The 144,179-nt window shown below is 45.8% G+C and overlaps 2 protein-coding genes across 2 annotated transcripts; one reads left to right on the top strand and one right to left on the bottom strand.

The window, feature by feature from the left end:
- Positions 1-52,619: 52,619 nt before the first annotated feature.
- LOC109879649 (ankyrin-3) lies at positions 52,620-143,524 on the top strand. Its single transcript, XM_031813065.1, has 16 exons — positions 52,620-53,557; positions 99,424-99,525; positions 100,509-100,607; positions 102,826-102,924; positions 114,465-114,563; positions 115,725-115,910; positions 118,427-118,450; positions 125,563-125,661; positions 127,945-128,043; positions 129,476-129,574; positions 129,650-129,847; positions 131,943-132,041; positions 133,197-133,295; positions 133,887-133,985; positions 136,316-136,513; positions 143,393-143,524. The coding sequence occupies exons 1-16, from the start codon at positions 53,444-53,446 to the stop codon at positions 143,522-143,524; spliced, it is 1,845 nt and encodes a 614-aa protein (XP_031668925.1). The 5' UTR covers positions 52,620-53,443.
- LOC116359723 (microfibril-associated glycoprotein 4-like) lies at positions 68,274-82,816 on the bottom strand. The gene is made up of 6 exons (XM_031813068.1): positions 82,686-82,816; positions 82,357-82,425; positions 76,772-76,963; positions 76,288-76,384; positions 75,972-76,139; positions 68,274-69,064 (listed from the first exon to the last, which is right to left on the bottom strand). Exons 2-6 carry the CDS (start codon positions 82,357-82,359, stop codon positions 68,814-68,816), a joined length of 711 nt encoding a protein of 236 aa, XP_031668928.1. The 5' UTR covers positions 82,360-82,425; positions 82,686-82,816; the 3' UTR covers positions 68,274-68,813.
- Positions 143,525-144,179: the final 655 nt, after the last annotated feature.

Here is a 144,179-nt window from a genome sequence, read left to right as displayed (position 1 = left end):
ATATCAGACACTGCAGTTGAGGAACAATGGGAAAGTAATTCTGCTTTGAAAGGTGATGAACTTGTAACCTCACTTTTGAGAAAATGGCCCTTGAATATTTTTGGTACCCACTGGAGAGCTCTTCTTTGTCTACACCCATTCAGCATTGTTAACACCCTCTGAAGCTTTAAGGATTAACCTGTGAGGCCATGTACTAAACAACCAACGATTTCAAGACTAAAGACTGGTTTATACTACGGGTGTTCGTAAATTTAATTTGGAGTGCCAGAGTGTGCTCTGGGCGTTCGTAAACTCAGAGCGTTGTCAGGTTGTCCATTTGTAAATTCAGAATGTTTCGCTCTCTGAGCGTTCAGAGCGCACACTGGACACTGGCCGAGGAGTAGGGTTGATCCCAGCGTTCAGAGCTCACACTGGACACTCTGGCCGAGGAGTAGGGTTGATCCCAGCGTTAGGAGCTAACACTGGACACTCTGGCCGAGGAGTAGGGTTGATCCCAGCGTTCAGAGCTCACACTGGACACTCTGGCCGAGGAGTAGGGTTGATCCCAGCGTTCAGAGCTCACACTGGACACTCTGGCCGAGGAGTAGGGTTGATCCCAGCGTTCAGAGCTCACACTGGACACTGGCCGAGGAGTAGGGTTGATCCCAGCGTTCAGAGCTCACACTGGACACTGGCCGAGGAGTAGGGTTGATCCCAGCGTTCAGAGCTCACACTGGACACTGGCCGAGGAGTAGGGTTGATCCCAGCGTTCAGAGCTCACACTGGACACTCTGGCCGAGGAGTAGGGTTGATCCCAGCGTTCAGATCTCACACTGGACACTCTGGCTGAGGAGTAGGGTTGATCCCAGCGTTCAGAGCTCACACTACACTCTGGCCGAGGAGTAGGGTTGATCCCAGCGTTCAGAGCTCACACTGGACACTGGCTGAGGAGTAGGGTTGATCCCAGCGTTAGGAGCTCACACTGGTTGAGCCGAGCGTTCTGACATAACAACAGCAATCAAGCACTCAACATAAGTGGTAACGTTGGCTAGCTTGCTAGCTACTTCCAGACACAAATGAGAGAACAGCTCACTCTGACCATTTTACTCTCCCTAGCAGAGCTGGTTAGGCTGTTTTTAGGTTATCCAGAGCGTTGGTGACTGCAACTTGGCTGCTGGCAACAATTTAATTATGCTTTTTATGTCAACATTTACTGACACCGGCCACTTTCAATGGTTGTTGAGCGTTGTAAATGTGTCAGTTATTCTGCGCTCGGGCAGACTCAGACGAAATCTGAAATCGGAGTAGATTGAGCAAATTTACCAGCTACGTCTATCGACATTTGTTGCATTGACATCATGAATATTCTATTGAAATGTTTACTTGCATAGTGGAGTCTTTTGTTTAGACATGTAGCTAGCTAACTAGCTAAACAATGAAACATAATCCCAACTCATAACGTTACTACCCTGCATGAATCTGCAGGTAGCTAACCAACCAGGTTCAATGGTAGCTAGCTAACATTAGACTATAACTAGCAATGCAAATTGCTCTGCATATTTGCAATCAAACACCAGAATTTTCTCCATCTCCTTAGCTATTATACTCTAATTCCACTGATTTCAAAACTCGGTCCTCCAGAAAGTGGAGAGCAACACTTATGCAGTTCTACTACGTGATGTCTTTCAAAAAGAAAAAAAAGGAAAGGATTACCTGCACATACTGACCAGCTCATGTTATAGACAGAAGCAAGCTACATGGCGGACCAATCCGACCTCATCTCTCGGCATGTCCAGCCTCCTCATTATCTCAGCCAATCATGGCTAGCGGGAAGGTTGCTGACTTTTTCCATGACTAAACCAAATTCCCTGTTTTAGGTCAGTTAGGATCACCACTTTATTTTAAGGATGTGAAATGCCAGAATAATAGTAGAGAGAATGATTTATTTCAAGTTTTATTTCTTTCATCACATTCCCAGTGGGTCAGAAGTTTACATACACTCAATTAGTATTTGGTAGCATTGCCTTTAAATTGTTTAACCTGGGTCAAACATTTCGGGTAGCCTTCCACAAGCTTCCCACAATACGTTGGGTGAATTTTGGCCCATTCCTCCTGACAGAGCTGGTGTAACTGAGTCAAGTTTGTAGGCCTTCTTGCTCGCACACACTTTTTCAGTTCTGCCCACAGATTTTCTATGGGATTGAGGTCTTGGCTTTGTGATGGCCACTCCAATACATTGACTTTGTTGTCCTTAAGCCATTTTGCCACAACTTTGGAAGTATGCTTGGGGTCATTGTCCATTTGGAAGACCCAAGCTTTAACTTCTTGACTGATGTCTTGAGATGTTGCTTCAGTATATCCACATAATTTTCCAGCTTCTTGATGACATCTATTTTGTGAAGTGCACCAGTCCCTCCTGCAGCAAAGCACCCCCACAACATGATGCTGCCACCCCTGTGCTTCACGGTTGGGATGGTGTTCTTCGGCTTGCAAGCCTCCCCCTTTTTCCTCCAAACATAACAATGGTCATTATGGCCAAACAGTTCTATTTTTGTTTCATCAGACCAAAAAGTACACTCTTTGTCCCATGTGCAGTTGCACACTGTAGTCTGGCTTTTTTATGGCAGTTTTGGAGCAGTGGCTTCTTCCTTTCTGATTATGTCAATATAGGACTTGTTTACTGTGGATTTAGATACTTTTGTACCTGTTTCCTCCAGCATCTTCTCAAGGTTCTTTGCTGTTGTTCTGGGATTGATTTGCACTTTTTGCACCAAAATACGTTAATCTCTAGGAGACAGAACGCATCTCCTTCCAGAGCGGTATGATGGCTGCGTGGTCCAATGGTGTTTATACTTGCGTACTATTGTTTGTACAGATGAACGTGGTACCTTCAGTCGTTTGGAAATGGCTCCCAAGGATGAACCAGACTTGTGGAGATCTACAATGTTTTTTCTTTGCTGATTTCTTTTGATTGTCCCATGATGTCAAGCAAAGAGTCACTGAGTTTGAAGGTAGGCCTTCAAATACATCCACAGGTACACCTCCAATTGACTCAAATGATGTCAATTAGCCTATCAGAAGCTTCTAAAGCCATGATATTGTTTTCTGGAATTATCCAAGCTGTTTAAAGGCACAGTCAACTTAGTGTATGTAAACTTCTGACCCACTGGAATTGTGATACGGTGAATTATAAGTGAAATAATCTCTGTCAACAATTGTTGGAAAAAATACTTCTGTCATGCAAGTAGATGTCCTAACCAACTTGCCCAAACTATAGTTTGTTAACAAGAAATGTGTGGAGTGGTTGAAAAACAAGTTTTAATGACTCCAACCTAAGTGTATGTAAACTTCCGACTTCAACTGTATGTAGAGCGTAATGACAGTGCATCCACTATATATTTACTGCAGCTGTCTGGTCCTGTCATGTCCCAGGAGAGAGATAAAGCAGGGGGTTTTGTAGGCAGAGGCAGAGCTGTGGAGGGAGAGTCTGAGAGGAGGCAAAGGGCAGGGGTTTGGAGGGAGGAGGGTAGGAGCTTGGAGGGAGGAGAGCAGGGGTTTGGAGGGAGGAGACCAGGGGTTTGGAGGGAGGAGGGCAGGGGTTTGGAGGGAGGAGACCAGGGGTTTGGAGGGAGGAGAGCGTTGGTTTGAAGGTAGGAGGAATGGAGGAGGGTAGAGGTTTGGAGGGAGGAGAGCAGGGATTTGGAGGTAGGAGGGCAGGGGTTTGGAGGGCGGAGGGCAGGGGTTTGGAGGGAGTAGGGTAGGAGCTTGGAGGGAGGAGAGCAGGGGTTTGGAGGGAGGAGACCAGGGGATTGGAGGGAGGAGGGCAGGGGTTTGGAGGGAGGAGACCAGGGGTTTGGAGGGAGGAGAGCAGAGGTTTGGAGGAAGGAGAGCAGAGGTTTGGAGGGAGGAGAGCAGAGGTTTGTAGGGAGGAGAGCAGAGGTTTGGAGGGAGGAGAGCAGAGGTTTGGAGGGGGGAGAGCAGGGGTTTGGAGGGAGGAGAGCAGAGGTTTGGAGGGAGGAGAGCAGAGGTTTGGAGGGAGGAGAGCAGAGGTTTGGAGGGAGGAGAGCAGGGGTTTGGAGGGAGGAGAGCAGAGGTTTGGAGGGAGGAGAGCAGGGGTTTGGAGGGAGGAGGTAGGGAGTAGGGTAGGAGCTTGGAGGGAGGAGAGCAGGGATTTGGAGTGAGATGGAATGGAGGAAGGCAGAGGTTTGGAGGGAGGAGTGCAGGGGTTTGGAGGGAGGAGGGATGGAGGAGGATAGGGATTTCTGAGGGGAGAGCAGATGTTTTGGAGCCCATCGACTAGGATCAGCGCCTCTGACAGGAATTATGATTCGTTGTAATGAGATAAATAAAGTCCATAGACCAGGCGTGCACTGAGCTGGGTCAGAGAAGAGTATGACTTGGCCAGAGAGGAGAGAGACCTGCAGTAGGCCAGAGAGGAGAGAGACCTGCAGTAGGCCAGAGAGGAGAGAGACCTGCAGTAGGCCAGAGAGGAGAGAGACCTGCAGTAGGCCAGAGAGGAGAGAGACCTGCAGTAGGCCAGATAGGACCTTTCTTCGTCCAATAGTCTCAGCCCGGTGAATCATGCCCACCACCCAGCACAGTCCACACAGTTACATCCACAGAGCCAGTCAGCCTGATAAACTAACAGTCAGGAAGATTCAGCTTAAACCACTTGATAAATGGCACTGGCTGCTGGTCACATGCTCATAGAAAGAGAAAGCTCTGGGTGCCAGGATAAAATAGCTACTGTAGTCGGATCCTGAGACTCAGCCTGCTGGAGGCTAAATTAACTGTACATGGTTTCATTTTCCTGGAAGAATAGAGACAAATTGCAGTCAGAGAAGGTTTAGGAAGAGAAGACGCCTTGGAGAGTTAAATAAACAAATTAAGTTTACATGTGTAATGGGAATCTATTATAGATTGAATGTTGTTTCATGTTAAATCTCATTGAATGTTGTTTAAATGTTATATCTCATTGAATGTTGTTTCATCTTATATCTCATTGAATGTTGTTTAAATGTTATATCTCATTGGATGTTGTTTCATGTTATATCTCATTGGATGTTGTTTCATGTTATATCTCATTGGATGTTGTTTCATGTTATATCTCATTGGATGTTGTTTCATCTTATATCTCATTGGATGTTGTTTCATGTTATATCTCATTGGATGTTGCCTTGATAAAACATCAGCAGTTGTATGAAGCAGTGAGGCCCGAGGGGGTGTGGCATACAGTACATACCACGGCTAAGGGTTGTTCTTACGCACGGCGCAACACGGAGTACCTGGATACAGCCCTTAGCTACGGTATACAGGCCATATACCACAAACCCCTGCTGTGCTTTATTGCTTTTACAAACCAGTTGCCAAGACAGCAAGGCAAGGAACGACACATCTAAATGGAAAACGTTGCAGGGGGTACCGGCACAGAGTCAATGTGGAGGCTATATACAGGGGGTACCGGCACAGAGTCAATGTGGAGGCTATATACAGGGGGTACCGGTACAGAGTCAATGTGGAGGCTATATACAGGGGGTACTGGTACAGAGTCAATGTGGAGGCTATATACAGGGGGTACCGGTACAGAGTCAATGTGGAGGCTATATACAGGGGGTACCGGCACAGAGTCAATGTGGAGGCTATATACAGGGGGTACCGGTACAGAGTCAATGTGGAGGCTATATACAGGGGGTACCGGTACAGAGTCAATGTGGAGGCTATATACAGGGCGTACTGGTACAGAGTCAATGTGGAGGCTATATACAGGGGGTACCGGTACAGAGTCAATGTGGAGGCTATATACAGGGGGTACTGGTACAGAGTCAATGTGGAGGCTATATACAGGGGGTACCGGTACAGAGTCAATGTGGAGGTTATATACAGGGGGTACCGGTACAGAGTCAATGTGGAGGCTATATACAGGGGGTACTGGTACAGAGTCAATGTGGAGGCTATATACAGGGGGTACCGGCACAGAGTCAATGTGGAGGCTATATACAGGGGGTACCGGTACAGAGTCAATGTGGAGGCTATATACAGGAGGTACCGGTACAGAGTCAATGTGGAGGCTATATACAGGGGGTACCGGTACAGAATCAATGTGGAGGCTATATACAGATTGTAGTCTATATACAGTATAGCTGGTGTTTATAGTGAGTTGACCCAGAGACTGTAGTCTATATACAGTATAGCTGGTGTTTATAGTGAGTTGACCCAGAGACTGTAGTCTTTATACAGTATAGCTGGTGTTTATAGTGAGTTGACCCATAGACTGTAGTCTATATACAGTATAGCTGGTGTTTATAGTGAGTTGACCCAGAGACTGTAGTCTACATACAGTATAGCTGGTGTTTATAGTGAGTTGACCCAGAGACTGTAGTCTTTATAGTGAGTTGACCCATAGACTGTAGTCTATATACAGTATAGCTCGTGTTTATAGTAGGTTGACCCAGAGACTGTAGTCTATATACAGTATAGCTGGTGTTTATAGTGAGTTGACCCATAGACTGTAGTCTATATACAGTATAGCTGGTGTTTATAGTGAGTTGACCCAGAGACTGTAGTCTATATACAGTATAGCTGGTGTTTATAGTGAGTTGACCCAGAGACTGTAGTCTTTATACAGTATAGCTGGTGTTTATAGTGAGTTGACCCAGAGACTGTAGTCTATATACAGTATAGCTGGTGTTTATAGTGAGTTGACCCAGAGACTGTAGTCTATATACAGTATAGCTGGTGTTTATAGTGAGTTGACCCAGAGACTGTAGTCTTTATACAGTATAGCTGGTGTTTATAGTGAGTTGACCCAGAGACTGTAGTCTATATACAGTATAGCTGGTGTTCCATCACCCTGAAAGGAACACAGTGCACAGTGCTAGGACAGAACTCTGCCAACACACTACTTTACATCACTTATTAATGCTGATGATTTCCTCATGGACTTTCAGTGGAGTATAATGTACAAGTCTACAGATGTCATATTGATTGCTATTATGGAGGAGATGCTGTGTGTCCCTGTTTGCAGACCTCTCTGCCCTACCCTCTTCCTAAAGCAAATACCACTTGAAAATAGTTGCTGGTGAAGAGGAGGTTGAATAGACCTGTTGTTTGTTTGTTTATTTTGTTTCTGGGATTTGACATCTCTGTTCTGGGTGCTTTACTGTAAAGGCCCAGTGAAGTCAACATGCAGTTTTCCTGCAGGACTGCATTATCGGGGTTTTAGTCTTTTGATATTGATATGAAAACGACTGCATTGGGCCTTTGCATAACCTGCCGCCTCAGTGGTGCTGATAGCTCAGTAACTTTCGTCACTCTACAACTTCCAGTCCAACATTCAAGCCTTCTGCTTCACATCAAAAAGTTGCAGTGAATTGTGTACTGCATAGTTTCTCTAGACAGATGGGTTTCCTCTAGAGGTCGACCGATTAATCTGAATGGCCGATTAATTAGGGCCGATTTCAAGTTTTCATAACAATTGCCGATTTGTTCTTATTTTTTTTTTTTTTTTCAAATCACACGTTTGTGTAGGCGGGGCTTAGAATGCGGGTGTTTATTGCGGGAGGAAACTAGAGGTCGACCGATTATGATTTTCCAACGCCGATACCGATTATTGGAGAACCAAAAAAGCCAATACCGATTAATCGTCCGATATAATTTTTTACAATGTATTTGTAATAATGACAATTACAACAATACTGAATGAACACTTATTTTAACTTAATATAATACATCAATAAAATCAATTTAGCCTCAAGTAGATAATGAAACATGTTCAATTTGGTTTAAATAATACAAAAACAAAGTGTTGGAGAAGAAAGTAAAAGTGCAATATGTGCCATGTATGAAAGCTAACGTTTAAGTTCCTTGCTCAGAACATGAAAACATATGAAAGCTGGTGGTTCCTTTTAACATGAGGCTTCAATATTCCCAGGTAAGAAGTTTTAGGTTGTAGTTATTATAGGAATTATAGGACCATTTCCCTCTATACCATTTGTATTTCATTAACCTTTGACTATTGTATGTTCTTATAGGCACTTCAGTATTGCCAGTGTAACAGTATAGCTTCCGTCCCTCTCATCGCTCCTCCCTGGTCTCGAACCAGCAACAAAACGACAACTGTCACCATAGAAGCAGCGTTACCCATGCAGAGCAAGGGGAACAACTACTAGAAGGCTCAGAGCGAGTGACGTTTGATACGCTATTAGCGCGCGCTAACTAGCTAGCCATTTCACTTCGGTTACACCAGCCTCATCTCGGGAGTTGATAGGCTTGAAATCATAAACAGCGCAATGCTTGACGCACAACGAAGAGCTGCTGACAAAACGCAAAGAAAGTGCTGTTTGAATGAATGTTTATGCACCTGCTTCTGCCTACCACCGCTCAGTCAGATACTTACATACTTGTATGCTCAGTCAGATTATATGCAACGCAGGACACGCTAGATAATATCTAGTAATATCATCAACCATGTGTAGTTAACTATTGATTATGATTGATTTATATAAGATAAGTTTAATGCTAGCTAGCAACTTACCTTGGCTTACTGCATTCGCGTAACAGGCAGTCTCCTTGTGGAGTGCCACGAGAGAGAGGCAGGTCGTTATTGCTTTGGATTAGTTAACTGTAAGGTTGCAAGATTGGATCCCCCGAGCTGACAAGGTGAAAATCTGTCGTTCTGCCCCTGAACAAGGCAGTTAACCCACCATTCCTAGGCCGTCATTGAAAATAAGAATGTGTTCTTAACGGACTTGCCTAGTTAAATAAAGATTAAATAAAGGTATAAAAATAAAAAATAAATCGGCAAATTGGCCCAAAATAACGATTTCCAATTGTTATGAAAACTTGAAATCGGCCATTCCGATTAATCGGTCGACCTCTAGTCTAGTCAGATCCATGTTCAGTCTACAACACAGACATGGTGGACTAGTTGATCATGTTACTGGTGTCTCCTGGTGCATCCTGGTAGGAGGGTCTGGAGGCAGAATTCGTGGGGATTTAACCTGCGTTCCATTTTGGGACACAGTCATGGACAGAGGTCCATTGGTCCTGATGAGCTGTCAGCCTGGGTATGAAACAACTGAGGCTGTCCACCAAGCTACACTGCTCCTACAACCCTGTCACAACATATTGAGGCCAACAGGAGCACAGACACTCCGGGGCGACAGGATGGCTGTTCTTTCCAGAGTGAGGGAGAGAAACTGACAGTGTTCCCTACAATATCCACCCCCATCAGACCACAGCTGTGTTTTGGGGACCTCAGAGCAGCTTGGTATCAGTTGTCCTGAGCATCACCATGCTTCATTAGTATAGGTTTTGTTTAACACAACACAACTGCCTCAGTTTACCTCCGTCTTGTTGTGAGTGGCTGTATGTCTTTACTTCTATCCACCAGCAGAGGGCAGACTGGTGAGGCTCCTAACCCTTGAAACACAGAGAGAGGGTAGTACAACAGCTTTATTTCATTCAAACAGTAGAGTCAAACCATCACCTAATAACACAACATCATGTGATGAGTCTCGGCTGTGTCCCAAATGCATTCTATAGTGTAGTGGACTACTTGACCACAGCCTTATGGCGCTCTGTCAGGGTGGTCCTCTCTGTCTGTCCGTCTGGTCAAGCAGGGCCACAGCAAGCAGGGCAGGCAGGCAGGCAGGCAGGCAGGCAGGCAGGCAGGCAGGCAGGCAGGGCAGGCAGGCAGGCAGGCAGGCAGGCAGGCAGGCAGGCAGGCAGGCAGGCAGGCAGGCAGGCAGGCAGGCAGGCAGGCAGGCAGGCAGGCAGGCAGGCAGGCAGGCAGGCAGGCAGGCAGGCAGGCAGGCAGGCAGGCAGGCAGGCAGGCAGGCAGGCAGGCAGGCAGGCAGGCAGGCAGGCAGGCAGGCAGGCAGGCAGGCAGGCAGGCAGGCGGCAGGGCAGGCAGGCAGGCAGGCAGGCAGGCAGGCAGGCAGGCAGGCAGGCAGGCAGGCAGGCAGGCAGGCAGGCAGGCAGGCAGGCAGGCAGGCAGGCAGGCAGGCAGGCAGGCAGGCAGGCAGGCAGGCAGGCAGGCAGGCAGGCAGGGCAGGCAGGCAGGCAGGCAGGCAGGCAGGCAGGCAGGCAGGCAGGCAGGCAGGCAGGCAGGCGCGTGCCTGATTCTGGAAAACATGATGCTATGGCCATATCTACCATTCACTAGTAAAGACCTCGCATATCTACCATTCACTAGTAAAGACCTCTCAGCTATCTACCATTCACTAGTAAAGACCTCCCATACCTACCATTCACTAGTAAAGACCTCTCAGCTATCTACCATTCACTAGTAAAGACCTCTCAGCTATCTACCATTCACTAGTAAATACCTCTCACATCTACCATTCACTAGTAAAGACCTCTCAGCTATCTACCATTCACTAGTAAAGACCTCTCAGCTATCTACCATTCACTAGTAAATACCTCTCACATCTACCATTCACTAGTAAAGACCTCTCAGCTATCTACCATTCACTAGTAAAGACCTCTCAGCTATCTACCATTCACTAGTAAAGACCTCTCATATCTACCATTCACTAGTAAAGACCTCTCATACCATTCACTAGTAAAGACCTCTCATACCTACCATTCACTAGTAAAGACCTCTCAGCTATCTACCATTCACTAGTAAAGACCTCTCATATCTACCATTCACTAGTAAAGACCTCTCAGCTATCTACCATTCACTAGTAAAGACCTCTCATATCTACCATTCACTAGTAAAGACCTCTCAGCTATCTACCATTCACTAGTAAAGACCTCTCATACCATTCACTAGTAAAGACCTCTCATATCTACCATTCACTAGTAAAGACCTCTCAGCTATCTACCATTCACTAGTAAAGACCTCTCATTCCATTCACTAGTAAAGACCTCTCAGCTATCTACCATTCACTAGTAAAGACCTCTCATACCATTCACTAGTAAATACCTCTCATATCTACCATTCACTAGTAAAGACCTCTCATACCATTCACTTTTCTCTGTCACTCTTTGTCTGTGGATGTATTTCACTCTCTCTCTCTATCACCCTTATTGTGCCTCACAATCTCCTTCTCACCCCTCCCTCTCTATCTCTCTCTCTCTCTCTTTCCCTCCATATCTTGCTCTCCCTCTCTCTCTCTCTCTCTCTGTCTCTCTCTCTCTCTCTCTGCCTCCCTTCAGCTGAGAGAGAAAGCGATCTTCCATCAGTACCATTTAGACTGTGAGGCTCAGAGCGACAGAGTAGGTCTATAGACAGACAGAGTGGAGCAACAGAGTATGTCTATAGACAGACAGAGTGGAGCAACAGAGTAGGTCTATAGACAGACAGAGTGGAGCAACAGAGTATGTCTATAGACAGACAAAGTGGAGCAACAGAGTATGTCTATAGACAGACAGAGTGGAGCAACAGAGTAGGTCTATAGACATACAGAGTGGAGAAATAGAGTAGGTCAATAGACATACAGTGTGGAGCAACAGAGTATGTCTATAGACAGACAGAGTGGAGTAACAGAGTAGGTCTATAGACAGACAGTGTGGAGCAACAATGTAAGTCTATACAGGTGTGGGCTGGAAGGCAACAGCGGCCAACAGCCAACCAACCACCACGCTGAGAGAGATACTGAGCCCACGGATTATTGATTCTCAGGAATATTAATTTATTTGATTCTCCTGCCTGTTGCTGCTCTGACACTCTAACTTGTGGAGTGTGTGGGAGAAAGAGGGATGCAGAGCGAGAACAGAGGAAGTGGAGCTGAGAGAGAGAGTTGTTTTGTATGAGTGAGTGATTGAGAGAGAGAAAGAGAGCTAGAGAGAGCTCCTCAACCTCTTAATCAACCAGCTGGCTACCTCTCCTCTCTGAATGGACCAGTCTGACAGTAGCCCTGCTCTAGTCTTCATGCTGGATTAATTAGCAGAGGAGCGCAGACAGCGACATGAGTGAGGAAGCCAAGGAGAAGGACTCTGGGAAGACGGCTGCTCACCGTAAGAAGAAAGGAAAGAAGGTAAAGACATGTTATCTCTAGGGCAGCAGTAAACAGAGACTAGTCTGTAGGAGTAAAGACATGTTCTCTCTAGGGCAGCAGTAAACAGAGACTAGTCTGTAGGAGTAAAGACATGTTCTCTAGGGCAGCAGTAAACAGAGACTAGTCTGTAGGAATAAAGACATGTTCTCTCTAGGGCAGCAGTAAACAGAGACTAGTCTGTAGGAATAAAGACATGTTCTCTCTAGGCCAGCAGTAAACAGGGACTAGTCTGTAGGAATAAAGACATGTTCTCTCTAGGGCAGCAGTAAACAGAGACTAGTCTGTAGGAATAAAGACATGTTCTCTCTAGGCCAGCAGTAAACAGAGACTAGTCTGTAGGAGTAAAGACATGTTCTCTCTAGGCCAGCAGTAAACAGTAAGACTAGTCTGTAGGAATAAAGACATGTTCTCTCTAGGCCAGCAGTAAACAGTAAGACTAGTCTGTAGGAATAAAGACATGTTATCTCTAGGGCAGCAGTAAACAGAGACTAGTCTGTAGGAATAAAGACATGTTCTCTCTAGGGCAGCAGTAAACAGAGACTAGTCTGTAGGAATAAAGACATGTTCTCTCTAGGCCAGCAGTAAACAGACTAGTCTGTAGGAATAAAGACATGTTCTCTCTAGGGCAGCAGTAAACAGAGACTAGTCTGTAGGAGTAAAGACATGTTCTCTCTAGGGCAGCAGTAAACAGTAAGACTAGTCTGTAGGAGTAAAGACATGTTCTCTCTAGGCCAGCAGTAAACAGAGACTAGTCTGTAGGAGTAAAGACATGTTATCTCTAGGGCAGCAGTAAACAGACTAGTCTGTAGGAATAAAGACATGTTCTCTCTAGGGCAGCAGTAAACAGAGACTAGTCTGTAGGAGTAAAGACATGTTCTCTCTAGGCCAGCAGTAAACAGTGAGACTGGTGTGTTGGAGTTGAGATAGAAGAGAGCCTGGTGTCAATGCGTTGGGGCGCTGCCTGAGAGAGATGGCTACTTGCTATTCAGTACTAATGCTGAGTTGTTGTTAGTTATGTAGTGATCTGAGCAGAGGAGGGAATACCGGCTGTGTTCTTTGTGATGTAGTTTGCGTTGAGACTCCACATTGAGATATCATGAGGAGAGTTGCAGACCGCTGTAGGGGGAACTAGTGGTGCTAACGGTTCCTGGTGTTTACATGTTTATTCCTCTGGGTCCACTTGTTGCTTCATCATATGGCTGTTTGCCTTCTGCTCCACATTGTGGGGTTCCAGGGACTCAGCAGAAGCAGAGGGAACAGTCTATGATCTGGGTGGCTGCAGTCTTTAATGATTTAATGGGGTTCCAGGGACTCAGCAGAGGGAACAGTCTTATGATCTGGGTGGCTGGAGTCTTTAATGATTTAATGGGGTTCCAGAGACTCAGCAGAAGCAGAGAGAACAGTCTATGATCTGGGTGGCTGCAGTCTTTAATGATTTAATGGGGTTCCAGGGACTCAGCAGAAGCAGAGGGAACAGTCTATGATCTGGGTGGCTGCAGTCTTTAATGATTTAATGGGGTTCCAGGGACTCAGCAGAAGCAGAGGGAACAGTCTATGATCTGGGTGGCTGCAGTCTTTAATGATTTAATGGGGTTCCAGGGACTCAGCAGAAGCCCCGATGAAGTGCAGCAGGTGCTACCCCATGCTGGGGTGTCTGCAGACCTCCATGTGATAGCTGTTGACCTGCTGTGTGGATAATAACAGCTTCTAATAAGAGCTGTTAGAGAAGACTTGTTGTGTGTTAGTCAGGTCACAATTATAATAGTTAATAAGAGGCTATTATAAGAGTTAATAAGAGGTTATTATAAGAGTTAATAAGAGGTTATTATAAGAGTTAATAAGAACTGTTGTTGTGATTAATATGAGGTTATTACAAGAGTTAAGAGGTTATTATAAGAGTTAATAAGAACTGTTGTTGTGATTAGTACATTTCAACACAGAGGAAAGAGGGGTATGAGACTGGTAGAAACCCTGTCCTTATGAGGCCTTTATACCAGTCTCAGTACAGTAAGGAACTGTGTTATAAAGACTGGTAGAAACCCTGTCCTTATGAGGCCTTTATACCAGTCTCAGTACAATAAGGAACTGTGTTATAAAGACTGGTAGAAACCCTGTCCTTATGAGGCCTTTATACCAGTCTCAGTACAGTAAGGAACTGCGTTATAAAGACTGGTAGAAACCCTGTCCTTATGAGGCCTTTATACCAGTCTCAGTACAGTAAGGAACTGTGTTATAAAGACTGGTAGAAACCCAGTCCTTATGAGGCCTTTATACCAGTCTCAGTACAGTAAGGAACTGTGTTATCTAGACTGGTAGAAACCCTGTCCTTATGAGGCCTTTATACCAGTCTCAGTACAATAAGGAACTGTGTTATAAAGACTGGTAGAAACCCTGTCCTTATGAGGCCTTTATACCAGTCTCAGTACAGTAAGGAACTGTGTTATAAAGACTGGTAGAAACCCTGTCCTTATGAGGCCTTTATACCAGTCTCAGTACAATAAGGAACTGTGTTATAAAGACTGGTAGAAACCCTGTCCTTATGAGGCCTTTATACCAGTCTCAGTACAGTAAGGAACTGTGTTATAAAGACTGGTAGAAACCCTGTCCTTATGAGGCCTTTATACCAGTCTCAGTACAGTAAGGAACTGTGTTATCTAGACTGGTAGAAACACTCTCTTTATGAGACTTTATACCAGTCTCAGTACAGTAAGGAACTGTGTTATCTAGACTGGTAGAAACCCTCTCTTTATGAGAATTTATACCAGTCTCAGTACAATAAGGATCTGTGTTAGCTAGACTGGTAGAAACCCTCTCCTTATGAGACTTTATACCAGTCTCAGTACAATAAGGAACTGTGTTAGCTAGTTGCCCTAGTTCACTGGAGAACAGTTTAACAGAATGCCTGGTGAGTTACCAGCCCCTGGCGTTGTGTTGCTGTGTGTACTTGGTTGTTTTCAGCACAATGAGATCGCCTTCCCTCTTCTTCCTCTGTGTTCTCCTGCCACTATGTCAGTGGCCCAAATGGCAAACTATTCCCTATGGGTCTATTTAGGGAATAGGACTGTAGTATTAAGTAGTGCCCTATTTAGGGAATAGGGAGCCCGTTGGAAAGCACTCTGTCAATCTGTACAGTTGATTTAACCTAATGACGATGGGTCATGTTCTGGAAGGAAATGCCCTCTTCTCCTTCTCCTGCATTTCAGTAATATCACAGTCAGTACTCAGTTCCCTCTCTGACTAGGTTAGGTTGATGACAGTAGTCAGTTCCCTCTTTATTTTTTTATTTCACCTTTATTTAACCAGGTAGGCTAGTTGAGAACACCTTTATTTAACCAGGTAGGCTAGTTGAGAACACCTTTATTTAACCAGGTAGGCTAGTTGAGAACAAGTTCTCATTTGCAACTGCGACCTGGCCAAGATAAAGCATAGCAGTGTGAGCAGACAACAAAGAGTTACACATGGAGTAAACAATTAACAAGTCAATAACACAGTAGAAACCAAAGGGGGAGTCTATATACAATGTGTGCAAAAGGCAAGAGGTAGGCAAATAATTACAATTTTGCAGATTAACACTGGAGTGATGAATGATCAGATGGTCATGTACAGGTAGATATATTGGTGTGCAAAAGAGCAGAAAAGTAAATAAATAAAAACAGTATGGGGATGAGGTAGGTGAGAAAGGGTGGGCTATATACCAATAGACTATGTACAGCTGCAGCGATCGGTTAGCTGCTCAGATAGCTGATGTTTGAAGTTGGTGAGGGAGATAAAAGTCTCCAACTTCAGCGATTTTTGCAATTCGTTCCAGTCACAGGCAGCAGAGTACTGGAATGAAAGGCGGCCAAATGAGGTGTTGGCTTTAGGGATGATCGGTGAGATACACCTGCTGGAGCGCGTGCTACGGATGGGTGTTGCCATCGTGACCAGTGAGCTGAGATAAGGCGGAGCTTTACCTAGCATGGACTTGTAGATGACCTGGAGCCAGTGGGTCTGGCGACGAATATGTAGCGAGGGCCAGCCGACTAGAGCATACAAGTCGCAGTGGTGGGTGGTATAAGGTGCTTTAGTGACGAAACGGATGGCACTGTGATAGACTGCATCCAGTTTGCTGAGTAGAGTGTTGGAAGCCATTTTGTAGATGACATCGCCGAAGTCGAGGATCGGTAGGATAGTCAGTTTTACTAGGGTAAGCTTGGCGGCGTGAGTGAAGGAGGCTTTGTTGCGGAATAGAAAGCCGACTCTTGATTTGATTTTCGATTGGAGATGTTTGATATGAGTCTGGAAGGAGAGTTTGCAGTCTAGCCAGACACCTAGGTACTTATAGACGTCCACATATTCTAGGTCGGAACCATCCAGGGTGGTGATGCTAGTCGGGCATGCGGGTGCAGGCAGCGACCGGTTGAAAAGCATGCATTTGGTTTTACTAGCGTTTAAGAGCAGTTGGAGGCCACGGAAGGAGTGTTGTATGGCATTGAAGCTTGTTTGGAGGTTAGATAGCACAGTGTCCAGAGACTCTGACTAGGTTAGGTTTATGACAGTAGTCAGTTCCCTCTCTGACTAGGTTAGGTTTATGACAGTAGTCAGTTCCCTCTCTGACTAGGTTAGGTTTATGACAGTAGTCAGTTCCCTCTCTGACTAGGTTAGGTTTATGACAGTCAGTTCCCTCTCTGACTAGGTTAGGTTTATGACAGTCAATTCCCTCTCTGACTAGGTTAGGTTTATGACAGTACTCAGTTCCCTCTCTGACTAGGTTAGGTTGATGACAGTCAGTAGTCAGTTCCCTCTCTGACTAGGTTAGGTTTATGACAGTCAGTAGTCAGTTCCCTCTCTGACTAGGTTAGGTTGATGTCAGTAGTCAGTTCCCTCTCTGACTAGGTTAGGTTTATGACAGTCAGTTCCCTCTCTGACTAGTTTAGGTTGATGTCAGTAGTCAGTTCCCTCTCTGACTAGGTTAGGTTTATAACAGTCAGTAGTCAGTTCCCTCTCTGACTAGGTTAGGTTTATAACAGTCAGTAGTCAGTTCCCTCTCTGACTAGGTTAGGTTGATGTCAGTAGTCAGTTCCCTCTCTGACTAGGTTAGGTTGATGTCAGTAGTCAGTTCCCTCTCTGACTAGGTTAGGTTTATGACAGTCAGTTCCCTCTCTGACTAGGTTAGGTTGATGTCAGTAGTCAGTTCCCTCTCTGACTAGCTTAGGTTTATAACAGTCAGTAGTCAGTTCCCTCTCTGACTAGGTTAGGTTTATAACAGTCAGTAGTCAGTTCCCTCTCTGACTAGGTTAGGTTTATAACAGTCAGTAGTCAGTTCCCTCTCTGACTAGGTTAGGTTTATGACAGTACTCAGTTCCCTCTCTGACTAGGTTAGGTTTATGACAGTCAGTAGTCAGTTCCCTCTATGACTAGGTTAGGTTGATGTCAGTAGTCAGTTCCCTCTCTGACTAGGTTAGGTTGATGTCAGTAGTCAGTTCCCTCTCTGACTAGGTTAGGTTTATGACAGTCAGTTCCCTCTCTGACTAGGTTAGGTTGATGTCAGTAGTCAGTTCCCTCTCTGACTAGCTTAGGTTTATAACAGTCAGTAGTCAGTTCCCTCTCTGACTAGGTTAGGTTTATAACAGTCAGTAGTCAGTTCCCTCTCTGACTAGGTTAGGTTTATAACAGTCAGTAGTCAGTTCCCTCTCTGACTAGGTTAGGTTTATGTCAATACTCAGTTCCCTCTCTGACTAGGTTAGGTTTATGACAGTCAGTACTCAATTCCCTCTCTGACTAGGTTAGGTTTATGACAGTCAGTACTCAGTTCCCTCTCTGATTAGGTTAGGTTTATGAGAGTAGTCAGTTCCCTCTCTGACTAGGTTAGGTTTATGTCAGTACTCAGTTCCCTCTCTGACTAGGTTAGGTTTATGACAGTCAGTAGTCAGTTCCCTCTATGACTAGGTTAGGTTTATGAGAGTAGTCAGTTCCCTCTCTGACTAGGTTAGGTTTATGTCAGTACTCAGTTCCCTCTCTGACTAGGTTAGGTTTATGACAGTCAGTAGTCAGTTCCCTCTATGACTAGGTTAGGTTTATGACAGTCAGTACTCAGTCCCCTCTCTGACTAGGTGAGGTTTATGACAGTCAGTTCCCTCTCTGACTAGGTTAGGTTGATGACAGTCGTCAGTTTCCTCTCTGACTAGGTTAGGTTTATGTCAGTACTCAGTTCCCTCTCTGACTAGGTTAGGTTTATGACAGTAGTCAGTTCCCTCTCTGACTAGGTTAGGTTTATAACAGTCAGTAGTCAGTTCCCTCTCTGACTAGGTTAGGTTTATGACAGTAGTCAGTTCCCTCTCTGACTAGGTTAGGTTGATGACAGTCAGTAGTCAGTTCCCTCTCTGACTAGGTTAGGTTTATGACAGTTGTCAGTTCCCTCTCTGACTAGGTTAGGTTGATGACACTACGTTCCCTCTCTGACTAGGTTAGGTTTATGACAGTCAGTAGTCAGTTCCCTCTCTGACTAGGTTAGGTTTATGACAGTCGTCAGTTCCCTCTCTGACTAGGTTAGGTTTATGACAGTCGTCAGTTCCCTCTCTGACTAGGTTAGGTTTATGACAGTCGTCAGTTCCCTCTCTGACTAGGTTAGGTTTATGACAGTCGTCAGTTCCCTCTCTGACTAGGTTAGGTTGATGACAGTAGTCAGTTACCGCTCTGACTGAAAAAGATGTCTGGACTAAAATGTGGTGTCCCTAAATGGAGTTGAGAAGTCCCCTCTGGTTGAAGATCTTGTCCTCCTGGTATTGTCCTTGCAATATGTCACAAACTGCATTCTCCTGTATCGATCTGGAGAACTGGCACTTTAACATGGATTAAAAACATGCATGACTTGATGCAGTTGAAGAGGAAAACAGCAAACAATAGTTGGTACATTTATGATCACATCATAGAGGATCACATCACATGTTAAGGTTTTCTTCCGTCGAAGGAGAGGAGGGCCAAAATGCAGCATGGTTATTTCGATACATCTTTAATCAAAGATAAACACGAACAATAAACGTAACGCGAAAACCTAAACAGCTTTATCTGGTGCAAACAAACACTGAGACAGGAACAATCACCCACGAAACACTCAAAGAATATGGCTGCCTAAATATGGTTCCCAATCAGAGACAACGATAAACACCTGCCTCTGATTGAGAACCACTCCAGGCAACCATAGACTTTTCTAGACAACCCCACTAACCACAATCCCAAGACTTACGAAACAAACCCCTAGACAAAACACACCACATAAATAACCCATGTCACACCCTGGCCTGACCAAAATAATAAAGAAAACACAAAATACTAAGACCAGGGCGTGACATCATAGAGGTTCACATCATAGAGTATCACATCACATCATGGATCACATCACATCATAGAGGATCACATCACATCATAGAGGATCACATCACATCATAGAGGTTCACATCACATCATAGAGGATCACATCACATCATAGAGGATCACATCATAGAGGATCACATCACATCATAGAGGATCACATCACATCATAGAATATCACATCATAGAGGATCACATCATAGATGATCACATCATAGAGGATCACATCACATCATAGAGGATCACATCACATCATGGATCACATCACATCATAGAGGATCACATCATAGAGGATCACATCACATCATAGAGGATCACATCATAGAGGATCACATCACATCATAGAGGATCACATCACATCATAGAATATCACATCATAGAGGATCACATCATAGATGATCACATCATAGAGGATCACATCACATCATAGAGGATCACATCATAGATGATCACATCATAGATGATCACATCATAGATGATCACATCAGAGGATCACATCACATCATAGAGGCTCACATCACATCATAGAGGATCACATCATAGAGGCTCACATCACATCATAGAGGATCACATCATAGAGGATCACATCACATCATAGAGGATCACATCATAGAGGATCACATCATAGAGGATCACATCATAGATGATCACATCATAGAGGATCACATCATAGAGGCTCACATCACATCATAGAGGATCACATCATAGATGATCACATCACATCATAGAGGATCACATCACATCATAGAGGGTCACATCATAGAGGATCACATCATAGAGGATCACATCACATCATAGAGGATCACATCATAGAGGATCACATCACATCATAGAGGATCACATCACATCATAGAATATCACATCATAGAGGATCACATCATAGATGATCACATCATAGAGGATCATATCACATCATAGAGGATCACATCATAGATGATCACATCATAGATGATCACATCATAGATGATCACATCAGAGGATCACATCACATCATAGAGGATCACATCACATCATAGAGGATCACATCACAGAGGATCACATCACATCATAGAGGATCACATCATAGAGGCTCACATCACATCATAGAGGATCACATCATAGAGGCTCACATCACATCATAGAGGATCACATCATAGAGGATCACATCACATCATAGAGGATCACATCATAGAGGATCACATCATAGAGGATCACATCATAGATGATCACATCATAGAGGATCACATCATAGAGGCTCACATCACATCATAGAGGATCACATCATAGAGGATCACATCATAGAGGATCACATCATAGATGATCACATCACATCATAGAGGATCACATCACATCATAGAGGGTCACATCATAGAGGATCACATCACATCATAGAGGATCACATCATAGAGGATCACATCACATCATAGAGGATCACATCACATCATAGAGGATCACATCATAGATGATCACATCATAGAGGATCACATCACATCATAGAGGATCACATCATAGAGGATCACATCATAGAGGATCACCTCATAGAGGATCACATCATAGAGGATCACATCATAGAGGATCACATCATAGAGGATCACATCACATCATAGAGGATCACATCATAGAGGATCACATCACATCATAGAGGATCACATCACATCATAGAGGATCACATCATAGAGGATCACATCACATCATAGAGGATCACATCATAGATGATCACATCACATCATAGAGGATCACATCATAGAGGATCACATCACATCATAGAGGCTCACATCACATCATAGAGGATCACATCATAGATGATCACGTCACATCATAGAGGATCACATCATAGAGGATCACATCATAGAGGTGGTCACATACCTGCTCCAACAGTACAGTAATATCTATTGGTTACATACCTGCTCCAACAGTAATATCTATTGGTCACATACCTGCTCCAGCAGTAATATCTATTGGGCAAATACCTGCTCCAACAGTACAGTAATATCTATTGGGCACATACCTGCTCCAACAGTACAGTAATATCTATTGGGCACATACCTGCTCCAACAGTACAGTAATATCTATTGGTTACATACCTGCTCCAACAGTACAGTAATATCTATTGGGCACATACCTGCTCCAACAGTACAGTAATATCTATTGGGCACATACCTGCTCCAACAGTACAGTAATATCTATTGGTCACATACCTGCTCCAACAGTACAGTAATATCTATTGGTCACATACCTGCTCCAACAGTACAGTAATATCTATTGGGCACATACCTGCTCCAACAGTAATATCTATTGGTCACATACCTGCTCCAGCAGTAATATCTATTGGTTACATACCTGCTCCAACAGTACAGTAATATCTATTGGGCACATACCTGCTCCAACAGTACAGTAATATCTATTGGGCACATACCTGCTCCAACAGTACAGTAATATCTATTGGGCACATACCTGCTCCAACAGTACAGTAATATCTATTGGTTACATACCTGCTCCAACAGTACAGTAATATCTATTGGGCACATACCTGCTCCAACAGTACAGTAATATCTATTGGGCACATACCTGCTCCAACAGTACAGTAATATCTATTGGGCACATACCTGCTCCAGCAGTAATATCTATTGGGCACATACCTGCTCCAACAGTACAGTAATATCTATTGGGCACATACCTGCTCCAACAGTACAGTAATATCTATTGGGCACATACCTGCTCCAACAGTACAGTAATATCTATTGGTCACATACCTGCTCCAACAGTACAGTAATATCTATTGGGCACATACCTGCTCCAACAGTAATATCTATTGGGCACATACCTGCTCCAACAGTACAGTAATATCTATTGGGCACATACCTGCTCCAGCAGTAATATCTATTGGGCACATACCTGCTCCAACAGTAATATCTATTGGGCACATACCTGCTCCAACAGTACAGTAATATCTATTGGGCACATACCTGCTCCAGCAGTAATATCTATTGGGCACATACCTGCTCCAACAGTACAGTAATATCTATTGGTCACATACCTGCTCCAACAGTACAGTAATATCTATTGGGCACATACCTGCTCCAACAGTACAGTAATATCTATTGGGCACATACCTGCTCCAACAGTACAGTAATATCTATTGGTTACATACCTGCTCCAACAGTACAGTAATATCTATTGGGCACATACCTGCTCCAACAGTACAGTAATATCTATTGGGCACATACCTGCTCCAACAGTACAGTAATATCTATTGGTCACATACCTGCTCCAACAGTACAGTAATATCTATTGGGCACATACCTGCTCCAACAGTACAGTAATATCTATTGGTTACATACCTGCTCCAACAGTACAGTAATATCTATTGGGCACATACCTGCTCCAACAGTACAGTAATATCTATTGGGCACATACCTGCTCCAACAGTACAGTAATATCTATTGGGCACATACCTGCTCCAACAGTACAGTAATATCTATTGGGCACATACCTGCTCCAACAGTACAGTAATATCTATTGGGCACATACCTGCTCCAACAGTACAGTAATATCTATTGGTTACATACCTGCTCCAGCAGTAATATCTATTGGGCACATACCTGCTCCAACAGTACAGTAATATCTATTGGTTACATACCTGCTCCAACAGTACAGTAATATCTATTGGGCACATACCTGCTCCAACAGTACAGTAATATCTATTGGTTACATACCTGCTCCAACAGTACAGTAATATCTATTGGGCACATACCTGCTCCAACAGTACAGTAATATCTATTGGGCACATACCTGCTCCAACAGTACAGTAATATCTATTGGGCACATACCTGCTCCAACAGTACAGTAATATCTATTGGGCACATACCTGCTCCAACAGTACAGTAATATCTATTGGGCACATACCTGCTCCAACAGTACAGTAATATCTATTGGGCACATACCTGCTCCAACAGTACAGTAATATCTATTGGGCACATACCTGCTCCAACAGTACAGTAATATCTATTGGGCACATACCTGCTCCAACAGTACAGTAATATCAGTCAGAGCGGCATAGACTAAGATACAGTAGAATAGAATACAGTATATACATATGAGATGAGTAATGCATAGACTAAGATACAGTAGAATAGAATACAGTATATACATATGAGATGAGTAATGCATAGACTAAGATACAGTAGAATAGTATAGAATACAGTATATACAGTGCCTTGCGAAAGTATTCGGCCCCCTTGAACTTTGCGACCTTTTGCCACATTTCAGGCTTCAAACATAAAGATATAAAACTGTATTTTTTTGTGAAGAATCAGTCTCTCGATGTGCAAAACTGATAGAGACATACCCCAAGCAACTTACAGCTGTAATCGCAGCAAAAGGTGGCGCTACAAAGTATTAACTTAAGGGGGCTGAATAATTTTGCACGCCCAATTTTTCAGTTTTTGATTTGTTAAAAAAGTTTGAAATATCCAATAAATGTCGTTCCACCTCATGATTGTGTCCCACTTGTTGTTGATTCTTCACAAACAAATACAGTTTTATATCTTTATGTTTGAAGCCTGAAATGTGGCAAAAGGTCGCAAAGTTCAAGGGGGCCGAATACTTTCGCAAGGCACTGTATCTCTCCATCTACTGACCTGTATTCATTGTGAAGGTAGCTAGAGTTTCATTAGACTGACATGTTCATATTGGAGACAGAACTAGAGTTTCATTAGACTGACATGTTCACAACGGAGACAGAACAGATATTGAGTGGGTGTTGTGTTGGTTACTGCTGAGAAGTGGCTGATGTTTCCATCTCAGTGGATGGATGGATGGATAGATAGACATATCCCCGCCTCACCCCTCCTCCCCCCCTCTCCCCCTCACCCCCCCAACCCCACCCCCCCTCCCCGCCTCGTCTCGCCTCACCCCCCCTCCCCGCCTCGTCCCGCCTCACCCTCCCACCCCGCCTCACACCCCGCCTCACCCCCCTCCCCGCCTCACCCCGCTCCCCGCCTCACACCCCCTCCCCGCCTCACGCCCCTCCCCGCCTCACCCCCCCTCCCCACCCCATCCCCCCTCTGAAGGAAGGACTTTAGAAGGCCGTCATGTTGATGAATGAGTGATGATGTAATGTGTTAGGTGTGGCGGATGTGGACCGGTCTCTGTGTTATTGCCAGGCGTTATCTGTCACGGTGGAAGGATCTGAGTGTGTAGGTCTGGTGTGGCACGGTGCGGCGTAGGGATTCAGTGTGGTGGTGTTCTATTTGTGGCTCATGTCAGTTGCCTAGGAGATAGCTGGGTGAATACCAGCAGGGGACTGGAGCTGACCTCGCACAAACAGACAGACCCCTCCCTCCCTCCATCCATCTATCCATCCTTCTAACCTCGCCCAAACAGACAGACTCCTCTCCTCCTCCTCCTTCTCTCCATCCCTCCCTCTGCCTCGCCCAAACAGGCTGTCAGACTGGCTTCCTTGGTGCCTCTCCTCCACATTTACTCCATCCATCCACCCCTCCATCCTTGGTGGTTATGAAGTATGACAGCAGCCATATCTATCCACCATGTTGTTACCCTCCCTGTCCTGTCACACTAGATGTTCTCTGATAGGACAGCAGCCGTATCTATCCACCATGTTGTTACCCTCCCTGTCCTGTCACACTAGATGTTCTCTGATAGGACAGCAGCCATATCTATCCACCATGTTGTTACCCTCCCTGTCCTGTCACACTAGATGTTCTCTGATAGGACAGCAGCCGTATCTATCCACCATGTTGTTACCCTCCCTGTCCTGTCACACTAGATGTTCTCTGATAGGACAGCAGCCATATCTATCCACCATGTTGTTACCCTCCCTGTCCTGTCACACTAGATGTTCTCTGATGTGAATTAGCCATCTAGCAGGTAACTGGGAATTCTCAACTTCAGAAGCAATATCACCAACCACTCAGATACTTCACCAAAACCTTCACCAATATCATTTTGATATTTTAATGGTCATAGATGTAGCCCAAGCCGAAAATACCTTCATTAGGACAGCCAGCCAGCCAGCCAGCCAGCCATGATGTGATGGCCCAATAACAGACCAGGGTGGTGTCTGAGTGTTTAGGACATCGGTACTGCCAGGGTGTTAGATGAGGACTGGGACAAAAATGACAGGCTGGTCAAGTGGAGATGATGTATCCAACCCTGCACTAGATCTGCACCTTAAACTATACAACAGGTGTCGACCTTAAACTATACAACAGGTGTCGACCTTAAACTATACAACAGGTGTCGACCTTAAACTATACAACAGGTGTCGACCTTAAACTATACAACAGGTGTCGACCTTAAACTATACAACAGGTGTCGACCTTAAACTATACAACAGGTGTACCGGTACAGAGTCAATGTGGAGGCTATATACAGGGGGTACCGGTACAGAGTCAATGTGGAGGCTATATACAGGGGGTACCGGTACAGAGTCAATGTGGAGGCTATATACAGGGGGTACCGGTACAGAGTCAATGTGGAGGCTATATACAGGGGGGTACCGGTACAGAGTCAATGTGGAGACTATTTACAGGGGGTACCGGTACAGAATCATTGTGGAGGCTATATACAGGGGGTGCTGGTACAGAGTCAATGTGGAGGCTATATACAGGGGTACCGGTACAGAGTCAATGTGGAGACTATATACAGGGGGTACCGGTACAGAGTCAATGTGGAATCTATATACAGGGTGTACCGGTACAGAGTCAATGTGGAGACTATATACAGGGGGTACCGGTACAGAGTCAATGTGGAGACTATATACAGGGGGTACCGGTACAGAGTCAATGTGGAGACTATATACAGGGGATACTGGTACAGAGTCAATGTGGAGGCTATATACAGGGGGTACCGGTACAGAGTCAATGTGGAGACTATATACAGGGGGTACCGGTACAGAGTCAATGTGGAGGCTATATACAGGGGGTACCGGTACAGAGTCAATGTGGAGACTATATACAGGGGGTACCGGTACAGAGTCAATGTGGAGACTATATACAGGGGGTACTGGTACAGAGTCAATGTGGAGACTATATACAGGGGGTACCGGTACAGAGTCAATGTGGAGACTATATACAGGGGGTACCAGTAGAGTCAATGTGGAGACTATATACAGGGGGTACCGGTACAGAGTCAATGTGGAATCTATATACAGGGGGTACCGGTACAGAGTCAATGTGGAGACTATATACAGGAGGTACCGGTACAGAGTCAATGTTGAGGCTATATACAGGGGGTACCGGTACAGAGTCAATGTGGAATCTATATACAGGGGGTACCGGTACAGAGTCAATGTGGAGACTATATACAGGAGGTACCGGTACAGAGTCAATGTGGAGGCTATATACAGGGGGTACCGGTACAGAGTCAATGTGGAGGCTATATACAGGGTATTACGGTACAGAGTCAATGTGCGGGGCTATATACAGGGGGTACAGGTACAGAGTCAATGTGCGGGGCTATATACAGGAGGTACCGGTACAGAGTCAATGTGGAGGCTATATACAGGGTATTACGGTACAGAGTCAATGTGCGGGGCTATATACAGGGGGTACTGGTACAGAGTCAATGTGCGGGGCTATATACAGGGGGTACTGGTACAGAGTCAATGTGGAGGCTATATACAGGGGGTACCGGTACAGAGTCAATGTGGAGGCTATATACAGGGGGTACTGGTACAGAGTCAATGTGGAGGCTATATACAGGGGGTACTGGTACAGAGTCAATGTGCGGGGCTATATACAGGGGGTACTGGTACAGAGTCAATGTGGAGGCTATATACAGGGGGTACTGGTACAGAGTCAATGTGCGGGGCTATATACAGGGGGTACTGGTACAGAGTCAATGTGGAGGCTATATACAGGGGGTACTGGTACAGAGTCAATGTGGAGGCTATATACAGGGGGTACTGGTACAGAGTCAATGTGGAGGCTATATACAGGGGGTACTGGTACAGAGTCAATGTGGAGGCTATATACAGGAGGTACCGGTACAGAGACAATGTGGAGGCTATATACAGGGGGGTACTGGTACAGAGTCAATGTGGAGGCTATATACAGGGGGTACTGGTACAGAGTCAATGTGGAGGCTATCTACAGGGGGTACCGGTACAGAGTCAATGTGCGGGGCTATATACAGGGGGTACTGGTACAGAGTCAATGTGGAGGCTATCTACAGGGGGTACCGGTACAGAGTCAATGTGGAGACTATATACGGGGGTACCGGTACAGAGTCAATGTGGAGACTATATACAGGGGGTACCGGTACAGAGTCAATGTGGAGACTATATACAGGGGGTACCGGTACAGAGTCAATGTGGAGACTATATACAGGGGATACTGGTACAGAGTCAATGTGGAGGCTATATACAGGGGGTACCGGTACAGAGTCAATGTGGAGACTATATACAGGGGGTACCGGTACAGAGTCAATGTGGAGGCTATATACAGGGGGTACCGGTACAGAGTCAATGTGGAGACTATATACAGGGGGTACCGGTACAGAGTCAATGTGGAGACTATATACAGGGGGTACTGGTACAGAGTCAATGTGGAGACTATATACAGGGGGTACCGGTACAGAGTCAATGTGGAGACTATATACAGGGGGTACCAGTAGAGTCAATGTGGAGACTATATACAGGGGGTACCGGTACAGAGTCAATGTGGAATCTATATACAGGGGGTACCGGTACAGAGTCAATGTGGAGACTATATACAGGAGGTACCGGTACAGAGTCAATGTTGAGGCTATATACAGGGGGTACCGGTACAGAGTCAATGTGGAATCTATATACAGGGGGTACCGGTACAGAGTCAATGTGGAGACTATATACAGGAGGTACCGGTACAGAGTCAATGTGGAGGCTATATACAGGGGGTACCGGTACAGAGTCAATGTGGAGGCTATATACAGGGTATTACGGTACAGAGTCAATGTGCGGGGCTATATACAGGGGGTACAGGTACAGAGTCAATGTGCGGGGCTATATACAGGAGGTACCGGTACAGAGTCAATGTGGAGGCTATATACAGGGTATTACGGTACAGAGTCAATGTGCGGGGCTATATACAGGGGGTACTGGTACAGAGTCAATGTGCGGGGCTATATACAGGGGGTACTGGTACAGAGTCAATGTGGAGGCTATATACAGGGGGTACCGGTACAGAGTCAATGTGGAGGCTATATACAGGGGGTACTGGTACAGAGTCAATGTGGAGGCTATATACAGGGGGTACTGGTACAGAGTCAATGTGCGGGGCTATATACAGGGGGTACTGGTACAGAGTCAATGTGGAGGCTATATACAGGGGGTACTGGTACAGAGTCAATGTGCGGGGCTATATACAGGGGGTACTGGTACAGAGTCAATGTGGAGGCTATATACAGGGGGTACTGGTACAGAGTCAATGTGGAGGCTATATACAGGGGGTACTGGTACAGAGTCAATGTGGAGGCTATATACAGGGGGTACTGGTACAGAGTCAATGTGGAGGCTATATACAGGAGGTACCGGTACAGAGACAATGTGGAGGCTATATACAGGGGGGTACTGGTACAGAGTCAATGTGGAGGCTATATACAGGGGGTACTGGTACAGAGTCAATGTGGAGGCTATCTACAGGGGGTACCGGTACAGAGTCAATGTGCGGGGCTATATACAGGGGGTACTGGTACAGAGTCAATGTGGAGGCTATCTACAGGGGGTACCGGTACAGAGTCAATGTGGAGACTATATACGGGGGTACCGGTACAGAGTCAATGTGCGGGGCTATATACAGGGGGTACCGGTACAGAGTCAATGTGCGGGGTACAGGTTAGTCGAGGTAATTGAGGTAATATTTAAAACATTATTTAAACATTATTAAAGTGACTAGTGTTCCATTATTAAAGTAGCCAATGATTCCAAGCCTATGTATATGGGGCAGCAGCCTCTTAGGTGCAGGGTTGAGAGTGACTAGTGTTCCATTATTAAAGTAGCCAGTGATTCCAAGCCTATGTATATGGGGCAGCAGCCTCTTAGGTGCAGGGTTGCGTAACCGGGTGGAAGCTGGCTAGTGATGGCTATTTAACAGACATCAGCAATCTGCTCGCCCACATGACGCCATACACGTGGTCATCTGGACACACTGCCACATTCTCTAAAACAACGTTAGAGGCGGCTTATGATAGAGAAATGAACATTCAATTCTCTGGCAACAGCTCTGTTGGATATTCCTGCAGTCAGCATGCCAATTGCACGCTAACTCAAAACTTGAGACATCTGTGGCATTGTGTTGTGTGACAAAACTACACATTTTAGAGTTGTTTTTAATGTTCACAGCACAATGTGCAGCTGTGTAATGATCATGCTGTTTAATCAGCTTCTTGATATGCCACACCTGTCAGATATGAGCTTCTTGTGTGTATGGAACATTTCTGGGATTTTTTATTTCAGCTCATGAAACATGGGACCAACACTTTACATGCTGCATTTATATTTTTGTTCAGTTTATATGGCTGGCAAATATTAGTAGTGACTTGATCACCTCTCTTAAGTGGGGCTGCAGGAGTGATTCACCTCTCTTAAGTGGTGCTGCAGGAGAGATTCACCTCTCTTAAGTGGGGCTGCAGGAGAGATTCACCTCTCTTAAGTGGGGCTGCAGGAGTGATTCACCTCTCTTAAGTGGTGCTGCAGGAGTGATTCACCTCTCTTAAGTGGTGCTGCAGGAGTGATTCACCTCTCTTAAGTGGGGCTGCAGGAGTGATTCACCTCTCTTAAGTGGTGCTGCAGGAGTGATTCACCTCTCTTAAGTGGTGCTGCAGGAGTGATTCACCTCTCTTAAGTGGTGCTGCAGGAGTGATTCACCTCTCTTAAGTGGGACTGCAGGAGTGATTCACCTCTCTTAAGTGGTGCTGCAGGAGTGATTCACCTCTCTTAAGTGGGGCTGCAGGAGTGATTCACCTCTCTTAAGTGGTGCTGCAGGAGTGATTCACCTCTCTTAAGTGGTGCTGCAGGAGTGATTCACCTCTCTTAAGTGGGGCTGCAGGAGAGATTCACCTCTCTTAAGTGGTGCTGCAGGAGTGATTCACCTCTCTTAAGTGGGGCTGCAGGAGTGATTCACCTCTCTTAAGTGGTGCTGCAGGAGTGATTCACCTCTCTTAAGTGGTGCTGCAGGAGTGATTCACCTCTCTTAAGTGGTGCTGCAGGAGTGATTCACCTCTCTTAAGTGGTGCTGCAGGAGTGATTCACCTCTCTTAAGTGGTGCTGCAGGAGTGATTCACCTCTCTTAAGTGGTGCTGCAGGAGTGATTCACCTCTCTTAAGTGGTGCTGCAGGAGTGATTCACCTCTCTTAAGTGGGGCTGCAGGAGTGATTCACCTCTCTTAAGTGGTGCTGCAGGAGTGATTCACCTCTCTTAAGTGGGGCTGCAGGAGTGATTCACCTCTCTTAAGTGGTGCTGCAGGAGTGATTCACCTCTCTTAAGTGGTGCTGCAGGAGTGATTCACCTCTCTTAAGTGGGACTGCAGGAGTGATTCACCTCTCTTAAGTGGTGCTGCAGGAGTGATTCACCTCTCTTAAGTGGGGCTGCAGGAGTGATTCACCTCTCTTAAGTGGTGCTGCAGGAGTGATTCACCTCTCTTAAGTGGTGCTGCAGGAGTGATTCACCTCTCTTAAGTGGGGCTGCAGGAGAGATTCACCTCTCTTAAGTGGTGCTGCAGGAGTGATTCACCTCTCTTAAGTGGGGCTGCAGGAGTGATTCACCTCTCTTAAGTGGTGCTGCAGGAGTGATTCACCTCTCTTAAGTGGTGCTGCAGGAGTGATTCACCTCTCTTAAGTGGTGCTGCAGGAGTGATTCACCTCTCTTAAGTGGTGCTGCAGGAGTGATTCACCTCTCTTAAGTGGTGCTGCAGGAGTGATTCACCTCTCTTAAGTGGTGCTGCAGGAGTGATTCACCTCTCTTAAGTGGTGCTGCAGGAGTGATTCACCTCTCTTAAGTGGGGCTGCAGGAGTGATTCACCTCTCTTAAGTGGTGCTGCAGGAGTGATTCACCTCTCTTAAGTGGGGCTGCAGGAGTGATTCACCTCTCTTAAGTGGGGCTGCAGGAGTGATTCACCTCTCTTAAGTGGTGCTGCAGGAGTGATTCACCTCTCTTAAGTGGTGCTGCAGGAGTGATTCACGTCTCTTAAGTGGGGCTGCAGGAGAGATTCACCTCTCTTAAGTGGGGCTGCAGGAGAGATTCACCTCTCTTAAGTGGGGCTGCAGGAGTGATTCACCTCTCTTAAGTGGTGCTGCAGGAGTGATTCACCTCTCTTAAGTGGGGCTGCAGGAGAGATTCACCTCTCTTACACAGCTCCTATTTGGCTCGTTGTGCATCTTTGTAAACAAACACAGGTGACTGGTTCAATCTGCTGTTTTAGATAACTAGTACTGGTAAGCTTCGTAATGTAAAATGATCTACCAGGTGAAATGTTGAATGCAATATGCTTTATCTATTACCTAGAGCACAACTTACTGCAGGTATTTATTTAACAAAAACGAATGTTAATGTTTATATCAACAAAAACAGCATTGATGGTATTGTAAAATCATACTGGTGGTATTTTGAAATACCCTGAGATATGGTACACTGTATACAGTATACCACCCAACCCTATTAGAAATGAACTTTGACTTTACACAGACAGTGTAAAGTCAAAGTTATTGTCTACTTCATAGTTGTGTTCTTTCCATAGAGTCCGCAGCATTTGGCTAGTTGGTGGTACTACATAACGTTGGATGGATGTGTTCTGTGACTGTTCTGCTTCCATGGTAACGGTCCGTAGCACTGCTCTGTGCTCTTGTATGGGTATTGTATTACCTTGTATTCCCCTGGAGCACAGGGCAGAGTGGAGACTGAGGCTGTTCCTCCAGGCGGCTCCTTATCACAAATATAGAGTCCTCCATTAGACTCCTCAAAACAATGACAATGACTTTTCTTCTCCATTTCTGTGAATGCTTTCTTTCCAAATCAAGGTCATCTGCTCTGCTCTGGCTACTGAACCCTGCTCTGCTCTGCTCTGTAGTGGCTACTGAACCCTGCTCTGGCTACTGAACCCTGCTCTGCTCTGTAGTGGCTACTGAACCCTGCTCTGGCTACTGAACCCTGCTCTGCTCTGCTCTGGCTACTGAACCCTGCTCTGCTCTGCTCTGTAGTGGCTACTGAACCCTGCTCTGCTCTGCTCTGCTCTGGCTACTGAACCCTGCTCTGCTCTGTAGTGCCTACTGAACCCTGCTCTGCTCTGCTCTGCTCTGGCTACTGAACCCTGCTCTGCTCTGCTCTGCTCTGCTCTGGCTACTGAACCCTGCTCTGCTCTGTAGTGGCTACTGAACCCTGCTCTGCTCTGCTCTGCTCTGCTCTGGCTGCTGAACCCTTCTCTGGCTACTGAACCCTGCTCTGCTCTGTAGTGGCTACTGAACCCTGCTCTGCTCTGTAGTGGCTACTGAACCCTGCTCTGCTCTGTAGTGGCTACTGAACCCTGCTCTGTAGTGGCTACTGAACCCTGCTCTGCTCTGCTCTGTAGTGGCTACTGAACCCTGCTCTGGCTACTGAACCCTGCTCTGCTCTGCTCTGCTCTGCTCTGCTCTGGCTACTGAACCCTTCTCTGGCTACTGAACCCTGCTCTGCTCTGTAGTGGCTACTGAACCCTGCTCTGCTCTGTAGTGGCTACTGAACCCTGCTCTGCTCTGTAGTGGCTACTGAACCCTGCTCTGTAGTGGCTACTGAACCCTGCTCTGCTCTGCTCTGGCTACTGAACCCTGCTCTGCTCTGCTCTGGCTACTGAACCCTGCTCTGCTCTGCTCTGGCTACTGAACCCTGCTCTGCTCTGCTCTGGCTACTGAACCCTGCTCTGCTCTGCTCTGGCTACTGAACCCTGCTCTGGCTACTGAACCCTGCTCTGCTCTGCTCTGGCTACTGAACCCTGCTCTGCTCTGCTCTGGCTACTAAACCCTGCTCTGCTCTGCTCTGGCTACTGAACCCTGCTCTGCTCTGCTCTGCTCTGGCTACTGAACCCTGCTCTGCTCTGCTCTGGCTACTGAACCCTGCTCTGCTCTGCTCTGGCTACTGAATCCTGCTCTGCTCTGTAGTGGCTACTGAACCCTGCTCTGCTCTGCTCTGGCTACTGAACCCTGCTCTGCTCTGCTCTGGCTACTGAACCCTGCTCTGCTCTGCTCTGGCTACTGAACCCTGCTCTGCTCTGCTCTGGCTACTGAACCCTGCTCTGGCTACTGAACCCTGCTCTGCTCTGCTCTGCTCTGCTCTGGCTACTGAACCCTGCTCTGCTCTGCTCTGGCTACTAAACCCTGCTCTGCTCTGCTCTGGCTACTGAACCCTGCTCTGCTCTGCTCTGGCTACTGAACCCTGCTCTGCTCTGCTCTGGCTACTGAACCCTGCTCTGCTCTGCTCTGGCTACTGAACCCTGCTCTGGCTACTGAACCCTGCTCTGCTCTGGCTACTGAACCCTGCTCTGCTCTGCTCTGGCTACTGAACCCTGCTCTGGCTACTGAACCCTGCTCTGCTCTGCTCTGGCTACTGAACCCTGCTCTGCTCTGGCTACTGAACCCTGCTCTGGCTACTGAACCCTGCTCTGCTCTGGCTACTGAACCCTGCTCTGCTCTGCTCTGGCTACTGAGCCCTGCTCTGCTCTGCTCTGGCTACTGAACCCTGCTCTGGCTACTGAACCCTGCTCTGCTCTGTAGTGGCTACTGAACCCTGCTCTGGCTACTGAACCCTGCTCTGTAGTGGCTATTGAACCCTGCTCTGCTCTGGCTACTGAACCCTGCTCTGTAGTGGGTACTGAACCCTGCTCTGCTCTGCTCTGGCTACTGAACCCTGCTCTGTAGTGGGTACTGAACCCTGCTCTATACTGGCTACTGAACCCTGCTCTGGGTACTGAACCCTGCTCTGCTCTGGCTACTGAACCCTGCTCTGCTCTGGCTACTGAACCCTGCTCTGTAGTGGGTACTGAACCCTGCTCTATACTGGGTACTGAACCCTGCTCTGCTCTGCTCTGGCTACTGAACCCTGCTCTGCTCTGGCTACTGAACCCTGCTCTGCTCTGCTCTGGCTACTGAACCCTGCGCTGTAGTGGGTACTGAACCCTGCTCTATACTGGGTACTGAACCCTGCTCTATACTGGCTACTGAACCCTGCTCTGTAGTGGTTACTGAACCCTGCTCTGGGTACTGAACCCTGCTCTGCAGTGAGTACTGAACCCTGCTCTGTAGTGGGTACTCAACCCTGCTCTGTAGTGGGTACTGAACCCTGCTCTGTACTGTGTACTGAACTCTGCTCTGCAGTGGGTACTGAACCCTGTTCTGTACTGGGTACTGAACCCTGCTCTGCAGTGGGTACTGAACCCTGCTCTGCAGTGGGTACTGAACCCTGTTCTGTACTGGGTACTGAACCCTGCTCTGCAGTGGGTACTGAACCCTGGTCTGTACTGGGTACTGAACCCTGCTCTGCAGTGGGTACTGAACCCTGTTCTGTACTGGGTACTGAACCCTACTCTATACTGGCTACTGAACCCTGCTCTGTAGTGGTTACTGAACCCTGCTCTGGGTACTGTACCCTGATCTGCAGTGAGTACTGAACCCTGCTCTGCAGTGAGTACTGAACCCTGCTCTGTAGTGGGTACTGAACCCTGCTCTGCAGTGGGTACTGAACCCTGCTCTGTAGTGGCTACTGAACCCTGCTCTGTACTGGGTACTGAACCCTGCTCTATACTGGCTACTGAACCCTGCTCTGTAGTGGGTACTGAACCCTGCTCTGCAGTGGGTACTGAACCCTGCTCTGTACTGGGTACTGAACCCTGATCTGTACTGGGTACTGAACCCTGCTCTATACTGGCTACTGAACCCTGATCTGTACTGGGTACTGAACCCTGCTCTATACTGGCTACTGAACCCTGATCTGTACTGGGTACTGAACCCTGCTCTATACTGGCTACTGAACCCTGTTCTGTAGTGGGTACTGAACCCTGTTCTGTAGTGGGTACTGAACCCTGCTCTGCAGTGGGTACTGAACCCTGCTCTGCAGTGGGTACTGAACCCTGCTCTGCAGTGGGTACTGAACCCTGCTCTGCAGTGGGTACTGAACCCTGCTCTGCAGTGGGTACTGAACCCTGCTCTGCAGTGGGTACTGAACCCTGCTCTGCAGTGGGTACTGAACCCTGCTCTGCAGTGGGTACTGAACCCTGCTCTGCAGTGGGTACTGAACCCTGCTCTGCAGTGGGTACTGAACCCTGCTCTGCAGTGGGTACTGAATTATTTTATTTGATATTTTTTATATAATTTTTATATTTATTTTCCTTGCTGCCTCACAACATTACATTACTCTATTTCTCTTTGACCCCAGATTATTTCCAATATTTTGAAAGGTTAGTGGAGAGAACAGACATTCCTCTGAATCTGAAGGTTTCTGTGTGTTTGACATGACAATACCTGGAGGGCTGTGTGATGCCGTGCTCAGTGGCAGTCTCTCAGTGGAGGTTTGTTTGTTGCTTTACTGCCTGCACCTGTGTTTGTAAACAAGTGTCTGAGATGACAAGGCTGTTGTAAAGATAGACCCTCTAACGTGTCCAGAGACAAGGCTGTTGTAAAGATAGACCCTCTAACGTGTCCATAGACAAGGCTGTTGTAAAGATAGACCCTCTAACGTGTCCATAGACAAGGCTGTTGTAAAGATAGACCCTCTAACGTGTCCATAGACAAGGCTGTTGTAAAGATAGACCCTCTAACGTGTCCATAGACAAGGCTGTTGTAAAGATAGACCCTCTAACGTGTCCATAGACAAGGCTGTTGTAAAGATAGACCCTCTAACGTGTCCATAGACAAGGCTGTTGTAAAGATAGACCCTCTAACGTGTCCATAGACAAGGCTGTTGTAAAGATAGACCCTCTAACGTGTCTGTAAACAAGGCTGTTGTAAAGATAGACCCTCTAACGTGTCCATAGACAAGGCTGTTGTAAAGATAGACCCTCTAACGTGTCCATAGACAAGGCTGTTGTAAAGATAGACCCTCTAACGTGTCCGTAGACAAGGCTGTTGTAAAGATAGACCCTCTAACGTGTCCATAGACAAGGCTGTTGTAAAGATAGACCCTCTAACGTGTCTGTAAACAAGGCTGTTGTAAAGATAGACCCTCTAACGTGTCCATAGACAAGGCTGTTGTAAAGATAGACCCTCTAACGTGTCCGTAGACAAGGAACGACACAAGGATGAGCGGCGAGACGGGCTGCTTTGATGTGAATGACCTTTTAGTTTTAGCTTTTAGAACAGGCCCTTTAGTCTGTCTGTAGTAACAGGATCTACAGTCTGCCTGTAGTAACAACAGGATCTACAGTCTGTCTGTAGTAACAACAGGATCTACAGTCTGTCTGTAGTAACAGGATCTACAGTCTGCCTGTAGTAACAACAGGATCTACAGTCTGTCTGTAGTAACAGGATCTACAGTCTGTCTGTAGTAACAACAGGATCTACAGTCTGTCTGTAGTAACAACAGGATCTACAGTCTGTCTGTAGTAACAACAGGATCTACAGTCTGTCTGTAGTAACAGGATCTAGTCTGTCTGTAGTAACAACAGGATCTACAGTCTGTCTGTAGTAACAGGATCTACAGTCTGCCTGTAGTAACAACAGGATCTACAGTCTGCCTGTAAGACTGTCAGTCTGTCTGTAGTAACAACAGGATCTACAGTCTGTCTGTAAGACTGTCAGTCTGTCTGTAGTAACAACAGGATCTACAGTCTGCCTGTAAGACTGTCCGTCTGTCTGTAGTAACAACATGATCTACAGTCTGTCTGTAGTAACAACAGGATCTACAGTCTGTCTGTAGTAACAGGATCTACAGTCTGCCTGTAAGACTGTCAGTATGTCTGTAGTAACAACAGGATCTACAGTCTGTCTGTAAGACAGTCAGTCTGTCTGTAGTAACAACAGGATCTACAGTCTGCCTGTAAGACTGTCAGTCTGTCTGTAGTAACAACAGGATCTACAGTCTGTCTGTAGTAACAGGATGACCTGGTGTTGTCGTTTGGTTGTTAGGAGATTCAGGCAAAGAAATCAAGGAGTCTGTCAATTTAGGTTCATCCCAGGCTATCTCTGCCTACAGCCCTGCAGCCTCAGAGAACAGGTTTGATGCTGAGGAAGATTGACATGCCCAGTCTCACTTCTCATCACATCTGCTTCAAGCCACCTGAACAAAACATAAACATGTAAAGGAAGCCTACATGTTGTGAGATGCTGAACATACGGCCTAAGATATTGCCTGTTTGAAACAACACATTCAACTGGATTCGCCTGAAAGTCAGAAGGTTGTTTTAACGTCAGTGTGAAATACACTGCAGAGTCCCAGCTCTATAGTGGAGTTACTGTTGTCTTTTAGCAACAAACCAACAAGTCAATCAGTAACTGGCTGTAGTGCTGGGGTCACAATATGAAACCTCATTAGAATGAACACAGAGCTCATCTCTGCTCTCCTCTCCTCTGCTGGTTATGGCAGCTGTCTTTGTCCCAGGCCAGGGTGGTGGGGAAGGGGGAATGGGCTTAGAGACAGGATGGGTTGGGGTGGGTGGGTGGTGGGGAAGGGGGAATGGGCTTAGAGACAGGATGGGTTGGGGTGGGTGGGTGGTGGGAAGGGGGAATGGGCTTAGAGACAGGATGGGTTGGGGTGGGTGGTGGGGAAGGGGGAATGGGCTTAGAGACAGGATGGGGTGGGGTGGGTGGTGGGGAAGGGGGAATGGGCTTAGAGACAGGATGGGTTGGGGTGGGTGGTGGGGAAGGGGGAATGGGCTTAGAGACAGGATGGGTTGGGGTGGGTGGTGGGGAAGGTGGAATGGGCTTAGAGACAGGATGGGGTGGGGTGGGTGGTGGGGAAGGGGGAATGGGCTTAGAGACAGGATGGGTTGGGGTGGGTGGTGGGGAAGGGGAATGGGCTTAGAGACAGGATGGGTGGGTGGTGGGGAAGGTGGAATGGGCTTAGAGACAAGATGGGTTGGGAAATGTATGAGCCCCTCATTTTGCCATCACATGGATACAAAACCCTGTGCTGCCTCGGTGTGCTGGGCCTTATCCCTGCTGTCTCGGTGTGCTGGGCCTTATCCATGCTGCCTCGGTGTGCTGGGCCTTATCCCTGCTGTCTCTGTGTGCTGGGCCTTATCCCTGCTGCCTCGGTGTGCTGGGCCTTATCCCTGCTGCCTCAGTGTGCTGGGCCTTATCCCTGCTGCCTCGGTGTGCTGGGCCTTATCCCTGCTGCCTCGGTGTGCTGGGCCTTATCCATGCTGCCTCGGTGTGCTGGGCCTTATCCATGCTGCCTCAGTGTACTGGGCCTTATCCATGCTGCCTTGGTGTGCTGGGCCAGATCCATGCTGCCTCGGTGTGCTGGGCCTTATCCCTGCTGCCTCGGTGTGCTGGGCCTTATCCCTGCTGCCTCGGTGTGCTGGGCCTTATCCATGCTGCCTCGGTGTGCTGGGCCTTATCCCTGCTGCCCTGCAAGACCGACAAGACCGACACACACACCATCCCCTCCCCACAACCCTTTGTTAATGCCTCAGCCCACTAGCCCCTGTGCTTCTCTCTCCTCATTGGTCCAGCCACACAGCCCATTAGCCCCTATAATCCTTTCTCCTCATTGGTCCAGCCACACAGCCCATTAGCCCCTGTTATCCTCTCTCCTCATTGGTCCAGCTACACAGCCCACTAGCCCCTGCTATCCTCTCTCCTCATTGGTCCAGCCACACAGCGAAACCCCCTCAATAGAACCCTGTTCCCCATCCCATTCCCCCTTCTCCTGGAGTTCTGCTTCTGACCCTCCGACCCCTTTCTCTTTACACAATGAGCTGAAATTATTGCCCTTTTGTTGCCATGTTGATTTTTCCAACAATGAGAGCTGAGTGATTCCAACGACCCCCAAGCTCATTCAGTTGATTGGCTGATTGCTGCATTATGAACAGTACACACTGTCTGGTGGTAAATGTTCTCCAGCTGGGTGACATAACTGATACCCGTTGCTGTATGCATCACCAGTAGACCAGTTGGACAGGGGGAAGTCCAGTGTGTCCTACAGTATCAGGCCTCTGAGGTAAACATCACAATGGCAGTAAGGCTGTTTGAACTAGATAAGGTAGGCAGGACTACAGATGGCAGCGTCACACCTTTATAGCTGTCCAGTGTCCATAAACCAAGGTGTTTTACATATAGTTTCTCCAGGTGGCTTTGGGCAATGAGAACATGCAGACAGGGGATTAGAGCATGGAGGAGGAAGGTGGGACCATTCCTACCTAGCTAAACATACATATACATACCAGCTGTACCTACCAGCTAAATATACCGGCTATACATACCAGCTATACCTACCAGCTAAATATACCGGCTATACCTACCAGCTAAATATACCGGCTATACATACCAGCTGTACATACCAGCTATACCTACCAGCTATACATACATATACATACCAGCTATACCTACCAGCTAAATATACCAGCTATACCTACCAGCTAAATATACCAGCTATACCTACCAGCTGTACCTACCAGCTATACCTACCAGCTGTACCTACCAGCTAAATATACCAGCTATACATACCAGCTGTACCTACCAGCTATACCTACCAGCTGTACCTACCAGCTAAATATACCGGCTATACATACCAGCTGTACATACCAGCTATACCTACCAGCTATACCTACCAGCTAAATATACCGGCTATACATACCAGCTGTACATACCAGCTATACATACCGGCTATACATACCAGCTAAATATACCGGCTATACATACCAGCTATACCTACCAGCTAAATATACCGGCTATACATACCAGCTAAATATACCGGCTATACATACCAGCTATACCTACCAGCTAAATATACCGGCTATACATACCAGCTATACATACCAGCTATACATACCAGCTAAATATACCAGCTATACATACCAGCTATACATACCAGCTATACATACCAGCTATACATACCAGCTATACATACCAGCTATACATACCAGCTAAATATACCGGCTATACATACCAGCTATACATACCAGCTGTACATACCAGCTGTACATACCAGCTATACATACCGGCTATACATACCAGCTATACCTACCAGCTATACATACCAGCTATACATACCAGCTAAATATACCGGCTATACATACCAGCTATACATACCAGCTGTACATACCAGCTGTACATACCAGCTATACATACCAGCTGTACATACCAGCTGTACATACCAGCTATACATACCAGCTATATCTACTCAGCTATACATACCAGCTATACATACCAGCTATATCTACCCAGCTATACATACCAGCTATACATACCAGCTACATCTACCCAGCTATACATACCAGCTATACATACCAGCTGTACATACCAGCTGTACATACCAGCTAAACATACCAGCTATACATACCAGCTATATCTACCCAGCTATACATACCAGCTATACATACCAGCTATATCTACCCAGCTATACATACCAGCTATACATACCAGCTAAACATACCAGCTGTACATACCAGCTACATCTACCCAGCTATACATACCAGCTATACATACCAGCTGTACATACCAGCTGTACATACCAGCTAAACATACCAGCTATACATACCAGCTATATCTACCCAGCTATACATACCAGCTATACATACCAGCTATACATACCAGCTACATCTACCCAGCTATACATACCAGCTATACATACCAGCTGTACATACCAGCTATACATACCAGCTATACATACCAGCTATACATACCAGCTGTACATACCAGCTAAACATACCAGCTATACATACCAGCTATACATACCAGCTATATCTACCCAGCTATACATACCAGCTATACATACCAGCTATACATACCAGCTATACATACCAGCTATACATACCAGCTATATCTACCTAGCTATACATACCAGCTATACATACCAGCTATATCTACCTAGCTATACATATATAGCTATACCTACCTAGCTATACCTAGCTATACATACATTGCTATACATACATACAGTGCCTTGCGAAAGTATTCGGTCCCCTTGAACTTTGCGACCTTTTGCCACATTTCAGGCTTCAACCATAAAGATATAAAACTGTATTTTTTGTGACGAATCAACAACAAGTGGGACACAATCATGAAGTGGAACGACATTTATTGGATATTTCAAACTTTTTTAACAAATCAAAAACTGAAAAATTGGGCGTGCAAAATTATTCAGCCACCTTAAGTTAATACTTTGTAGTGCCACCTTTTGCTGCGATTACAGCTGTAAGTCGCTTGGGGTATGTCTCTATCAGTTTTGCACATCGAGAGACTGACATTTTTTCCCATTCCTCCTTGCAAAACAGCTCGAGCTCAGTGAGGTTGGATGGAGAGCATTTGTGAACAGCAAATGCATATACATACCAGCTATACTCAGCACGCTCAGGGTTAGGGGTTAAGGTTAGGGTTAGGGGTTAGGGTTAGGGTTAGGGTTAGGGTTAGGGTTAGGGCTAGGGTTAGGGGTTAGGGTTAGGGGTTAGGGTTATGGGTTAGGGGTTAGGGGTTAGGGGTTAGGGTTAGGGGTTATGGGTTAGGGTTAGGGTTAGGGTTAGGGGTTAGGGTTAGGGGTTAGGGGTTAGGGTTAGGGTTAGGGGTTAGGGGTTAGGGTTAGGGTTAGGGATTAGGGTTAGGGTTAGGGGTTAGGGTTAGGGTTATGTCTGTGACATCCAGGAAAATGAAAGTGATCTAGTTGGTTGAAACGGTTTGAATTATTTGAAACTGTTGCTTTGATTGCCGTATTGCCCAACTTTGCAAACATGAATAGTCTTGTTTGTTGATTGCAGGAACTGTGCCCTGCACTGTTCATGTTCTGTGTGTGTGTGTGTGTGTGCGTGTGTGCGCGTGTGCGCGTGTGTGTGTGTGTGCTCCTCACCAACACAGTAGTTCTGGAATGATCCATCTTCCTCTCAGCACACTGATGCCACCTAGTGGAGAAGACATGAAATGCACTTTGATCCCATTTCTCTCTGATAGACCTCAACAAGACAGAAGGAAGCAAACTGTGTCCCAAATGACACAAATGACATCCTTCCTGTTTGGCCCTGTCCGGGGGTGTCCTCGGATGGGGCCACAGTGTCTCCTGACCCCTCCTGTCTCAGCCTCCAGTATTTATGCTGCAGTAGTTTATGTGTCGGGGGGCTGGGGTCAGTTTGTTATATCTGGAGTACTTCTCCTGTCCTATTCGGTGTCCTGTGTGAATCTAAGTGTGCGTTCTCTAATTCTCTCCTTCTCTCTTTCTTTCTCTCTCTCGGAGGACCTGAGCCCTAGGACCATGCCCCAGGACTACCTGACATGATGACTCCTTGCTGTCCCCAGTCCACCTGGCCATGCTGCTGTTCCAGTTTCAACTGACCTGAGCCCTAGGACCATGCCCCAGGACTACCTGACATGATGACTCCTTGCTGTCCCCAGTCTACCTGGCCATGCTGCTGCTCCAGTTTCAACTTCCACCTGACTGTGCTGCTGCTCTAGTTTCAACTGTTCTGCCTTATTATTATTCGACCATGCTGGTCATTTATGAACATTGAACATCTTGACCATGTTCTGTTATAATCTCCACCCGGCACAGCCAGAAGAGGACTGGCCACCCCACATAGCCTGGTTCCTCTCTAGGTTTCTTCCTAGGTATTGGCCTTTCTAGGGAGTTTTTCCTAGCCACTGTGCTTCTCCACCTGCATTGCTTGCTGTTTGGGGTTTTAGGCTGGGTTTCTGTACAGCACTTTGAGATATCAGCTGATGTACGAAGGGCTATATAAATAAATTTGATTTGATTTGATTTGATTTGATATTCCCTACATAGTGCACTACTTTTGACCAAAACCTTATGGGCCCTGACCAAACGTAGTGCGCTGTACAGGAGATAGGGTGTCATCTGGGACGCTGTCAATACTTCCCATTATTGGATTAGATTTCAGTCCACTGCAGCTCTGCAAGGATCCAGCTCCACACAGAGAGGAGATGGTGTCTGAGACTCCAGTGTGTAGTGAAGGAGAGGGGATATCTATCCACCTAATGTTATAGTCCTGTAACCTATCTCGTATAACCCTCTCTCCTATATCTATCCACCTAATGTTATAGTCCTGTAACCTATCTCATATAACCCTCTCTCTCCTATATCTATCCACCTAATGTTATAGCCCTGTAACCTATCTCATATAACCCTCTCTCTCCTATATCTATCCACCTAATGTTATAGCCCTGTAACCTATCTCATATAACCCTCTCTCTGCTATATCTATCCACCTAATGTTATAGTCCTGAAACCTATCTCGTATAACCCTCTCTCTGCTATATCTATCCACCTAATGTTATAGCCCTGAAACCTATCTCATATAACCCTCTCTCTCCTATATCTATCCACCTAATGTTATAGCCCTGTAACCTATCTCATATAACCCTCTCTCTCCTATATCTATCCACCTAATGTTATAGCCCTGTAACCTATCTCATATAACCCTCTCTCTGCTATATCTATCCACCTAATGTTATAGTCCTGAAACCTATCTCGTATAACCCTCTCTCTGCTATATCTATCCACCTAATGTTATAGCCCTGAAACCTATCTCGTATAACCCTCTATCTCCTACTCAGAACATATGAGTACCCATGAGGTTACCAGTCACAGTGCCATGGTCAGAGGTTGTAATCCCGTTGTTATGATGCACTCAACCCACAGACCTGATCCTAGAACGTTCAGTAGCAGGGTGCAGGTTCTCTGGGCGGCCACTAGAGGGACCCAGAGATCAACATTACAGTCATGTGGGTAACCGTTGTTGAAGAGTACGTTCTCTCTGAGAACTGTCTTACAAAACATACAACTACAATTCAAATGTCAATGTTATATTTAACCTTTTTTAACTACGCAAGTCAGTTAAGAACACATTCTTCTTTACTTACTTATTTCTATTAAGACTATAGCTAAGGAACCAACAGCTTTTGCCAAGGTAGGGACCTTTCAACCCTCAGTTGATGTCTGATCAGACACAGTGTTAAAACTGGACATCAGGACTGTTTATCAGTTGATGTACTCACTATGACTGTGATATGTGGTTGTCTCACCTAGCTATCTGAATATACCAACTACTGTGATATGTGGTTGTCCCACCTAGATATCTGAATATACTAACTACTGTGATATGTGGTTGTCTCACCTAGCTATCTGAATATACTAACTACTGTGATATGTGGTGTTCTGTTGGATCAGAGGCCTGTCCCTATACTCTACCTCTGACCAGGGCCCATAGAGGTTTCTGTTGGATCAGAGGCCTATCCCTATACTCTACCTCTGACCAGGGCCCATAGGCTGTGTGTAGAGAGGTTTCTGTTGGATCAGAGGCCTGTCCCTATACTCTACCTCTGACCAGGGCCCATAGAGGTTTCTGTTGGATCAGAGGCCTGTCCCTATACTCTACCTCTGACCAGGGCCCATAGGCTGTGTGATATGTGGTGTTCTGTTGGATCAGAGTGTTTAGTATTATAACCTCCAGTACAGTAACATTATAATACAGTGATTATCCATCCTGGGGCCACATCATCTCAGTGTAATCTGCTGCTGCCAGAGGAAGCTCATTAAACACATAGGACCTGACAGAGCTGAGATCACAAAGCTTCCCCACGACTCTCTTTGATGTTAGAAAACTGTACTGTCTTTCTTTCACATCCAGAAATACCCGGCAGTCCTGTAATGCTGGGGATCCCAGTGCATGGTGGTGAGAGACAGCAGGGATGAGCTTCTCTTTAGGTCTCCCTCTCCCCTGGTCTGTGACTTTAATGTTACCTTCTAATCCTCTGTAGTAGCATTAGTAAGAGAAGCCCTTGTTTCTCTGAGGATCAGACAGCAGGCTCAGAGCTACTGGGATTTCTCTCTCTGGTTTTAACATCTCTGTTTCTCTGAGGATCAGACAGCAGGCTCAGAGCTACTGGGGTTTCTCTCTCTGGTTTTAACATCTCTGTTTCTCTGAGGGTCAGACAGCAGGCTCAGAGCTACTGGGGTTTCTCTCTGGTTTTAACATATCTGTTTCTCTGAGGATCAGACAGCAGGCTCAGAGCTACTGGGGTTTCTCTCTCTGGTTTTAACATCTCTGTTTCTCTGAGGATCAGACAGCAGGCTCAGAGCTACTGGGGTTTCTCGCTTTGGTTTTAACATCTCTGTTTCTCTGAGGATCAGACAGCAGGCTCAGAGCTAATGGTGTTTATCTTGTCAGTAGGTATTTTTGTCAGTAGGTAGGAACTAGGCTTGGGCAGAATGCCGTTTATATACTGTATACCGGGGTATTTTGAGATTCCCACGGTATGATATTCAATACAGTCATTACCCCCCAAAAATATATTTAGGGGTTCACAACGAAGCTGTCAAACCCATTGTTATTGTCTGAATTCATATTTTTATGTTTTCCTTTACATGGCCAAATAACTCAAGCAGAGATTGCTAACTTTTTTTCTAATTTGGCACATGAATAACTTGATAACAAACAGGAACTAGAGTCCATGAGTAACTTGATAACAAACAGGAACTAGATTCCATGAATAACTTGATAACAAACAGGAACTAGAGTCCATGAATAACTTGATAACAAATAATGGTCCTGACTGCCTATAGGGGGCAGTGTTGTAAGCAGTCTAACTTAAACCCTCATATTGAACACATTTGCCTCGAAGACCCATAATGTCCGTCAGGAAAGATTTTCCTCCATCTTGGACATTTTGGAAAACCTTTTAAAAACTTATTCTGATGAACCATAACTCCAAATAACACCAAGTTCTGTGTGTAGGCCCAAAGCTACGGGATTAGATGAACCATAACTCCAAATAACACCAAGTTCTGTGTGTAGGCCCAAAGCTACGGGACTAGATGAACCATAACTCCAAATAACACCAAGTTCTGTGTGTAGGCCCAAAGCTACGGGACTAGATGAACCATAACTCCAAATAACACCAAGTTCTGTGTGTAGGCCCAAAGCTACGGGACTAGATGAACCATAACTCCAAATAACACCAAGTTCTCTGTGTAGGCCCAAAGCTACGGGATTAGATGAACCATAACTCCAAATAACACCAAGTTCTGTGTGTAGGCCCAAAGCTACGGGATTAGATGAACCATAACTCCAAATAACACCAAGTTCTGTGTGTAGGCCCAAAACTACGGGATTAGATGAACCATAACTCCAAATAACACCAAGTTCTGTGTGTAGGCCCAAAACTACGGGACTAGATGGCTTAGTTATTGATATGTCAGAAAATCAGATTTTACGTTTCCATTTAAATCAGCGCCTTCAGAAAGTATTCACACCTTCTGTCTTTTTCCACATTTTGTTTTGTTACAAACTGAATTTATAATGGATTCAATTGAGTTGTTTTGTCACTGGTCTACACACAATACCCCATCATGTCAAAGTGAAACTTTGTTTTTAGACCTTTGTACAAAAAGTGAAAGCTGAAATGTTTTGAGTCAATAAGTATTCAGCCACTTTGTGGCCTAAATAAGTTCAGGAATAAAAATGTACTTAACAAGTCACATAATAAGTTGCATGGACATGATTTTTGAATGACTACCTCATCTCTGTACCCCACACATACAATTATCTGTAATGTCCCTCAGTCGAGCAGTGTATTTCAAACAGATTTATCCACAAAGACCAGTGAGGTTTTCCAATGCCTCGCAAAAAAGGACGCCTATTGGTAGATGGGTAAAAAAAAAGCAGACATTGAATGTCCCTTTGAACATGGTGAGGTTATGAATTACACTTTGGATGGTGTATCAATACACCCAGTCACTACAATGATACACGCTTCCTTCTTTTCACCCTGTCAATTAGGTTAGTATTGTGGAGTAACCACGATGTTGTTGATCCATCCTCAGTTTCCTCTTCTCACAGCCAATTCAACTCTGTAACTGTTTTAAACTCACCATTGGCCTCATGGTGAAATCCCTGAGCGGTTTCCTTCCTCTCCGGCAACTGAGTTAGGAACGACGCCTCTACAGAATACAAATATTCTAAAACATGCTTCCTGTTTGCAATAAGGCACTAAAGTAATACTGGAAAAAATGTGGCAAAGCAATTAACTTTTTGTCCTGAATACAAAGCATTATGTTTGGGGCAAATACAATACATCACTAAGTAAAACTCTTCATATTTTCAGTCATAGTTGTGGCTGCATCATGTTATGGGTATGCTTGTAATCGTTATGGAGTTTTTTAGGATACAAAATAAATGGAATGGAGCTCAGCACAGGCAAAATCCTAGAGGGAAAACCTGGTTCAGTCTGTTTTCAACCAGACACTGGGAGATGAATGTTCCTTTCAGCTGGACAATAACCTAAAACACAAGGAGGTACTTACCAAGAAGACAGTGAATGTTCCTCAGAGGCAGAGTTACAGTTTTGACTTAAATCTGCTTGAAAATCTATGGTAAGACTTGAAAATGGCTGTCTTGCAAAAAACAACAACCAATTTGACAGAGCTTGAAGAATTTTTAAAATAATAATAAGCAAATATTGTACAATCCAGGTGTGCAAAGCTCTTAGAGACTTACCCAGAAAGACTCACAGCTATAATCACTCCTAGAGACTTACCCAGAAAGACTCACAGCTGTAATCACTCCTAGAGACTTACCCAGAAAGACTCACAGCTATAATCACTCTTAGAGACTTACCCAGAAAGACTCACAGCTATAATCACTCTTAGAGACCTACCCAGAAAGACTCACAGCTGTAATCACTCCTAGAGACTTACCCAGAAAGACTCACAGCTGTAATCACTCCTAGAGACTTACCTAGAAAGATTCACAGCTGTAATCACTCTTAGAGACTTACCCAGAAAGACTCACAGCTATAATCACTCTTAGAGACTTACCCAGAAAGACTCACAGCTATAATCACTCTTAGAGACTTACCCAGAAAGACTCACAGCTATAATCACTCTTAGAGACTTACCCAGAAAGACTCACAGCTATAATCACTCTTAGAGACTTACCCAGAAAGACTCACAGCTGTAATCACTCCTAGAGACTTACCCAGAAAGACTCACAGCTGTAATCACTCCTAGAGACTTACCCAGAAAGACTCACAGCTGTAATCACTCCTAGAGACTTACCTAGAAAGATTCACAGCTGTAATCACTCTTAGAGACTTACCCAGAAAGACTCACAGCTATAATCACTCTTGGAGACTTACCCAGAAAGACTCACAGCTGTAATCACTCCTAGAGACTTACCTAGAAAGATTCACAGCTGTAATCACTCTTAGAGACTTACCCCGAAAGACTCACAGCTATAATCACTCTTAGAGACTTACCCCGAAAGACTCACAGCTATAATCACTCTTAGAGACTTACCCAGAAAGACTCACAGCTATAATCACTCTTAGAGACTTACCCCGAAAGACTCACAGCTGTAATCACTCTTAGAGACTTACCCAGAAAGACTCACAGCTGTAATCACTCTTAGAAACTTACCCAGAAAGACTCACAGCTGTAATCACTGCCAAATGTGATTCTAATATGTATTGACTCTGTCTGTCCTTGCAATTCATTTACAGTGCCTTGCGAAAGTATTCGGCCCCCTTGAACTTTGCGACCTTTTGCCACATTTCAGGCTTCAAACATAAAGATATTAAACTGTATTTTTTTGTGAAGAATCAACAACAAGTGGGACACAATCATGAAGTGGAACGACATTTATTGGATATTTCAAACTTTTTTAATAAATCAAAAACTGAAAAATTGGGCGTGCAAAATTATTCAGCCCCCTTAAGTTAATTCTTTGTAGCGCCACCTTTTGCTGCGATTACAGCTGTAAGTCGCTTGGGGTATGTCTCTATCAGTTTTGCACATCGAGAGACTGAATTTTTTTCCCATTCCTCCTTGCAAAACAGCTCGAGCTCAGTGAGGTTGGATGGAGAGCATTTGTGAACAGCAGTTTTCAGTTCTTTCCACAGATTCTCAATTGGATTCAGGTCTGGACTTTGACTTGGCCATTCTAACACCTGGATATGTTTATTTTTGAACCATTCCATTGTAGATTTTGCTTTATGTTTTGGATCATTGTCTTGTTGGAAGACAAATCTCCGTCCCAGTCTCAGGTCTTTTGCAGACTCCATCAGGTTTTCTTCCAGAACGGTCCTGTATTTGGCTCCATCCATCTTCCCATCAATTTTAACCATCTTCCCTGTCCCTGCTGAAGAAAAGCATTGCCAAAAAGTTCAATTTTGGTTTCATCTGACCAGAGCACCTTCTTCCACATGTTTGGTGTGTGTGTCTCCCAGGTGGCTTGTGGCAAACTTTAAACGACACTTTTTATGGATATCTTTAAGAAATGGCTTACAGCTGTAATCGCAGCAAAAGGTGGCGCTACAAAGTATTAACTTAAGGGGGCTGAATAATTTTGCACGCCCAATTTTTCAGTTTTTGATTTGTTAAAAAAGGCCAGATTTGTGCAATATACGACTGATTGTTGTCCTATGGACAGTCTCCCACCTCAGCTGTAGATCTCTGCAGTTCATCCAGAGTGATCATGGGCCTCTTGGCTGCATCTCTGATCAGTCTTCTCTTTGTATGAGCTGAAAGTTTAGAGGGACGGCCAGGTCTTGGTAGATTTGCAGTGGTCTGATACTCCTTCCATTTCAATATTATCGCTTGCACAGTGCTCCTTGGGATGCTTGGGAAATCTTTTTGTATCCAAATCCGGCTTTAAACTTCTTCACAACAGTAACTCGGACCTGCCTGGTGTGTTCCTTGTTCTTCATGATGCTCTCTGCGCTTTTAACGGACCTCTGAGACTATCACAGTGCAGGTGCATTTATACGGAGACTTGATTACACACAGGTGGATTGTATTTATCATCATTAGTCATTTAGGTCACCATTGGATCATTCAGAGATCCTCACTGTACTTCTGGAGAGAGTTTGCTGCACTGGAAGTAAAGGGGCTGAATAATTTTGCACGCCCAATTTTTAAGTTTTTGATTTGTTAAAAAAGTTTGAAATATCCAATAAATGTCGTTCCACTTCATGATTGTGTCCCACTTGTTGTTGATTCTTCCCAAAAAAATACAGTTTTATATCTTTATGTTTGAAGCCTGAAATGTGTCAAAAGGTCGCAAAGTTCAAGGGGGCCGAATACTTTCGCAAGGCACTGTATGTTGCCTTGCGCCTGTTAGCATTTAGCTAGTGTCCGCTATTTAGAATTCACGCTGTGTAAATGTAGATACTGTCTAGTGACAACAGTAGGATCTGTAATGTACTGTCTCACTGTCTGTAATACTGTATACTCCTGCAGGTCTCTGGTAAAGGAACGGTATGAAGCTGTGTAAATGTAGATACTGTCTAGTGACAACAGTAGGATCTGTAATGTGACTGACTCACTGTCTGTCTTACTGTGTAGAAACCATCTGGTGCTGCCACTTCTCCTCCAACTCTACCCCACTCACAGTTACATCCCAGCCAGGTAGCCAATGACAGCCTCGTTCTCTATGTTTCCAGCCAATCACAGCCTCCTCCTGGTCCTTTTAGACATGGCACAGCCCGTGAGAGAGCCTCAGCCCCGCCTCCTCCTCATCATTAAATATTCAACCACTGCAGTCCCTTCCTCACTCTCTCAGTCTCTCCGTCTCAGCCTCTGTCTCTACCAGGGCCCATAGAGAATACGTACAGCACTGCATGTGATGGCTGAGGATGACAACAATACATTGTTGAGAACCAGTAATCTACCTATCCCCCTCCTCTGTCCCTGTCTGTAGAACCATTAATCTACCTTTCCCCCTCCTCTGTCTGTAGAACCAGTAATCTACCTATCCCCCTCCTCCGTACCTGTCTGTAGAACCAGTAATCTACCTATCCCCCTCCTCCGTACCTGTCTGTAGAACCATTAATCTACCTATCCCCCTCCTCTGTCTGTAGAACCAGTAATCTACCTATCCCCCTCCTCTGTCCCTGTCTGTAGAACCAGTAATATACCTATCCCCCTTCTCTGTCTGTAGAACCAGTAAACTACCTATCCCCCTCCTCTGTCTCTGTCTGGAGAACCAGTAATCTACCTATCCCCCTCCTCTGTCTGTAGAACCAGTAATCTACCTATCCCCCTCCTCTGTCTGTAGAACCAGTAATCTACCTATCCCCCTCCTCTGTCTGTAGAACCAGTAAACTACCTATCCCCCTCCTCTGTCTCTGTCTGGAGAACCAGTAATCTACCTATCCCCCTCCTCTGTCCCTGTCTGTAGAACCAGTAATCTACCTACCCCCTCCTCTGTCCCTGTCTGTAGAACCAGTAATCTACCTATCCCCCTCCTCTGTCCCTGTCTGTAGAACCAGTAATCTATCTATCCCCTCCTCTGTACCTGTCTGTAGAACCAGTAATCTACCTATCCCCCTCCTCCATACCTGTCTGTAGAACCAGTAATCTACCTATCCCCTCCTCTGTCCCTGTCTGTAGAACCAGTAATCTACCTATCCCCCTCCTCTGTACCTGTCTGTAGAACCAGTAATCTACCTATCCCCTCCTCTGTCCCTGTCTGTAGAACCAGTAATCTACCTATCCCCTCCTCTGTACCTGTCTGTAGAACCAGTAATCTACCTATCCCCCTCCTCTGTCCCTGTCTGTAGAACCAGTAATCTACCTATCCCCTCCTCTGTCCCTGTTTGTAGAACCAGTAATCTATCTATCCCCCTCCTCTGTCTGTAGAACCAGTAATCTACCTATCCCCCTCCCCTGTCTGTAGAACCAGTAATCTACCTATCCCCCTCCTCTGTACCTGTCTGTAGAACCAGTAATCTACCTATCCCCCTCCTCTGTACCTGTCTGTAGAACCAGTAATCTATCTATCCCCCTCCTCTGTACCTGTCTGTAGAACCAGTAATCTACCTATCCCCCTCCTCTGTCTGTAGAACCAGTAATCTACCTATCCCTTCCTCCCCTTCCCTCTCCTCTCCTTCACTTCCCTCTCCTCCCCTCCTCCTCTCCTTCCCTCCCCTCTCCTTCCCTCCCCTCTCCTCCCCTCCTCCTCTCCTTCCCTCTCCTCCCCTCTCCTTCCCTCCCCTCCTCCTCTCCTTCCCCCCCTCTCCTCCCCTCCTCCTCTCCTCTCCTTCCCTCTCCTCCCCTCCCCTCTCCTCTCCTCTCCTTCCCTCCCCTCCTCTTCTCCTTCCCTCCCCTCCCCACTCCTCCCCTCCTCCTCTCCTCTCCTTCCCTCTCCTCTCCTCCCTTTCACTCAGGCACTTCCAGTTGGTGGTGTAACACTGCCTCCCAGTCTCAGCTGCCTCTCTCTCTCTCTCCTTCTTACTCGATCTCTCTCTCTCTCTCTCTCTCTCTCTCTCTCTCTCTCCTTCCTACTCAATCTCTCGCTGCCCTACCTACTTTCCTTCCTCTCATTACATTGCCTGTCCTGTCTGAGGGATGCTGTGTTGGGAGAAGGGAATGTGATGGGTAGTGGTTCAGGTAGGGCCACGAGCCACATGAAGACGTCAGCAAGCGAGAGGAGAGAGAGAGCTGGTTCTGTTTCTCTAGAGACGGATCCGTCCTGGCCGTCTGTCTGCTGCCAGACTCCATCTTCCTCCTGGATACTACAACACTGGATCACACCACTCAGGGAGGAGCAGCTTGGTCTGTTTTATTTTCCCTGCTACCTAGCTAGCTAGCTAACGTTACTACCTCTGCTGCTGTCCTGAGAGAGAGCATCATCATCACACCATCACCACCCAGCCCTCCTCCCTGATACTACAGAGAGGAGCTGTTTCCAGACCTGGTAGGATACTATACTACAGAGAGGAGCTGTTTCCAGACCTGATAGGATACTATACTACAGAGAGGAGCTGTTTCCAGACCTGGTAGGATACTATACTACAGAGAGGAGCTGTTTCCAGACCTGGTAGGATACTATACTACAGAGAGGAGCTGTTTCCAGACCTGGTAGGATACTATACTACAGAGAGGAGCTGTTTCCAACCTGGTAGGATACTATACTACAGAGAGGAGCTGTTTCCAACCTGGTAGGACTTCCTCCTGCTATCCTGCTCTATAAGGATATCAGCCAGCTCCATCGCAGCTCCCCAGCACCATGGCTCAGGCTGCATCTCAGATCAAGAAGAGAGCGATTGTGGACACCTCTGTTGAGGACGAGAAGCTTAAGAAGAGGAAGATCAGACAAGCCCAACGGCAACTGAAGAAAAAGGTACAGGAGAAGGAGAGGAGAGGACAGAGAGAGGAAGAGGAGGAGAGGGGGAGAGGAGGAGGAGGGGCTGAGTTAAGCTCAGTGTCTCCCGGTGCTCTCATTCCTTTGTCCTGGTTCCTTTCCTCCACAGAGCTCGGCAGCTTCACACCACACCGTGTGGGTGGGCTCTTAGTGGGGAGTGGGACAGGCACGGGGGAGAAGCACGGGGATGAGGAGAGGCACAAGGGAGGAGGAGAGGCACAGGGGAGGAGGAGAGGCACAGGGGAGGAGGAGAGACAGGGGAGGAGGAGGAGAGACAGGGGAGAGGAGAAGAGACACGGGGGAGGAGGAGAGGCACAAGGGAGGAGGAGAGGCACAGGGGAGGAGGAGAGGCACAGGGGAGGAGAAGAGACACGGGGGAGGAGAAGAGACACGGGGGAGAAGAAGAGACACGGGGGAGGAGGAGAGACAGGGGAGGAGCAGAAACACAGAGGAAGAGGAGAGACACAGGGGGAGAGGAGAGACACAGGGGAGGAGGAGAGACAGGGGAGGAGGAGAGACACGGGGGAGGAGGAGAGACACAGGGGGAGAGGAGAGACATGGGGGGAGAGGAGAGACATGGGGGAGGAGGAGAGACGGGAGGAGGAGAGACACGGGGGAGGAGGAGAGACAGGGGAGGAGCAGAAACACAGAGGAAGAGGAGAGACACAGGGGGAGAGGAGAGGCACAGAGGAGAAGGAGAGACAGGAGAGGAGGAGAGACAAGGGAGGAGGAGAGGCACAGGGGAGGAGGAGAGGCACAGGGGAGGAGGAGAGGCACAGGGGAGGAGAAGAGACACGGGGGAGGAGGAGAGACAGGGGAGGAGAGACACAGAGGAAGAGGAGAGACAGGGGAGGAGGAGAGAGACAGGGGAGGAGGAGAGGCACAGGGGAGGAGGAGAGACACAGAGGAAGAGGAGAGGCACAGGGGAGGAGGAGAGAGACAGGGGAGGAGAAGAGACCCGGGGGAGGAGGAGTGACACAGGGGAGGAGGAGAGACATGGGGGAGGAGGAGAGGCACAGGGGAGGAGGAGAGGCACAGGGGAAGAGGAGAGGCACAGGGGAGGAGGAGAGACACAGAGGAAGAGGAGAGGCACAGGGGAGGAGGAGTGACACAGGGGAGGAGGAGAGACATGGGGGAGGAGGAGAGACAGGGGAGGAGGAGAGGCACAGGGGAGGAGGAGAGACACAGGGGAGGAGGAGAGACACAGGGGAGGAGGAGAGACACGGGGGTAGAGAGACATAGGCCATTAGGACAGAGTTAGCAGGTGAAGAGAGACATGGGACAGTAGAGGGGACTGTGGTCTCTCAGCCTCTTTCAGCTTCTCTCAGCCTCTCTGTTGCTCCGTGTGGCATGGTGCTGCTTGTTTCCGTGGTATCAGCCTGAGGAATCCTCACCTGTTTATCAAAAGGTTTAGCGTGGTGCTGTGCTGTGTTGTAGTGTGGTGGATGGACTGCAGTAATGCTGGTTAGTAATATAGACTTGGCTCTCTGCCAGTAATACAGTAGCGCAGGCATGTCTGCAGCCTGCAGGCTAACTAACAGGAGAGAGAGTTAAACAGGGCTGGTGGGTACGGCACAAGACATAGTGTCTTCTTCTAACTCCAGGGTGTTCCACGTCTGTGTTCTTCTACCTCCAGGGTGTTCCATGTCTGTGTTCTTCTTCATGTTCACATTGTAATTTCCTCTTTGTCATATAGCTAGTGTGTGGTGTAAACAGACTCTTTGTTGCTTTGCTGTTCCTGAAGCTGAAGCTACAGATCAGCGTCTTCCTACCGTTGTTTCTCTGGACTGGTTCAGAGTCTATGTGGATCAGTTCTCTGGTGGAATGTAGAAACACATTTCATATTGTTGTTACAGTTCAGATACTGTATGTCAGATGTACCTTCCCTTCTGTGGAACGTTCTGCTCTGTACTGAATGGGATTTTCCATTACAGGAGATGATAACAGACAGTCGACCTATTGGCTATTCAGCAACATTCCCAGCATGGTCCTGTGTTCTTCTTCTGTCTGTGCTGAGTCTCTGTCCTCCCTCCCTCCTCTTAGCCCTGTTTATTCCACCACGGTTACCTTCCCTTTCATCTGACAGCCAAAACCATAATGACGTCACCAGAACCATGACCAATGGAGATTGGTTTGGTCATGGTCCTATAGGATTCCTAGTCGGGCTCTGTCAAAACAGCTTTCCCACACATATCTAATCTGTCTGCATGTGGAGTGAAGGGGAGGGGTGGTGGTCCCGTGTCAGAGGGTGGTGGTCCCGTGTCAGAGGGTGGTGGTCCCGTGTCAGAGGGTGGTGGTCCCGTGTCAGAGAGGGTGGTGGTCCCGTGTCAGAGGGTGGTGGTCCCGTGTCAGAGAGGGAGGGGTGGTGGTCCCGTGTCAGAGAGGGTGGTGGTCCCGTGTCAGAGAGGGAGGTGGTCCCGTGTCAGAGGGTGGTGGTCCCGTGTCAGAGAGGGAGGTGGTCCCGTGTCAGAGAGGGTGGTGGTCCCGTGTCAGAGAGGGAGGGGTGGTGGTCCCGTGTCAGAGAGGGAGGGGTGGTGGTCCCGTGTCAGAGAGGGTGGTGGTCCCGTGTCAGAGAGGGATGGGTGGTGGTCCCGTGTCAGAGAGGGAGGGGTGGTGGTCCCGTGTCAGAGAGGGAGGGGTGGTGGTCCCGTGTCAGAGAGGGAGGGGTGGTGGTCCCGTGTCAGAGAGGGAGGGGTGGTGGTCCCGTGTCAGAGAGGGTGGTGGTCCTGTGTCAGAGAGGGTGGTGGTCCCGTGTCAGAGAGGGAGGTGGTCCCGTGTCAGAGAGGGAGGTGGTCCCGTGTCAGAGAGGGAGGGGTGGTGGTCCCGTGTCAGAGAGGGTGGTGGTCCCGTGTCAGAGAGGGTGGTGGTCCCGTGTCAGAGAGGGTGGTGGTCCCGTGTCAGAGAGGGAGGGGTGGTGGTCCCGTGTCAGAGAGGGAGGGGTGGTGGTCCCGTGTCAGAGAGGGTGGTGGTCCCGTGTCAGAGAGGGATGGGTGGTGATCCCATGTCAGAGAGGGAGGGGTGGTGGTCCCGTGTCAGAGAGGGAGGGGTGGTGGTCCCGTGTCAGAGAGGGAGGGGTGGTGGTCCCATGTCAGAGAGGGAGGGGTAGTGGTCCCGTGTCAGAGAGGGTGGTGGTCCTGTGTCAGAGAGGGTGGTGGTCCCATGTCAGAGAGGGAGGTGGTCCCGTGTCAGAGAGGGAGGGGTGGTGGTCCCGTGTCAGAGAGGGTGGTGGTCCCGTGTCAGAGAGGGAGGTGGTCCCGTGTCAGAGAGGGAGGGGTGGTGGTCCCGTGTCAGAGAGGGAGGTGGTCCCGTGTCAGAGAGGGAAGGGTGGTGGTCCCGTGTCAGAGTGGGAGGTGGTCCCGTGTCAGAGAGGAAGGGGTGGTGGTCCCGTGTCAGAGAGGGAGGTGGTCCCGTGTCAGAGAGGGAGGGGTGGTGGTCCCGTGTCAGAGAGGGAGGGGAGGTGGTCCCGTGTCAGAGAGGGAGGTGGTCCCGTGTCAGAGAGGGTGGTGGTCCCGTGTCAGAGAGGGAGGTGGTCCCGTGTCAGAGGGTGGTGGTCCCGTGTCAGAGAGGGAGGTGGTCCCGTGTCAGAGAGGGTGGTGGTCCCGTGTCAGAGAGGGAGGTGGTCCCGTGTCAGAGAGGGAGGGGTTGTGGTCCTGTGTCAGAGAGGGAGGGGTGGTGGTCCCGTGTCAGAGAGGGTGGTGGTCCCGTGTCAGAGAGGGAGGTGGTCCCGTGTCAGAGAGGGAGGGGTGGTGGTCCTGTGTCAGAGAGGGTGGTGGTCCCGTGTCAGAGAGGGTGGTGGTCCCGTGTCAGAGAGGGTGGTGGTCCCGTGTCAGAGAGGGAGGGGTGGTGGTCCCGTGTCAGAGAGGGTGGTGGTCCCGTGTCAGAGAGGGTGGTGGTCCCATGTCAGAGAGGGTGGGGCGCTCCCGTGGGGTGTGGGGGGTTAGGAAGGGGTGTTGACCGACCCTCATCAGTCCAGGGTCACTACCATCAGTAATGGGTCTCTACCATCAGTCCGGGGTCACTACCATCAGTAATGGGTCTCTACCATCAGTAATGGGTCTCTACCATCAGTAATGGGTCTCTACCATCAGTCCAGGGTCACTACCATCAGTAATGGGTCTCTACCATCAGTCCAGGGTCTCTACCATCAGTAATGTGTCTCTACCATCAGTAATGTGTCTCTACCATCAGTAATGGGTCACTACCCTCAGTAACGGGTCTCTACCATCAGTAATGTGTCACTACCATCAGTAATGGGTCTCTACCATCAGTCCAGGGTCACTAGACACCATGCCAGCAGGAAGCAGTGTAGCTGGCTTGGCTGAGGGATGTGAGGGAGAGAATGAAGGAGACGAAGCCTGCAGTGTCAGAGTCCTCAGCAGGGTCGTCAACAAACTAATGTTCCTGTTTTCAGGGGAAATGAAAGAGAGAGTCTGTAACGTGACTTCAGCTTTTGGACGTTAACAAGTTGACACTCCATCTCCTCCTCCACATTTACTCCCCAGCAGTGTTGTTTCTTCTCTTCCAGACCAGAATGTGCTCTAGTTTACGGTATTTTACACCTGCTACGTTAGGTTAGTGGTGGAGTGGTCAAAGACAAATGCTGCTGATTGTATTGATTGTAGGCCAGTCTGCACTGTCACTTGTAACTGACCGACTGTATTGGTTTAGATATGAGTGATCTGTGACTATGGTGCTGACCGACTGTATTGGTTTAGATATGAGTGATCTGTGACTGTGGTGCTGACTGACTGTATTGGTTTAGATATGAGTGATCTGTGACTGTGGTGCTGACCACCTGTATTGGTTTAGATATGAGTGATCTGTGACTGTGGTGCTGACCACCTGTATTGGTTTAGATATGAGTGATCTGTGACTGTGGTGCTGACCACCTGTATTGGTTTAGATATGAGTGATCTGTGACTGTGGAATCTTACCCTAGAACAACCATGTATGTAGAAGTGCAGTATGGGAAATCTTACCCTAGAGCAACCATGTATGTAGAAGTGCAGTTGTGTCATGTGGAACAGTGAGACAAAGGGACAGAGATACCCCCTCTTCACTCCTCTGTTCTGACACTCTGTCTCAGTGAGACAAAGGGACAGAGATACACCCTCTTCACTCCTCTGTTCTGACTCTCTGTCTCAGTGAGACAAAGGGACAGAGATACCCCCTCTTCACTCCTCTGTTCTGACACTCTGTCTCAGTGAGACAAAGGGACAGAGATACCCCCTCTTCACTCCTCTGTTCTGACACTCTGTCTCAGTGAGACAAAGGGACAAAGGGACAGAGATACCCCCTCTTCACTCCTCTGTTCTGACACTCTGTCTCAGTGAGACAAAGGGACAGAGAGACAGAGATACCCCCTCTTCACTCTGTTCTGACACTCTGTCTCAGTGAGACAAAGGGACAGAGGGACAGAGATACCCCCTCTTCACTCTGTTCTGACACTCTGTCTCAGTGAGACAAAGGGACAGAGATACCCCCTCTTCACTCTGTTCTGACACTCTGTCTCAGTGAGACAAAGGGACAGAGATACCCCCTCTTCACTCTGTTCTGACACTCTGTCACAGTGAGACAAAGGGACAAAGGGACAGAGATACCCCCTCTTCACTCTGTTCTGACACTCTGTCACAGTGAGACAAAGGGACAAAGGGACAGAGATACCCCCTCTTCACTCTGTTCTGACACTCTGTCTCAGTGAGACAAAGGGACAGAGATACCCCCTCTTCACTCTGTTCTGACACTCTGTCACAGTGAGACAAAGGGACAAAGGGACAGAGATACCCCCTCTTCACTCTGTTCTGACACTCTGTCACAGTGAGACAAAGGGACAGAGGGACAGAGATACCCCCTCTTCACTCCTCTGTTCTGACACTCTGTCTCAGTGAGACAAGGGGACAGAGGGACAGAGATACCCCCTCTTCACTCTGTTCTGACACTCTGTCACAGTGAGACAAAGGGACAGAGGGACAGAGATACCCCCTCTTCACTCTGTTCTGACACTCTGTCACAGTGAGACAAAGGGACAGAGGGCAGAGATACCCCCTCTTCACTCTGTTCTGACACTCTGTCACAGTGAGACAAAGGGACAGAGATACCCCCTCTTCACTCTGTTCTGACACTCTGTCTCAGTGAGACAAAGGGACAGAGGGACAGAGATACCCCCTCTTCACTCTGTTCTGACACTCTGTCACAGTGAGACAAAGGGACAGAGGGACAGAGATACCCCCTCTTCACTCTGTTCTGACACTCTGTCACAGTGAGACAAAGGGACAGAGGGACAGAGATACCCCCTCTTCACTCTGCTCTGACACTCTGTCTCAGTGAGACAAAGGGACAGAGGGACAGAGATACCCCCTCTTCACTCTGTTCTGACACTCTGTCACAGTGAGACAAAGGGACAGAGGGACAGAGATACCCCCTCTTCACTCCTCTGTTCTGACACTCTGTCACAGTGAGACAAAGGGACAGAGGGACAGAGATACCCCCTCTTCACTCTGTTCTGACACTCTGTCACAGTGAGACAAAGGGACAGAGATACCCCCTCTTCACTCTGTTCTGACACTCTGTCTCAGTGAGACAAAGGGACAGAGGGACAGAGATACCCCCTCTTCACTCTGTTCTGACACTCTGTCTCAGTGAGACAAAGGGACAGAGATACCCCCTCTTCACTCTGTTCTGACACTCTGTCTCAGTGAGACAAAGGGACAGAGATACCCCCTCTTCACTCTGTTCTGACACTCTGTCACAGTGAGACAAAGGGACAGAGATACCCCCTCTTCACTCTGTTCTGACACTCTGTCACAGTGAGACAAAGGGACAGAGGGACAGAGATACCCCCTCTTCACTCTGTTCTGACACTCTGTCACAGTGAGACAAAGGGACAAAGGGACAGAGATACCCCCTCTTCACTCTGTTCTGACACTCTGTCTCAATGAGACAAAGGGACAGAGAGACAGAGATACCCCCTCTTCACTCTGTTCTGACACTCTGTCACAGTGAGACAAAGGGACAGAGGGACAGAGATACCCCCTCTTCACTCTGTTCTGACACTCTGTCACAGTGAGACAAAGGGACAGAGATACCCCCTCTTCACTCTGTTCTGACACTCTGTCACAGTGAGACAAAGGGACAGAGGGACAGAGATACCCCCTCTTCACTCTGTTCTGACACTCTGTCACAGTGAGACAAAGGGACAGAGGGACAGAGATACCCCCTCTTCACTCTGTTCTGACACTCTGTCACAGTGAGACAGAGGGACAGAGATACCCCCTCTTCACTCCTCTGTTCTGACACTCTGTCACAGTGAGACAAAGGGACAGAGATACCCCCTCTTCACTCTGTTCTGACACTCTGTCACAGTGAGACAAAGGGACAGAGGGACAGAGATACCCCCTCTTCACTCTGTTCTGACACTCTGTCACAGTGAGACAAAGGGACAGAGATACCCCCTCTTCACTCTGTTCTGACACTCTGTCACAGTGAGACAAAGGGACAGAGATACCCCCTCTTCACTCCTCTGTTCTGACACTCTGTCTCAGTGAGACAAAGGGACAGAGGGACAGAGATACCCCCTCTTCACTCTGTTCTGACACTCTGTCACAGTGAGACAGAGGGACAGAGATACCCCCTCTTCACTCTGTTCTGACACTCTGTCACAGTGAGACAAAGGGACAGAGATACCCCCTCTTCACTCTGTTCTGACACTCTGTCACAGTGAGACAAAGGGACAGAGGGACAGAGATACCCCCTCTTCACTCTGTTCTGACACTCTGTCACAGTGAGACAAAGGGACAGAGGGACAGAGATACCCCCTCTTCACTCTGTTCTGACACTCTGTCACAGTGAGACAAAGGGACAGAGGGACAGAGATACCCCCTCTTCACTCTGTTCTGACACTCTGTCACAGTGAGACAAAGGGACAGAGATACCCCCTCTTCACTCTGTTCTGACACTCTGTCACAGTGAGACAAAGGGACAGAGGGACAGAGATACCCCCTCTTCACTCTGTTCTGACACTCTGTCACAGTGAGACAAAGGGACAGAGATACCCCCTCTTCACTCTGTTCTGACACTCTGTCTCAGTGAGACAAAGGGACAGAGGGACAGAGATACCCCCTCTTCACTCTGTTCTGACACTCTGTCACAGTGAGACAAAGGGACAGAGATACCCCCTCTTCACTCTGTTCTGACACTCTGTCTCAGTGAGACAAAGGGACAGAGATACCCCCTCTTCACTCTGTTCTGACACTCTGTCACAGTGAGACAAAGGGACAGAGATACCCCCTCTTCACTCTGTTCTGACACTCTGTCACAGTGAGACAAAGGGACAGAGGGACAGAGGGACAGAGATACCCCCTCTTCACTCTGTTCTGACACTCTGTCTCAGTGAGACAAAGGGACAGAGGGACAGAGATACCCCCTCTTCACTCCTCTGTTCTGACACTCTGTCACAGTGAGACAAAGGGACAGAGATACCCCCTCTTCACTCTGTTCTGACACTCTGTCTCAGTGAGACAAAGGGACAGAGATACCCCCTCTTCACTCTGTTCTGACACTCTGTCACAGTGAGACAAAGGGACAGAGGGACAGAGATACCCCCTCTTCACTCTGTCTCAGTGAGACAAAGGGACAGAGGGACAGAGGGACAGAGATACCCCCTCTTCACTCTGTCTCAGTGAGACAGTGAGAACATTAATTTGTCTCTAACAACACATAATAAAGCAATGAATAAAAGTCCTATGATGACTGCCCATTGCTGCTCATCACTAATTAACCATCATTTATTCACTTTACTTGAATAACCTATTCCAGGTGTTGTTTAATTTGATGCCTTTATTATTTAATTTCATAAAGTCATCATCTCATCTCTGCTCAGGCAGTAACCAGACAACCATCTAAAGTTCTCTGTGCTCCCCAACGAGCCAAGCTCCCCTGCCTTGGCCAGCGGATAGGGTGTCCCATGATCATTGGGTTGCTACAGCTGCCCACGCTGCAGAGCTGTCTGACCAAATCACTGTTTTAGTAGTTCTTCAAAGTAGATAAGTCATACTTTCAAGACTTACTACTATCAATCGAGTAGAGCTTCCTCACAAACTCTACCCCTCTCCGTCTCGTTTCCTCGCTGCGTTGTGTAGGCTGCATTCCTCTCTCATGCCTTCTGTGTGTGGTGCTGGGAAGAAAAGGTGCAATGGTTTCTGGCCATTGTAGTTCATTACCACTTTTCTGCATTTAAACATAAATATGGGTTGTATTTACAATGGTGTTTGTTCTTCACTGGTTGCCCTTTTCTTGTGGCAACAGGTCACAAATCTTGCTGCTGTGATTCCACACTGTGGTATTTCACCCAATAGAGAGTTCATGGGAGTTTATCAAAATTGGATTTGTTTTCAGATTCTTGATGGCATAGAATCTTTCTGACCAGTAGAGAGGTTTGGAGGTTGGACCATGCAGGACACTCTCTCTCTCTCTCTCTCTAAAACAGAAGGACTGAGTGGAGGAAGATACACTCTTAACACTATGACTGTCATGAATTATAGAACTGAACCCATCAGAGGAAATGAGTGGAGAGGAGGGGAGGAAGGAGAGAGGAGGGCGATGAGAGGAAAGGAGTGGACAGGAGGGGAGGAGAGAGGAGGAGAGGAGGGAGAGGAGAGGAGAGAGGAGGCGAGGAGAGAGAGGAGAGGAGGGGAGGAGAGGAAAGGAGTGGAGGGGAGGAAGGAGAGGAGAGAGGAGGAGAGGAAGAGGAAAGGAGTGGACAGGAGGGGAGGAGAGGAGAGGAGAGGAGAGAGGAGGGCGATGAGAGGAAAGGAGTGGAGGGGAGGAAGGAGAGATGAGGGTGATGAGGGGAAAGGAGTGGACAGGAGGGGAGGAAGGAGAGAGGAGGGTGATGAGGGGAAAGGAGTGGACAGGAGGGGAGGAGAGGAGGGAGGAGGAGAGGAAGAGGAAAGGAGTGGACAGGAGGGGAGGAGAGGAGAGAGGAGGAGAGGAAGAAGAAAGGAGTGGACAGGAGGGGAGGAAGGAGAGATGAGGGTGATGAGGGGAAAGGAGTGGAGAGGAGGGGAGGAAGGAGAGGAGGGTGATGAGAGGAAAGGAGTGGACAGGAGGGGAGGAGAGGAGAGGAGAGAGGAGGCGAGGAAGGAGAGAGGAGGGGAGGAAGGGGAGAGGGAGGAGAGGAGGAGAGGAAAGGAGTGGACAGGAGGGGAGGAGAGGAGAGGAAGAGGAGTGGACAGGAGGAGAGGAGAGGAGAGGAGAGAGGAGGGCGATGATAGGAAAGGAGGGGAGGGGAGGAGAGGAGAGAGGAGGAGAGGAAGAGGAACAGCCCCAACCTCAGTGCTCCAGCACAACTCTCCACCATGCAGTGGAAACAAGGCTCTGTGATTGGTGCAGGGCCTGGTGGGGGGTAGAGAGGTATTCCACGCCCACGCACAGTAACACAGGGAGGGAGAGGGAGAAGAGGAAAGAGGGGGACAGAAGTGAGAAATGAGCTAGAGAAAGAAAGAGAGAGAGAGAGAGAGAGAGAGAGTGGGAAAGAGGAGGACAGAAGAGAGAAATGAGAGAGTGAGAGTGGGAAAGAGGAGAGCAGAAGAGAGAAATGAGCTAGAGAAAGAGAGCGATAGAGGAGTGTGCGGTAAACAAGGTGCTGGTATTTTAGGGGAAACTGAATGTGAAGTCTTTAATCCTGCTGCAGGGTTTTCTCTTTACTGCATCAACACAGAGAGAATAGAACTAACTAGGACAGCTTCAGCATTTACATAGAGGGGGTTCATTATGATTACACTGTGTCACTATGAAACACACTGAGGGTTCTGGAGTCTTCATAATGAGTTATTTACACACTGTTTCACGTTCTGAGGGTCCTGGAGTCTTCATAATGGGTTGATTACACACTGTGTCACATGTTCTGAGGGTTCTGGAGTCTTCATAATGGGTAGATTACACACTGTTTCATGTTCTGAGGGTTCTGGAGTCTTCATAATGGGTTGATTACACACTGTGTCACGGGTTCTGGAGTCTTCATAATGGGTAGATTACACACTGTTTCATGTTCTGAGGGTTCTGGAGTCTTCATAATGGGTTGGTTACACACTGTGTCACATGTTCAGAGGGTTCTACCAGATCTTCAGTTTCTTGGTAATTTCTCACATGGAATAGCCTTCATTTCTCAGAACAAGAACAGACTGATGAGTTTCTGAAGAAAGTACTTTCTGGCCATTTTGAGCCTGTAATCGAACCCACAAATGCTGATGCTCCAGATACTCAACTAGTCTAAAGATGGCCAAGTTTATTGCTTCTTTAATCAGGACAGCAGTTTTCAGCTGTGCTAACATATTTGATCAATTAGCCTTTTAAAATGATCAACTTGGATTAGCTAAGTAAAGTATTAGTAAACAACCAAAGATTTCAAGACTAAAAGTTTTTCCTTGGGTGTCTGAGCTGTGTGCTAGTCGTTTAAACAGACAGCTTGGTGCTTTCAAAATATCAATACCTCTCACAAATACATGTAGTGATGAAGACAATCTCTCCTCCACTTTGAGCCAGAAGAGATTGACATGCATCTTATTGTTTGCTCTCTGTGTGTATCCAAGGACCAGCCGTGCTACCCTGTTTTGAGTGAATTGCAATTTTTCTAAGTCCCTCTTTGTCACCTGACCACATGACTGAACAGTAGTCCAGGTGAGACAAAACTAGAGCCTGTAGGACCTGCCTTGTTGATAGTGTTGTTAAAAAGGCAGAGTAGCACTTTATTACAGACTTCTGCAGTCATTTTAGTAGCTGCAGTAGCTGACCTGTATAGTGTTGAGTCATCCGCATACATAGACACAATGGCTTTACTCAAAGCCAGTAGCATGTAAGAGGCCTAGACAGTTGCCCTGGGGAATTCCTGATTCTACCAGGATTATGTTGTAGAGGCTTCCATTAAAGAACACCCTCTGTGTTCTGTTAGACAGGTAACTCTTTATCCACATTATAGCAGGGGGTGTAAAACCATAACACATACGTTTTTCCTGCAGTAGATAATGGGAGAAGCTGCACTGAAGTCTAACAAAACAGCCCCCCACAATCTTTTTATCATCAATTTATCTCAGCCAATCATCAGTCATTTGTGTAAGTGATGTGCATGTTGAGTGTCCTTCCCAATAAGCGTGTTGAAAGTCTGTTGTCAATTGTGACCCATTTCAGGAAACTAGGCGTGTGTCGCAAGTCACAACTTCACAGGAGAGCCATTTAATAAAAATATGTTTTCATCAAAATGCGTTTTTTGGCAGAAATGCCTTCTGGAACATGTGAACTTTCATGTGCCTTATTAATGTGCCAAGTTAAAGTGTACTGTTAGCTAGCTAGCTAACTTTAGCTGACTGGCTCACTAGCTAACGTTACGAGTATGGCGTTATTATTCGTATCCCAGAGCCGTTGGCTTTGCTAGTTTGAGCCTAATGTTAGCTAGCTAACATTGAACATGGTTGTTTATCTCCCAGCAGATTGTTGAGCAGATTCATGCAAGATAGTAACAACATGATTTGGCACTATATTCATTGTTGTTTAACTAGCTAACATTAGCTGGCTGGCTTGTTAGCTAACATTACGTGACGTGTGTGATCTTACATGTTGTTTACCTAGCTAGGTTCATTGTTTACCTAGCTAAGTTCATTGTTTACCTAGCTAGCTAACATTGAACCTGGTTGGTTAGCTCCCAGCATATTCATACAGTGACACCTTAGGGAAGCCACAGAAAAATGTATCTGGCTGATATCCCTTTAAATGATATCCCTTTAAACAACATGATTTGGCACTATGTTCATTGTTGTTTAACTAGCTATTGTTAGCTGGCTGGCTTGTTAGCTAACGTTACGTGACGTTGTTTACCTAGCTAGGTTCATTGTTTACCTAGCTAGCTAGCTACATGTCTTAACTTGTTGAGTGTAGGGGGCAGAATTTCCTTTTTTGGCTAAAAAACGTACCCATTTGAAACAGCCTTTTTCACAGCCCCAGAAACTAGAATATGCATATAATTGTCAGATTAGGATAGACAACACTCTAAAGTTTCCAAAACTGTAAAAATATTGTCTGTGAGTACAACAGAACTGATATTGCAGGTGAAAGCCTGAGGAAAATCCAATCAGGAAGTGCCTCTTATTTTGAAACCTCTGTGTTCCTATGCATGCCTATCCTCCATTTAAAGGGATATCAGCCAGATTTTTCTGTGGCTTCCCTAAGGTGTCAAAAGTCTTTCAACATAGTTTCAGGCTTTTATTTAGGAAAATGAGCGTGAAGGATCACATTGCGCAAGTGGAGAGGTGGGGGCTCTCAGAGTGAGTTTGTGCGCAATTGAGTAAAGCCGGCATTGTTCCTCCCGCTGTTATGGAAAAAGCTACACACTGATATATTATTGAATATATATTTTAAAAACTACCTGAAGATTGATTATAAAAAAACATTTGACATGTTTCTGTGGACTATAGATATTATTTGGAATATACGTCTGCATTGTGGTGACAGCTCTTTCCTGTGGATTTCTGAACATAACACGACAAACAAACGTCGGTATTTTGGGTATAAAAATAATCTCTATGGAACAAAAGGAACATTTGTTATGTAACTGCGAGTCTCGTGAGTGAAAAAATCCGAAGATCATCATAGGTAAACATTTTATTTTATTGCTTTTCTGATTTTTGTGACCAAGCTACTTAATGCTTAGTGTACATAATGCTATGCTGTGCTATCGATAAACTTACACAAATGCTTGGATTGCTTTCGCTGTAAAGCATAATTTCAAAATCTGAGATGACAGGTGGATTAACAAAAGGCTAAGCTGTGTTTTCCTCTATTGCACTTGTGATTTCATGAATATGAATATTTTCTAGTAATATTATTTGACTGTGATGCTATGCTATTCAGCGGTTGCTGATGACAATTATCCCGCTACCGGAATGGGTAGCGTCAACAAATTAAGCTAAAGTGTACAACACCCGTTGAATATGGCCGCTGTCAGTAAACGTCTGAAAAAAGCGTAATGAAATTGTTGCCAGCAGAGCTGGTTAGGCTGTTTTCATGTTATCCAGAGGTAAACAAATCATCAGCCAGAGCGTCAAGTGGGCGAACTGAACGTTATATAAAATATCTCCATAGTCTAGAAAGGCATACATGTCGCTAATACTAGCCTCCTTCTGGCTTCAAAAGAAAAACAGGTCTTATTCCTAAAATAAAATCCCAACTTCAGCTTCAATTTTTTTGTAAGTTGTTGAATATACAATTTAAAAGAGAGGCCATCATCAATTAAAATTCCAAGATATTTATATGAGGTTACAACCTCAATCTCCTTGCCCTGACAGGTAGTAATAGGTTTGTATGTGACACATGTAGAAGTAGATGACAATGCATCAAACAGTGAGGCCAAAACAAAGATCTACACACATACAAGAGGCATTTCTCACTCAATTGACCTGATGTTGTGATGTATTTCTTTAAGCCACTCAATAGGTCTACCCTCATTATTGGAATCACTTCACCATCTGACCCACAAACTCAATTCAACATGGTTGGCTGAAGTCATTACACACATGTAACTATTCTAAAGTCACATAGATAATAAACTGATGCTATTTCAATATGGAGCTTAAAGTGATGTGTTTTTTAGCACGGCAACAAAGACCGTTGGTTCTAAACATTGCACAATAAACTGCGGGAGAATTCATCATTTTGCAGGTACAGTATCTGTCTTTATTTCAAGTGTTGTTGATCATAACAGACAGTGTGTTAAGGTAAGCGACAGACAGTGTGTTAAGTTAAGAGACAGACAGTGTGTTAGGGTAAGAGACAGACAGTGTGTTAAGGTAAGAGACAGACAGTGTGTTAAGGTAAGAGACAGACAGTGTGTTAAGGTAAGAGACAGACAGTGTGTTAAGGTAAGAGACAGACAGTGTGTTAAGGTAAGAGACAGACAGTGTGTTAAGGTAAGAGACAGAGATAGTTAAATGATGGGTCAGAGTCATATAATCCCCACTGCAGTCAGGGTTATGTTGCTATGGCAACACCGCACTTCAGAGTAGATCTGAGATCTTCTGTATCCTGCTGCACCTTCTAATCTCTGAAGACCCAAACACAAACCCTACTTTAAAAAAAGACCCCCCCTCTCCCTTATAAATGGAATATGTGCATGTGCTGGAAATGCTTGTATGGCAATAATTGTTATTGAAAAATCTGATTTTACAATTTTGTTAGAAATTATAGACTTCTATGCTTGGGCTGGTCTGATCTTCATGGTGATGGCTTTCAGGGAGTATGTATAGCCTTTCCATGTTTTCCAGTTGATGCCAATACCAAAGGTAGATTCACCCCATGCATATATCCCATTGGGGTTAGTAAAATGGCAGTCGTTGTTCCAAAATCCTCCGTAGTACACCTGGGCACAGTTGGCGGCGTTAAGGTCCTGGTCTTTATCTAACGTTGTAAATTTCTGACCATTGTGAAAAACCAGAGAATCTCCTGAGGAAACAGAGGAGATAAATAAGGACTCTAGGTAACTTAATGATAATACTTCCACCAGCTTTAGGTATGAACTAGTGATGCACCGATATGACATGTCTGGCCTATACCGATATCCAATATGTTCCTTGCCCAAAAAAACCTGATACCGATGCAGATAACCGATATAAAACATGTGTGCAGCCTTTTACGCATTCTAGTAGTTAAATAGTTAACACACACATATGGGCGCAGCGGTCTAAGGCACTGCATCTCAGTGCAAGAGGCGTCACTACAGTCCCTGGTTCAAATCCAGGCTGTATCACATCCGGCTGTGATTGAGAGTCCCATAGGGCGGAGCACAATTGTCCCAGCATCGTCCGGGTTTGGCCGGGGTAGGCCGTCATTGTAGATAAGAATTTGTTCTTAACTGACTTGCCTAGTGAAATAAAGGTTACACACAAACACCACACTGACCAAAAAGTTTTTTGGGGGGCATTTACGTATGTCCCCATTACCAGAAAAACATCATCACAACCTATTTCTTTCACTTACTTGCTGTGCTGTTTCGTTGTTCATTTGTTCCGTCATTTCATTCTCAACCAGGATTTCTATGGAACGCCGTTTGGGTCTTTGCGTGTCAAAAGATATACTATTTAACACAATTTGACGTGTCAATTAAGCTTGTTGACCAATCAGGACCTGAATATGACTGCACGTCACATAATAATTTAAGGCGTTCATATTTTTTTTATTTCGTATTTCATGTTACAAAGATTCATCAATACGTATGCTATGATGCTGGTAAAGTTGTCTCTCACATCTACAGTCCTGGTCATAAAAAAGCTAGCTAGTTGATGGATGCAAACAATATTCTTCCCCAAAAACACGACATAATCTGTTTCAGTAGCTATAGTTAGCTAGCTAACATCTATTTAAGTAGCTATAGTTAGCTAGCTAACATCTATTTCAGTAGCTATAGTTCGCTAGCTAACATCTATTTAAGTAGCTATAGTTAGCTAACATCTATTTCAGTAGCTATAGTTCGCTAGCTAACATCTATTTCAGTAGCTATATTTTGCTACCTAACATCTATTTCAGTAGCTATAGTTAGCTAGCTAACATCTATTTAAGTAGCTATAGTTAGCCAGCTGACATCTGTTTCAGTAGCTATAGTTCGCTAGCAAACATCTATTTCAGTAGCTTTAGTTAGCTAGCTAACTATATAGCTAGGTGTCATCATCTAAAATAACCCTAATTTGTAAGACAGATCTTATTTTATTATTCATCGGACCCATCTATGTGAAGCTAGCCACAATAAGAATGCTTTGATCCAAGATGGCGTAGCAGTCAGACGTCTTGTCGTGTCGTGTCCCTTGTATATATCGTTTTTTTTAAACATATTTTTCTTCGCATATCTTTTAAAACATTTTGCTAAACCTCAACTTCTAAATACTCTCCTGTAACCCGCCTCACCCAATGTAGCGCGGATCTGCTTTTTTTTCTAAAGTATTTATATTTACTTCGGATCCGGAACCCCTCAACTGAAGCTAGCCAGGTAACTACCAGCTAACAGTCAGCAAACCATTGCTAGCGGTCTTCAGCTAACGGAAAGCTCTCGCCAGTTCGAACAACGCGACTCAAACCAGAGCATAACGGACCTATTATTTTTTTATCCCCCGGATTCCCACCGGATTCCCACTGCAAACGGAACATTTTCAGCTGGATCTTCACAACTAGCTAACTAGCTAACCGCAACACCGGATGATTACTCCTGGCTAGCGTTTCCACCCACTTAGCTTGAAGCTAGCCCGGCCAGAGCTCCTGTGCTACCACCGAAGCATACTCCTGGGCTACAATATCCGGACCCACGACCGGTCTATCGATGTCACCGCATGAAGAGGCATAAACAGACTCACCCCATCGCGACGTCCCCCAAAGGCTAACTTTCTAGCCCTTGCTATCTCCTTGCTTGCTAATTCGGCCTGCTAACTGCTAGCTTGTTTAACCCCGGTCCGCTAACTGCTACCTTGCTTAGCCCCGGCCTACTAACTGTTAGCTTGTTAGCACAGGCCTGCTAACCGTCTGAATCGCCGCGTCCCAACCATTCACTGGACCCATATTTACTTTCAATCTCTTTTCGATTTTTAATTTGTTTATACCTCCCGGTAACCTGCCTCACCCAATGTGATATGGAATCGCTATTATTTTTTATTTTTAGAACACACTCAAGAACCCCCAGAAGCTAACCAGCTAACTAGCTACAAGCTATTTAGTCATTGTTAGCCACTGCTAGCGGCTTTTACCTTTTACCTTCTGCACAGCCAGCCAGTTTTTTTAACCTGGATAATACTCGCCAGTCTAGCTTCCCAGCCCCATCCACCGCTGCCCCCTGGACACTGATCACTTGGCTACATAGCTGATGCATGTTGGACTGTCCATTAATCACGATACTCCATTCTGCTTGTTTATGTTTTATCTGTCGGCCCCAGCCGCACTCAGGCTCTGTGTGTAGTTAATCCGACCCTCCCTGCCTAGTCAACGCCATTTTACCTGCTGTTGTTGTGCTAGCTGATTAGCTGTTGTTGTCTCACCTACTGTTTTAGCTACTGTTTTAGCTAGCTCTCCCAAATCAACACCTTTGATTACTGTATGCCTCGCTGTATGTCTCTCTCAAATGTCAACATGCCTTGTATACTGTTGTTCAGGTTAGTTATCATTGTTTTAGTTTACAATGGAGCCCCTAGTTCCACTCTTCATACCCCTGATACCTCCTTTGTCCCACCTCCCACACATGCGGTGACCTCACCCATTACAACCAGCATGTCCAGTGATACAAATCAAATCAAATCAAATCAAATTTATTTATATAGCCCTTCGTACATCAGCTGATATCTCAAAGTGCTGTACAGAAACCCAGCCTAAAACCCCAAACAGCAAGCAATGCAGGTGGAGAAGCACGGTGGCTAGGAAAAACTCCCTAGAAAGGCCAATACCTAGGAAGAAACCTAGAGAGGAACCAGGCTATGTGGGGTGGCCAGTCCTCTTCTGGCTGTGCCGGGTGGAGATTATAACAGAACATGGTCAAGATGTTCAATGTTCATAAATGACCAGCATGGTCGAATAATAATAAGGCAGAACAGTTGAAACTAGAGCAGCAGCACAGTCAGGTGGAAGTTGAAACTGGAGCAGCAGCATGGCCAGGTAGACTGGGGACAGCAAGGAGTCATCATGTCAGGTAGTCCTGGGGCATGGTCCTAGGGCTCAGGTCAGTTGAAACTGGAACAGCAGCATGGCCAGGTGGACTGGGGACAGCAAGGAGTCATCATGTCAGGTAGTCCTGGGGCATGGTCCTAGGGCTCAGGTCCTCCGAGAGAGAGAAAGAAAGAGAGAAGGAGAGAATTAGAGAACGCACACTTAGATTCACACAGGACACCGAATAGGACAGGAGAAGTACTCCAGATATAACAAACTGACCCCAGCCCCCCGACACATAAACTACTGCAGCATAAATACTGGAGGCTGAGACAGGAGGGGTCAGGAGACACTGTGGCCCCATCCGAGGACACCCCCGGACAGGGCCAAACAGGAAGGATATAACCCCACCCACTTTGCCAAAGCACAGCCCCCACACCACTAGAGGGATATCTTCAACCACCAACTTACCATCCTGAGACAAGGCTGAGTATAGCCCACAAAGATCTCCGCCACGGCACAACCCAAGGGGGGGGGGGGGGCGCCAACCCAGACAGGACGACCACAACAGTGAATCAACCCACTCAGGTGACGCACCCCCTCCAGGGACGGCATGAGAGAGCCCCAGCAAGCCAGTGACTCAGCCCCTGTAATAGGGTTAGAGGCAGAGAATCCCAGTGGAAAGAGGGGAACCGGCCAGGCAGAGACAGCAAGGGCGGTTCGTTGCTCCAGAGCCTTTCCGTTCACCTTCCCACTCCAGGGCCAGACTACACTCAATCATATGACCCACTGAAGAGATGAGTCTTCAGTAAAGACTTAAAGGTTGAGACCGAGTTTGCGTCTCTGACATGGGTAGGCAGACCGTTCCATAAAAATGGAGCTCTATAGGAGAAAGCCCTGCCTCCAGCTGTTTGCTTAGAAATTCTAGGGACAATTAGGAGGCCTGCGTCTTGTGACCGTAGCGTACGTATAGGTATGTACGGCAGGACCAAATCAGAGAGATAGGTAGGAGCAAGCCCATGTAATGCTTTGTAGGTTAGCAGTAAAACCTTGAAATCAGCCCTTGCTTTGACAGGAAGCCAGTGTAGAGAGGCTAGCACTGGAGTAATATGATCAAATTTTTTGGTTCTAGTCAGGATTCTAGCAGCCGTATTTAGCACTAACTGAAGTTTATTTAGTGCTTTATCCGGGTAGCCGGAAAATAGAGCATTGCAGTAGTCTAACCTAGAAGTGACAAAAGCATGGATTAATTTTTCTGCATCATTTTTGGACAGAAAGTTTCTGATTTTTGCAATGTTACGTAGATGGAAAAAAGCTGTCCTCGAAATAGTCTTGATATGTTCTTCAAAAGAGAGATCAGGGTCCAGAGTAACGCCGAGGTCCTTCACAGTTTTATTTGAGACGACTGTACAACCATTAAGATTAATTGTCAGATTCAACAGAAGATCTCTTTGTTTCTTGGGACCTAGAACAAGCATCTCTGTTTTGTCTGTTTACAACCTCTCTCATCATCACCCAGTACCTGGGCTTACCTCCGTTGTACCCACACCCCACCATACCCCTGTCTGCGCATTATGCCCTGAATATATTCTACCATGCCCAGAAATCTGCTCCTTTTATTCTCTGTCCCCAACGCTCTAGGCGACCAGTTTTGATAGCCTTTAGCCACACCCTCATTCTACTCCTCCTCTGTTCCGCGGGTGATGTAGAGGTAAACCCAGGCCCTGCATGTCCCCAGGCACCCTCATTTGTTGACTTCTGTGATCGAAAAAGCCTTGGTTTCATGAATGTCAACATCAGAAGCCTCCTCCCTAAGTTTGTTTTACTCACTGCTTTAGCACACTCTGCTAACCCTGATGTCCTTGCTGTGTCTGAATCCTGGCTCAGGAAGGCCACCAAAAATTCTGAGATTTCCATACCCAACTATAACATTTTCCGTCAAGATAGAACTGCCAAAGGGGGAGGAGTTGCAGTTTACTGCAGAGATAGCCTGCAAAGTAATGTCATACTTTCCAGGTCCATACCCAAACAGTTCGAACTACTAATTTAGTAAATTACTCTCTCCAGAAATAAGTCTCTCACTGTTGCCGCCTGCTACCGACCCCTCTCAGCTCCCAGCTGTGCCCTGGACACCATTTGTGAATTGATCGCCCCCCTTATAGCTTCAGAGTTTGTTCTGTTAGGTGACCTAAACTGGGATATGCTTAACACCCCGGCAGTCCTACAATCTAAGCTAGATGCCCTCAATCTCACACAAATCATCAAGGAACCCACCAGGTACAACCCTAAATCTGTAAACAAGGGCACCCTCATAGACGTCATCCTGACCAACTGGCCCTCCAAATACACCTCCGCTGTCTTCAACCAGGATCTCAGCGATCACTGCCTCATTGCCTGTATCTGCTACGGAGCCGCAGTCAAACGACCACCCCTCATCACTGTCAAACGCTCCCTAAAACACTTCTGTGAGCAGGCCTTTCTAATCGACCTGGCCCGGGTATCCTGGAAGGACATTGACCTCATCCCGTCAGTTGAGGATGCCTGGTCATTCTTTAAAAGTAACTTCCTCGCCATTTTAGATAAGCATGCTCCGTTCAAAAAATGCAGAACTAAGAACAGATATAGCCCTTGGTTCACTCCAGACCTGACTGCCCTCGACCAGCACAAAAACATCCTGTGGCGGACTGCAATAGCATCGAATAGTCCCCGCGATATGCAACTGTTCAGGGAAGTCAGGAACCAATACACGCAGTCAGTCAGGAAAGCTAAGGCCAGCTTCTTCAGGCAGAAATTTGCATCCTGTAGCTCCAACTCCAAAAAGTTCTGGGACACTGTGAAGTCCATGGAGAACAAGAGCACCTCCTCCCAGCTGCCCACTGCACTGAGGCTAGGTAACACGGTCACCAACGATAAATCCATGATTATCGAAAACTTCAACAAGCATTTCTCAACGGCTGGCCATGCCTTCTGCCTGGCTACTCCAACCTCGGCCAACAGCTCCGCCCCCCCCCCCGCAGCTACTCGCCCAAGCCTCTCCAGGTTCTCCTTTAAACAAATCCAGATAGCAGATGTTCTGAAAGAGCTGCAAAACCTGGACCCGTACAAATCAGCTGGGCTTGACAATCTGGACCCTCTATTTCTGAAACTATCCGCCGCCATTGTCGCAACCCCTATTACCAGCCTGTTCAACCTCTCTTTCATATCGTCTGAGATCCCCAAGGATTGGAAAGCTGCCGCAGTCATCCCCCTCTTCAAAGGGGGAGACACCCTGGACCCAAACTGTTACAGACCTATATCCATCCTGCCCTGCCTATCTAAGGTCTTCGAAAGCCAAGTCAACAAACAGGTCATTGACCATCTCGATTCCCACCGTACCTTCTCCTCTGTGCAATCTGGTTTCCGAGCCGGTCACGGGTGCACCTCAGCCACGCTCAAGGTACTAAACGATATCATAACCGCCATCGATAAAAGACAGTACTGTGCAGCCGTCTTCATCGACCTTGCCAAGGCTTTCGTCTCTGTCAATCACCATATTCTTATCGGCAGACTATATTATGGTACTACAGTATATTAATGGACTATATTCTGGTACTACAGTATATTATTGGACTATATTATGGTACTACAGTATAGTAATGGACTATATTCTGGTACTACAGTATATTCTTGGACTATTTTATTATACTTTTTTTCTTGGGTTATTGTTTCTTGGACAATATAAATTGTCTCCCACCTGCTCCTCCATCTTTGAATGAGCCCAGTGTTAGCAGGTATCCTTCAGCCTCTGGTCCAACGGAGAAGGAAGAGTACTGAGCATAGACCTTATTCCCCTCAAAGTCCTCCATGTCCACCCTCAGCTCATATGTTCCTTTCATAGTCATGCGATGCATTGTCTCCAGCCCTGGAGAATGAGATCAACATAGCAGTTCACTGTGTTGTCTGAATACAATGACAAATGGCCTTGAATGAACTAGGACAAACCGGATGAAGTCAGTGGTAGAACAAGGTTCTAGGAGGAGAACTTTCTGTTGGCTAGAAGTTAAACCTACCCAGCCAGTACTCTCCAGCTGCGCTCCCAAAACCACTCTTGTACTGATCCCACTTCCTGTAGAAGTTCACTGATCCATCCTGTCGGCTCTGAATCAGCTGATTTAGAGAGAGATTGTTTAATTTACATATTAAGAGAAAGAGAATGTTTCATTGACAGATTAAGAGAGAGAGAGATTGTTTAATTGACAGATTAAGAGAAAAAAATATTTAATTGACAGATTAAGAGAGAGATATTGTTTAATTGACAGATTAAGAGAGAGAGAGATTGTTTGATAAACAGATTAAGAGAGAGAGATATTGTTTAATTAACAGATTAAGAGAGAGAGATTGTTTAATTAACAGATTAAGAGAGAGAGAGATTGTTTAATTAACAGATTAAGAGAGAGAGAGAGATTGTTTAATTGACAGATTAAGAGAGAGAGAGAGATTGTTCATGGTAAATTAGTCTTTAAGTGTATTTCAATACCACACATTGAAACTGACCGTCCACTTTCCTAGATATGCACTTTCAAACCCCATGTCACAGAAGACCTGGACAGGTGAGGTAGGTCCTGCAGGGTAGATGGTGTAGACCCCGTTTTGTCCAGAACCTGATCTATAGACCTCATCACAGTCCACTGGATGCAGGGAGGACTGCACCATCACGGGAACCAGTAGAGCCAGCAGCAAGATGGACTGCAGCACAGGGTAGATGGATACAGCAGTTTGATACAAAAACTGTCTAGTGTTGGTTCATTTGTATTTATTATGGATACATTTATTATGCCAAAGCAGCAGCTACTCTTCCTGGGGTCCAGCAAAATAAGGCAGTTTATACAGTTTTAAAAACATCACAATACATTCACAGATTTCACAACACCCTGTGTGCCCTCAGGCCCCTACTCCACCACTGCCACATATCTACAGTACTAAATCCAGTGCATATGTTATTGTGTGTGTGTGTGTGTGTGTGTGTGTGTGTGTGTGTGTGTGTGTGTGTGTGTGTGTGTGTGTGTGTGTGTGTGTGTGTGTGTGTGTGTGTGTGTGTGTGTGTGTGTGTGTGTGTGTGTGTGTGTGTGTGTGTGTGTGTGTGTGTGTGTGTGTATGCATGTGTCTGTGCCAGTGTTTGTGTTGCTCCACAATCCCCGCAGTTCCATAAGGTGTTTTTTAATCTGTTTTAAAAAAAAAATCATGTGGAATAGAGTTCCATGTAGTCATGGCTCTATGTAGTACTGTGGAATAGAGTTCCATGTAGTCATGGCTCTATGTAGTACTGTGGAATAGAGTTCCATGTAGTCATGGCTCTATGTAGTACTGTGGAATAGAGTTCCATGTAGTCATGGCTCTATGTAGTACTGTGGAATAGAGTTCCATGTAGTCCTGGCTCTATGTAGTACTGTGGAATAGAGTTCCATGTAGTCATGGCTCTATGTAGTACTGTGGAATAGAGTTCCATGTAGTCCTGGCTCTATGTAGTACTGTGGAATAGAGTTCCATGTAGTCATGGCTCTATGTAGTACTGTGGAATAGAGTTCCATGGAGTCATGGCTCTATGTAGTACTGTGGAATAGAGTTCCATGTAGTCATGGCTCTATGTAGTACTGTGGAATAGAGTTCCATGTAGTCATGGCTCTATGTAGTACTGTGGAATAGAGTTCCATGTAGTCATGGCTCTATGTAGTACTGTGGAATAGAGTTCCATGTAGTCATGGCTCTATGTAGTACTGTGGAATAGAGTTCCATGTAGTCATGGCTCTATGTAGTACTGTGGAATAGAGTTCCATGTAGTCATGGCTCTATGTAGTACTGTGGAATAGAGTTCCATGTAGTCATGGCTCTATGTAGTACTGTGGAATAGAGTTCCATGTAGTCATGGCTCTATGTAGTACTGTGGAATAGAGTTCCATGTAGTCATGGCTCTATGTAGTACTGTGGAATAGAGTTCCATGTAGTCATGGCTCTATGTAGTACTGTGGAATAGTGTTCCATGTAGTCATGGCTCTATGTAGTACTGTGGAATAGAGTTCCATGTAGTCATGGCTCTATGCAGTACTGTGGAATAGAGTTCCATGTAGTCATGGCTCTATGTAGTACTGTGGAATAGAGTTCCATGTAGTCATGGCTCTATGTAGTACTGTGGAATAGAGTTCCATGTAGTCATGGCTCTATGCAGTACTGTGGAATAGAGTTCCATGTAGTCATGGCTCTATGTAGTACTGTGGAATAGAGTTCCATGTAGTCATGGCTCTATGTAGTACTGTGGAATAGAGTTCCATGTAGTCATGCCTCTATGTAGTACTGTGCGCCTCCCATAGTCTGTTCTGGACTTGGGGACTGTGAAGAGACCTATTGTGGCATGTAGTGTGGGGTATGCATGGGTGTCTGAGCTGTGTGCCAGTAGTTTAGACAGACAGCTCGGGGCATTTAACATGTCAATACCTTTCATAAATTAAAATAGTGATGAAGTCAATCTCTCCTCCACTTTCTCCTCCACTTTCAGCCAGGAGAGATTGACATGCATATTATTAATATTAGCTCTACCGGGCCTGCCGTGCTGCCCTGTTCTGAGCCTTTTTTGTGGCACCTGACCACCCGACTGAACAGTAGTCAAGGTGCGACAAAACTAGGGCCTGTAGGACCTACCTTGTTGATAGTGTTGTTAAGAAGGCAGAGCAGCGCTTGATTATAGACAGACTTCTCTCCATTTTAGCTACTACTGCACCAATATGTTTTGACCATGACAGTTTACAATCTAGGGTTACTCCAAGCAGTTTAGTCATCTCAATTTCCACATTATTTATTACAAGATTTAGTTGAGGTTTAGGGTTTAGTGAGTGTTTTGTTCCAAATACAATACTTTTAGTTTTAGAAATATTTAGGCCTAACTTATTCCTTGCCACCCATTCTGAAACTAACTGCAGCTCTTTGTTAAGTGTGGCAGTCATTTCAGTTGCTGTAGTAGCTGACGTGTATAGTGTTGATTCATAGACACACTGGCTTTACTCAACGCCAGTAGCATGCCAGTAGCATGTCATTAGTAAAGATTGAAAAAGTAAGGGGCCTAGACAGCTACCCTGGGGAATTCCTGATTCTACCAGGATTATATTTGAGAGGCTTCCATTAAAGAACACCCTCTGTGTTCTGTTAGACAGGTAACTCTTTATCCACATTATAGCAGGGGGTGTAAAACCATAACACATAAGTTTTTCGATAATGTCAAAAGCTGCAATGAAGTCTAACAAGACAGCCCCCACAATAATTGTATCATCAATTTATCTCAGCTAATCATCAGTCATTTGTGAAAATACTGTGCTTGTTGAGTGTCCTTCTCTATAAGCATACTGAAATTATGTTGTTTACTGTGAAATAGCATTGTATCTGGTCAAACACAATTTCTTCCAGAAGTTTACGAAGTGTTGGTAACAGGCTGATTGCCAGACTTAATTGCGATAGATTTTGTCTCAACCAAACAATTTTTCAATTCCTCATCAATCCATGGGCATTTAACAGTTTTTACAGTCATTTTCTGAATGGGTGCTTATTAGTAACTGGAATAAGTAGTTTCATAAATGTGTCAAGTGCAGCATCTGGTTGCTCCTCATTACACACCACAGACCAGCAGCGTCTGGTTGCTCCTCATTACTCACCACAGACCAGCAAATATTATTTACATCAATAGCATACACTATGTTAGGCCCAGCCTGTCCTCTTATTCACTATATTAGGCCCAGCCTGTCCTCTTATTCACTATATTAGGCCCAGCCTGTCCTCTTATTCACTATATTAGGCCCAGCCTGACCTCTTATACACTATATTAGGTACGCCTGACCTCTTATACACTATATTAGGCCCAGCCTGTCCTCTTATACCCTATATTAGGCCCAGCCTGTCCTCTTATACACTATATTAGGCCCAGCCTGTCCTCTTATTCACTATATTAGGCCCAGCCTGTCCTCTTATTCACTATATTAGGCCCAGCCTGAGCTCTTATACACTATATTAGGCCCAGCCTGACCTCTTATACACTATATTAGGCCCAGCCTGTCCTCTTATACACTATATTAGGCCCAGCCTGTCCTCTTATTCACTATATTAGGCCCAGCCTGTCCTCTTATTCACTATATTAGGCCCAGCCTGTCCTCTTATTCACTATATTAGGCCCAGCCTGTCCTCTTATTCACTATATTAGGCCCAGCCTGACCTCTTATACACTATATTAGGTACGCCTGACCTCTTATACACTATATTAGGCCCAGCCTGTCCTCTTATACCCTATATTAGGCCCAGCCTGTCCTCTTATACACTATATTAGGCCCAGCCTGTCCTCTTATTCACTATATTAGGCCCAGCCTGTCCTCTTATTCACTATATTAGGCCCAGCCTGTCCTCTTATTCACTATATTAGGCCCAGCCTGAGCTCTTATACACTATATTAGGCCCAGCCTGACCTCTTATACACTATATTAGGCCCAGCCTGTCCTCTTATACACTATATTAGGCCCAGCCTGTCCTCTTATTCACTATATTAGGCCCAGCCTGTCCTCTTATTCACTATATTAGGCCCAGCCTGACCTCTTATACACTATATTAGGTACGCCTGACCTCTTATACACTATATTAGGCCCAGCCTGTCCTCTTATACCCTATATTAGGCCCAGCCTGTCCTCTTATACACTATATTAGGCCCAGCCTGTCCTCTTATTCACTATATTAGGCCCAGCCTGTCCTCTTATTCACTATATTAGGCCCAGCCTGTCCTCTTATTCACTATATTAGGCCCAGCCTGAGCTCTTATACACTATATTAGGCCCAGCCTGACCTCTTATACACTATATTAGGCCCAGCCTGTCCTCTTATACACTATATTAGGCCCAGCCTGTCCTCTTATTCACTATATTAGGCCCAGCCTGTCCTCTTATTCACTATATTAGGCCCAGCCTGAGCTCTTATACACTATATTAGGCCCAGCCTGACCTCTTATACACTATATTAGGCCCAGCCTGTCCTCTTGTACACTATATTAGGCCCATCCTATCCTTTTATACACTATATTAGGCCAAGCCTGTCCTCTTATACACTATATTAGGCCCAGCCTGTCCTCTTGTACACTATATTAGGCCCAGCCTGTCCTCTTATTCACTATATTAGGCCCAGCCTGTCCTCTTGTACACTATATTAGGCCCAGCCTGTCCTCTTATTCACTATATTAGGCCCAGCCTGTCCTCTTATACACTATATTAGGCCCAGCCTGTCCTCTTGTACACTATATTAGGCCCAGCCTGTCCTCTTGTACACTATATTAGGCCCAGCCTATCCTTTTATACACTATATTAGGCCCAGCCTGTCCTCTTATACACTATATTAGGCCCAGCCTGACCTCTTATACACTATATTATAGTGTATATAGTGTATAAGAGCCTGTCCTCTTATACACTATATTAGGCCCAGCCTGTCCTCTTATACACTATATTAGGCCCAGCCTATCCTTTTATACACTATATTAGGCCCAGCCTGTCCTCTTATACACTATATTAGGCCCAGCCTGACCTCTTATACACTATATTATAGTGTATATAGTGTATAAGAGCCTGTCCTCTTATACACTATATTAGGCCCAGCCTGTCCTCTTATACACTATATTAGGCCCAGCCTATCCTCTTATACACTATATTAGGCCCAGCCTGTCCTCTTATACACTATATTAGGCCCAGCCTGTCCTCTTATACACTATATTAGGCCCAGCCTTTGGAACGTTAGTTTTCCTAGATATGGCTGTTATATTGTGATCAATACATCCTATGGATCTGGATACTGCTTTCAAACAAATCTCTGCAGCATTAGTAAAGATATGATCAATACATGTTGGTGATTTCATTCCTGTGTTGTTTGTAAATACTTCTCTGTTGATATCACATTATCAAGCATTTCACACATATTATCCAGATACTGACTGTTAGCACTTGGTGGTCTATAGCAGCTTCCCACCAGAATGGGCTTTTCATTAGAGACACATGTCCTATATTCTCGTTAGTATCTCTGAATGCTGTTTTCTGATCATTGTAATAATGCTGTGGTTTATTAATACTTACCATCGTTGTTGTGATAGATGTCTGTTTGCCTTTGAAGGAAACTTCAGAATAGTATGTTGAATGGACGTCCTGTAAGAAAAGGGAGCTCATTTACTACAGTATTGTTCAGGTCTCCAGCTGTTGGTGAAATACTAACACTTACACAGTCACTCTGTCTCACTATGACAATTTACATTTTACTGTGTTAACAAACAGGATTCTAGTTAGGTCCTATGATGACTGAACAGATCGGACAATGTTACATTAGGCACCAGGAAATTGTTTTATTTGAAATTATTTGAAATGATTTGTGATCAGTTAAGAATAGTGAGAGACATGCATGAGCTCACCTGTATCAGTGGCAGATGTCAGTGTCTTCATGAGCTGTTTGTCCCCACTAAGATGCACACCTCTTATATAAAGGCAACCCAGAGCATGTTGCAACACTCAGTACTTTCTCTGGTCCACACCTCTTTTATAAAGGCAGCCCAGAGCATGTTGCAACACTCAGTTCTTTCTCTGGTCCATGCCTCTTTTATAAAGGCAGCCCAGAGCATGTTGCAACACTCAGTACTTTCCCTGTGTCTTCCCTGTGTTTCTCTAAGCACCGGATTTCGGCCAAATAGCCGGTAACATACTTATTTTCAGCTGGCTACTTTTCATTTAAAAGTTTTAATTCGCTAGCAGAAAACTCAGTTGAGACCTCTCCTGCTAGAATGAACGATATGCATCTTCTAGTGATCTATTGATAGGACAGGCCCATGATCTATTGATAGGACAGGCCCATGACCTATTGATAGGACAGGCCCATGATCTATTGATAGGACAGGCCCATGATCTATTGATAGGACAGGCCCATGATCTATCGATAGGACAGGCTCATGATCTATTGATAGGACAGGCCCATGATCTATTGATAGGACAGGCCCATGATCTATTGATAGGACAGGCCCATGATCTATTGATAGGACAGGCCCATGATCTATTGATAGGACAGGCCCATGATCTATTGATAGGACAGGCCCATGATCTATTGATAGGACAGGCCCATGATCTATTGATAGGACAGGCCCATGATCTATTGATAGGACAGGCCCATGATCTATTGATAGGACAGGCCCATGATCTATTGATAGGACAGGCCCATGATCTATTGATAGGACAGGCCCATGATCTATTGATAGGACAGGCCCATGATCTATTGATAGGACAGGCCCATGATCTATTGATAGGACAGGCCCATGATCTATTGATAGGACAGGCCCATGATCTATTGATAGGACAGGCCCATGATCTATTGATAGGACAGGCCCATGATCTATTGATAGGACAGGCCCATGATCTATTGATAGGACAGGCCCATGATCTATTGATAGGACAGGCCCATGATCTATTGATAGGACAGGCCCATGATCTATTGATAGGACAGGCCCATGATCTATTGATAGGACAGGCCCATGATCTATTGATAGGACAGGCCCATGATCTATTGATAGGACAGGCCCATGATCTATTGATAGGACAGGCCCATGATCTATTGATAGGACAGGCCCATGATCTATTGATAGGACAGGCCCATGATCTATTGATAGGACAGGCCCATGATCTATTGATAGGACAGGCCCATGATCTATTGATAGGACAGGCCCATGATCTATTGATAGGACAGGCCCATGATCTATTGATAGGACAGGCCCATGATCTATTGATAGGACAGGCCCATTGACCTTTACCAATAAAATGTAATTGAGTTATTACATGTATTTGATGTTTGGCTGGTTTGGTGCCTAGCATCTTGAATTAAATTGCACTGTCTCAAAGAGAGGGAGGCATTTCACTGTCTCACAGAGAGGGAGGCATTTCACTGTCTCACAGAGAGGGAGGCATTTCACTGTCTCAAAGAGAGGGAGGCATTTCACTGTCTCACAGAGAGGGAGGCATTTCACTGTCTCAAAGAGAGGGAGGCATTTCACTGTCTCACAGAGAGGGAGGCATTTCACTGTCTCACAGAGAGGGAGGCATTTCACTGTCTCACAGAGAGGGAGGCATTTCACTGTCTCACAGAGAGGGAGGCATTTCACTGTCTCACAGAGAGGGAGGCATTTCACTGTCTCAAAGAGAGGGAGGCATTTCACTGTCTCAAAGAGAGGGAGGCATTTCACTGTCTCAAAGAGAGGGAGGCATTTCACTGTCTCACAGAGAGGGAGGCATTTCACTGTCTCAAAGAGAGGGAGGCATTTCACTGTCTCACAGAGAGGGAGGCATTTCACTGTCTCACAGAGAGGGAGGCATTTCACTGTCTCACAGAGAGGGAGGCATTTCACTGTCTCACAGAGAGGGAGGCATTTCACTGTCTCACAGAGAGGGAGGCATTTCACTGTCTCAAAGAGAGGGAGGCATTTCACTGTCTCAAAGAGAGGGAGGCATTTCACTGTCTCAAAGAGAGGGAGGCATTTCACTGTCTCACAGAGAGGGAGGCATTTCACTGTCTCACAGAGAGGGAGGCATTTCACTGTCTCACAGAGAGGGAGGCATTTCACTGTCTCACAGAGAGGGAGGCATTTCACTGTCTCACAGAGAGGGAGGCATTTCACTGTCTCACAGAGAGGGAGGCATTTCACTGTCTCAAAGAGAGGGAGGCATTTCACTGTCTCACAGAGAGGGAGGCATTTCACTGTCTCACAGAGAGGGAGGCATTTCACTGTCTCACAGAGAGGGAGGCATTTCACTGTCTCACAGAGAGGGAGGCATTTCACTGTCTCACAGAGAGGGAGGCATTTCACTGTCTCAAAGAGAGGGAGGCATTTCACTGTCTCAAAGAGAGGGAGGCATTTCACTGTCTCAAAGAGAGGGAGGCATTTCACTGTCTCAAAGAGAGGGAGGCATTTCACTGTCTCAAAGAGAGGGAGGCATTTCACTGTCTCAAAGAGAGGGAGGCATTTCACTGTCTCAAAGAGAGGGAGGCATTTCACTGTCTCAAAGAGAGGGAGGCATTTCACTGTCTCAAAGAGAGGGAGGCATTTCACTGTCTCAAAGAGAGGGAGGCATTTCACTGTCTCAAAGAGAGGGAGGCATTTCACTGTCTCAAAGAAAGGGAAGCATTTCAAAATATCAGAATGAATTACTGCTGACTGCATTGATTCAATTAATTAGGCTGGCGGCTGTTGGGGAGAAGGCTGTTTATGCTGCCAGACAGTGGTTTCTACCAGCCCAGTCGTGTCCAGTCCAGCAGTGGCTTGAGGGACCAGACCAAGCGGACTGATCAGGCAGCTCTCCATAATAAGTCTTCCCTAAGCTGGACCAGTTGACTTTGTGCTCAACTTCCCGGCATGGCTGACTGGTTCTCTATAGTGGTGGGTGGCTGAGCCGGGACGAGTGGGACTCGCTGACTGACTGGCTGGCTTACTGGCTGACTGGTTGACTAACTGGCAGACTGACTGGTTGACTACACGGCTGGCTGGCTGGCTGACTGGCTGTGGACTGCATTGTATAGAGAAAAGAGCTGATTAACCATATGACAATAGGACTTGTGCAGAACAGATTCCAGACAGGGAGGCCAGCAGGGCCGGTCCAAACCAGCTGATTTTTCGCGGCTATTTTGGTCCCCCCTACGGATCATGCTGCACAGAGTGACTTGCGCCTACAAATATGGTAAGTGAGGGAGAGATCCCCAGCTCAGCTATGTAGAGGTGCTGTCTGTGGAGACAGCTGGAGGAAGGCTAGTGGTCACAGCACCGGTATTACTGTCAGGGAGCTGTGAGGCTGGGGAGCTGTGAAGCTAGATACTGTCAGGGAGCTGTGAGGCTAGGCTAGGTAGTGTCAGGGAGCTGTGAGGATGGGGAGCTGTGAAGCTAGATGCTGTGAGGCTAGGTAGTTTCAGGGAGCTGTGAGGCTAGGTAGTGTCAGGGAGCTGTGAGGCTGGGGAGCTGTGAAGCTAGATGCTGTGAGGCTAGGTAGTGTCAGGGAGCTGTGAAGCTAGGTAGTGTCAGGGAGCTGTGAGACTAGGTAGTGTCAGGGAGCTGTGAGGCTAGGTAGTGTCAGGGAGCTGTGAGGCTGGGGAGCTGTGAGGCTAGGTAGTGTCAGGGAGCTGTGAGGCTGGGGAGCTGTGAAGCTAGGTACTGTCAGGGAGCTGTGAGGCTGGGGAGCTGTGAAGCTAGATACTGTCAGGGAGCTGTGAGGCTAGGTATTGTCAGGGAGCTGTGAGACTAGGTAGTGTCAGGGAGCTGTGAGGCTAGGTAGTGTCAGGGAGCTGTGAGGCTGGGGAGCTGTGAGGCTAGGTACTGTCAGGGAGCTGTGAGGCTGGGGAGCTGTGAAGCTAGATACTGTCAGGGAGCTGTGAGGCTGGGGAGCTGTGAAGCTAGATACTGTCAGGGAGCTGTGAGGCTAGGTAGTTTCAGGGAGCTGTGAGGCTAGGTAGTTTCAGGGAGCTGTGAGGCTAGGTAGTGTCAGGGAGCTGTGAAGCTAGGGAGCTGTGAGGCTAGGTAGTGTCAGAGAGCTGTGAGGCTAAGTAGTGTCAGAGAGCTGTGAGGCTAGGTGGTGTCAGGTTGGGACCAGTGTTAGCAGGCTAGGTAGTGTCAGGTTGAGACCAGTGTTAGCAGGCTAGGTAGTATCAGGTTGGGACCAGTGTTAGCAGGCTAGGTAGTTCCATTGCTGTAGTGTCCTGGTCTCCAGAACTCGTCATGTTTCTTCCAGCCAGGTATTTTTAGCGCTGATATAATGTCTCTCTGCTTGGGCCAATCCCTGCGCTGCTAATTGACGACTCCGGTGTCACTCTCAAACAGGGAAAATGGCAGTGGAGGAGGGAGCAGAGTTGCTAGAAGCAGTAAGTGTTGACATTAAATTACTTTGTACTGTTTCTCTCTCTGCATCACTACTCATTAGTTCTGACTGTAGGAATGTGTGGTGACATTGGCTGGTGTTGTGTAGTGACTTAGGGCTGAGAGATGGACCAGTGTCAGGGTAATAGATGTTACAGTGTTTACGGGACGGGACAGAGGACAAGCATGCTGCAGCACCGTGACGCATTGTGTGGCAGGGGTTTAGATTTCAGCTAAGGACCCCGGAATGACTCAGAGATAAGGGAAAAGACTGTTTTATATTAGTGTGTTACTGTGGGGGACATGACTGTAGTAGATATGAACATTAACAGGGATGTTACTGTAGTAGATATGAACATTAACAGGGATGTTACTGTAGTAGATATGAACATTAACAGGGATGTTACTGTAGTAGATATGAACATTAACAGGGAAGGTACTGTAGTAGATATGAACAGGGATGTTACTGTAGTAGATATGAACAGGGATGTTACTGTAGTAGATATGAACAGGGATATTACTGTAGTAGATATGAACAGGGATGTTACTGTAGTAGATATGAACAGGGATGTTACTGTAGTAGATATGAACAGGGATATTACTGTAGTAGATATGAACAGGGATGTTACTGTAGTAGATATGAACAGGGATGTTACTGTAGTAGATATGAACATTAACAGGGAAGGTACTGTAGTAGATATGAACATTAACAGGGAAGGTACTGTAGTAGATATTAACAGGGATGTTACTGTAGTAGATATGAACAGGGATGTTACTGTAGTAGATATGAACAGGGATGTTACTGTAGTAGATATGAACAGGGATGTTACTGTAGTAGATATGAACAGGGATGTCACTGTAGTAGATATGAACAGGGATGTTACTGTAGTAGATATGAACAGGGATGTTACTGTAGTAGATATTAATATGTATATCACCTGACTACAGTGGGAGGGAGATTGGAGAGAGGTGTATATCACCTGACTACAGTGGGAGATTGGAGAGAGGTGTATATCACCTGACTACAGTGGGAGATTGGAGAGAGGTGTATATCACCTGACTACAGTGGGAGGGAGATTGGAGAGAGGTGTATATCACCTGACTACAGTGGGAGGGAGATTGTAGAGAGGTGTATATCACCTGACTACAGTGGGAGGGAGATTGGAGAGAGGTGTATATCACCTGACTACAGTGGGAGATTGGAGAGAGGTGTATATCACCTGACTACAGTGGGAGATTGGAGAGAGGTGTATATCACCTGACTACAGTGGGAGATTGGAGAGAGGTGTATATCACCTGACTACAGTGGGAGGGATATTGTAGAGAGGTGTATATCACCTGACTACAGTGGGAGATTGGAGAGAGGTGTATATCACCTGACTATAGTGGGAGATTGGAGAGAGGTGTATATCACCTGACTACAGTGGGAGGGAGATTGGAGAGAGGTGTATATCACCTGACTACAGTGGGAGATTGGAGAGAGGTGTATATCACCTGACTACAGTGGGAGATTGGAGAGAGGTGTATATCACCTGACTACAGTGGGAAATTGGAGGGAGATGTACCACCTGACTACAGTGGGAGATTGGAGAGAGGTGTATATCACCTGACTACAGTGGGAGATTGGAGAGAGGTGTATTTCACCTGACTACAGTGGGAGATTGGAGAGAGGTGGGCAGTGAAATAATAGTAGTTTAGTTTAGTTCCTGGTAGTTAGGGTTAGGGTAGGTCCTGGTAGTTAGAGTTAGGGTAGGTCCTGGTAGTTAGGATTAGGGTAGATCCTGGTAGTTAAGGTTAGGGTAGATCCTGGTAGTTAGAGTTAGGGTCATTCCTGGTAGTTAGGGTTAGGGTCGTTCCTGATAGTTAGGGCTAGGGTAGTTCCTGGTATATCCTGGTAGTTAGGGTTAGGGTCGTTCCTGGTAGATCCTGGTAGATCCTGGTAGTTCCTGGTAGATCCTGGTAGTTAGGGTTATGTTCGTTCCTAGTAGTTAGGGTTAGGGTAGTTCCTGGTAGTTACGGTTAGGGTCATTCCTGGTAGATCCTTGTAGTTATGGTTAGGGTCGTTCCTGGTAGATCCTGGTAGTTAGCGTTAGGGTCGTTCCTGGTAGTTAGGGTTAGGGTAGTTCCTGGTAGTTACGGTTAGGGTCATTCCTGGTAGATCCTTGTAGTTATGGTTAGGGTCGTTCCTGGTAGATCCTGGTAGTTAGCGTTAGGGTATATCCTGGTAGTTAGGGTTAGGGTCGTTCCTGGTAGTTAGGGTTAGGGTCGTTCCTGGTAGGTAGGGTTAGGGTCGTTCCTGGTAGTTAGGGTTAGGGTCGTTCCTGGTAGGTAGGGTTAGGGTCGTTCCTGGTAGTTCTCACGAACAGAACATCAGCTGACCTTCTCACAGACCCAGTCATAGTAGTTAACTTCCTGTTTTCACAGTTTGATTACCAGGCAGAATGTACGTTTCCTACATAGTGCACTATTTCTGACCAGAGTCCTATGGGTTAGTAGTGCACTACTTCTGACCAGAGTCCTATGGGTTAGTAGTGCACTACTTCTGACCAGAGTCCTATGGGTTAATAGTGCACTATAAAGGGAATAGGGTGCCATTTGGGGCTTCACTTCCCAGTCTGATGGCTGATGTCTGTTGATATGCTGACCATCTACTATATGGTATGATAACATGCTTTATGTGTTCTGATCTCATTATTCTCTAGCTACCCGCTGAAACGTTAGGGTCCATGCTTTATGTGTTCTGATCTCATTATTCTCTAGCTACCAGCTGAAACGTTAGGGTCCATGCTTTATGTGTTCTGATCTCATTATCCTCTAGCTACCCGCTGAAACGTTAGGGTCCATGCTTTATGTGGTCTGATCTCATTATTCTCTAGCTACCCGCTGAAACGTTAGGGTCCATGCTTTATGTGGTCTGATCTCATTATTCTCTAGCTACCCACTGAAACGTTAGGGTCCATGCTTTATGTGGTGTGATCTCATTATTCTCTAGCTTCCCGCTGAATCGGTAGGGTCCATGCTTTATGTGGTCTGTTCTCATTATTCTCTAGCTACCCGCTGAATCGGTAAGGTCCATGCTTTTCAGGATGAAGCTTTAGTGTTTACAGCAGTTTACCACCTTAGGCTTTTCAGACACATGTTTCCTCCATTGTATCAGTTGCGGAGAAACAGCACAGAGAGCCCCACACAGAACCCCTGTCATGATGCTGTACTGTACTGGTAACCAGGACAACACTGCCAGACCAGCTGTATGCTTGGCTCTAGTAACCGTAAAGTCCCCTCAGAGAGCCCAACCCCTGTCATGATGCTGTACTATACTGGTAACCAGGACAACACTGCCAGACCAGCTGTTTGCTTGGCTCTAGTAACTGTAAAGTCCCCTCAGAGAGCCCAACCCCTGTCATGATGCTGTACTATACTGGTAACCAGGACAACACTGCCAGACCAGCTGTATGCTTGGCTCTAGTAACTGTAAAGTCCCCTCAGAGAGCCCAACCCCTGTCATGATGCTGTACTATACTGGTAACCAGGACAACACTGCCAGACCAGCTGTATGCTTGGCTCTAGTAACTGCAAAGTCCCCTCAGAGAGCCCAACCCCTGTCATGATGCTGTACTATACTGGTAACCAGGACAACACTGCCAGACCAGCTGTATGTTTGGCTCTAGTAACTGCAAAGTCCCCTCAGAGAGCCCAACCCCTGTCATGATGCTGTACTATACTGGTAACCAGGACAACACTGCCAGACCAGCTGTTTGCTTGGGTGTCGGTATGTAATGAAGACCGTTGTCTAGAACAACCAGAGGCCACTCTGACCAGAGGCATTGCAAACAGTCATAATAGATCACATCACTCAAATGTTATTGGTCACATGCGCCGAATACAACAGGTGTAGACTTTACAGTGAAATGCTTACTTACAATCCGGTTCCCTACTGTGAAGAGTTTAAAAGTAAGACAAATATTTTCTAAATAAAAAAGGAAATAGTAACACAATAAAAACAATTATGAGGCTATATACAGGAAGTACCAGGTAATAACATGGCTATATACAGGAAGCACCAGGTAATAACATGGCTATATACAGGAAGTACCAGGGAATAACATGGCTATATACAGGAAGTACCAGGTAATAACATGGCTATATACAGGAAGTACCAGGGAATAACATGGCTATATACAGGAAGTACCAGGGAATAACATGGCTATATACAGGAAGTACCAGGTAATAACATGGTTATATACAGGAAGTACGAGGTAATAACATGGCTATATACAGGAAGTACCAGGTAATAACATGGCTATATACAGGAAGTACCAGGTAATAACATGGCTATATACAGGAAGTACCAGGTAATAACATGGCTATATACAGGAAGTACCAGGTAATAACATGGTTATATACAGGAAGTACCAGGTAATAACATGGCTATATACAGGAAGTATCAGGTAATAACATGGCTATATACAGGAAGTATCAGGTAATAACATGGCTATATACAGGAAGTATCAGGTAATAACATGGCTATATACAGGAAGTACCAGGTAATAACATGGCTATATACAGGAAGTATCAGGTAATAACATGGTTATATACAGGAAGTATCAGGTAATAACATGGTTATATACAGGAAGTACCAGGTAATAACATGGTTATATACAGGAAGTATCAGGTAATAACATGGCTATATACAGGAAGTACCAGGGAATAACATGGCTATATACAGGAAGTACCAGGTAATAACATGGCTATATACAGGAAGTACCAGGTAATAACATGGCTATATACAGGAAGTACCAGGGAATAACATGGCTATATACAGGAAGTACCAGGTAATAACATGGCTATATACAGGAAGTACCAGGTAATAACATGGCTATATACAGGAAGTACCAGGTAATAACATGGCTATATACAGGAAGTACCAGGTAATAACATGGCTATATACAGGAAGTATCAGGTAATAACATGGCTATATACAGGAAGTATCAGGTAATAACATGGTTATATACAGGAAGTATCAGGTAATAACATGGCTATATACAGGAAGTACCAGGTAATAACATGGCTATATACAGGAAGTATCAGGTAATAACATGGCTATATACAGGAAGTATCAGGTAATAACATGGCTATATACAGGAAGTATCAGGTAATAACATGGCTATATACCGGAAGTACCAGGTAATAACATGGCAATATACAGGAAATAAGAGGTAATAACATGGCTATATACAGGAAGTATCAGGTAATAACCTGGCTATATACAGGAAGTACCAGGTAATAACATGGCAATATACAGGAAGTACGAGGTAATAACATGGCTATATACAGGAAGTACCAGGTAATAACATGGCAATATACAGGAAATAAGAGGTAATAACATGGCTATATACAGGAAGTATCAGGTAATAACATGACTATATACAGGAAGTACCAGGTAATAACATGGCAATATACAGGAAGTACGAGGTAATAACATGGCTATATACAGGAAGTACCAGGGAATAACATGGCTATATACAGGAAGTACCAGTACAGAGTCAATGTGCAGGGGGACCAGGTAGTTGAGGTAATTGAGGTAATACAGTATGATCATGTGGGTCGGGGTAAAAGTGACAATCAGGATATAAAATAAACAGAGTTGCAGCAGCAGATGAAGAGTGTGGAAGTGTGTCTATCTACGAGTGGGTGTTTGTGTGGCATCAATAAGTGTGTGTGTGTGTGTGTGTGTGTGTGTGTGTGTGTGTGTGTGTGTGTGTGTGTGTGTGTGTGTGTGTGTGTGTGTGTGTGTGTGTGTGTGTGTGTGTGTGTGTGTGTGTGTGTGTGTGTGTGTGTGTGAGCCTATGTTCTGTGTGTGTGTGTGTGCATATCCGAGTGTAAAACAATATGATAAAGAAATGAATTGTAAAGGAGTCAATATGAATAGTCCAGGAAGCCATTCGATGAACTGTTCATCAGTCTGATGGCTTGGGGATAGAAGCTGTTAATCAGTCATATGGCTTGGGGGTAGAAGCTGTTCAGCAGTCTGATGGCTTGGGGGTAGAAGCTGTTCAGCAGTCTAATGGCTTGGGGATAGAAGCTGTTCATCAGTCGTATGGCTTGGGGGTAGAAGCTGTTCAGCAGTCTGATGGCTTGGGGGTAGAAGCTGTTCAGCAGTCTAATGGCTTGGGGGTAGAAGCTGTTCAGCAGTCGTATGGCTTGGGGGTAGAAGCTGTTCAGCAGTCTAATGGCTTGGGGGTAGAAGCTGTTCATCAGTCGTATGGCTTGGGGGTAGAAGCTGTTCAGCAGTCTAATGGCTTGGGGGTAGAAGCTGTTCATCAGTGGTATGGCTTGGGGGTAGAAGCTGTTCAGCAGTCTGATGGCTTGGGGTAGAAGCTGTTCAGCAGTCTAATGGCTTGGGTGTAGAAGCTGTTCATCAGTCGTATGGCTTGGGGGTAGAAGCTGTTCAGCAGTCTAATGGCTTGGGGGTAGAAGCTGTTCATCAGTCGTATGGCTTGGGGGTAGAAGCTGTTCAGCAGTCTGATGGCTTGGGGGTAGAAGCTGTTCAGCAGTCTGATGGCTTGGGGGTAGAAGCTGTTCAGCAGTCGTATGGCTAGGGGGTAGAAGCTGTTCAGCAGCCTAATGGCTTGGGGTAGAAGCTGTTCAGCAGTCTAATGGCTTGGAGCCTTTTGGTCCCAGACTTGGTGCTCCAGGACCGCTCCACATGGCAGGAGATGTTGAGCTTCATCGACTGTCTGTTTCTTGTTTGAGTATTGCATGAAAGGAACATAGTCTGTGGTAGATTGTGAAATGCGGCATCTTTTTTCTTGAGAAGTCTTTGGCGGGGAGACAGATGCTGTGGGATTATTTCTCCAGGGAGGCTCTACATATCTCCACATCACACTGTTTGTTCTAGAAAGAACAGGTGTTAAACAGATTGACCTCAGAGACAGCCCTGTGAGGAGGGAGGACCCAAGGAGAATACCATTAGACAAAGACGGGGGGGGATTACCCAAGGAGCATACATTCTACAGACAACCTCCTCTAGTGTAATATTCTACAGACAACCTCCTCAACTTTAACATTCTACAGAGACAGTAACCTCCTCTAGTTTAACATTCTACAGAGACAGTAACCTCCTCTAGTTTAACATTCTACAGAGACAGTAACCTCCTCTAGTTTAACATTCTACAGAGACAGTAACCTCCTCTAGTTTAACATTCTACAGAGACAGTAACCTCCTCTAGTTTAACATTCTACAGAGACAGTAACCTCCTCTAGTTTAACATTCTACAGAGACAGTAACCTCCTCTAGTTTAACATTCTACAGAGACAGTAACCTCCTCTAGTTTAACATTCTACAGAGACAGTAACCTCCTCTAGTTTAACATTCTACAGAGACAGTTAGCTCCTCTAGTTTAACATTCTACAGAGACAGTAACCTCCTCTAGTTTAACATTCTACAGAGACAGTAACCTCCTCTAGTTTAACATTCTACAGAGACAGTAACCTCCTCTAGTTTAACATTCTACAGAGACAGTAACCTCCTCTAGTTTAACATTCTACAGAGACAGTAACCTCCTCTAGTTTAACATTCTACAGAGACAGTAACCTCCTCTAGTTTAACATTCTACAGAGACAGTAACCTCCTCTAGTTTAACATTCTACAGAGACAGTAACCTCCTCTAGTTTAACATTCTACAGAGACAGTAACCTCCTCTAGTTTAACATTCTACAGAGACAGTAACCTCCTCTAGTTTAACATTCTACAGAGACAGTAACCTCCTCTAGTTTAACATTCTACAGAGACAGTAACCTCCTCTAGTTTAACATTCTACAGAGACAGTAAGCTCCTCTAGTTTAACATTCTACAGAGACAGTAACCTCCTCTAGTTTAACATTCTACAGAGACAGTAACCTCCTCTAGTTTAACATTCTACAGAGACAGTAACCTCCTCTAGTTTAACATTCTACAGAGACAGTAACCTCCTCTAGTTTAACATTCTACAGAGACAGTAACCTCCTCTAGTTTAACATTCTACAGAGACAGTAACCTCCTAGTTTAACATTCTACAGAGACAGTAACCTCCTCTAGTTTAACATTCTACAGAGACAGTAACCTCCTCTAGTTTAACATTCTACAGAGACAGTAACCTCCTCTAGTTTGTGCTGTGTAATCTCATGAAGCATTCTGGGGTCTCAGCTATATTTATCAGCCATCAGCTTCAGACTGCAGACGCTCAGGCAGTGGGGGGGCATGTGTGTGCAGACTGCCTGCTGCCTGTGGTGTGTGTGGTGTGTGTGTGCGTTTGTGTGACTAGGGTGTGTCAGGATCAGAAATCTTTACTACACTACGGCACTGCACCAAGATCAGATCAGAGAGACACACGTTTCAGCCCAGATATTACTGTCTGTTTACAGGCCAGATATTACTGTTTACAGCCCAGATATTACTGTCTATTTACAGCCCAGATATTACTGTTTGCAGCCCAGATATTACTGTCTGTTTACAGCCCAGATATTACTGTTTGCAGCCCAGATATTACTGTCTATTTACAGCCCAGATATTACTGTTTGCAGCCCATATATTATTGTCTGTTTACAGCCCAGATATTACTGTTTACAGCCCAGAAATTACTGTCTGTTTACAGCCCAGATATTACTGTCTGTTTATAGCCCAGATATTACTGTCTGTTTACAGCCCAGATATTACTGTTTATAGCCCAGATATTACTGTCTGTTTACAGCCCAGATATTACTGTCTGTTTACAGCCCAGATATTACTGTCTGTTTACAGCCCAGATATTACTGTCTGTTTATAGCCCAGATATTACTGTTTACAGCCCAGATATTACTGTCTGTTTACAGCCCAGATATTACTGTCTGTTTACAGCCCAGATATTACTGTCTGTTTATAGCCCAGATATTACTGTCTGTTAACAGCCCAGATATTACTGTCTGTTTATAGCCCAGATATTACTGTCTGTTTACAGCCCAGATATTACTGTCTGTTTACAGCCCAGATATTACTGTCTGTTTATAGCCCAGATATTACTGTTTACAGCCCAGATATTACTGTCTGTTTACAGCCCAGATATTACTGTCTGTTTACAGCCCAGATATTACTGTTTACAGCCCAGATATTACTGTTTACAGCCCAGATATTACTGTCTGTTTACAGCCCAGATATTACTGTCTGTTTACAGCCCAGATATTACTGTCTGTTTATAGCCCAGATATTACTGTCTGTTTACAGCCCAGATATTACTGTTTACAGCCCAGATATTACTGTCTGTTTATAGCCCAGATATTACTGTCTGTTTACAGCCCAGATATTACTGTCTGTTAACAGCCCAGATATTACTGTCTGTTTACAGCCCAGATATTACTGTCTGTTAACAGCCCAGATATTACTGTCTGTTTATAGCCCAGATATTACTGTCTGTTTATAGCCCAGATATTACTGTCTGTTTACAGCCCAGATATTACTGTCTGTTTACAGCCCAGATATTACTGTCTGTTTATAGCCCAGATATTACTGTCTGTTTACAGCCCAGATATTACTGTCTGTTTACAGCCCAGATATTACTGTCTGTTTACAGCCCAGATATTACTGTCTGTTAACAGCCCAGATATTACTGTCTGTTTATAGCCCAGATATTACTGTCTGTTTACAGCCCAGATATTACTGTTTACAGCCCAGATATTACTGTTTACAGCCCAGATATTACTGTTTACAGCCCAGATATTACTGTCTGTTTATAGCCCAGATATTACTGTCTGTTTACAGCCCAGATATTACTGTCTGTTTACAGCCCAGATATTACTGTCTGTTTACAGCCCAGATATTACTGATATTCTCCATAACAACACTCAGTAATCTGCTGTATCTGCACAATGCTAATCATATAGCCTATCTATCAGACAAACAGTGCACAGGGCCAGCTATAATGTTGGCATGGCATCTGTCTTTCTCTGTCTGTCTCCCTGGCAGGTAGCCAAGGTACTGTATAACAGCAGCAGGAACTACTGTCTGTTAATCAGGGACTACTGTCTGTTAATCAGTGACTACAGTCTGTTAATCAGGGACTACTGTCTGTTAATCAGGGACTACTGTCTGTTAATCAGGGACTACTGTCTGTTAATCAGGGACTACTGCCTGTTAATCAGCAGGGACTACTGTCTGTTAATCAGCAGGGACTACTGCCTGTTAATCACCGAAGACTACTGTATTTTAGTCAGGGACTACTGCCTGTTAATCAGCAGGGACTACTGCCTGTTAATCAGGGACTACTGCCTGTTAATCAGCAGGGACTACTGCCTGTTAATCAGCAGGGACTACTGTCTGTTAATCAGGGACTACTGTCTGTTAATCAGGGACTACTGTCTGTTAATCAGCGACTACTGTCTGTTAATCAGCAGGGACTACTGCCTGTTAATCAGCAGGGACTACTGTCTGTTAATCAGCAGGGACTACTGCCTGTTAATCAGGGACTACCGTCTGTTAATCATTAAGGACTACTGTATGTTAATCAGGGAGTACTGTCTGTTAATCAGCAGAGACTACTGTCTGTTAATCAGGGACTACTGTCTGTTAATCAGGGACTACTGCCTGTTAATCAGCAGGGACTACTGTATGTTGATCAGCAGGAACAACTGCCTGTTAATCAGGGACTACTGTGTTAATCAGCAGGGACTACTGCCTGTTAATCAGCAGGGACTACTGCCTGTTAATCAGGGACTACTGCCTGTTAATCAGCAGGGACTACTGCCTGTTAATCAGCAGGGACTACTGTCTGTTAATCAGGGACTACTGTCTGTTAATCAGGGACTACTGTCTGTTAATCAGCGACTACTGTCTGTTAATCAGCAGGGACTACTGCCTGTTAATCAGCAGGGACTACTGTCTGTTAATCAGCAGGGACTACTGCCTGTTAATCAGGGACTACCGTCTGTTAATCATTAAGGACTACTGTATGTTAATCAGGGAGTACTGTCTGTTAATCAGCAGAGACTACTGTCTGTTAATCAGGGACTACTGTCTGTTAATCAGGGACTACTGCCTGTTAATCAGCAGGGACTACTGTATGTTGATCAGCAGGAACAACTGCCTGTTAATCAGGGACTACTGTGTTAATCAGCAGGGACGACTGTATGTTAATCAGCAGGGACTACTGTATGTTAATCAGCAGGGACTACTGTCTGTTAATCAACAGGGACTGCTGTATGTTAATCAGCAGGAACAACTGGCTGTTAATCAGGGACAACTGTCTGTTAATCAGGGACTACTGTCTATTAATCAACAGGGACTACTGTCTGTTAATCAACAGGGACTACTGCCTGTTAATCACCGAAGACTACTGTATTTTAGTCAGGGACTACTGCCTGTTAATCAGCAGGGACTACTGCCTGTTAATCAGGGACTACTGTCTGTTAATCAGCAGGGACTACTGCCTGTTAATCAGCAGGGACTACTGTCTGTTAATCAGGGACTACTGTCTGTTAATCAGGGACTACTGTCTGTTAATCAGCGACTACTGTCTGTTAATCAGCAGGGACTACTGCCTGTTAATCAGCAGGGACTACTGTCTGTTAATCAGCAGGGACTACTGCCTGTTAATCAGGGACTACCGTCTGTTAATCATTAGGGACTACTGTATGTTAATCGGGGAGTACTGTCTGTTAATCAGCAGAGACTACTGTCTGTTAATCAGGGACTACTGTCTGTTAATCAGGGACTACTGCCTGTTAATCAGCAGGGACTACTGTATGTTGATCAGCAGGAAAAACTGCCTGTTAATCAGGGACTACTGTGTTAATCAGCAGGGACTACTGTATGTTAATCAGCAGGGACTACTGTCTGTTAATCAACAGGGACTGCTGTATGTTAATCAGCAGGAACAACTGGCTGTTAATCAGGGACAACTGTCTGTTAATCAGCAGGGACTACTGCCTGTTAATCAGAGACTACTGCCTGTTAATCAGCAGGGACTACTGCCTTTTAATCAGGGACTACTGTCTGTTGATCAGCAGGGACTACTGCCTGTAAATCAGCAGGGACTCATGTCTGTTAATCAGGGACTACTGTCTGTTAATCAGCAGGGACTACTGCCTGTTAATCAGCAGGGACTAATGACTGTGTGTGTGTGTGTGTGTGTGTGTGTGTGTGTGTGTGTGTGTGTGTGTGTGTGTGTGTGTGTGTGTGTGTGTGTTTGACTGCAGTATACATGGGTACTAATGTTTTGTCCAGTCAGTGTAGATCATAACCTAGGTGATCTCTGTGTTACAGATTGACAGTAATGCCAGTTACTTGAGAGCAGCCCGGGCAGGGAACCTAGAGAAGGCTTTGGATTACCTGAAGACTGGGGTCGAAATCAACATCTGTAACCAGGTTAGTCCCTAACCATGACCCCTGACCCCTATAACCTAACTATCTAGACTGGGGTCGAAATCAACATCTGTAACCAGGTTAGTCCCTAACCATGACCCCTGACCCCTATAACCTAACTATTTAGACTGGGGTCGAAATCAACATCTGTAACCAGGTTAGTCCCTAACCATGACCCCTGACCCCTATAACCTAACTATCTAGACTGGGGTTGAAATCAACATCTGTAACCAGGTTAGTCCCTAACCATGACTCCTGACCCCTATAACCTAACTATCTAGTCTGGGGTCGAAATCAACATCTGTAAACAGGTTAGTCCCTAACCATGATCCCTGACCCCTATAACCTAACTATCTAGACTGGGGTCGAAATCAACATCTGTAACCAGGTTAGTCCCTAACCATGACCCCTGACCCCTATAACCTAACTATCTAGACTGGGGTCGAAATCAACATCTGTAACCAGGTTAGTCCCTAACCATGATCCATGACCCCTAACCATTTAGACTGGGGTCGAAATCAACATCTCTAACCCAGACAGTCCCTATCCATGACCCCTAAGCTCTGACCCCTTTAAAAAATGTTTTTAAATGTAACCTTTATTTAACTAGGCAAGTCAGTTAAGAACTAATTATTATTTACAATGACTGCCTACAGGGGAACAGTGGGTTAACTGCCTTGTTCAGGGGCTGAACGACAAATTTGAACCTTATCAGCTCGAGGATTTGATCCAGCAACCTTTTTGTTACTGGCCAAACGCTCTAACCACTAAGCTCTGACCCCTGACCCCTAAGCTCTGACCACTAACCTTAACCCAACCAGTTCAGATAGACAACTCCCTCAGCTTTCTTTGGAAATCACCTCAGTGAAACCCAGCCCCTAAGCTACATGAGTTATTGGTAAATGTTAGTTCTGATATTGAGAATCCATAGCTCCTGATGTGTCTGTGTTCACCTCTATCTCCCTGTATTCTCTGTCCTGCTGTAGAATGGCCTCAACGCCCTCCATCTGGCCTCTAAAGAGGGCCATGCCGAGGTGGTCACACAACTCATCAAGCTGGGAGCCAATGTGGACGCTGCAACTAAGGTTAGCCCCGCCCCTCTCCTCCTCTGAGAAGATAGATAATAAGATAGGAGGAGCTGGTAGCCTATAGGGAGGAGCCTGACTGGTAGCCTATAGGGGGGATGGAGGGAGGGGACTGACAGGTCACCTATAGGGAGGAGTTATAGGGAGGAGCGTAACTGGTAGCCTATAGGGAGGATGGAGGGAGGAGTCTGACAGGTCACCTATAGGGAGGAGTTATAGGGATTGCGCTACATAGAGAATAGGATGCCATTTGGGATGTAGAATGTGTCTATGTTGTTGACAACACAGTTAATTGGCCTATCAGAGAGCTGAGTTAAAGCTGTGACATCATATGAATGGGCCTATCAGAGTGCTGTGACATCATATTTATTGGAACTACCCATCCCAGATCCGGGAGAATTGTCATCAACTACACTAATTAGCATAGCGCAACGGTAAAAAAATATTACTAGAAAATATTCATATTCATGAAATCACAAGTGAAATATAGCCTAGCATAGCATTATGTCCAGCTATCAGCAGGAAGCTCGGTCACGAAAATCAGAAAAGCAATCAAATGAACCGTTTACCTTTGATGATCTTCGGATGTTTTCACTGACGAGACTCCCAGTTAGACAGCAAATGTTCCTTTTGTTCCATAAAGATTATTTTTATACCCAAAATACCTCCTTTTGTTGGTCACGTTATGTTAAGAAATCCACCGGAAATAGCGGTCACGACAACGCTGTGATATCCATAATATCGACAGAAACATGGCAAAGTTTTTTATAATCAATCTCCAAGGTGTTTTTCAAATATCTATTCGATAATATATCAACCGGGACAATTGGCTTTTCACTAGGAGCGAGAGGAAAAATTACTACCTCTGTCTTTTACGCAAGAATCACTCTGAGAGCCCTCAGCTAGCCACTGACGTAATGTGGTCGTTTACGCTCATTCTTCAAAATAAAGGCCTGAAACTGTCTAAAGGCTGTAGACACCTTAGGGAAGCCACAGAAAAGGGAATCTGGTTGATATCCCTTTCAATGGGCAATAGGGATGCATAGAAAGACAGGGGTTTCAAAATAAGAGTCACTTCCTGATTGGATTTTTCTCAGGATTTCATCTGCAATATCAGTTCTGTTATACTCACAGACAATATTTTTACAGTTGTGGAAACTTTAGAGTGTTTTCTATCCTAAGCTGTCAATGATATGCATATTCTAGCATCTGGTCCTGAGAAATAGGCAGTTAACTTTGGGAACATTATTTTTCCAAAAATAAAAATAGTGCCCCCTAGTTTCAAGAGGTTAATGGGCCTATCAGAGAGCTAAGAGAGAGCTGTGACATCATATTAATGGGCCTATCAGAGAGCTAAGAGAGAGCTGTGACATCATATTAATGGGCCTATTAGAGAGCTAAGAGAGAGCTGTGACATCATATTAATGGGCCTATCAGAGAGCTTAGAGAGAGCTGTGACATCATATTAATGGGCCTATCAGAGAGCTAAGAGAGAGCTGTGACATCATATTAATGGGCCTATCAGAGAGCTAAGAGAGAGCTGTGACATCATATTAATGGGCCTATCAGAGAGCTAAGAGAGAGCTGTGACATCATATTAATGGGCCTATCAGAGAGCTGATAGAGAGCTGTGACATCATATTAATGGGCCTATCAGAGAGCTTAGAGAGAGCTGTGACATCATATTAATGGGCCTATCAGAGAGCTAAGAGAGAGCTGTGACATCATATTAATGGGCCTATTAGAGAGCTAAGAGAGAGCTGTGACATCATATTAATGGGCCTATCAGAGAGCTAAGAGAGAGCTGTGACATCATATTAATGGGCCTATCAGAGAGCTTAGAGAGAGCTGTGACATCATATTAATGGGCCTATCAGAGAGCTTAGAGAGAGCTGTGACATCATATTAATGGGCCTATCAGAGAGCTAAGAGAGAGCTGTGACATCATATTAATGGGCCTATCAGAGAGCTAAGAGAGAGCTGTGACATCATATTAATGGGCCTATCAGAGAGCTTAGAGAGAGCTGTGACATCATATTAATGGGCCTATCAGAGAGCTGATAGAGAGCTGTGACATGTTACTGGGCCTATCAGAGCAGAGAGTCGGCAGTACCATGCTGTCTCAGGCTATCAGAGCAGAGAGCCGGGAGTACCGAGCCGGCAGTACCACTCACGCACGCACTCACTCACTCACTCATCCCTCCCTGTGTCTTTCCAGAAAGGGAACACAGCTCTCCACATAGCGTCTCTGGCTGGTCAGGTGGATGTAGTGAAGGAGCTGGTGACCAGCGGAGCTAACATCAACGCACAATCTCAGGTGAGTCTAGGACCGCCCCCTTTAGACACACCCACAGTCTCAGGTGAGTCAAGGACCGCCCCCTTTAGACACACCCACAGTCTCAGGTGAGTCAAGGACCGCCCCCTTTAGACACACCCACAGTCTCAGGTGAGTCTAGGACCTCTCCCTTTAGACACACCCACAGTCTCAGGTGAGTCTAGGACCTCTCCCTTTAGACACACCCACAGTCTCAGGTGAGTCTAGGACCGCCCCCTTTAGACACACCAACAGTCTCAGGTGAGTCTAGGACCTCTCCCTTTAGACACACCCACAGTCTCAGGTGAGTCTAGGACCTCTCCCTTTAGACACACCCACAGTCTCAGGTGAGTCTAGGACCTCTCCCTTTAGACACACCCACAGTCTCAGGTGAGTCTAAGACCACCCCCTTTAGACACTCCCACAGTCTCAGGTGAGTCTAGAACCTCTCCCTTTAGACACACCCACAGTCTTAGCTGCATACTGTAAATAACAGATGTAGACTAACAGTAAAATGCTTATGGGCCTTTCCCAACAATGCAACAAAATTATAACATGAGGAATAAATACGCAATGAGTAACGATATCTTGTCTATATACACGAGTCTATCTGCAAGGGTACGAGGTAATTGAGGTAGATATGTACATATGAGTAGTGGTAAAGTGACTAGGCAGCAGGACAGATAATAAGCAGTAGCAGCGTATGCGATGAGTCAAAAGAGTTCATGCAAAGGGGGTCAATGCAGTTAGTCCGGACAGCTATTTAGTTAGCTATTTAACTAACTATTTAGCGATCATAGTCTGCTGCTGGAAAAACGTATGTGTTATGGCTTTACACCCCCTGCTAAATTGTGGATAAAGAGTTACCTGTCTAACAGAACACAGAGGGTGTTATTTAATGGAAGCCTCTCTAACATAATCCAACATAATCCCCAGGGAATTCCCCAGGGCAGCTGTCTAGGCCCCTTACTTTTAAAAATATTTACTACCGACATGTCACTGGTTTGAGTAAAGCCAGTGTGTCTATGTATGTGGATGACTCAACCCTATTCACGTCAGCCACTACAGCGATTGAAATGACTTCCGATACTTAACAAAGAGCTGCAGTTTGAAATTGTTGCAACCCCTATTACCAGCCTATTCAACCTCTCTTTCGTATTGTCTGAGATTCCCAAAGATTGGAAAGCTGCCGCGGTCATCCCCCTCTTCAAAGGGGGAGACATTCTAGACCCAAACTGTTATAGACCTACAGTGGGGAGAACAAGTATTTGATACACTGCCGATTTTGCAGGTTTTCCTACTTACAAAGTATGTAGAGGTCTGTAATTTTTTATCATAGGTACACTTCAACTGTGAGAGATGGAATCTAAAACAAAAATCCAGAAAATCATATTGTATGATTTTTAAGTAATTCATTTGGATTTTATTGCATGACATAAGTATTTGATACATCAGAAAAGAAGAACTTAATATTTGGTATAGAAACCTTTGTTTGCAATTACAGAGATCATACGTTTCCTGTAGTTCTTGACCACGTTTGCACACACTGCAGCAGGGATTTTGGCCCACTCCTCCAAACAGACCTTCTCCAGATCCTTCAGGTTTCGGGGCTGTCGCTGGACAATATGGACTTTCAGCTCCCTCCAAAGATTGTCTATTGGGTTCAGGTCTGGAGACTGGCTAGGCCACTCCAGGACCTTGAGATGCTTCTTACGGAGCCACTCCTTAGTTGCCCTGGCTGTGTGTTTCGGGTCATTGTCATGCTGAAAGACCCAGCCATGACCCATCTTCAATGCTTTTACTGAGGGAAGGAGGTTGTTGGCCAAGATCTCGCGATACATGGCCCCATTCATCCTCCCCTCAATACGGTGCAGTTGTCCTGTCCCCTTTGCAGAAAAGCATCCCCAAAGAATGATGTTTCCACCTCCATGCTTCACGGTTGGGATGGTGTTCTTGGGGTTGTACTCATCCTTCTTCTTCCTCCAAACACGGCGAGTGGAGTTTAGACCAAAAGGCTCTACTTTTGTCTCATCAGACCACATGACCTTCTCCCATTCCTCCTCTGGATCATCCAGATGGTCATTGGCAAACTTCAGACAAGCCTGGACATGCGCTGGCTTGAGCAGGGGGACCTTGCGTGCGCTGCAGGTTTTTAATCTATGACGGCGTAGTGTGTTACTAATGGTTTTCTTTGAGACTGTGGTCCAGGCTCTCTTCATGTCATTGACCAGGTCCTGCCGTGTAGTTCTGGGCTGATCCCTCACCTTCCATGATCATTGTAATGCTCCGGGTGTCGTGGGTGTGGAGTCAAACGCAGGAGACAGAGAGTGCAATGCTGTGCTCTTTAATTGCACCAACGCACCACAGGGTGCTCACAATAATAACGGCCCCAAACACGGGGAATGAAAAATGTACAACTGAAAAATGCACGACCAGGAACTAACACGTTCCTCTACTACAGAGCCGAAAGTTACAATGATTAATCCCGCACAACAAGAAGCCCAACTAAAGAAGCCCAACTAATCATCACAAACAGGTGCCACCAATAAACATACAAGGAGGGGGAGGAAAGACAATCAGTGGCAGCTAATAGGCCGGTGACGACGACCGCCGAGCGCCACCCGACCGGGAAGGGAAGCCACCCTCGGTCAGACTCGTGACAATCATTGATGCCCCACGAGGTGAGATCTTGCATGGAGCCCCAGACCGAGGGTGATTGACCATCATCTTGAACTTCTTCCATTTTCTAATAATTGCGCCAACAGTTGTTGCCTTCTCACCACGCTGCTTGCCTATTGTCCTGTAGCCCATCCCAGCCTTGTGCAGATCTACAATTTTATCCCTGATGTCCTTACATAGCTCGCTGGTCTTGGCAATTGTGGAGAGGTTGGAGTCTGTTTGATTGAGTGTGTGGACAGGTGTCTTTTATACAGGTAACGAGTCCAAACAGGTGCAGTTAATACAGGTAATGAGTGGAGAACAGGAGGGCTTCTTAATGAAAAATGAATATGTCTGTGAGAGCCGGAATTCTTACTGGTTGGTAGGTGATCAAATACTTATGTCATGCAATAAAATGCAAATGAATTACTTAAAAATCGGCAGTGTATGAAATACATGTCAAATAAAATAAAATCAAATTTTATTTGTTACATACACATGGTAAGCAGATATTAATGCGAGTGTAGCGAAATGCTTGTGCTTCTAGTTCCGACAATGCAGTAATAACCAACGAGTAATCTAGCTAGCAATTCCAAAACTACTACCTTATACACACAAGTGTAAAGGGATAAAGAATATGTACATAAGATATATGAATAGTGCAGACCTCACTACCCTCTGGAGAGCCTTACGGTTGTGGGCGGAGCAGTTGCCGTACCAGGCGGTGATACAGCCCGACAGGATGCTCTCGATTGTGCATCTGTAGAAGTTTGTGAGTGCTTTTGGTGACAAGCCGAATTTCTTCAGCCTCCTGAGGTTGAAGAGGCGCTGCTGCGCCTTCTTCACGATGCTGTCTGTGTGGGTGGACCAATTCAGTTTGTCTGTGATGTGTACGCCGAGGAACTTAAAACTTACTACCCTCTCCACTACTGTTCCATCGATGTGGATATTGGGGTTTTCCCTCTGCTGTTTCCTGAAGTCCACAATCATCTCCTTAGTTTTGTTAACGTTGAGTGTGAGGTTATTTTCCTGGCACCACACTCCGAGGGCCCTCACCTCCTCCCTGTAGGCCGTCTCGTCGTTGTTGGTAATCAAGCCTACCACTGTTGTGTCGTCCGCAAACTTGATGATTGAGTTGGAGGCGTGCGTGGCCACGCAGTCGTGGGTGAACAGGGAGTACAGGAGAGGGCTCAGAACGCACCCTTGTGGGGCCCCAGTGTTGAGGATCAGCGGGGTGGAGATGTTGTTACCTACCCTCACCACCTGGGTGCGGCCCGCCAGGAAGTCCAGTACCCAGTTGCACAGGGCGGGGTCGAGACCCAGGGTCTCGAGCTTGATGACGAGTTTGGAGGGTAATATGGTGTTAAATGCTGAGCTGTAGTCGATGAACAGCATTCTCACATAGGTATTCCTCTTGTCATCACTACTCTGGACGGCTCTGACTTAGAATACGTGGACAACTACAAATACTTAGGTGTCTGGTTAGACTGTAAACTCTCCTTCCAGACCCATATCAAACATCTCCAATCCAAAGTTAAATCTAGAATTGGCTTCCTATTTCGCAACAAAGCATCCTTCACTCATGCTGCCAAACATACCCTTGTAAAACTGACCATCCTACCAATCCTCGACTTTGGCGATGTCATTTACAAAATAGCCTCCAATACCCTACTCAACAAATTGGATGCAGTCTATCACAGTGCAATCCGTTTTATCACGAAAGCCCCATATACTACCCACCATTGCGACCTGTACGCTCTCGTTGGCTGGCCCTCGCTTCATACTCGTCGCCAAACCCACTGGCTCCATGTCATCTACAAGACCCTGCTAGGTAAAGTCCCCCCTTATCTCAGCTCGCTGGTCACCATAGCATCTCCCACCTGTAGCACACGCTCCAGCAGGTATATCTCTCTAGTCACCCCCAAAACCAATTATTTCTTTGGCCGCCTCTCCTTCCAGTTCTCTGCTGCCAATGACTGGAACGAACTACAAAAATCTCTGAAACCTGGAAACACTTATCTCCCTCACTAGCTTTAAGCACCAACTGTCAGAGCAGCTCACAGATTACTGCACCTGTACATAGACCACCTATAATTTAGCCCAAACAACTACCTCTTTCCCAACTGTATTTAATTTTTATTTATTTATTTATTTTGCTCCTTTGCACCCCATTATTTTTATTTCTACTTTGCACATTCTTCCATTGCAAAACTACCATTCCAGTATTTTACTTGCTATATTGTATTTACTTTGCCATCATGGCCTTTTTTGCCTTTACCTCCCTTCTCACCTCATTTGCTCACATTGTATATAGACTTGTTTATACTGCATTATTGACTGTATGTTTGTTTTTACTCCATGTGTAACTCTGTGTCGTTTTATCTGTCGAACTGCTTTGCTTTATCTTGGCCAGGTCGCAATTGTAAATGAGAACTTGTTCTCAACTTGCCTACCTGGTTAAATAAAGGTAAATAAATAAATAAATTGTCCAGATGGGTTAGGGCAGTGTGCAGTGTGGTTGAGATTGCATCGTCTTTGGACCTATTTGGGCGGTAAGCAAATTGGAGTGGGTCTAGGGTGTCAGGTAGGGTGGAGGTGATATGGTCCTTGACTAGTCTCTCAAAGCACTTCATGATGACGGAGGTGAGTGCTATGGGGCGGTAGTCGTTTAGCTCAGTTACCTTAGCTTTCTTGGGAACAGGAACAATGGTGGCCCTCTTGAAACATGTGGGAACAGCAGACTGGGATAGGGATCGATTCAATATGTCCTTAAACACACCAGCCAGCTGGTCTGCGCATGCTCTGAGGGCGCGGCTGGGGATGCCGCCTGGGCCTGCAGCCTTGCGAGGGTTAACACGTTTAAATGTTTTACTCACCTCGGCTGCAGTGAAGGAGAGTCTACATGTTTTGGTTGCGGGCCGTGTCAGTGGCACTGTATTGTCCTCAAAGCGGGCAAAAAAGTTATTTCGTCTGCCTGGGAGCAAGGCATCCTGGTCCGTGACTGGGCTGGTTTTCTTTTTGTAATCCGTGATTGACTGTAGACCCTGCCACATACCTCTTGTGTCTGAGCCGTTGAATTGCGATTCTACTTTGTCTCTATACTGACGCTTAGCTTGTTTGATTGCCTTGCGGAGGGAATAGCTACACTGTTTGTATTCGGTCATGTTTCCGGTCACCTTGCCCTGATTAAAAGCAGTGGTTCGCGCTTTCAGTTTCACGCGAATGCTGCCATCAATCCACGGTTTCTGGTTTGGGAATGTTTTAATCGTTGCTATGGGAATGACATCTTCAACGCACGTTCTAATGAACTCGCTCACCGAATCAGCGTATTCGTCAATGTTGTTGTCTGACGCAATACGAAACATATCCCAGTCCACGTGATGGAAGCAGTCTTGGAGCGTGGAATCAGATTGGTCGGACCAGCGTTGAACAGACCTCAGCGTGGGAGCTTCTTGTTCTAGCTTCTGTCTGTAGGAAGGGAGCAACAAAATGGAGTCGTGGTCAGCTTTTCCGAAGGGAGTGCGGGGGAGGGCCTTATATGCATCGCGGAAGTTAGAATAGCAATGATCCAAGGTTTTACCAGCCCTGGTTGCGCAATCGATATGCTGATACAATTTAGGGAGTCTTGTTTTCAGATTAGCCTTGTTAAAATCCCCAGCTACAATGAATGCAGCCTCAGGATATTTGGATTCCAGTTTGCAAAGAGTCAAATAAAGTTCTTTCAGAGCCATCGATGTGTCTGCTTGGGGGGGAATATATACGGCTGTGATTATAATCGAAGAGAATTCCCTTGGTAGATAATGCGGTCGACATTTGATTGTGAGGAATTCTAAATCAGGTGAACAGAAGGACTTGAGTTCCTGTATGTTGTTATGATCACACCACGTCTCGTTAACCATAAAGCATACGCCCCCACCCCTCTTCTTACCAGAAAGATGTTTTTTTCTGTCGGCGCGATGCGTGGAGAAACCAGCTGGCTGCACCGTCTCCGATAGCGTCTCTCGAGTGAGCCATGTTTCCGTGAAGCAAAGAACGTTACAGTCCCTGATGTCCCTCTGGAATGCTACCCTTGCTTGGATTTCATCAACTTTGTTGTCAAGAGACTGGACATTGGCGAGTAGTATGCTAGGGAGTGGCGCGCGATGTGCCCGTCTCTGGAGCCTGACCAGAAGACCGCTTCGTTTGCCTCTTTTACAACGTCGTTGTTTTGGGTCGCAGGCTGGGATCCATTCCGTTGTCCTGGGTGAAAGGCAGAACACAGGATCCGCTCCGGGAAAGTCATATTCTTGGTCGTACTGATGGTGAGTTGACGCTGCTCTTATATTCAGTAGTTCTTCTCGACTGTATGTAATGAGACCTAAGATGACCTGGGGTACCAATGTAAGAAATAACACGTAAAAAAACAAAAAAATACATAGTTTCCTAGGAACGCGAAGCGAGGCGGCCATCTCTGTCGGCGCCGGACTTTCCTGACAATTGTAACGACATCTAATCTCCCCACTGTATATCCATCCTACCCTGCCTTTCTAAAATCTTCGATAGCCAAGTTAATTAACAGATCACCGACCATTTCGAATCCCACCGTTACTTCTCCACTATGCAATCTGGTTTCCGAGCTGGTAATGGGTGCACCTCAGCCACGCTCAAGGTCCTAAACGATATCATAACCACCTTCAGTAAAAGACAGTACTGTGCAGCCGGCTTCATTGACCTAACCGAGGCTTTCGACTCTGTCAATCACCGCAACGTACAAAAAAAGGATAGTAAATAAGTACACGGAGAGCTAACATTAATGACATATCCATCTCTTTTGGCTCAACGTGGAGGAGAGACTTCATCACTACTTGTATTTGTGAGAGGTATTGACACTGAGCTATAATATGTTCGGACCCCATGAAGAGTACCTGCTGCCTTTGCAGGAACTAATGGGGATCCATAATAAACCCCAGGAAGAGTAGCTGCTGCCTTGGCAGGAACTAATGGGGATCCATAATAAACCCCAGGAAGAGTACCTGCTGCCTTGGCAGGAACCAATGGGGATCCATAATATACCCCGGGAAGAGTAATTGCTGCCTTGACAGGAACTAATGGGGATCCATAATAAACCCCAGGAAGAGTAGCTGCTGCCTTGGCAGGAACTATTGGGGATCCATAATAAACCCCAGGAAGAGTAGCTGCTGCCTTGGCAGAAACTTATGGGGATCCAAAATATACCCCAGGAAGAGGAGCTGCTGACTCGTTGTTCATTATCTATGCATAGCCAGTTTACAAATGACCTCGATTAACCTATACCCCTGCACCTTGACATGGTACCGGTACCCCCTGTATATAGCCTCCACATTGACTCTGTACCGGTACACCCCTGTATATAGCCTCCACATTGACTCTGTACCGGTACCCCCTGTATATAGTCTCCACATTGACTCTGTACCGGTACCCCCCTGTATATAGCCTCCACATTGACTCTGTACCGGTACCCCCTGTATATAGCTTCCACATTGACTCTATACCGGTACCCCCTGTATATAGCCTCCACATTGACTCTGTACCGGTACCCCCTGTATATAGCCTCCACATTGACTCTGTACTGGTACCCCCTGTATATAGCCTCCACATTGACTCTGTACCGGTACCCCCTGTATATAGCCTCCACATTGACTCTGTACCGGTACCCCCTGTATATAGCCTCCACATTGACTCTGTACCGGTGCCCCCTGTATATAGTCTCATCATTGACATGGTACCGGTACCCCCTGTATATAGTCTCCACATTTACTCTGAACCGGTACCCCCTGTATATAGCCTCCACATTGATTCTGTACCGGTACCACCTGTATATAGCCTCCACACTGATTCTGTACCAGTATCCCCTGTATATAGCCTCCACATTGACTCTGTACCGGTACCCCCTGTATATAGCCTCCACATTGACTCTGTACTGGTACCCCCTGTATATAGCCTCCACATTGACTCTGTACCGGTACCCCCTGTATATAGCCTCCACATTGACTCTGTACCGGTACCCCCTGTATATAGCCTCCACATTGACTCTGTACCGGTGCCCCCTGTATATAGTCTCATCATTGACATGGTACCGGTACCCCCTGTATATAGTCTCCACATTTACTCTGAACCGGTACCCCCTGTATATAGCCTCCACATTGATTCTGTACCGGTACCACCTGTATATAGCCTCCACACTGATTCTGTACCAGTATCCCCTGTATATAGCCTCCACATTGACTCTGTACCGGTACCCCCTGTATATAGCCTCCACATTGACTCTGTACCGGTACCCCCTGTATATAGCCTCCACATTGACTCTGTACCGGTACCCCCTGTATATAGCCTCCACATTGACTCTGTACCGGTACCCCCTGTATATAGCCTCCACATTGACTCTGTACCAGTACCCCCTGTATATAGCCTCCACATTGACTCTGTACCGGTACCCGATGTTAAAATGTTCATAAATGACCAGCATGGTCAAATAATAATAATCACAGTAGTTGTCGTGGGTGCAACAAGTCAGCACCTCAGGAGTAAATGTCAGTTGGCTTTTCGATCATTAAGAGTATCTCTACCGCTCCTGCTGTCTCTAGAGAGTTGAAAACAGCATGTCTGGGACAGGTTGCACGTCCGGTGAACAGGTCAGGGTTCCATAGCCGCAGGCAGAACAGTTGAAACTGGAGCAGCAGTACGGCCAGGTGGACTGGGGACAGCAAGGAGTCATCATGCCAGGTAGTCCTGAGGCATGGTCCTAGGGCTCAGGTCCTCCGAGAGAAAGAAAGAGAGAATTAGAGAGATAATAATGGCTGTGCTGTCTGTATTACTATAATACTGTACTGTTGTAATGGCTGTGCTGTCTGTATTACTATAATAATGTACTGTGATAATTTTTATTTTTATTTTTTTTATTTCACCTTTATTTAACCAGGTTGGCTGACCTGGCCAAGATAAAGCATAGCAGTGTGAACAGACAACAACACAGAGTTAAACATGGAGTAAACAATAAACAATAAACAACAATAACATAGTAGAAAAAAATAATCTATATACATTGTGTGCAAAAGGCATGAGGAGGTAGGCAATACATAGGCCATAGCAGTGAATCATTACAATTTAGCAGATTAACACTGGAGTGATAAATGATCAGATGGGCATGTACAGGTAGAGATACTGGTGGGCAAAAGGCATGAGGAGGTAGGCAATACATAGGCCATAGCAGTGAATCATTACAATTTAGCAGATTAACACTGGAGAGATGGGCATGTACAGGTAGAGATACTGGTGGGCAAAAGGCATGAGGAGGTAGGCAATAAATAGGCCATAGCAGTGAATCATTACAATTTAGCAGATTAACACTGGAGAGATGGGCATGTACAGGTAGAGATACTGGTGGGCAAAAGGCATGAGGAGGTGGGCAATACATAGGCCATAGCAGTGAATCATTACAATTTAGCAGATTAACACTGGAGAGATGGGCATGTACAGGTAGAGATACTGGTGGGCAAAAGGCATGAGGAGGTGGGCAATACATAGGCCATAGGAGTGAATAATTACAATTTAGCAGATTAACACTGGAGTGATAAATGATCAGATGGGCATGTACAGGTAGAGATACTGGTGTGCAAAAGAGCAGAAAAGTAAATAAAATAAAAACAGTATGGGGATGAGGTAGATTGGGTGGGTTATTTACAGATGGACTATGTACAGCAGTAATGGCTGTGTTATCTGTATTACTATAATAATGTACTGTGATAATGGCTGTGTTGTGTCTGTATTACTATAATAATGTACTGTGATAATGGCTGTATTGTGTCTGTATTACTATAATAATGTACTGTGATAATGGCTGTATTGTGTCTGTATTACTATAATAATGTACAGCAGTAATGGCTGTGTTGTCTGTATTACTATAATAATGTACTGTGATAATGGCTGTATTGTGTCTGTATTACTATAATAATGTACTGTTGTAATGGCTGTGTTGTGTCTGTATTACTATAATAATGTACTGTGATAATGGCTGTATTGTGTCTGTATTACTATAATAATGTACTGTGATAATGGCTGTATTGTGTCTATTACTATAATAATGTACTGTGATAATGGCTGTATTGTGTCTGTATTACTATAATAATGTACTGTGATAATGGCTGTATTGTGTCTGTATTACTATAATAATGTACTGTGATAATGGCTGTATTGTGTATATTACTATAATAATGTACTGTGATAATGGCTGTATTGTGTCTGTATTACTATAATAATGTACTGTGATAATGGCTGTGTTATCTGTATTACTATAATAATGTACTGTTGTAATGGCTGTATTGTGTCTGTATTACTATAATAATGTACTGTGATAATAGCTGTATTGTGTCTGTATTACTATAATAATGTACTGTGATAATGGCTGTGTTGTCTGTATTACTATAATAATGTACTGTGATAATGGCTGTGTTGTCTGTATTACTATAATAATGTACTGTTGTAATGGCTGTGTTGTCTGTATTACTATAATAATGTACTGTTGTAATGGCTGTGTTGTCTGTATTACTATAATAATGTACTGTTGTAATGGCTGTGTTGTCTGTATTACTATAATAATGTACTGTAGTAATGGCTGTGTTGTCTGTATTACTATAATAATGTACTGTGATAATGGCTGTTGTCTGTATTACTATAATAATGTACTGTTGTAATGGCTGTGTTGTCTGTATTACTATAATAATGTACTGTGATAATGGCTGTTGTCTGTATTACTATAATAATGTACTGTTGTAATGGCTGTGTTGTCTGTATTACTATAATAATGTACTGTTGTAATGGCTGTGTTGTCTGTATTACTGACTAATCAGTATGTCTTGTGTCTCCTGTAGAATGGCTTCACTCCTCTGTACATGGCTGCTCAGGAGAATCATCAGAAGGTGGTCAGATACCTGCTGGACCATGGCTCCACACAGGGCATCGCTACAGAGGTCAGTATTCTAGACCGACCCTATAACCCTTCTACTCTTCATACTAACTCACTACACAGGGCATGGGGGACTGTATCATAGTGATGTTAAACTATGGGGCTGTATAATAGTGATGTTAAACCATGGTACTGTATAATAGTGATGTTAAAACATGGTACTAGAGAGGGCAGGAGAGGCAACTGAAACAGTGAAGGAACAAGGATGTCAGTCACTCAATCTGTAAAGTGTAGTTCCCATGTTTCATGAGCTGAAATGAAAAATCCCACAAATGTTCCATACGTGCTGAGTGTTTCTGTCTGTAATGAAGCCCTTTTGTGGGGAAAAACTCATTCTGATTGTCTGGGCCTGTCTCCCCAGTGGCTGGGCCTGTCTCCCCAGTGGGTAGGCCTGTCTCCCCAGTGGGTCGGCCTGTCTCCGCAGTGGGTGGGCCTGTCTCCGCAGTGGGTGGGCCTGTCTCCCCGATGGGTGGGCCTGTCTCCCCAGTGGCTGGGCCTGTCTCCCCAGTGGGGTGGGCCTGTCTCCCCAGTGGGTGGGCCTGTCTCCCCAGTGGGTGGGCCTGTCTCCCCAGTGGGTGGGCCTGTCCCCCCGGTGGGTGGGCCTGTCTCCGCAGTGGGTGGGCCTGGCTGCCAAGTGGCTGCACCCCTGCTCAGTCATGTGAAATCCATAGATTTGGGCCTAGTGAATTTACTTCAATTGGCTGATTTCCTCATATGATCTGTCACTCAGTAAAATGGTAGACATTGTTGCATGTTGCGGTTCTATTTTTGTTCAGTGTAATATTGTTAGAATACTGCACAGCAACAGCCCCCGATGACAACGCCCCTCACTGCTGCTAGTGTTCTGGTAGTCTTATAAGAGGTAGTACCGTACAGTGTTGGGGTCAGAGGTCAGGGTTAGTATTGCAGTATGGTATAGTATATATAGTGACTGTTATCTCTACTGTAGGATGGCTTCACCCCCTGGCGGTGTTGTTGCAGTATGGTATAGTATATATAGTGACTGTTATCTCTACTGTAGGATGGCTTCACCCCCTGGCGGTGTTGTTGCAGTATGGTATAGTATATATAGTGACTGTTATCTCTACTGTAGGATGGCTTCACCCCCTGGCGGTGTTGTTGCAGTGTGGTATAGTATATATAGTGACTGTTATCTCTACTGTAGGATGGCTTCACGCCCCTGGCGGTGGCGTTGCAGCAGGGACATGAACAGGTGGTCTCTCTGCTCCTGGAGAATGACACTAAAGGAAAGGTCCGGCTCCCGGCGCTCCACATCGCCGCACGGAAGGACGACACTAAGGCTGCTGCCCTGCTGCTCCAGATCGACCACAACGCAGATGTCGAGTCCAAGGTACCACACAGACAGCGCACCAATCACTAGTCCTTTATCTGCACTCTGACCACAGGGCTATCCTAGGAATCAGGTTTTAGGAGTTAGCCAGGTAACTCAGAACTAACCTGCTCCAGGGCAGGCTAACTCAGGGCTAACCTGCTCCAGGGCAGGCTAACTCAGGGCTAACCTGCTCCAGGGCAGGCTAACTCAAGGCTAACTCCACTATCCTGCATTCAGAACTAACCTGCTCCAGGGCAGGCTAACTCAGGGCTAACCTGCTCCAGGGCAGGCTAACTCAAGGCTAACTCCACTATCATGCATTCAGAACTAACCTGCTCCAGGGCAGGCTAACTCAGGGCTAACCTGCTCCAGGGCAGGCTAACTCAGGGCTAACCTGCTCCAGGGCAGGCTAACTCAAGGCTAACTCCACTATCCTGCATTCAGAACTAACCTGCTCCAGGGCAGGCTAACTCAGGGCTAACTCCGCTATCTTGCATTCAGAACTAACCTGCTCCAGGGCAGGCTAACTCAGGGCTAACTCCGCTATCTTGCATTCAGAACTAACCTGCTCCAGGGCAGACTAACTCAGGGCTAACTCCACTATCCTGCATTCAGAACTAACCTGCTCCAGGGCAGACTAACTCAGGGCTAACTCCACTATCCTGCATTCAGAACTAACCTGCTCCAGGGCAGGCTAACTCAGGGCTAACTCTATTATCATGCATTCAGAACTAACCTGCTCCAGGGCAGGCTAACTCAGGGCTAACCTGCTCCAGGGCAGGCTAACTCAGGGCTAACTCCACTATCCTGCATTCAGAACTCACCTGCTCCAGGGTAGGCTAACTCAGGGCTAACCTGCTCCAGGGCAGGCTAACTCAGGGCTAACCTGCTCCAGGGCAGGCTAACTCAAGGCTAACTCCACTATCATGCATTCAGAACTAACCTGCTCCAGGGCAGGCTAACTCCACTATCCTGCATTCAGAACTAACCTGCTCCAGGGCAGACTAACTCAGGGCTAACTCCACTATCCTGCATTCAGAACTAACCTGCTCCAGGGCAGGCTAACTCAGGGCTAACTCCACTATCCTGCATTCAGAACTAACCTGCTCCAGGGCAGGCTAACTCAGGGCTAACTCCACTATCCTGCATTCAGAACTAACCTGCTCCAGGGCAGACTAACTCAGGGCTAACTCCACTATCCTGCATTCAGAACTAACCTGCTCCAGGGCAGGCTAACTCAGGGCTAACTCCACTTTCCTGCATTCAGAACTAACCTGCTCCAGGGCAGGCTAACTCAGGGCTAACTCCACTATCCTGCATTCAGAACTAACCTGTTCCAGGGCAGGCTAACTCCACTATCCTGCATTCAGAACTAACCTGCTCCAGGGCAGGCTAACTCAGGGCTAACTCCACTATCCTGAATTCAGAACTAACCTGCTCCAGGGCAGGCTAACTCAGGGCTAACTCCACTATCCTGAATTCAGAACTAACCTGCTCCAGGGCAGGCTAACTCAGGGCTAACTCCACTATCCTGAATGAAGTGTCTGAGCTAAATCAGATTCCCTCCTTCTCGCAAAGATTGCGTCATCATCCCCTTCTTTTGAGGAAGAAAACAATATAAAATCAATCAAATGTATTTATAAAGCCCTTCTTACATCGGCTGATATTTCAAAGTGCTGTACAGAAACCCAGCCTAAAACCCCAAATAGGAAGCAATGCAGATGTAGAAGCATGGTGGCTAGGAAAAACTCCCTAGAAAGGCCGAAACCTAGGTAGAAACCTAGAGAGGAACCAGGCTATGAGGGGTGGCCAGTACTCTTCTGGCTGTACCGGGTGGAGATTATAACAGAACATGGCCAAGATGTTCAAATGTTCATAGATGACCAGCAGGGTCAGATAATAATAATACTCACAGTGGTTGTAGAGGGTGCAACAGGTCAGCACCTCAGGAGTAAATGTATTTTAAAATATTAAAATACCTATCACACTATTTAGTCATTTATTTTGATTTATTCATATAACCTTTATTTAACTAGGCAAGTCAATTAAGCACAAATTGTTATTTACAATGACGGCCTACCGGGGAACAGCGGGTTAACTGCCATGTTCAGGGGCAGAACGACAGATTTTTACCTTGTCAGCTTAGTGATTCAATCCAGCAACGTTTTGGTTAGTGCCCCAAAACCCTGAGTAGATATAGCTTTCTTCATAGGACACGACCTCACTGTGGTTGTTGTAGATGTAGTTATTGTGAACTTGAAGGTGCAGAGTTCTGATGTTACTGTTATAGTATAATTTGACTCCGTAGATGTTCTATAATATCAGTATGCTGACAAAAGTAGTACCCTGTGTTACTGTGTTCATGTCTGTGGTGTTAATGTTGTGTACCGGTACCTGACTGTTATCCTGACTGTTATGTTGTTACCATGACTCTTCCCACCATTGTACAGCATGGTGCAGCCATAGTGTCGTTGTGATGCACTAACCTCCCATTCTCTCCTCTCTTCACCTCTCGCTGGTGTTGCTCTCCCTAGATGATGGTGAATAGGACCACAGAGGTATATTTGGATCTCCTCTACACACTCAACACTCACAGCCCACCACCTCACACCCTGCTGCTAACTGCTGCTGCCTCATCTCTCCTCCCTGTTCCTGCATTGCTTCTTCTGTTATTTTATTTACTGTCTGTCTTGATGCTTTCCAGAAGGGACTAGAAAGTAGCATGACCTCTGACCTCGATGTACTGACAACATGGACTGAGGGTCTCTACAGCTGATGGGCTGGCTTCCTTTATCTAGTCTCATAAAACCCTTAAGAACTCGGTTAGCATGATGTTAGAGTTGGTTAACACTTGAAGCGCCAATGGCCACTGACATTTAATTTGGTCAATAAAAGATACCCCCCCCTCCAAAAAAAGCAACATCAAATAAAATGTTACATGTCACATACACGTGTTTAGCAGATGTTATTGCGGGTGTAGCGTAATGCTTGTGTTTCTAGCTCCAACAGTGCAGTAATATCTAACAAGTAATATCTAACAATACACACAATCTATAGTAAAGGAATGGAATTAAGAATATTTACATATTTGGATGAGCAATGTCAGAGCGGCATAGACTAAGATACAGTAGAATAGGATAGAATACAGTATATACATATGAGATGAGTAATGCAACATATGTAAACATTATTAAAGTGACTAGTGTTCCGTGATTTCTAGTCTATGTATATAGGCAGCAGCCTCTAATGTGCTAGTGATGGCTATTGAACAGTCTGATGGCCTTGAGATAGAAGCTGTTTTGTTAGTTTTTTTGGTCTCAGCTTTGATGCACATGTACTGACCTCGCCTTCTGGATGATAGTGGGGTGAACAGGCAGTGGCTTAGGTGGTTGTTGTCCTTGATGATCTTTTTGGCCTTCCTGTGACATCGGGTGCTGTAGGTATCCTGGAGGGCAGGTATCTTGCCCCCGGTGATGCGCTGGGAAGGCCGCACCACCCTCTAGAGAGCCCTGTGGTTGCAGGCGGTGCAGTTGCCATACCAGGCGGTGATACAGCCTGACAGGATGCTCTCAATTGTGCATCTGTAATATTTTGTAAGGATTTTAGGTGCCAAGCCACATTTCTTCAGCCTCTTGAAGTTGAAGAGGCGCTGTTGCGTCTTCTTCTCCATACTGTCTGTGTGGGTGGACCATTTCAGTTTGTCAGTGATGTGTACGTCGAGGAACTTAAAACGTTCCACCTTGTCCACTGCAGTCCCGTCGATGTGGATAGGGGGCTGCTCCCTCTGCTGTTTCCTGAAGTCCATGATCAGCCACTTTGTTTTGTGGATGTTTGGTGGGAGGTTGTTTTCCTGACACCACACTCCGAGTGAACTCACCTCCTCTCTGTAGGCTGTCTTGTCATTGTTGGTAATCAGACCTACTACTGTTGTGTCATCTGCAAACTTGGTGATTGAGTTGGAGGCGTGTGTGGCCACGCAGTCATGGGTGAACAGGGAGTACAGGTGGGGATTGAGCATGCATCCTTGTGGGGCCCCTATGTTGAGGTTCAGCGATGAGGAGGTGTTGTTTCCTACATTCACCAGCTGGGGGCAGCCTGTCAGTCAGTCCAGGACCCAGTTGCACAGGGCAGGGTTCAGACCCAGGGCCTTGAGACCAGGGTAGCCTAGTGGTTAGAGCGTTGGACTAGTAACCGGAAGGCTGCAAGTTCAAACCCCCGAGCTGACAAGGTACAAATCTGTCGTTCTGCCCCTGAACAGGCAGTTAACCCACTGTTCCTAGGAATTTGTTCTTAACTGACTTGCCTGGTTAAAGAAATAAAACAAATTAGAAATGATGAACTTGGTGGGTACTATGGTGTTGAATGCTGAGCTGTAGTCAATGAACAGCATTCTTACATAGATATTCCTCTTGTTCAGATGGGATAGGGCAGTGTGATGGCGGTTGGATCGTCTTTGGATCTATTGGGGCGGTAAGCAAATTGAAGTGGGTCTAGGGTGTCAGGTAAGGTAAAGGTGATATGATCCTTGACTAATCTCTCAAATCACTTCATGATGACAGAAGGTGGTGGACATCTTGAAGCAAGTGGGGACAGCAGACACTGATAGGGAGAGATTGAATATGTCTGTAACACTCCAGCCAGCTGGTCTGCGCATTCTCTGAGGACGTGGCTAGGGATGCCGTCTGGGCCGGCAGCCTTGCGAGTGTTAACACGCTAAAATGTCTTACTCACGTCGGCCACGGAGAATGAGAGCCCACTGTTCTTGGTAGTGGGCCGTGTCAGTGGCACTGTGTTATCCTCAAAGCGGGCGAAGAAGGTGTTTAGCTTGTCCCGGAAGCAAGACGTCAGTGTCCGCGATGTGTCTGGTTTTCCCGTGATTGTCTGTAGACCCTGCCACATACGTCTCGTGTCTGAGCCGTTGAAATGAGACTCCACTTTGTCTCTATACTGACGTTTTGCCTGTTTGATTGCCTTACGGAGGAAATAACTACACTGTTTCTATTCGGCCATATTCCCAGGCACCTTGTCATGATTAAATGCAATGGTTCGCACATTCAGTTTTGCGCGAATGCTGCCATTTATCCACGGTTTCTGGTTAAGCTAGGTTTTAATAGTCACAGTGGGTAGAACATCTCCTATACACTTCCTGATAAACTCAGTCACCGTATCAGTTTATTCTTCTATGTTGTTCTTGGAAACTACCTGAACATATCCCAGTACGCGTGATCAAAACAATCTTGAAACGTGGATTACAATTGGTCAGACCAGTGTTGAAAAGTCCTTAGCATGGATACTTCCTGTTTGTGTTTCTGCCTATAGGAAGGGAGCAACAAAATGGAGTCGTAATCAGATTTGCTGAAGGGAAGGCCGGGAGCGCCTTGTAGGCATCCCGGAAGTTGGAGTAGCAGTGGTCAAGTGTTTTAGCAGAGGGACTACAGTCAATGTGTTGATAGAACTTTGGTAATGTTTTCCTCATATTTTCTTTGTTAAAATCCCCAGCCACAATAAATGCGGCCTCAGGATATGTGGTTTCCAGTTTTCATAAAGTCCAGTGAAGTTCTTTGAGGGCCATCGTGGTATCGGCTTGAGGGGAATATACACAGCTGTGACTATAACCAAAGAGAATTCTCTTGGGAGGTAATACGGTCGGCATTTGATTGTGAGGTATTCTAGGTTGGGTGAACAAAAGGACTTGAGTTCCTGTATGTTATCACAATTACACTATGATTATTTAATCATGAAACATACACCCCCGCCCTTCTTCCCGGAGACATATTTAGTCCTGTCTGTGCGATGAACTGAGAACCCAACTGGCTGAACGGACTCAGACATTATATCCCAAGAGAGCCATGTTTCCGTGAAAGAGTACGTTACAATCCCTGATGTCTCTCTGGAAGGAAACCAACTCTAACCAACTCTAACTTTACTATCCAGAGACTGAACATTAGAGAGTAACAAACTCGGAAGCAGTGTGCACGGCTACCTGAGTCGGACTAAAAGTTCACTCTGAATACCTCTTTTCCACCGGCGGTGTTTTGGAACAGCCTCTGGAATCAGTTCAATTGCCCTGGAGGGTATGATCAAAGGATCCGATTCCGGAAAGTCGTATTCCTGGTCGTAATGCTGGTAATGATGGTGCATTACCGCCACTCTGATATCCAAAAGTTCTTCCCGGCAGTATGTAATAACACCAAACATTTCCTGGGCTAATAATGTAAGAAATAACACATAAAAAGCTAAATTCTGCAAAGTTTCCTAAGAGCTAGAGCACGGCAGCCCTGTCCGTTGGCCATCCTGCTCCTAATAATGTTTTTATTTTACACTGCTAATTTATCAGAATTTTGAAATCACAAACGTAAAGTATTTGAAGCCTTCTTACCTGTTTAATTAACACCTATTTCTAACTTAATCCTCCAAGGATAATGGAGGCCAGTGTGTTCTTGGGGACATTCAATCCTGCAGGCATTTTTTGGTACCCTTACCCAGATCTGTGCCTCGACACAATCCTGTCTAGGCACTCTACGTACAGTTGGTTAGCATGATGTTCGAGTTGGTTAGAGTTGGTTAGCATGATGTTAGAGTTGGTTAGCATGATGTTAGAGTTGGTTAGCAGGATGTTAGAGCTGGTTAGCATGATGTTAGAGATGGTTAGCATGATGTTAGAGCTGGTTAGCATGATGTTAGAGCTGGTTCGCATGATGTTAGTGTTGGTTAGAGTTGGTTAGTATGATGTTAGAGTTGGTTAGCATAATGTTAGAGCTGGTTAGCATGATGTTAGAGTTACTTAGAGCTGGTTAACATTATGTTAGAGCTGGTTAACATTATGTTAGAGCTAGTTAGCATAATGTTAGAGTTAGTTAGAGTTGGTTAACATGACGTTAGAGCTGGTTAACATTATGTTAGAGCTAGTTAGCATAATGTTAGAGTTGGTTAGAGCTGGTTAACATGACGTTAGAGCTGGTTAACATGATGTTAGAGTTGGTTAGAGCTGGTTGACATTTTTTTTTTTTTTTTTTTTTTTTTTCATTTCACCTTTATTTAACCAGGTAGGCTAGTTGAGAACAAGTTCTCATTTGCAACTGCGACCTGGCCAAGATAAAGCATAGCAGTGTGAGCATACAACAAAGAGTTACACATGGAGTAAACAATTAACAAGTCAATAACACAGTAGAAAACGAAGGGGGGGTCTATATACAATGTGTGCAAAAGGCATGAGGAGGTAGGCAAATAATTACAATTTTGCAGATTAACACTGGAGTGATAAAAGATCAGATGGTCATGTACAGGTAGAGATATTGGTGTGCAGAAGAGCAGAAAAGTAAATAAATAGAAACAGTACGGGGATGAGGTAGGTGAAAAGGGTGGGCTATTTACCAATAGACTATGTACAGCTGCAGCGATCGGTTAGCTGCTCAGATAGCTGATGTTTGAAGTTGGTGAGGGAGATAAAAGTCTCCAACTTCAGCGATTTTTGCAATTCGTGATGTTTTTTTGCAAAACATGATGTTAGAGCTGGTTAACATGATGCTAGAGTTGGTTAGAGCTGGTTAACATGATGTTAGAGTTGGTTAGAGCTGGTTGACATGATGTTAGAGCTGGTTAACATGATGTTAGAGTTGGTTAGAGCTGGTTGACATGATGTTAGAGCTGATTAACATGATGTTAGAGTTGGTTAGAGCTGGTTAGCGTGATGTTAGAGTTGGTTAGCGTGATGTTAGAGTTGGTTAACTTGATGTTAGAGTTGGTTAGCGTGATGTTAGAGCTGGTTAGCATGATGTTAGAGTTGGTTAGAGCTGGTAACATGATGTTAGAGTTGGTTAGAGCTGGTTAGCGTGATGTTAGAGTTGGTTAGCGTGATGTTAGAGTTGGTTAGCGTGATGTTAGAGTTGGTTAACTTGATGTTAGAGTTGGTTAGCGTGATGTTAGAGCTGGTTAGCATGATGTTAGAGTTGGTTAGAGCTGGTAACATGATGTTAGAGTTGGTTAGAGCTGGTTAGCGTGATGTTAGAGTTGGTTAGCGTGATGTTAGAGTTGGTTAGCGTGATGTTAGAGTTGGTTAGCGTGATGTTAGAGCTGGTTAGCATGATGTTAGAGTTGGTTAGAGCTGGTAACATGATGTTAGAGTTGGTTAGAGTTGGTTAGCGTGATGTTAGAGTTGGTTAGCGTGATGTTAGAGTTGGTTAGCGTGATGTTAGAGTTGGTTAGCGTGATGTTAGAGCTGGTTAGCATGATGTTAGAGTTGGTTAGAGCTGGTAACATGATGTTAGAGTTGGTTAGAGTTGGTTAGCGTGATGTTAGAGCTGGTTAGCGTGATGTTAGAGTTGGTTAGCGTGATGTTAGAGTTGGTTAGCGTGATGTTAGAGCTGGTTAGCATGATGTTAGAGTTGGTTAGAGCTGGTAACATGATGTTAGAGTTGGTTAGAGCTGGTTAGCGTGATGTTAGAGTTGGTTAGCGTGATGTTAGAGTTGGTTAGCGTGATGTTAGAGTTGGTCCAATGCCTCTCTGACAAATATGTATATATGCTTAATCCATTCCTGACTTAGATTTACGTGTATTTTGAGAATATGATATTAGTTGTTAGATATTACTGCACTGTCGCTTCTAGAAGCACAAGCATTTCACTACACCTGCAATAACATCTGTATGTGGCCAATAACATTTGACTTGATTTGGTTAGCATGATGTTAGAGCTGGTTAACATGATGTTAGAGTTGGTTAACATGATGTTAGAGCTGGTTAACATGATGTTAGAGTTGGTTAACATGATGTTAGAGTTGGTTAACATGATGTTAGAGTTGGTTAACATGATGTTAGAGCTGGTTAACATGATGTTAGAGCTGGTTAACATGATGTTAGAGCTGGTTAACATGATGTTAGAGCTGGTTAACATGATGTTAGAGTTGGTTAACATGATGTTAGAGTTGGGGATGGTGATGATGCAGTAAGTTTGTCTCCTGGCCTCTGTGTCAGCACCACAGGCTGAGTTCTGTGATGAGGTACTGTAAGACACCATTGGACCCCAGGAAGACTAGCGGTTGCCAAGGTGCCAGCTATTGTGGATCCAAATAAAGAATAAAGGAAGCTATCCTCCAGCAGCAGAGACCCAGTCCACTAGTCCCTCTCAGTGGGTGTCTCTGCCTTAACATCCCCAGGCTTGTGCATGACTCTAACCCAGGCAGGAGAACTCTAACCCAGGCACCGTGAGGCAGGCAGGTGTCGGTCAGCAGAAAGCCCTAGTGATGGCTGCAGCATCAACAGTCCTCTACTCTAAATGTGTCTATGCTGCTTTTTCTGTTCCCCAACAGCGAACACAGCTAACAGGCCTACTGTAGATCACAGTTCCACCCAGCACTACTGTAGTGTATAGTCAAGTACAACATCTGCTTCAGACAACTTGAAGTTCACAACTGATGAACTGAAACTCTATGGAGGAACTATAGACTAGTGGTCGTTTCTACCATATTTCATATACCAGTCATTTACTTTAAAATCAGTGAAGGGAAGTGAACAAGCGCACACTTTGGGAGGAAGGAGATCATTGGGCTGTAGGAAGGGTCTGCAGTGTGTCTGATCAAAGAGCAGTCCCATTTGGCTATGACGGTGTGAGAGGCTGCTCTGATTGGTTGTGTTGTGACTGAGTGCTGATGTCATGATGTGTCTGTTTTCTAGAGTGGCTTTACTCCGCTGCACATTGCTGCTCACTACGGCAACATCAACGTGGCAACGCTCCTCCTCAACCGCGGCGCCGCCGTGGACTTCAAGGCCAGGGTAAGACTCCTCTAAAACAAGGCCAGGGTAAGACTCCTCTAAAAGAAGACCGGGGTAAGACTCCTCTAAAAGAAGACCAGGGTAAGACTCCTCTAAACCAAGGCCAGGGTAAGACTCCTCTAAACCAAGGCCAGGGTAAGACTCCTCTAAAGCCTCTTAGGGCTGCAGCCCTGTACAGGGATCAACATCAGCAGAAATCAGCGGAAATTTCAGAGTGACAACTAATAGTACTCGATACAACTCAAACTTTCATTAAAACACACATGCAGGGTACTCAATTAAAGCTACACTCGTTGTGAATCTAGCCAACATGTCAGATTTTTTAAATGCTTTTCGGCGAAAGCATGAGAAGCTATTATCTGATAGCATGCAAACCCCGAAATACCCAAAGGGGACGTAAACAGAATAATTAGCGTAGCCGGCAATACACAAAACGCAGAAATAAAATATAAAACATTCATTACCTTTGACGAGCTTCTTTGTTGGCACTCCTATATGTCCCATAAACATCACAATTGGGTCTTTTTTTCGAATAAATCCTGTAAATCCATGTATACCCAAAATGTCCATTTACGAAGCCCGTCTGATCCATGAAAAAGCATAATTCCAAAACGCAACGTCATTTTTTTTTATTAAAAAAGTTGCCTATAAACTTTGACAAAACACTTCAAACTACTTTTGTAATCCAACTTTAGGTATTAGTAAACGTTAATAATCGATCAAATTGATCACGGGGCGATCTGTATTCAATAGCAGCACGTTTTGAAATGATGGTCCATTCTCTCTCTCCAAACTTCCTGCTGTGTACTCGATAACAGGAAGTGCCTATTTCTCATCTGACCAAGGATTAACTTCAATCTAAATGCCAGTACTGGCGACATCGTGTGGAAGCTGTAGGCATTGTAAACTGGACGCTATCTATTTTCCCTTGCCATAGACATCACAGAGACTGGCTGCGGGATATTTTTTTTTTTTTTTGTGAACAGTTTTCCTTGGGATTTTGCCTGCTAAACATGTTCTGTTATAGTCACAGACATGATGCAACCAGTTGTATAAACTTCAGAGTGTTTTCTATCCACACATACTAATCATATGCATATACTATATTCCTGGCATGAGTAGCAGGACGTTTAAATTTTGCCCGATTTTTTACCAAAAGTTATGAAAATTCGCAGCCTCCTTAAAAGTTTTCCTCATAAACAAGGCCAGGGTAAGACTCCTCTAAAACAAGGCCAGGGTAAGACTCCTCTAAAACAAGGCCAAGGTAAGACTCCTCTAAAACAAGGCCAGGGTAAGACTCCTCTAAAACAAGGCCAGGGTAAGACTCCTCTAAATCAAGATCAGGGTAAGACTCCTCTAAATCAAGATCAGGGTAAGACCCTCTAAAGCAATACCAGGGTAAGACTCCTCTAAAAGAAGACCAGGGTAAGACTCCTCTAAAAGAAGACCAGGGTAAGACTCCTCTAAAAGAAGACCAGGGTAAGACTCCTCTAAAACAAGGCCAGGGTAAGAGTCCTCTAAAATATGACCAGGGTAAGACCCATCAGGCCTGTTTCCATCCAGCCCAGGTCTAGAATGTGCTTAGGGCCCTGAATGTGCAGGGTAGTACCCAATAGCCCCTGCAGATATCATTCTACAGCTGCTGGAGTCAGTCTGCACTCACCCTGCCAAGGCCCTTACACATGGACACACCCTGCCAAGGCTCTCAGTTGGTCATATCCCTGCACTATGAAATATGAGCCTATAGATGCTTATAGGTGCACATCATGCATTTACTCTGTCATAGCACGTGATTTGAGCTGGTTTGAGCTGATATATGAGTACCATTAGCTGTCACTAGAGGGAGGTGTTCTTCAGCCCAGTACCACAGACTACCTCAGACCTGACTGTCCTGCAGACACAGTTCACTAACCCCAGTACCACAGACTACCTCAGACCTGACTGTCCTGCAGACACAACTGACAGTGATACTGTACTTTAGGTTAAGTGTTAGGTTAGGTGTTAAGGGTATCTTCATAGGGTGTAGCTGTTTACAATACACCCAGAACATACCACTGATAACCTGCTGGTTGTGTCATTCAAAGTGCTGTATGTGTGGGTATTGTCTTAATGTCTAATCTGATGGAAATAATGACTATACTGTATGTGTGGGTATTGTCTTAATGTCTAATCTGATTGAAATAATGACTATACTGTATGTGTGGTTATTATCTTAATGTTTAATCTGATGGAAATAATGACTGTACTGTATTTATGACTTGATGTTGTGTCTCCCCTTCTCAGAATGACATCACACCGCTGCATGTGGCTTCTAAGAGAGGGAATGGCAACATGGTGAAAGTTCTGCTGGAGAGGGGAGGCACGATAGACGCTAGGACTAAGGTTAGATATACACTGTACTACATTATACAACGGGTGGGTCTAATCCTGAATGCTGATTGGTTAAATCAGCATTCCAGCCGGCGTCTATTCCACAAGTTACCACCGGCTAAATCTATGACATTAAAATGCCTATTTACTCTGTTCCATCTGACTGCACAATCCACTGTCTCATCAGCCCAGCCAGGCAATTTATAACCTTTATCTCCACTATAAAAAGCATCTAGACATTATCTCACATTTCTTTTAGATTAACATTTAGTTTTAACAGCGGAGATTTGTATAAACCTTGCTGTCTGTCACTCTGACATTTTCAACATTGTTTCTATATTCATATTAGATCTCCAGCTGTCCCATAGTAATGTGTCGGGAGTCGGGACGAGACAAACAGGCAGGCAGCGTTTCTCAGACAGTCCAAATCATGAATCAGCTTGTATACTTTTTATGGATATATACAAAGAAATGTCAATTGAAAAAATTGTTAAATAAACTAAAGGAAGTGCAGCTAGTTTGTAGTCTTTCCAGCTTCAGTTTGAAGTGATTGTGTTAGCTGTGTTGTTGTCTAGCTCCTCTGAACAACGAGTGAGCAGTCCTGATGACCACATTTCCTACGCCAGGCTCATTGTTACGGATGTATCCAAATAAATGTCACTAGAAAACAACTTAAGCAAATGAAAATGCGGCTACTTTGCTGTGATTCTGGCTGTACTTTTTGACGTGATGGTAATTTAGCCGTAGTTGGCTAGCTAGCAAGCAAGGGATAAGGACGTTGCCAGCCACAATGGCAATGGAACATTCATCACTTTAGAAGTGTCTTTGTGTTTCCAAGTCACTAAATCTTCATTAGCGCCAATTGAGAATGCACTGCCTGTATGGCAGTACAACGCTCAGTCGGACCTCATAGAACTTTCCACGATGTAGTGACGCAACGTGAAACCTGTGAATTCTTAACATCTATGTTTCTGTTTGGGTGTATATTATGACATAAAGCCCTGTATGGAAGCTGATCTTCTCTAGTATTGTCTCAGTCCCAGATGTAACATGGTTGTTTTGACAATAGAAATAGCAATACTACTGTAAATTATTCATGTTTATTGTCCTACAGGAGGACTGGTCCATGGTCAGAATCATGTTTATTGTCCTACTGGAGGACTGGTCCGTGATCAGATTCATGTTTATTTTCCTACAGGAGGACTGGTCCATGGTCAGATTCATGTTTATTGTCCTACGGGAGGACTGGTCTGTGGTCAGATTCATGTTTATTGTCCTACAGGAGGACTGGTCTGTGGTCAGATTCATGTTTATTGTCCTACAGGAAGTCAATCTAGCTCACACACAACATACACAAAACATCTAGAAAGCCCAGCAGGAAAGAACCAATAGTCAGAGATCCAGTAAGTAACCTGTGTAATGCTCTACTTCCCCTTAACCCCAGGACGGTCTGACCCCTCTCCACTGTGGCGCCAGGAGCGGACATGAACAGGTGCTGGAGATGCTGCTAGACAGAGGAGCACCCATCCTGTCCAAAACTAAGGTACAGTAAATATGACAATGTATTTCTCTCTCTGTCCCTGTCCCCCCTCTAAACTGTCTGTCTGTCCCCCTCCAGAACGGTCTGTCTCCCCTCCACATGGCCACCCAAGGGGACCATCTGAACTGTGTTCAGCTCCTGCTACACCACGAGGTTCCTGTTGATGATGTCACCAACGACTATCTGACGGCCCTGCATGTCGCCGCCCACTGCGGACACTACAAGGTCGCAAAGGTCATTGTGGACAAGAAGGCCAATCCCAACGCTAAAGCACTGGTAAGCATCAGTCACACTGTGTATTAAAATCGCTGTTAGATGTTAGCTTAGCTTAAGCTTAGCATTATTTTAGTAATAGGTTAGCATTAACTTTAGCAGTAGCTACTCTTCCTGGGATCCACACTAAATTGGAAACACAGAACAGTGACATGGGAACAGTAACATCACTTCCTGTTGTATATCATTCTGCCTCATCCAGTCCACAGCCTCTGAGGCTGACAGTAAAGTGTGTTGGCTGGCTGCAGGGTTAGGGCTAGGGTTTATGGCGTCAGGCAGCCACTAGTATACTGGCATGGTGTTTAGTCATTGGAACAGAATGACTGAAGTTTAGAGAGAAAAAGGAAGAAGTAAAGAGGGAACTGAAGAAATAACAGCCAGAGGCCAGTTACTGTAACTCCACATGTTTATCTGGTTAGTATCTTGTTAGCTGTGTGTTTACCAGGCTGGTTAGCTGTGTGTTAACCAGGCTGGTTAGCTGTGTGTTAACCAGGCTGTTTAGCTGTGTGTTAACCAGGCTGGTTAGCTGTGTGTTAACCAGGCTGGTTAGCTGTGTGTTAACCAGGCTGTTTAGCTGTGTGTTAACCAGGCTGGTTAGCTGTGTGTTAACCAGGCTGGTTAGCTGTGTGTTAACCAGGCTGGTTAGCTGTGTGTTAACCAGGCTGGTTAGCTGTGTGTTAACCAGGCTGGTTAGCTGTGTGTTAACCAGGTTGGTTAGCTGTGTGTTAACCAGGCTGGTTAGCTGTGTGTTAACCAGGCTGGTTAGCTGTGTGTTAACCAGGCTGGTTAGCTGTGTGTTAACCAGCCAGGACATCTGTAGAGTTGTGTTGTGTGTTAACCAGCCAGGATATCTGTAGAGTTGTGTTGTGTGTTAACCAGGCTGGTTAGCTGGGTGTTAACCAGGCTGGATGCTGCCAGGACATCTGTAGAGTTGTGTTGTGTGTTAACCAGCCAGGACATCTGTAGAGTTGTGTTGTGTGTTAACCAGCCAGGACATCTATAGAGTTGTGTTGTGTGTTAACCAGCCAGGACATCTGTAGAGTTGTGCTGTGTGTTAACCAGGCTGGACATCTGTAGAGTTGTGTTGTGTGTTAACCAGCCAGGACATCTATAGAGTTGTGTTGTGTGTTAACCAGCCAGGACATCTATAGAGTTGTGTTGTGTGTTAACCAGCCAGGACATCTGTAGAGTTGTGTTGTGTGTTAACCAGCCAGGATATCTGTAGAGTTGTGTTGTGTGTTAACCAGGCTGGTTAGCTGTGTGTTAACCAGGCTGGATGCTGCCAGGACATCTGTAGAGTTGTGTTGTGTGTTAACCAGCCAGGACATCTGTAGAGTTGTGTTGTGTGTTAACCAGCCAGGACATCTGTAGAGTTGTGCTGTGTGTTAACCAGCCAGGACATCTGTAGAGTTGTGTTGTGTGTTAACCAGCCAGGACATCTGTAGAGTTGTGTTGTGTGTTAACCAGCCAGGACATCTGTAGAGTTGTGCTGTGTGTTAACCAGCCAGGACATCTGTAGAGTTGTGTTGTGTGTTAACCAGCCAGGACATCTGTAGAGTTGTGCTGTGTGTTAACCAGCCAGGACATCTGTAGAGTTGTGTTGTGTGTTAACCAGCCAGGACATCTATAGAGTTGTTGTGTGTTAACCAGTCAGGACATCTATAGAGTTGTGTTGTGTGTTAACCAGGCTGGACATCTATAGAGTTGTGTTGTGTGTTAACCAGCCAGGACATCTATAGAGTTGTGTTGTGTGTTAACCAGCCAGGACATCTATAGAGTTGTGTTGTGTGTTAACCAGCCAGGACATCTGTAGAGTTGTGTTGTGTGTTAACCAGCCAGGACATCTATAGAGTTGTGTTGTGTGTTAACCAGCCAGGACATCTGTAGAGTTGTGTTGTGTGTTAACCAGCCAGGACATCTGTAGAGTTGTGCTGTGTGTTAACCAGCCAGGACATCTATAGAGTTGTGTTGTGTGTTAACCAGCCAGGACATCTGTAGAGTTGTGCTGTGTGTTAACCAGCCAGGACATCTGTAGAGTTGTGCTGTGTGTTAACCAGCCAGGACATCTATAGAGTTGTGCTGTGTGTTTTTCTTTTAGAATGGTTTCACTCCGCTCCACATCGCCTGCAAGAAGAACAGAATCAAAGTGATGGAACTGCTGCTGAAACACGGAGCGTCCATACAGGCAGTGACCGAGGTAGGAACTGAAACACGGAGCGTCTATACAGGCAGTGACCGAGGTAGGAACTGAAACACGGAGCGTCTATACAGGCAGTGACCGAGGTAGGAACTGACACGGAGTGTCCATACAGGCAGTGACCGAGGTAGGAGCTGAAACACGGAGCGTCCATACAGGCAGTGACCGAGGTAGGAACTGACACGGAGTGTCCATACAGGCAGTGACCGATGTAGGAGCTGAAACACGGAGCGTCCATACAGGCAGTGACCGAGGTAGGAACTGAAACACGGAGTGTCCATACAGGCAGTGGCCGAGGTAGGACCTGAAACACGCAGTGTCCATACAGGCAGTGACCGAGGTAGGAACTGAAACACGGAGCGTCTATACAGGCAGTGACCGAGGTAGGAGATGAAACACGGAGCGTCTATACAGGCAGTGACCGAGGTAGGAACTGAAACACGGACTGTCCATACAGGCAGTGACCGAGGTAGGAACTGAAACACGGAGCGTCTATACAGGCAGTGACCGAGGTAGGAGATGAAACACGGAGCGTCTATACAGGCAGTGACCGAGGTAGGAATTGAAACACGGAGCGTCCATACAGGCAGTTACCGAGGTAGGAACTTCAGAAGACCTACAGAGGAACACCTAACTAACTTTACAAAAACTACAGAAGACCTACAGAGGACCTACTAACTAACATGTTGTCTTCTGACTGACTGTGTCTCTCTGTTCAACCATTCTAGAATGAATCTCTGTTCTGTGGTGTTTGTCTTTGATAGGTGGACATGGACACTAAGTTCTGGTGATTGGAGTTGTTTGCTACAGACTGTTTGAAGTGGTTTTTGAAGTGAATAGAAGTATCTGAGTTAGCTGAGGTTCTGTGTTAGGAGTTTTATCCGGACATGACACATGTTGCTGACAGGGTCTTGAGGAGGAAGGCTTGGTGCTGGTCAGAGGGGCTGGCTCTGGTATCAGTTTTTACCAGAAAAGGGCCAGATAACTTTTATTGTGAGCTAGGGGCTTTGGGCTATGCACTCGGTGAACTGCCTACAACTTTAAAGCGGACTCTCTGTCTCTGTTCCAGCGGAGTCTCTTGTTCCTAGAATAACTCTGTGTCTCCATTTCAATCGGGTCTCTTGTTCCTAGCCTAACTCTGTGTCTCTGTTACAGTCGGGTCTCACTCCGATCCATGTGGCGGCTTTCATGGGACACGATAACATCGTCACTCAGCTGACGAATCATGGAGCTTCGCCAAACACAACTAATGTGGTGAGTCACAGAATATACTCTCTCCCTCTCTCTCCCTTTCTCCGTCTCTCTCTCTCTCTCTTTCTTACTATCTCTCTCTCTCTCTCGCTCTCTCTTTCTTACTATCTCTCTCTATCTCTCTCTTTCTCTCTCTCTCTGTGTTTGATAGAACCCTGGTACCTAACATGTGTGTTTGATAGAACCCTGGTACCTAACCTGTGTGTTTGATAGAACCCTGGTACCTAACCTGTGTGTTTGATAGAACCCTGGTACCTAACCTGTGTGTTTGATAGAACCCGGGTACTTAAACCTGTGTGTTTGATAGAACCCTGGTACCTAACCTGTGTGTTTGATAGAACCCTGGTACCTAACCTGTGTGTTTGATAGAACCCTGGTACTTAAACCTGTGTGTTTGATAGAAGCCTGGTACCTAACCTCTGTGTTTGATAGAACCCTGGTACCTAACCTGTGTGTTTGATAGAACCCTGGTACCTAACATGTGTGTTTGATAGAACCCTGGTACTTAAACCTGTGTGTTTGATAGAACCCTGGTACCTAACCTGTGTGTTTGTGAAGTAACATATCTAACCTGTGTGTATCTCTGAGTTCCAGAGGGGAGAGACTGCGCTCCACATGGCAGCGAGGGCCGGCCAGGCTGGCGTGGTCAAATACCTGGTTCAGAGCGGAGCCAGAGTGGAGGTCAAGGCCAAGGTAGGACTGGCGAAAAACCCAATACTGACTGGAGAAAAACCCAATACTGACTGGAGGGAATCCCCCATACTGACGGCAGAGAATCTCCCATACTGACTGGAGAGAATCTCCCATACTGACTAGAGAATCCCCCATACTGACTGGAGAGAATCCCCCATACTGACTGGAGAGAATCCCCCATACTGACTAGAGAATCTCCCATACTGACTGGAGAGAATCTCCCATACTGACTGGAGACAAACCCAATACTGACTGGAGAGAATCCCCCATACTGACTGGAGAGAATCCCCCATACTGACTGGAGAGAATCCCCCATACTGACTGGAGAGAATCCCCCATACTGACTGGAGACAAACCCAATACTGACTGGAGAGAATCCCCCATACTGACTGGAGAGAATCTCCCATACTGACTGGAGAGAATCCCCCATACTGACTGGAGAGAATCTCCCATACTGACTGGAGAGAATCCCCCATACTGACTGGAGAGAATCTCCCATACTGACTGGAGAGAATCCCCCATACTGACTGGAGACAAACCCAATACTGACTGGAGAGAATCCCCCATACTGACTGGAGACAAACCCAATACTGACTGGAGAGAATCCCCCATACTGACTGGAGAGAATCCCCCATACTGACTGGAGAGAATCCCCCATACTGACTGGAGAGAATCCCCCATACTGACTGGAGAGAATCCCCCATACTGACTGGAGAGAATCCCCCATACTGACTGGAGAGAATCCCCCATACTGACTGGAGAGAATCTCCCATACTGACTGGAGAGAATCTCCCATACTGACTAGAGAATCCCCCATACTGACTGGAGAGAATCCCCCATACTGACTGGAGAGAATCCCCCATACTGACTGGAGAGAATCCCCCATACTGACTGGAGAGAATCCCCCATACTGACTGGAGAGAATCTCCCATACTGACTGGAGAGAATCCCCCATACTGACTGGAGAGAATCCCCCATACTGACTGGAGAGAATCCCCCATACTGACTGGAGAGAATCCCCCATACTGACTGGAGAGAATCCCCCATACTGACTGGAGAGAATTCCCCCATACTGACTGGAGAGAATCCCCCATACTGACTGGAGACAAACCCAATACTGACTGGAGAAAATCCCCCATACTGACTGGAGACAAACCCAATACTGACTGGAGAGAATCCCCCATACTGACTGGAGAGAATCCCCCATACTGACTGGAGAGAATCTCCCATACTGACTGGAGAGAATCCCCCATACTGACTGGAGAGAATCCCCCATACTGACTGGAGAGAATCCCCCATACTGACTGGAGAGAATCCCCCATACTGACTGGAGAGAATCCCCCATACTGACTGGAGAGAATCCCCCATACTGACTGGAGACAAACCCAATACTGACTGGAGAAAATCCCCCATACTGACTGGAGACAAACCCAATACTGACTGGAGAGAATCCCCCATACTGACTGGAGAGAATCTCCCATACTGACTGGAGAGAATCCCGACTGGTGTAGCTAGTAATTTTAGTAGTTCTATGGCCTATTTATTGTCCTCACGCCATTTGCACACACTGTATATAGACTTTCTTTTTTTTTCTATTGTGTTATTGACTGTATGTTTGTTTATTCCTTGTGTAACTCTGTGTTGTTGTTTCTGTCGCAATTCTTTGCTTTATCTTGGCCAGGTCGCAGTTGTAAATGAGAACTTGTTCTCGACTAGCCTACCTGGTTAAATAAAGGTGTTCTCAACTAGCCTACCTGGTTAAATAAAGGTGTTCTCAACTAGCCTACCTGGTTAAATAAAGGTGTTCTCAACTAGCCTACCTGGTTAAATAAAGGTGTTCTCAACTAGCCTACCTGGTTAAATAAAGGTGAAATAAAGCAAGTTAAAAAGAATATTTAAAAATTACATAAAAATAAGGTCTTGTTATTGGTGGAGTTATTATATTAACATAAGGTATTGTTATTGATGGAGTTATTATATTAACATAAGGTATTGTTATTGGTGGAGTTATTATATTAACATACGGTATTGTTATTGGTGGAGTTATTATATTAACATAAGGTCTTGTTATTGGTGGAGTTATTATATTAACATAAGGTATTGTTATTGGTGGAGTTATTATATTAACATACGGTATTGTTATTGGTGGAGTTATTATATTTAAATGAGGTATTGTTAGCCATGTGGAGTATTTACAGTTGGATTACTATATATACTTTGACTTGTTGTCACAGTTAAGCTTAAGAAAAATGTTTTTTGGTGGTCTGTTGAAGTGTCTTTGCTCATGTTTGTCTCCTGTCTGTCCTCTAACCCTCTGTCCCTGTCTCCAGGACAACCAGACCCCGCTCCACATCTCCAGTCGTCTGGGGAAGCCTGACATCGTGCTGTATCTGCTGCAGAATGGGGCGTGTCCTGACGCCACTACCACCTCTGGCTACACCCCCCTACACCTGGCTGCCAAAGAGGGACACAGAGACGTCTCCTCAGTCCTCCTAGACCAGGGGGCTTCTCCAGACATCACTACCAAGGTACACACTACACCCAACACACTTCACTCTATACACTTTACCCGACACACTACTAACCCTATTAGAGAGGGACACAGAGACGTCTCCTCAGTCCTCCTTGACCAGGGGGCTTCTCCAGACATCACTACCAAGGTACACACTACACCCAACACACTTCACTCTATACACTTTACCCGACACACTACTAACCCTATTAGAGAGGGACACAGAGACATCACCTCAGTCCTCCTTGACCAGGGGGCTTCTCCAGACATCACTACCAAGGTACACACTACACCCAACACACTTCACTCTACACACTTCACACTACTAACCCTACACACTACTAACCCTATTAGAGAGGGACACAGAGACGTCTCCTCAGTCCTCCTTGACCAGGGGGCTTCTCCAGACATCACTACCAAGGTACACACTACACCCAACACACTTCACTCTATACACTTTACCCTACACACTACACACTACTAACCCTATTAGAGAGGGACACAGAGACGTCTCCTCAGTCCTCCTTGACCAGGGGGCTTCTCCAGACATCACTACCAAGGTACACACTACACCCAACACACTTCACTCTATACACTTTACCCTACACACTACTAACCCTATTAGAGAGGGACACAGAGACATCACCTCAGTCCTCCTTGACACTACTTTACACTTTGCACTACACACTACACCCTACACACTACACCCTACACACAGAGTTATAACTAGTTCCACTGGAGGAGGGTTAGAGTTATAACTATAGTTCCACTGGAGGAGGGTTAGAGTTATAACTAGTTCCACTGGAGGAGGGTTAGAGTTATAACTATAGTTCCCTGGAGGAGGGTTAGAGTTATAACTATAGTTCCCTGGAGGAGGGTTAGAGTTATAACTATAGTTCCACTGGAGGAGGGTTAGAGTTATAACTAGTTCCACTGGAGGAGGGTTAGAGTTATAACTATAGTTCCACTGGAGGAGGGTTAGAGTTATAACTATAGTTCCACTGGAGGAGGGTTAGAGTTATAACTATAGTTCCCTGGAGGAGGGTTAGAGTTATAACTATAGTTCCCTGGAGGAGGGTTAGAGTTATAACTATAGTTCCACTGGAGGAGGGTTAGAGTTATAACTATAGTTCCCTGGAGGAGGGTTAGAGTTATAACTAGTTCCACTGGAGGAGGGTTAGAGTTATAACTATAGTTCCCTGGAGGAGGGTTAGAGTTATAACTATAGTTCCACTGGAGGAGGGTTAGAGTTATAACTATAGTTCCACTGGAGGAGGGTTAGAGTTTTAGCTAGTTCCACTGCAGTAGTCTGCTGATTGATTCAGAGTGTTTCCATGGCTAGCAGGTAGCGTGACATCATACACCACAGCATCTGTATCGTTCCATTAGCAGCAGGCTGGCTGCTGGCAGAGGTCACATAGTGAATGGTGATTCTGCATTTATAGTTAGCATTAAAGCAAAGTGGTCTTTGTTTTGCTTATATTATCATGCTGCTTGACCTCTATGGGTACAGTGAGTGGTATCAACAGTTAGTAGTATGAAAGGTTAGGGCTAATAAAGGTTGGGGTTATTGAATGGTTCATCTGGGGTTAGAGAGAATGGTATCAGCAGTTAGGGTCAGTTAAGGTTAGGGTTGGTGTGATGAATGGTTCATCCGGGGTTAGAGAGAATGGTATCAGCAGTTAGGGTTAGTGGTATTAATGGTTAGGGTTAGTACTGGTTAGGGTTAGTGGTATGAATGGTTGATCTGGGGTTAGAGAGAGGGGTATCAGCAGTTAGGGTTAGTACTGGTTAGCGTTAGTGGTATGAATGGTTGATCTGGGGTTAGAGAGAGGGGTATCAACAGTTAGGGTTAGTACTGGTTAGGGTTAGTGGTATTAATGGTTAGGGTTAGTACTGGTTAGGGTTAGTGGTATGAATGGTTGATCTGGGGTTAGAGAGAGTGGTATCAACAGTTAGGGTTAGTTAAGGTTAGGGTTAGTGGTATGAATGTTTAGGGTTAGTTAAGGTTAAGGTTAGTGGTATGAATGGTTGATCTGGGGTTAGAGAGAGTGGTATCAGCAGTTAGGGTTAGTACTGGTTAGGGTTAGTGGTATGAATGGTTAGGGTTAGTACTGGTTAGGGTTAGTGGTATGAATGGATGATCTGGGGTTAGAGAGAGTGGTATCAACAGTTAGGGTTAGTACTGGTTAGGGTTAGTGGTATGAATGGTTAGGGTTAGTACTGGTTAGGTTTAGTGGTATGAATGGTTGATCTGGGGTTAGAGAGAGTGGTATCAGCAGTTAGGGTTAGTACTGGTTAGGGTTAGTGGTATGAATGGTTAGGGTTAGTACTGGTTAGGGTTAGTGGTATGAATGGTTAGGGTTAGTACTGGTTAGGGTTAGTGTGATGAATGGTTGATCTGGGGTTAGAGAGAGTGGTATCAGCAGTTAGGGTTAGTACTGGTTAGGGTTAGTGGTATTAATGGTTAGGGTTAGTACTGGTTGGGGTTAGTGGTATGAATGGTTGATCTGGGGTTAGAGAGAGTGGTATCAGCAGTTAGGGTTAGTACTGGTTAGGGTTAGTGGTATTAATGGTTAGGGTTAGTACTGGTTGGGGTTAGTGGTATGAATGGTTGATCTGGGGTTAGAGAGAGTGGTATCAGCAGTTAGGGTTAGTACTGGTTAGGGTTAGTGGTATTAATGGTTAGGGTTAGTACTGGTTGGGGTTAGTGGTATGAATGGTTGATCTGGGGTTAGAGAGAGTGGTATCAGCAGTTAGGGTTAGTACTGGTTAGGGTTAGTGGTATGAATGGTTGATCTGGGGTTAGAGAGAGTGGTATCAGCAGTTAGGGTTGAAGTTAGTGGTGTAACCGGTTGATGTTTCACTGCCTTGCTTCACAACAGAGGACTCTGTTGTGTAACTGAGTTGTGGGTATCGTTATTCATTATCGTTGTAATGGATCAACACTTTAATGAACTGTGACACAGTCCATGGAAATGACTATCTCCATGTACAGTTGGTTCAACTTCTCTCTGTCATGTGAGTCTTGTTGGGGAATAATCACAATTAGTTGGTAACATAGGTAAGATGTTTTATATTCATCATATGTTTGTAAGTTATTTCTCATCAGAATGTGTTTGTATAATACTGTGGCGGGGTTGCAGTATCTGTCCTCTGTAAAGACTAAGTTATTTGGGCCGGAGAGAGGGGAGAGGTCAAGCGTGTATCTCTTGGCTCCACAATGTCTGTGTGCCAGTCAATGTGTCTCTGTGATCTTGTCAAGATAGGATGGATTTGATATATGCCTGTTGATATGGAGGATTTGTTTAGGTTCTGAGTTTGAGAAAATAACATAGTTTAGGAGACAAAGCTGAACGATAAATTATGGCCAAGGCTGTCTGGCTATGTGTGTCTTTGCTATAAAGGATCTCAGTTGCAATGTGTAAGGGTCTCTCAGAGAATTCATTGATAGACACTGAATTGATCTGAGAGTCACAGGGTTGCGATGGAGCTCATATAATTAAAGATGGACTTTTGGATAACTAACTCTGACTTGTGTGTGGTTTGCTCTCATGATTTGGTAAATACAGGAAATGTCCACGACAGTCTGCTGTTCTATGTTATAATCAGCTTCATTCTATAGCTGGAGGACTCCTGATATCTCCAGGAGTAATGTCTTTATCTGTTGTGGTCTAGTACTGTCTTTATCTGTTGTGGTCTAGTACTGTCTTTATCGGTTGTGGTCTAGTACTGTCTTTATCGGTTGTGGTCTAGTACTGTCTTTATCTGTTGTGGTCTAGTACTGTCTTTATCTGTTGTGGTCTAGTAATGTCTTTATCTGTTGTGGTCTAGTACTGTCTTTTTGCTAGCTAGCGCCATCTACTGTAAGTGCTGGCTGTCTTCCCAATGGTCTACTTGGTGTGTGAACTGCTGACTGTCTTCCCAGTGGTCTACTTGGTGTGTGAACTGCTGACTGTCTTCCCAATGGTCTACTTGGTGTGTGAACTGCTGACTGTCTTCCCAATGGTCTACTTGGTGTGTGAACTGCTGACTGTCTTCCCAGTGGTCTACTTGGTGTGTGAACTGCTGACTGTCTTCCCAGTGGTCTACTTGGTGTGTGAACTGCTGACTGCTCATCATTTGCAGATAGTTGTTGACACATCAACCAGGATCAAGTGGCGGGGCAATTTGTGACTTGTGTTGGTGATCAGTGACTGTATTGGAGTGGTTCCACCTCTACAAGGCAGTCAGCATTAAGTGTTAGTTCTTCAGTCTCCCTTGGCTTCTCAGCGGCAGCTGTAAGCGGCAGTCACGTTTTGTCACAAAGACGGTTCTGCCGAGTTATTTGAGGAAGGAAAGAGAGGAAGTCTCCACACCACTCTCTCACTTGAGTATCTTACCTAGTTATATACACCTAGTTATTTATGTATCCACTGCTAAAGCCACTTTATACCACTCAAATTCTGCCTCTAACCCTAGGAAACTTTTTTACACCTTCTCCTTCCTTAATCCTCCACCCCCTCCCTCCTCCTTCTCTGCAGACGACTTTGCCAACCACTTTGAAAAAAAGGTTGACGATACCCTCTCCTCATTCACTCAGCCTATTGAGTCCACTGGTCTCACTCACACAGAACTACCCTACACCTTGACCTCTTTCTCCCCTCTCGCTCCAGATGACAGCCTGCGACTAGTGAGGTCTGGCCGCTCGACCCCATCCCCTTCTCTCTTCTCCAAGACAATCTCTGGAGACCTTCTCCCATTCCTCACTTCCCTCATCCCTGACCACTGGCTGCGCACCCTATGACTTCAAAATGGCCAGAGTCACTCCCCTCCTCAAGAAACCAAAACTCGACTCATGTGACGTCTAAAACTACAGACCTTTATCCCTTCTTTCTTTTCTTTCTAAAACACTTGAGCGTTCTGTCTCTGACCGACTCTCTCAGAACGATCTTCTGGACCCTAACCAGTCAGGCCTCAAGATGGGTCACTCAACACGATTCTGCTCTCCTCTGTGTCACAGAGGATCTTCTGGACCCTAACCAGTCAGGCTTCAAGACTGGTCACTCAACCAACTGACTCTCTCTCCTCTGTTCTCATCCTCGTAGATCTATCCGCTGCCTTTGACACTGTGAACCATCAGATCCTCCTCTACACCCTTTGAGGGCTGGGTGTCTCAGGCTCTATCAGATCCTCTTCTCCAACCTCTCAGGGCTGGGCATCTCAGGCTCTATCAGATCCTCCTCTCCACCCTCTTAGGGATGGGTGTCTCAGGCTCTATCAGATCCTCCTCTCCACCCTCTCAGGGCTGGGCGTCTCAGGCTCTATCAGATCCTCCTCTCCACCCTCTCAGGGCTGGGCGTCTCAGGCTCTATCAGATCCTCCTCTCCACCCTCTCAGGGCTGGGAGTCTCAGGCTCTATCAGATCCTCCTCTCCACCCTCTCAGGGCTGGGTGTCTCAGGCTCTATCAGATCCTCCTCTCCACCCTCTCAGGGCTGGGCGTCTCAGGCTCTATCAGAATCCTCCTCTCCACCCTCTCAGGCCTGGGCGTATCAGGCTCCACCCTCTCAGGGCTGGGCGTCTCAGGCGTCTCAGGTTCTCCACACTACTGGATTGCATCCTACCTGGCAGGCCGCTCCTACCAGGTGATGTGGAGAGGATCTGTGTCCGCACCACGTACTCTCTCTACTGGTGTCCCCCAGGGCTCGGTTCTAGGCCCTCTCCTCTTCTCTCCATACACCAAGTCACTCAGCTCCGTCATATCCTCACATGGTCTCTCCTATCATTGCTATGCAGATGACACAACTACTTTTCTCCTTCCCCCCTTCTGACACCCAGGTGGCGACACGCATCTCAGATATCTCAGCTTGGATGTCGGTCCTCCACCTCAGCCTCGACAATACGGAACTGCTCTTCCTCTCCATCCCGGTTGACGCCACAGTGTCGCCCTCCCAGAGTGCAAAGAACCTTGGCGTGACCCTGGACAACACCCTGTCGTTCTCTGCAAACATCAAAGCAGTGACCCATTCCTGCAGGTTCATATTCTACACATCTGTAGAGTACGACCTTCCCTCACAAAGGAAGCGGCGCAGGTCCTAATCGAGGCACTTGTCCTCTCCCGTCTGGACTACTGCAACTCACTGTTGGCTGGGCTCTCCACTTGTGCCATCCCACCCCTACGGGAGGGCAGCTCCACTCAGCCCAGTCAGCCCAGTCCCAAGCTCTTCTCTCCTGCTCAAGCCCAGTCCAAGCTCTTCTCTCCCGCTCAACCCAGTCCAAACTCTTCTCTCCCACTCAGCCCAGTCCAAGCTCTTCTCTCCCACTCAGCCCCCCTCCCACCTAGCTATCTGAAGATGAATATACTAACTACTGTGATATGTGGTTGTCCCACCTAGCTATCTGAATACACTAACTACTGTGATATGTGGTTGTCCCACCTAGCTATCTGAATATACTAACTACTGTGATATGTGGTTGTCTCACCTAGCTATCTGAATATACTAACTACTGTGATATGTGGTTGTCCCGACCTAGCTATCTGAATATAACTAATTACTGTGAATATGGTTGTGCCCGCCTAGCTATCTGATGATGAAAGCAACTAACTGTAAGGTGCGCTGGATAAGAGCTTCTGCTAAATGACTAACATGTAATAATCTATGATGTGATGCTGTGAGTGTTTGTTGTGGCTCATTGCTGTCTACTCCCTCTTTTCTCATCTCCTTTCCTCTCTCATTTCCTCTCTCATCTCCTCTCTGTACTCCTCTCTTCTCCATCATCTCCTCCCTGTCTCCTCTCTCCCTTTCATCACCTCCTCCTCTCCTTTCCTTCATCATCCTCCTTCTCCTTCCTTCCTCTCCTTCCTCCTCTCTCCTCCTCCTCTCCTTCCTCCTCTCCTCTCCTCCCCTCTTCCAGAAAGGCTTCACTCCCCTCCATGTTGCAGCTAATATGGGAAGATGGAAGTGGCCAACCTTCTGCTGCAGAGACACACTGCGCCCGATGCAGCTGGGAAGGTACCGTAGTCACCATGGAACAGGGATGAGCTAGTCTGGTAGTCAGTAGTGCATCTCACTGATAGTAATAGTAACGTACAGCACAGATAGTTCTCACGGATGTCATATGAGTTATTCTCATATTGGTTCATTATAATGTAACTACACATCAGTATTCTTGCAGTGCTTACTACCAGGTTTCCATCAACCTTTTAATTTGTCGGTAAAATGTGTTATTTGAGAAATGGCGGTGAAACGCCTTTGTGTGCAATATTGATTAACCACACATGGGAAGGAGCTTGGGAGTCACGTGGTGATATGTTGTGTGGTCCTCCCACTACGACTCCGGCTTGGAGCTACGCGATGATATTTGTGTGGTCCTCCCACTACGACGACTCGGCTTGGAGCTACGTGATGATATGTTGTGTGGTCCTCCCACTACGACTCCGGCTTGGAGCTACGCGATGATATGTTGTGTGGTCCTCCCCACTACGCCTCCCACTACGACGACTCCCGGTTCTTGGAGCTACTACGACGTGATGATGATTTTGTGTCCTCCTCCCACTACGACTCCGGCTTGGAGCTACGCGATGATATGTTTGTGTGGTCCTCCCACTACGACTCCGGCTTGGAGCTACGCGATGATATGTTGTGTGGTCCTCCCACTACGACGGACTACCGACTACGACTCCGCTTGGAGCTACGTGATG

This window comes from Oncorhynchus kisutch, unplaced genomic scaffold, assembly GCF_002021735.2.
Source record: "Oncorhynchus kisutch isolate 150728-3 unplaced genomic scaffold, Okis_V2 Okis04b-Okis11a_hom, whole genome shotgun sequence".
NCBI classification, from domain to species: Eukaryota; Metazoa; Chordata; class Actinopteri; order Salmoniformes; family Salmonidae; genus Oncorhynchus; species Oncorhynchus kisutch.
Note: the sequence above shows the minus strand (reverse complement) of the source record. Positions and strands in the feature narration are given on the sequence as shown.

What these genes read in the sequence shown, in the direction of transcription:
- LOC109879649 (XM_031813065.1), top strand. Translation starts at nt 53,444, where the DNA reads ATGGCTCAGGCTGCATCTCAGATCAAGAAGAGAGCGATTGTGGACACC. An exon ending in TGGTGAATAGGACCACAGAG is followed by an intron (nt 118,451 to 125,562) that starts GTATATTTGGAT and finishes TCTGTTTTCTAG; the next exon opens with AGTGGCTTTACTCCGCTGCA. An exon ending in CGCCAAACACAACTAATGTG is followed by an intron (nt 133,296 to 133,886) that starts GTGAGTCACAGA and finishes TCTGAGTTCCAG; the next exon opens with AGGGGAGAGACTGCGCTCCA.
- LOC116359723 (XM_031813068.1), bottom strand. An exon ending in CATATCTAGGAAAGTGGACG is followed by an intron (nt 76,385 to 76,771) that starts GTCAGTTTCAAT and finishes TCTCTAAATCAG; the next exon opens with CTGATTCAGAGCCGACAGGA. An exon ending in ATTCAAAGATGGAGGAGCAG is followed by an intron (nt 69,065 to 75,971) that starts GTGGGAGACAAT and finishes CTGTTTCCTCAG; the next exon opens with GAGATTCTCTGGTTTTTCAC.